The sequence below is a fragment of the Tauraco erythrolophus genome, chromosome 9, assembly GCF_009769465.1.
Source record: "Tauraco erythrolophus isolate bTauEry1 chromosome 9, bTauEry1.pri, whole genome shotgun sequence".
In the NCBI taxonomy this organism is placed as follows: Eukaryota; Metazoa; Chordata; class Aves; order Musophagiformes; family Musophagidae; genus Tauraco; species Tauraco erythrolophus.
Window position 1 is genome coordinate 21,621,228 of NC_141473.1, and position 135,199 is coordinate 21,756,426.

The 135,199-nt window shown below is 43.1% G+C and overlaps 1 protein-coding gene across 2 annotated transcripts; it reads left to right on the forward strand.

Annotated features, from left to right (window-relative positions):
- Nucleotides 1–9,759: 9,759 nt before the first annotated feature.
- On the forward strand, nt 9,760–112,161 carry MARCHF8 (membrane associated ring-CH-type finger 8). 2 transcript variants are annotated; one of them, XM_086616591.1, is made up of 9 exons: nt 29,768–29,851; nt 33,530–33,578; nt 33,670–33,848; nt 88,508–88,558; nt 100,842–100,921; nt 101,222–102,067; nt 104,010–104,190; nt 108,119–108,266; nt 110,676–112,161. In XM_086616591.1, exons 3-9 carry the CDS (start codon nt 33,753–33,755, stop codon nt 110,978–110,980), a joined length of 1,707 nt encoding a protein of 568 aa, XP_086472717.1. In that variant the 5' UTR covers nt 29,768–29,851; nt 33,530–33,578; nt 33,670–33,752; the 3' UTR covers nt 110,981–112,161. The 2 variants fall into 2 exon arrangements, with proteins under 2 accessions (XP_086472718.1, XP_086472717.1); XM_086616592.1 differs by lacking the exons at nt 29,768–29,851; nt 33,530–33,578; nt 101,222–102,067 and adding an exon at nt 9,760–9,795.
- The last annotated feature ends 23,038 nt before the right edge of the window (nt 112,162–135,199 follow it).

Genomic DNA, 135,199 nt, shown 5'->3' on the forward strand with positions numbered 1-135,199 from the left:
GGGGATGTTCCTTTTCACAATACTAGTTTTTAGCCTCCTTTTCCCTACACACACTGAGCAAATACACAAATCAAGGATTTTGCAAGCAAAACGTCTTAACTAATCAGAAATGCTGTTTTACCCCTTTTGCCAGAAGAGAGCAATTGCTTGAAGACAGGAGGATGGTTGTGTTTCAACCATGACATGTTACACAAAGGCCACGAGATGTCAGTGGAGATCTCAGTCTGAGAGCAGATTTGGGCTAAACCAGTCAAACCCACAAAATGGAGACAGAACTATGTATTTCTAACGATGCTTGGGCTATTGCTTTTATATATATATATATATGTAAATAAAATACAAAATATAACTTTTATATTCCTAGCCTGTCTTTATTTTATAATCAGTGAAACATAGATTCCTTTATTTATCAGGTAGCCTTCTTGAACGAAGTATTTCAGCAAGCTGGTCTTTGTCCTACCCCATTGCTTTGTTTACAGTAGGGTGAATGCTTGCTTTACTTTTCCTCGAGGGAAATCCACCACTCCCTTTTTCTTAGACTTTACAGCCATAGGTTAAAGGGGTCCTGTGCTTTAGCTCTTCGGACCTCCTGAGATCCTATAGGTCTTTTCCTGATGAATCCTTCCATCTGATAGTTTCACTACAACAGTTGTTGTGTAGTTAAAGAACAAGTTGTACTTCAAAGCTTTTTCCAGTCTTTCAAGAATGATATGCCAGATTTTCTGTGTATTTCTCTCTCAAAAGATGAAACCATGTTATCCAACTACATGTGGATTGGCTCCTTGAGTCAAGTTCTTTCCTGCAGCTAAGGAACTCCATGAATAAAAAACCTAATTGCAACCAGTTTCTCTTGGGACTGCTAGCTACATCTTCTTAGAAAGATTCAAAGGCAGTTGTTCTAAAGCCATCAAACGCATCAAAAGGAATGCAGTACTTAAGAAAACGTGTGTCTTGCCTTACCGATATGTGAATCTCTGTCTATAGCTTAGGTTCTGATTATTTCAGCCATTCCTCTCCCTGCCACACACACATTCAGTGGCTGGGAGACTTTGCATTTTCAGCTCTGGTGTGTGTCAGTCTTGGTCTCCTCCATCTTTTTTAACAGTAAGTTCATGAATAAGCTGGTATGTCTGGATTTCTTGTCAATGCAACCTTGTAATTTTTTGTTCTATATTTTTTTTACGGCCATTGTGTGCATGTTTCTTGGAAAGTGTTTCAGTTCAGGTCATTAACAGTTCTTTAGAAAAAAAGAAAAAAATAATTCCTTGCATAAGCAGCAATTTAATAGCATATCTACAGAGTTTGCATAAAAGAGGAAGACAGCTATTTCCCAGCTTACTGGAAGTCTTCAGTGCTGTTTATTGATACTCTGCCTAATTTGAAGCAATTTCTGCTGGCAATGTTGAGTGTAAGAGATAAGTTTTGTTTGTTCTGCAGTGTCTTACTGGAATGAGACTTGCCTAATAATTAGATCTGTTTCAGAAATTATTATAAGCATCAGTCTGCAAAAGAACTGCATCTAGAAGTGCAGTCCACTAGTTTGTGCATAACTTTTTTTCTCTTAAATAGTGACTTTGTGGCAAAGAACTTGCTGAAGTGTTAGCTTTTTTTTTTGTGAAGCTGCAGAGAAGAGACACCAGGGCACAGCAGAGACATTTAAGAATGACAAAAGTTTTGGTTTTGTACAATAATGAGATTTGCGAAGAAAACCATAGATAAAGAAAACTGTGATTATTTCTTTATGACCTTTATTCAGCCCACTCTGAACAGATCTGAGGTCAGCCGTAGGGTACTTTCCTTCTCTTTTCCTAATTCCAAAGTTTTTCAAAAAACTTTGAAAAGAATGGAAGAGTGCCTCAAAAACCTATGATTATATGTTGGGTTTTATGATGTAAACTATTAGGTAACCTTGATGTATTGCAGAATAGAGCGCCCTCCTCTATTCCTCCCCACTAACCCTGCAAGTATGAACTTCAGAGGTGTCTGCTAGCTGGATGCTGTATACACAGTAAATGTGTTAGCTGTCTTCATAATTTCATACTGTAGAATGACAAATATTGCTTTCTTACGGATACAGAATGAGGATCTGAAAGAATAAATTCAGTGGTATATGGGGAGTGTACACCAGTAACTGCTCAAACAAACCGACCACTCCTTGCTACTTGTCCTTTTTGGCCTTGCAATTCAAGAAGCTTTACAGATCTTCAGCAACAGAAATTTATTCCTAAACCACACTTTAAGACTGTTTTAAATCCTTTTAAATCCAATCTTCAGTAGGGCTGATGACTATATATCATGTGTATATATATAGTGTGTGTATATATAGCTGCATAAGGATTATGTGTTCTGATCACATCTGGATGGTGAATTATTGCTGAAATTAGATGTTTTGTCCAGCACCAGAAATTCAAAACAATACCTAATCACAAAATTAGTATGACTTACATGGTATGTGATTGAGGGTTAATGAGTTGGAAATAAAAACACTGAAGTTTTCTAAAAGGAAAAATCAGGGATTTCAAAACACCCTCTCTTCTTTCTCTGTGGTGGGTTTTTTAAAGAATATGATTTTTTTTTTTAAAGTGAACAATTATGTCTTTTCTGTCCTTTCTATCCATAAACTTAGTGTGCAGACAGTCTTTATTTTACTTGAACTGATGTTTGAACAGTAGACTTGGATTTATTTTGTATGAATCTAATTTGTATTTGATGTCAAGTGCTGGAACTGTTGCCTATAATGGGCCATATTTGGGATATGGTAGTAGTTTGCTAGAAACCTGCACTGGGCACTGGCTGGTGCAAAGTTGCAACACAGAGATACATAATGAAATATATTTTGTTTTAAACACGGTCTTGAGATTGAGAGTTGAGTGACACGATTTCTGCTTAGCATTGTCTGTCTTGCCGGTGATCATAGGTAGTTTGCTTTAGGGGAAACATAGGACTCATTAAAATAGATTGGATTAGCTTGCGATCCATCCAGTCCAGCATCTGTCTCGGTGAATAAGAGGTAACAGACACTTCAGAAGACAGTGCAAGAACTGTTCTGTAACCAAGTGTGCAGGAACCTGTTTTCAACACTGATCTTACCTCCTCTGCTAATGACTGGTCTGCATTGTGAAGAACTGGCTGTCTCAGTGTACAGTACAACATTAATTTGGAGGCCCATAAAGATCTAAAACTATTTTTTGAATCTTGATAGATTCACAGTCTCACTTATTTCCATTTATATGTAGTGTAAAAAGCGTTTTCTTTCACTGTAGTTTTGAATTTCCTACAATTTTTTAATTGAAATTCATTTGGTCTAGTGTTACGAGAAAGGGAGAACAGTGTCTCCTGAATATTCAGTATGTTCTGTGTTTGTATCACATCTCTTACTCATCTTTTTTTATGGTAGCAATTTACTGTCTTTGCTGTCCCACAGCCTTAATTATGCTTGCTGTCCTCTGAATCTCCTCTGATTTTGCAGTATTCTTTCAGAGGTCCGTCTGTCGTCTTCAGTTCCCTGGTTCCCGTTTTCCTGTCTTGTATATTTAGCTTTAAGCTTTAACTCCAGGTACTGTTAAAATGGAAGCCTCTAAAATTGTGATTAAAACAATATCTAGTAAAATATGCCCAGGGTTCTTGTGAGAGAGGTCTTGTAGAAAAGCTTAGTATTATTAATCTGTCTGTACACTGGACAGGATATAAATAGCATTAGTTAGAGTATGAGGAGAAAACGTAGGAAAGCTCTATGCGAGGAACATCTAGCTGAGTTCAGCACAATGGCTGCGCTTATGAGGAAGATGATGTCTTGAGTTTTGTTACACAGAAACAGGCTGCCTATTTTTACGCCTTCACCACATCTGCACGTTGGATGCACGCAGTCTATTTATTGCAGTGGGGAGACCGAAAGCTGAAATGTTGACTGCTGAGAGGTAGGTTCAGAAAATGTCTTTCCTCCTCTGCATATTTGGGGTTGGGGGGAGCAAGTTAATACAACTTTCTATATGCTCCTCAGTGGTCTGAGTAAAAAAGCCAGAAATGCAGCACACTGGTCAGGTCCTTTTTTTAAGTTCTGATCAGTAGAAGAGGAAACTTTTTTTAATTGATAGGGTTTTTTTTTTTCAAAGTAAAGGAAGAAAATGGTGAGCTGTAGTCCCAGCTGCAGTATCACCTGACATCTGAAGATGCATCACTTGTAACTGAGCTTCACTTTTTTCTAGGGGTGCATATCCTGCCTTGAATAAGCATTAAATTTACTGAGATACAAAGACGGGACTAAGGTAAAGACTTCTGCTTTCTTTTGTCTGGATCCTACATGACTTACAGCCTTAACTAGTGTGACACCTTAACATTGTTGATTGGATTTCCCTAGAGCCAGTTCACCCATACCTAGCCAACTAGTTTTATCTAGAGAAATTACCTCAAAAGGTCAGTTTATTGCATTTGGCAACCTTTTCCTTAGTTTTGAGGCTCAGTAGTGAGAAAATCCCTATTAACACTTCTACAGAGGATAGCATTTATGAGGCCTGGTTAGGCTGTATGATGGCAAAAGCTTATCTGCTGTGAGACAGATTCAAAGCTGTATCCAATCCTGTTGGTCTTCAAAGGCAATCTCACATGACTGTGAAGAGTTGCTGAAGTCTGCTGGGGTGTGTAGTCTTATGCCTGTTCGTCACCTGCCATGCCAGATTAAACCTGCTGCATGTAGGGCTGGCTACAGTCATCATCTGCTGAATCCGCAGTGTACAAGGGTCTCACATCACTGTACTGGGAGAAAGGTTACGATTTGGTTTGCAGGCCAGAATGCTTTTTTCTCCTTTTGGTTTCCAAGTGAGACTTTAATGGCTGATGCCACTGTGTCTCAGAGATGCCTTTTCAAATTATCTCATCCTAGTGATTTTCCAAGGCCAGGTTTTAGTAAAATGTATTTACTGCAGTGCTAACTTACATCCTGCATCTGAGACTGAAGAAAGTTCAATATGTTTCAGGGACTTTGGAAATACACTTGTTAAGATGTCTGCAAATGACCTACTGGAGCTCTGGCAGTGGTTTTATTAAAGGTGATACAAGCTTGGAAATCTGGTGCTTTTCTGGTAAAAGCTACTTCCTTAAACAGACTTTGAACAGAGCGTTCTGCTGGGTTGCTGCTTGCAAGTCACTGAAAATGGGCCTCACAAAGATAAATTACCTGAGAATGAGAAAGAAAAATGGTTTATTTTACAGTGACTGCAGCTCTTTGGATGTGTTGTATGTGATATGTGATGAGTACCCTTACTTCTGGACTTGCTCCCTTCTCGCAATTTACAAACAGAGGATAGGTGCTTTAACACTGTACAGTGCTCACTCAGTGTTGTAACATCTTTCAGGTGCCTGCCACGCAGTTCTCCTGCATCATCCAATTTCTTCTTTCATTCAGTTCTAAGCTATTGCCATTTACTGTAGCAGAATACCATTTTCAGACAGTGAGCATCTTTCAGTCATCACATGTCTGAACATTCCTGGTTATAACATTGATGTTCTGGGCTGGCAAAGAAAGCGAGTGGTAGTTGCTCCTTTCTTATTCTTGAGGGAATCAGGAAGACAGTTGCAAGAACACAAAGTTATCCGGGCAAATAATTTTCCTCCTACTTAGCAAGAAAGATGTGTCTAGTTTCCTTGATGTTCTAAGGGAGAGAATGGCAAAAAGCACTCCCACCTGTCCTGTAGAACAGACTTAAAAACAATGCTGTGTGAAGCACATCGATAAGTTTTGAGGAATTCCAGATCTTACAGAGGTAAGTTGTTTTCTTTCCTTTTCCTTTCAGAAGGTGAAATTGTGTTTGTATGAATGGAAAAGTCAGGAAGGATGTAAATTTATTTGTTTCCTTCATCTTTCTACTTGAATTCATATCAGTTCCTTTTGCCTTCCCCGAATGCTCCTCTTTTTCTTTCTTACTGGAATCTGTTTTAGTCACCTAGCACAGGCAGAAAACAGCATAGCAACAGTGCAGGAAAGGGTGAACCCTCAGTAAAACTAGGGGTCATCAGAGAACTTCTGGAGAAATTCCCCTCATCTCTGCAAGTAGTGTGCATAGAAGAGAGTGAACAGATGGAACACACAGCTCAGAATATGCAGGTGGAAGGAAGCAAAGGAACTGAGCTGACAGAGGAAAAACTAGCAAAAAAAAGCCGTAGGAGCACATGCTGTCCTGTCTGCATGTTTGTCATGTTTGCACCTGCGAGCACATACGCGTATGTCTGGATTTAGAGCTTCCTATCATCAGGCTTGCATTCTTTTCTTTTAGTAGTTATCCCGTCTAATAGTTGTGTTTCCTGTACGTTTTAAATTAATAGCCACAGATTCACATACATGCATGTGAAATGAATGAGCACGTGCATACTTGAATGCATGAAGGTGCTTATGCCTGCCTGTTCTTTGCAAAGGGTCATTTGGAGCTGTGGATTTTTGGGATTTAGTCTCCCATCAGATCCTCACATTAGTGTGATCCCCTGGAAGACTTCTGGGGATGCTTCCAGCCCTGAGTACCATAATGGCTGTTCTGATTACAGTGATGTAATATTGCATGGTTTTGTACAAAAAGCTGCAAGGAAGTGTTGCAGTTTCTTAAGATGATAACATAGGAGGCTGGTATAGCTCATTAAATATATGGTACCACTAGTTTTAATTTATATTTGGAAACAGATTTTCCCCAGAGCATCTAAATAACTTTAGAGACCCAAACCACAGTGGAATTCTAAAGTAATCCCCTTAAGTATTGTGGAGTTGCTATGGAAATATGCAGGTGCTCAGACCAATATTGTAGAATAAAAAGATCATTTATAATTATCTGGGGAAAAATGAATTATGCTTTTCCACATAACTCCTGTTTATATTGTCATAATTAAAGACCAAAAAAGAAGGCACAGTTGTACAATAGTTTTTACTATTTGGAGTTTCTGCCTCACAAAGCTTTTCAGGTCTTCCTGCTAAAAGGAGTAAAAGTATTTCTGGAAAGCATAGTCTTAATAACTGCACACTAGATCTGTGCTGCTTCTGGAGAGAATTGGAGTCTCCTGGGCACAGAGGTACTTCTCCTGTTGTGACTTTAAACAAATTTAATTTATTGGTGATGGCAAGTGTTTACAAAGGCCACGTGTATGCTCATAGTCAGGATCCCATGTGCAGGTCATGGGGTAGCTCATTCCACAGACCCATCAGTATCTTCAGCTAAGCCTGACATGCATTTCTAGGCACATATTCCCCAACTACAGTTTTCTCTTAACTTTGAGCCAGACGTATCAATTAGCAAAATGGAAATGTTTTGTTCCCATCATTTTTTTAAAACCTCCTATCTCCTACTGAGATTGTGAACAGCAACACTAGCTAGAAAAATTTAAGATTTCCATTTGACTAATGGCCTTTAGCTTAAGTTTATTCTTCCATATTTTTTAAATTAGTTGCAAATTTGAGGGGGGAACATTTGCAAAGGCTTAGGTCTGCATTTTCTACTGAGGGCTGTGAGGCATGCAGGGAGAGTGTTTGACAGTAGTGCTTCCTCTTCAGCGTTGAGGCTTCAGTCCTAGCTTTGCAGACCTGTGTTCAGGAGGTTGTTGCTGAGACATTTAACTCAAGAGCAGCAACACATGTTAAAATACTAGACAAGCTTTCTGGGAAAACAGAGACTCTGGAGTAATAATTGCAAAACACAGGAAGGGCTTAGATCTGCAAAGGAATTTAGGCATTTTTGCTTCCCTTGGGAATTAAGTGTTGTACTAGAGGCTTATTGCGGCTTCTTTCATTTCAGGCCTAATGATTAGTTATTCTCGTTTGCCTGGAAAACCTGCCCCCAGTGTGACTGTATTTCTATTTAATTTCTACTTCTATTCCAGTTGTGTCTACAGGCTCCCTTCTTAGTCTGGCACACAGTGAGCAATGGTGTTCCCACAGAGGGATACAATCCTAGCCTGAAAAATAATTTTAAAAACCCACAACAGAATGGACTGAGAGTATGAAGGAAAAAAACAGCCTCCTGTGAGATGTCCCCGTGTCCTCAAGGTAAGCCAGCTGTACATCTTAGGATGGAAACTGATTCTCTTTACAAGGCAGCATTACGATACACTGCCTATCAAGAGGACACGATTATCATCACATATGCATGTTACTATACCCTGTCTTATAAGGGGTTACAATCTAAGTATCTGGTTTTTAACTTCAGTCTACATAGGACTAAACAGGAGTTGCAGACATGCTCTCCTCTTCCAAGGAAGACACACTGTGTACTGTCTGGGTGGTGCTTCTTCCACCTTTCCTACATGGGTGTGCTGGGTCCTAAGTCTGAAATGTAATGACAGAATTTCAGCCCAGCTTCTCTGTGCTCTGAAAACCCATCCTAACATGTCATTTTTCTGTAGGGGATGGTTGTACTCTGCATCAAAAGAGGTTACCTTACTTGGTTTATGCTTTTCTCGCTGTTCTCTAAGGGTAAATGTAATCTCCCTGGAGTTCTGTAAATTATTGATGTGAAAAAGTGAGGACTCGGGAGACGAAAACCTTTGACTAGGTTTAGTGAATGAACTTGCACGTCAAGTCAGGAGCTTTCCTTGTTTTCTGTCTGGTTTCTCTTTTAAAGTATTTAACTTTCTTGTTTGTGCTGCACTGACAGAACAGTTTAGCAGGCTGCCTGCCTTCCTGTTCTTTCAGTTATTCCCAAGTGGGATAGACACCATGTCTGGACAGAGGAAATCTCTCCCTTGGCATTTTCTCATAAAACTCTCTTTGCTTTTTTCCCCTGTGTACTTCAACTCGACAGTATAGTTCACCTATTCCAGCATATCTCAGGAGATCTTTTTTACTACCAATTTTCCTCTTTGGGAAGAAGTGACTAAAGTGTGCTACTTGTCAAACGTAAGCGTAAAACAGCACACAGAATATGGCACCCAGTTATAGCTACGGGGCAAACTCCGTTAACATCCTGTCGGTACTGGAACCTTTTTGTTTACATAATCCGCTGCTGATAAATCAATATATGCAGGTGAGTAACTAATAGAAAACACCTTATGAAGGTGGCCATGAGGCACCTTCAGGCTTATAGCATACATCCATTTTTAAAAGGTTAAACGGCACCTTATGAAGCGAGTTAAGCTATTTTGTTCTAATTCTGCTAACGAGCAAGCCGTGGCATTAGCACCGCTGTTTGTGGCAGGAAGAGGTCAGGGTGAGAGCAGAGCTCGGGACAGCTGGAGCGTCCACCCGCTTCGCCGCCCACTTCCACCTTACGGTTCCCGGTAAGCCCCCGCCCCTGCCTGGCCGCCGGCCTCCCCACGCGCGCAGGTGCCAGCGGCCCTCCCGGCCTGGCGGCGGCCCCTACGGCCACGCGCGGCGTGTTCCCGGTGGGAGGTGCCCGCAGGACCGGGACCAGAGCCGGGGGTGCGGCAGCGCGGCCTCACGCGGGGGCGCGCCCGGAGCGCAGCGCCCCCGCCCGCGGGGGGACGTTTAACGGGGCGGCGATCGAGCCCGGCCCTGCCTCGCCGGGGACACCGTCCCCGCCGGGAGCAGCGCGGCCGCCGCCTCGCCTCCCCGTGCTCCTCCGGGCCATGGCGGCGGGGGCGGGCCGGGGCGGGGCAGCGCGCTGACAGGCAGGCCGACCGGCCGGGGAGCAGCGGTAAACAGGAGCCGGGCGAGAGAACCGGGAGTGCCCCGGCCCCGCAGGAGCCTCCCAGTCCCCGGCGCCACGGCCCGCCGCCTCCCGGCCCTGGGCATGGGCAGCAGCAGCAGCAGCCGCCGCAGCCGGAGGAGGAGCCGCCGGCCCGGGCCCTGTGCGGGGCACCAAGGTAGGCTCGGCCGCCGCCCCGGCCGTGAGGAGCCGCCGCTTCCTCCGTGGGGGCCGAGCCGGGGCCGCCGCCCCTCCGGCGTGGAGTGGCCAGGGCTGGCGCCGCCGCCGCGGGGAGCGAGGCCGGGCCGCGGGGGTGGCCCCGGGCGAGCTGCCCGCGGTGCCGCTCGGCCGTCGCGGGGACCGCCTGCCCCGGGGGGCGCTGCCCTTCGGCCGCCGCTAGTCCTGCCGCCCCGGGCCCGGCGGCGGGACCGCCCGCCCCCCCGCAAGTGAAGAAGCTCGTCCTGGAAGCGTGTCGGTGCCGACGGCGAGCAACGGGCGGCCGTGCGGGGGCGGCGTGGCCCGGCCCGCGGCTGCCCCCCGTGGGACCGGCCGCCGTGGCGTGGCGGCTGGAGCAGGGGGAGCGCGGCGCGGCCGCGGGGGTCGTCTCTGCCGGCCTGTGGGGCGGGGGCTGCGGCGGAGCCTCCCGTCGTTGGCCGGTGCAGGGGCTCCGCTCGGAGAGTTGAGGGCTGTTCCTCTGCTGGAGCTGAGGAAACGGCACCTAATTCCCTGGTAAGAGGCTTTCCCACCTCCGTCGTCTTTGTCTGCTCAGCCTTATCTCGTCTGGCAGCGCGCGTTGTCGCTGGGAGCATTAGTGTCGCTTCGGAGAGACAACCGGGGCCGGTCAGCTGGTGGGAAAGGCGCTGCGTGTGCGCTGGGTCTCCCGTTTGGAGGCGGACCCGAATTTGCATTGTTAGCGAAGTGGAACGAAGATACATCGGAGATAAAACCGTACGCAAGATGTGCTGGTCACACGTGTTCGTAACGAATCGTGAAGTTTCACGGCAGACTGAGAAATAGTCAGAATTCCTTCGTGGCTCCTGGAGCTAGTTGGCAGATAGAGTAACGCTCAAGTTGTTCTGAACTGTAACGCTTAAACTTTTCCTCTTTTTAGTACGCTGGAAGCACAAGCAGAGCTAGAATTGTAACTACCGTGCCAATGCAAAATCAGTTTGTTTCAAACTGCAGTGCAAGAGGGCATACAGCTCGGGCTTTGCAGTCGGCAAAGGGCACATATACTTCCGAGCATAGCAAATTTGTGAAATAACCCAACAGTGTAAACGTACAAGGGACAATTTAGGTAGAGTGGAGGTGGAAGGAGGTCTTGGAAGGAAGATGGGAGTGGAAGAGGATAGCTGATGTGACAATAACACTTCAGCTGAAGCAGCAGGGCTCTTCATGAACTTTTGCTGTTGAAATTAGTTCTGGAGTAGTGTCAGATGAGGCTGAGGTCAATCCAGTAATAGTCCTAGTCAAAAATTTTAAGAGGAAAGAAGTTTGCTTTGAAAAACACTTATTTATCAAACATAAGATGTTTTCTTTGAAATCTATCAATGCTGATGAATTTCCACTGATGCAGAGTTCTGCTAGGTCTGTTACTGGACAAGAATTGCTGGAAACATCAAGGGTCCTAGCTCAAGGCTATGCCCCGAGTGCCCAGGATGATACCTGCTGTGGGGTGTCGGAAGCTGCTCAGCTGTGGCCCAAACGTTTTGGTGCCAGACTCCCCTGAGCAGCGCTGTAGCTGCTTGGAGAAAGTGAGACATTCCTCAGAACTTAATTCTGCTACAGATGCTGAAACTGATGCGACTACTAAAGTCTGAACAACTGCCCCTTTGCTGGGGCCTTCAGGTAACTTTGGTTACAGTCTGATATGAACTTAAAAAATTCAGAATTCACTGAACGTTTGTTGTTTTGGTGGTGAGGTTTTTTCATTGTTTGTTTGGTTTGTTTTTTAACTTGGCTTTCAGCTAGCCCTAGTCAGTTTTGCTTATAGAGGTAAATTAGTTGAAAAGAAGCATTTTCTGTTTTGAGGTGTCAGATCGGAAGAAAGGCTGCAACCTTTTTTATGCTTCACTGTATGGATATGTGACCAGAATTAGTGGAGGTGTCCAAATGAGGTAGTTGTGATTCCAGTGCTAGAAAATCCATCCGTTCCCTGGCTGCTTTTGCCCAGTCTTAAGTGTCATAAGGATAGATTAATTTAGCACACTGGATGAACTTTGTATATTTTCAGGATGATTTTTTTTTAAATGTTATTTTACGTCTAACCTTTTGGACAAGCAATGCTCCCGTGTTCAAGGGTGAAAGAACTCGATCTTCCCAGCTGCTGAGGCTGTCACACGTACTTTGGGCAGTGTGCCAACGTCCCTTTTCTGCCAGCCTGATTTCCTTACTGTTCTTCCAAACACTGGTATTAGTGGGGGAGGCTGATGACTGCTGGAGCGTGGCAGCTCCCAGTAAGAACACTGCTCAAGGAAGGAGTGGTAGGTTCTTGTTACAAGTCTTGAATTGATTCTGCTATCTAAGAAAACGGAGTCTCCTGCTATGGCTATTTCCTGCCATACATCTCGGTAGCAGTCAGCCCTAATGTGACTGACAGCCAGCTGCAGAAATGGTGAATAGAGTGAGCATGGCCATTTGCCAGGAAAAATGAGAACAGGAATGAAGTGTCGTCTTTTTTATTTTATGTTTTGTTTTGTTTTGCTCTGGTCCTGTCCTTCCTCCCTCCCTAAAAAATACAAGGAGCTCTTGATCCTGCAGAAGTGTCTAACTAGTACTCTGTAAGAGGCTGTAGCTGGGCTACTTTAAAAAAATGAACAAACTTTGAAGGAAGGAGCTTGCAGGAACCCTGGACATCATTGTGCTTGGACTGTTTCTGCATGTGGCAGACAAATAGTGAACAGCAAAGCTGCAGAAGGCTGTAAAGAACGGAAAACTAAAAGTCTGGGAAAAACTTCACTTCTAGGTCATAAGGTATGAGAGGGAAAATCTTCCTGGGGAACAAACTATCCAGTTACTGCCTGCTCCAGTTCTTTCTCTGGAGCACCTTGTGCTAGCTGCTGCAGGAACTGAGTGAACCACGTAAACCACACATCAAATTCACTTTATTAATTCTCATAGTGAGACAATACTCATGCAGGGCTTACCATGACTTCTGTTTTGCTGACTTGTGCGTTGACTGCAAAGGTCTGGTGGCAGCTCACTTTGGCATAGCAGAACTGGCATTAAACTTGCTGGGTGGGCGTTGTTAGTAGGGAAGTTTCACAGCTCCACATCCTTTAAACCCCCTTCACTAATTTAGGGTCAGTTTTACTAGTTTTATTGTCTTGCTTTTCTGAAAACACCAGTCATCCAAAGAACTCATTGTTTCCAAACCAGATTATTTTTTCACTGCTTACCACAATATTTTTGTAGGTCTTCTATGAGGGAATCTAACTACATTCATGTGAAGCATTAAAAAATGAAATAACAGATGACATGATGTTTGTTGATTCTGGGGTAGGTAAACAGACAAGATGCCCTTGCAAGCATGGTCTTTTTGCAATTAAAGATACGGTTTAGGAGCTGTGTTATTGCTAAATGTAACTCATCACCAGACAGCCAGACAGTTCACAAACAGCAAGAGATATCTCAACTATCAGCAGTTTCTAGTAGTTGCAGTTTCTTTCCCCAGGGACCAGGGGGAAGGCTAGCCTCTTTTATGTGCTCAGCTGATGATCAGATTTGTGCTCAGCTGATGATCAGATTTGGACTGTTTTAGATCAAAGATATATGTAAATGACTGTTCAACTTCTCTACCTTTTAAAATAGATTCCTCTGTAGAATTCACCTTTGATACCTACGGACAAGTAGGGGAGCTTAGTAGCACATCTTGAATTTAACCAGAGACCTGGCAGAATGTCGTGGTTGATTGAACTTGATTGAAAACAGTGTTGGAAATTTTGATGCCAGGTGTATGTCTAATAGGTGTAAAATACTAAACTATTCTAGAAATTGTGGCTGAGATTTCCCACAGTTTGATGAAATCAAGACAGCTAGTAGATGAACACTTTATCCCTGGAGTCTCATTTAAGGATCTCAGTTTTAAACCTTGCAGAATGCGTGACTGGAATCAATATAGAATATAAGTATTGTATATTTCGGGACGGTATATCCTATGTATCAGTTAGGCATACCTTGATATCTGCCCCTTAAAGTTTCTGTGTGTCCTTCAAAAAGCATCAGGAGGACAGAATACATGTCACCTGTCCAATTTGCCGGTGAGCCTGTTCATGAACAAGTGCAGCAGACTTTCTCTTTGAGAGAAGAAATGTTTGATGTCATTTAACAGGTGACCGAAAAACCACTAAGGATGACTTTGTCCCCCAGTTTGGCCATGGCTTCAGTAAAATCGTGTGTTTATGCACCATCAAGGATAAGATATTCATTACAAGGAATAAAAATATTCCCAGCTGTTCTTGCCTGAGCGGGTAGCTTGACTTCTGTCATGTTCTGGACATAGGACAAGAAACATTTCTTTTTGAATCAAAGGGTTAGTTGAATAAGACAAAGGGGAAGGAAAGAAACATAGAGGGACTTAAGGTGACAAACCAAAAAAGGAGGAGGAAAAAAAAGAAAAAGAAAAGAGAAAAAAAATGGATGCAAGGTTACAGACCAAGTTGCTAATTTTTGAAAAAGCATACAAATCCTTGGTGCCACCCTTCCTCTCAAGTGTATTTTATTTTTAAAAAGCCTTTCAGTTCCTCTTTATTTTGTGTAGATGGACTGTGCCTGCAAGGAAGAGTATCTGTAGAAAAAAAACGCTTCTTAATAGATACGCTTCCCCTGGGTCTGATCTGCTGATTCTAATGACCAGAATAATTTGTCACTCAGACTTCTTACTGCTAATAACTCTGTGCCATCGGTGTAGCTTGAGGAGGGGGCATGTGCTTCTGTTCTTGTTGCCAGAGTTGGGTTTTAAGTTCCACTTGCATGTTACACAAGAATTTATGTGGGGACAGCAGTGGGGGGTCCACATGTTGCTGTGACTCCTCGCTCCGAAGGTTACTGAATTCTAGACATGACTTTGGGTGGATTTTGCCTGCATTTGAGTAGTATTAACCGAACAGGAAGCAACAGACTTGCTGTGTACAACCTGCCCTGTTGTGCCAGTTAAATATTGAGGAAGCATTCAGTCAAATCTTGCTACTGGAACTGCTTCTCTTGGCAGCAGGTCTGAACTTTGGCTTTACCTTTCTGGGAGAATGCAGGTGATGTCATGAGGATTATTAGTGGAAGCTCCTTGTCTCTCAATTACTGCAGGGCTTACAAAAGAGATGCCTTTGTTTAATTTCATTCACAATGACCTCTTCAGGCATCTCTTAGTGGAAGAGCCTGCTTTGAAACCAGAGGGGGCTGTAGCAAGACAAAGAGCCATCTCTGCCTATTTATATATGCTTTCACTGTCACTAGCTACTCATGTCATCCAAGACAGAGGATTAATCTCTCTGATCCCTCTATTTCTAGTTGTAAAAGCGCAATGTGCTGTTGAGGGTGATTGGCTACTAGGCCAATCCTTGTTACAGTCTCTTGTAACTACGAATGCAGAAGGGGAAGGCTAATGGAAAAATGTAGCATGTTTCTGTGTGCAGGTATATATTATTTTTTCTGTGTATATATATATTTACAGGAAGATCGATGTACTGAAATACAGGGAGTGATGCAATACAGGGCTCTGCCATGCTTTAGTAACACGGACAACATTATAGCAAGAAATTCTTGCAAATGCCTCCTCTTGCCCTATCCGAGTGTGGTTTTGTCTCCTTCTTGCCTGTTTCCCATGGCCTCCTTCAGCAAACTAGTCTTAAGGCACTTGCACTTAACAGCATGATGAACTCTGCTACAATAGAAAGTGAAAGTTGGCAGTGGCTTTTTTGTTCTTAGTAAGCCTGGTGAAGTCTGACATACCAGAGCAGCGTGAAGAGCACTAGGTAATAGTTTACTGTAGGTGATGGCAGAGGGGACAATACACACGGGAGCAGTCTGGCTTTTTCTGAAGTTAACAGTAGGCTTTGGTTTTTCCTTCCTTTCTGGTAAACAAAGCGAGTCGCCCTGTAGTTCTGCATCCAAAATGTTGTTCATTTAAATGTGATTGTTGTCGTCATAGCTTGCAGGGTCATTTTCATCTAGAGCTTGCCTGCCAAATCTGAACTGGAAGTGCCAGGACTAGCAACAACAGTTGTTGTCAGTGGTTTTTCTCCAGCTCAGTCTGCACGTGTGTGTGTGTACACATGCATGCATATAGTATATAAAAAACAAGTAGACTGAAGACTTGCAGAGGAGCTGCTACTCTTTGACATTGCAAATGATCTCTAGATGGAAGGGTTTTCTTATTCCAAATAGCATAAATGCATACTGAACTAAGTGCTGTCTTGTTGCAAGAGAAAACAAAAATCTGCTTAGCTCTAAAAAAGAAGAGGAAGTTCATTCGCAGCTAGAAGTTTGCTGTGAGAGACAGGAAATCTGCGTCTTATTCCTGCTTCTGGCCTCTGTTTTCTGTTTTAGCTGCTTCACCTATCCATACCTTAGTGTCTTGCAACTCAATTGTCAGCTGTATCATGTTTTTTGTAAGGTTCTTGGATTTTTTTAAAAAATATATATTTTTTTAGCCTGCTTTCCAGCGGGAAGTGAGCTTATGCAATCACACTGCAAGTAACTTCTGAACCTGTTGGCTCAATGTCAGATATTTTCTGGAACATTAGATGTCACAGGAAGAATCTAAATTGCCATGTCACAACCTAGAGCTGCAGCCTCATCCTGCGCTGCAGCCCATGGAGATAGCACTTTTTTAGACACAAGGGTGTCACATGGGTGAGTGGCCCTTATGAAGCCTGCATACAGGTTACCAAACTGTAGGATATCAGACTATGCTAATCCTTCTGCCCATGGGATGGCCGCCTTCCACTGCAAGGCGTTCTGAGAGCCTAGGGGAAAAGGTTAAGTATTGTTACTAAATTAGAGCTGGCAGGGTGCAGCAGACTTCACAAAATTAATGTGGCACGGTGCAGCAGACTCTTCACAAAATTAATGTTTGATAAAATAAGGGGGTGGAGGGAGGAGAGATTCCCTTGTAAAATTACAGGGTTCTTGTCAGGCTGGCTTGATCTTGGGAATTAACAAAAAAAAAGTAGCATGTTTGTTTAAAAATGGAAGGGGATTTTTAACTTTGCTCTTGACATAACAAAGCAGAAGCCAATAAAAATGAGATCAAATTTCAGCCCTCTAAACACATCAGTGTTCTTATGCAATGTGTCTTACTCTATAGCCTTGAAACATCTTGTTGCTTTCCGACATGAAAACTCCGTATATTGCCTTTTAGCAGTTCCTTTGCATGAGAAGTGTTATTTTGTTTCTGTGATTCTGGTGACAGTTGTGTTCAACTATTTTGAACCCTTCATCCTAGGGTCAGACCTGGCAGGGGAGGATAACTTCTGACTGAGACAGCTAGAGTTAGGTCTTTCAAATGTTGTGAAAATATTCACCAAGTTGCTTTCATCACAAGATTGGAAGGCTTGAAAGGTCTCCGTGTGGTTCTGTACGAGCTGCTACATGCTTTGGCAGGTGTGTGAGAGAGTCCTGCTCTGGTACACCTGCAGAGCTGTGCAGCTCTCAAGGCTTTTTAGAGATGATGTTCTCTTTATGTGCCTTCCTGGGAGTGTAGGAGAGCTGCGCTGTGATGTTTTCCAGACAAATTACTGAGAAGGTGGGATTCACAACTCTGTTGTATTTTCCAAATGGCAAGAGGTTCAAAATTACTTCTTTGACCTTTCCTGATCCGTCTGATTGCTTTTTTAATTGAAACGTGTGGCTGTTTCTCGCAAGGCAGTGTGTAAGTGATAGATCAGAACTGCATCTTCAAAGCTGTGTGTCCAAAGCAGCAGGAGATGGCTCTGCCAGAGCCCTGTGCCTCATACCAAGATTGCCTAAGTGCTCCTTGCATATTTTACCCCTGCTCAGTAAGGCTGCATCTGAGATGTAAGTAGTGAAGTGTGGAAGCATCTCCTCTGCATACCTACATGCCAAATGCAGCAGGGTAAGTCTGATGTATTCTTTGTAGTCTTTTGGTCCTTTTTTTTCTTCCCAGGATCAGTCTCCCATAGTCAGCATTTGTTTTTTTGGGGACCTTGAGGCACTTGCCTAGGCCTGGCGCAGATACTTTTATTCACTAGTTGATATCAGCTTCTCCATCCACAGGGCAAGGAGGATCTCAGCTCAGTTGCTGTTGAACTCGTTTGATTCAAGATAAGACTTCTCACTCGATTTCCTTTGTTAGTGATACCCTGGCAAGAAGCAAGCACAGGATTGTGTGGTCCAGCTGCCTGAGAGCAAGGAGGCGAGTCAGGATCAGTTCCTTATATAGAAAGGGGATTAGATATATCATGCATTTTATTTTTGGCTGTGATCTTCCATTGTGTCTGTTAGACATTTGTTACGGTTGTTTGCTTTCTCTGTGTACTTGAGCTCTACTTGTCAGCTGGGACACGTGTTCAGTCTGTCTTATCCATCTTTGCCTACTGGGAAGTTTTTCAGTTGGCGTGTTCTCACTGTGCAGTGCTACAGGTGCTTTGCACAGACTTGGTAGGCCCGTGATGCCCTGCAGGCATCCTGCGGGTTAGGCTGCTGGTTGGCGGCTTGTCAGCTGCCTTGTCAAGTCCTCCACAGCTGCTGTATTGAGGCTCTCCAGTTTGTAAGACCTGCATGGGTTTGGCTTAGCCTGTCTTTATTGGCCGTGCTTGCTGGAATTCTGAGATGAACCTGCAGGGATGGGTTTGCTCTGGGGTAGATGCACTGCTCAGGGAAGGTATGTTTGCCAATTGCATCTTGGTGCTTCGGTATTAACTCCCTTTCCGCATGACTCCACAAACTATATACTCATCCCTTGTCACGCAGTTTGCATTGCTGCTTCTGTGAATGAGAGAGGAGAAACTCAGAGGGCTGATGATCCGGACTCTGGCCTCATTTGAGCTGTATCCTGTGTGGCTCACAGATAGGTCTTCATGGTTCATGTAATCTGACTACGGCATATGAGAGACATCTGAGCCAGCAACAGGGAATTTAATAAGATGATGAAACTGTTGGGTTTCAAGTCTGTAAGTAGTTTTTGTCAGCAGGGGATAGGAGTGGAAAGCAGCCTGACTGTACACAGCACATCCCACTGAGGTGAGTAACGTGGACATACTACACCACAGACCTGCTTTTCTGAGATGCTGTTTATTCTCAGTTTCCAGCAACCGCTGTGAGTCAAGGAGAGTTGGCAAGTTTCTGATCCAAGCCTTTCTTCCGTGTGCCTTTTCTTCTTCCTGTGTTGGAATGTGCCAAAAAAAGAAAATTATCACTGGCAGACTAAGTCATGCTTTAACCTGGTGAGCAATAAAACAGCACAGTATGCTGTCGCTGGGCCTTCTACGACCCCTTCTGTAAAAGATGCCACTCCAACATGGCAGCTGTCAGAGGGATGGGTTACTCAAGCTTGTGTCTTCACTGCTGGTGTGTGAAGGTGGCTGTGCCTTTCCAGACCTCTTCATCTCCCCTTGCCATTCTTTCTAGACTTTGATAAAGAAACCTGAAGATCTTAAGAAGTCTCTTGGCTGAATGATAGCTGCTCCCTTTTTTCTCTCTTCCCTGCACAGATGACCGATAAATGATGGCTTTTGAAGAGATACTGGATATTACATTGAAAGTTGGTGTGTAACATGTACTCTTAGGAAAGGCAGTGACTAATTTACAACTGACTACACCTCCAGCTCAATCAGGCGATGGCTAAAAATAATCCGCCTCTAATTCCACGGTTGATCTCTAATCTCTAATTAGAGAAGTATTCTAATTCATAACCTGCAGATAGGACAAGATCAGAGACTGAAGTAATATCTCTGTTTTGCCAGTTGGGAAAGTCTGGGCAGAATCGGTGTTTGAGAAGGGAATTTTGTGGATAAACTGGGTGCTGTAATGGTGATGGAACTGACTTTGCACTGGATTCATGCTGTCTTTGCCCCAGCTAGATGCCGTAGGGTACGGTTTTGCCAGCAGTGTCTTTAGAAATTCTCTCTAGAGAATTTTTTTTTTTCTTTAAAAAAACCCTACCCCCACTCCAAAAAAAACAACACACCAAACATGTACATATGTATTATGTTTTTGTTTCCTGCTTGAAGCCATTAGGTAGTGTTGGTTGAGCATTGTCAGACAGCTGCCTGGCTTTGCTGCAGGAGCAGCACAACAGGGAAGAGGGAGCGTTTTCAGCGGAGATATTTACTCTTTTGTAAAATTGGGATCTGAATACTTTTTAGCCTCCTTTTGCTTTCATTTCTATGTTAGATGGTTACTGTCCTCTGTAGTGGTGCAGTGAGAGATCAGCTGGCCTTGCTGAGCTGTGAAACTTGTGTTTATTCTGTGGGAGGCGTAGGGGATGTGAGATTGTACCAAATTACTTCTCAGATGGAAAGTGGTGGAAGCTTTTGCCATCGCCAGGTAATACCATTCACTGAATAGCATGTGTCCCTGTAAAACAAGAAAAGTTACTTCCTCCAGAACCACAGCTTTATACCTCATTCAGAGAGAGCATGGCTAATGGAGAAGGACTGTGTCAGGCACAAGGTCACTTGTGACGCAGAGGAGACCGTGCTTGTTCCTAAGCACAGTGCTGCCTCCTCTAGCACCCAGAGACTGAAGGGAATGATTGGGCCCTCCAAGGAGAAAGCAGCAGTGTTTTGGTCACTTGTGGATTTCTGTCACTTTAAAAATAGCAGAATTCGTATCCTTCATCTTTAAATACTTTATGACTGTCTTGACGCTGCTGTACAGCCCAGGTGTGGGAGCCTGTGCCAAAGATGGGACTGTCTCTGCAGTGGAACATGCCAATGGTTTTAAGTGAGCAGAAAACTGGGGAGATTTTGTCTTGATTTTTCTAACATCTGTTGCATTTGGAATGGGGAGTAGTTTCCTTTTTTCGATTTAAAAAAAACCCTGTTGAATCTTGCACTTGCCATTTAAAAATAGTTAAAAAGAAACATGTACTTATCTCTCCATTAGCCTGATTCAACAGACACTCAAATCATTTGTCTGTAGTAATTTTTTTTATGAACTCTTTGGAAGAGCAAATGTCCCTGAATATCATTGTAATTGTAACTGCTTAGAGAAGGAAGCCACATGATCAGCTGGTATGGATCCTGGAAAATATGAAGAAAAGCAGGGTGGGGTCGGTTGGGTTTCTCTTGCTGCAGCTCTGGATGCAGTTGGTGCAAAATTCTGATGTGGCCTCAACAGGTTCAATACTCCCCTCTTTCCAACAGTATATTTTCCTCTGGGACCAATGAGATTTTAGCTAAAAAAAAAAAGTTTTTCTTCTTGCCTTCAATTTCAACAGATACCTGATAGAAACTGCTGTTCCTTCCAGGTTTTGTCTTCCTGAATGTTTCAGATTTCACAGTAGTGCTCGTGTGCACCAGAGTTGCATGGGCCTTATTTAGCACACTTTGCTTATCTCTCTGGCTCGTGTCTAAACTAATTTAAAGCAAAGAGCATCTATTAGGGGAGAAGGCAGAAAAGCCACTTCTGCATGTGATTGGGTTGAAAAATGCGACATGTCAGTTAATATCAGTGATGTGGCCATGATCCTGAATTTGATTTTAAGCCTATTTGGACAACTTTCAGTTTTCACTGATAAAGCCTCTTGTCTTACTGCCCAAGCTGTGGAAAGAACTAGCAGGGACTGTGAGGATGAACCACCGCCCACTGTACTTGAAGAGCAGGTTCGGGAACATCTGAGGAACTTGAAGGTGCACAAGTCCATGGGACCTGATGAGATCCATCCGCGGGTCCTGAAGGAACTGGCGGATGAAGTTGCCAAGCCACTGGCCATTGTATTTGAGAAGTCGTGGCGGTCTGGCGAGGTCCCCGATGACTGGAAGAGAGGGAACATAACCCCCATTTTTAAAAAGGGGGACAAGGAGGACCCGGGCAACTACAGGCCGGTCAGCCTCACCTCTGTGCCTGGCAAGGTCATGGAGCAGATTCTCCTGGGAACCATGCTAAGGCACATGGAGAGCAAGGAGGTGGTGGGTGACAGCCAACATGGCTTCACCAAAGGCAGATCGTGCCTGACCAACTTGGTGGCCTTTTATGATGGGGTGACAGCATCGGTGGACAAGGGTCGACCAATGGATATCATCTACCTGGACTTGTGCAAAGCTTTTGACACTGTCCCACATGACATTCTTCTCTCTAAACTAGAGAGGCATGAGTTTGATGGATGGACCACTCGGTGGATAAGGAATTGGCTCAATGGCCGCACTCAGAGAGTAGTGGTCAACAGCTCGATGTCCAAGTGGAGACCGGTCACGAGTGGCGTCCCTCAGGGGTCCGTGTTGGGCCCGGCCCTCTTCAAGATCTTTGTTGGTGACGTGGACAGTGGCATGGAGTGCACCCTCAGCAAGTTCGCCGATGACACCAAGCTGTGTGGTGCTGTTGACACGCTGGAAGGGAGGGATGCCATCCAGAGGGACCTCGACAGGCTGGAGAGGTGGGCCCGTACCAACCTCATGAAGTTCAACCAGGCCAAATGCAAGGTCCTGCATCTGGGTCGTGGCAATCCCAGGCACAAATACAGACTGGGCGGAGAATGGATCGAGAGCAGCCCTGAGGAGAAGGACTTGGGAGTACTGGTGGACGAGAAGCTCAATATGAGCCGGCAATGTGCTCTTGCGGCCCAGAAGGCCAACCGCGTCCTGGGCTGCATCAAGAGGAGTGTGGCCAGCAGGTCGAGAGAGGTGATTCTTCCCCTCTACTCTGCCCTCGTGAGACCTCACCTGGAGTACTGCGTCCAGTTCTGGAGCCCCCAACATAAGAAGGACATGGACCAGTTGGAGAGGGTCCAGAGGAGGGCCACGAAGATGATAAGAGGGCTGGAGCACCTTTCCTATGAGGACAGGCTGAAAGAGTTGGGGCTGTTCAGCCTGGAGAAGAGGAGGCTCCGGGGTGACCTTATAGTGGTCTTCCAGTACCTCAAGGGGGCCTACAGGAAAGATGGGGAGAGGCTATTCAGGAGGGCCAGTTGTGATAGGACAAGGGGTAATGGTTTTAAAATAGAGGGAGGTAGATTCAGATTGGATATTAGGAAAAAATTTTTTACCATAAGAGTTGTAGAACACTGGAACAGGTTGCCCAGAGAGGTGGTGGATGCTCCATCCCTGGAGACGTTCAAGGCCAGGTTGGACGAGGCCCTGAGCAACCTGATCTAGTTGGAGATATCCCTGTTCCTTGCAGGGGGGTTGGACTAGATGACCTTTGAAGGTCCCTTCCAGCCCTAACCATTCTATGATTCTATGATTCTAACTTCCCATATCAACTTCTTTTACTTGTCATGTGGATATACAATAGCATCCCAGAATCTGTTCCACCTATCACCCCAGCTATCACAAGGTTCCTTGTAAACCATCTTTTGTCTGACAGTGTGTTGCTCTCTAATGGTCTGGGTTTATGCCCACCTTTACTCAATACTAGGAGATCACTCGAAGCATCTCCTGGACAAAAAGTAGAAGTCATTTAAGCAGTAGAGAAACAGAGCACTGCAAGTTAGCCTCTTCCCCAGCAGCAAGAGACCTGTGCAATTTTCTGGGTTTCTCATAAATAGGCACAATTTCTCTGTACTTCACTCTGGGTACTTCACTCTGTCTGAGCAGCCTTCTGCAGCTGCCTCTGGTTGACTGGTGATGAGCAGCTAGTGGTTGATAGACTTCAGAAATGCTGCCTTAGTTCTAGTGACAGAAAGCTGCATTGGATTTGTTTTAATAGGGTAGTATACAGATCTTACAAGTGCATAAGAGTTGGTTGGTGGAGTTTTGTGCTGTTTCTCTAAACTTTTCTTAAACTCTCTAAACTTCTAAATATTTGTAGAAACGAACGGACTAATATTGGATGGACAGAAAGGGTCAGCATTTCATTACTGAACCGAGAACGAGGACAACGGGTGAGGAAGCAACCACTGGACACTGGTTTCTTGTCTGTGTAAGAAGGCAGTGATTTAAAGAAGTCCACAGTCATGTATTCATCTCGTGATCACATCCAGTGACTATTTTAGGTACGGTGCGGATGAATGGCCCTTTATAGACTGTGGTAAGGAACGCCTTGTCTGTGGGGTTCCGTAATGCCAGTCCCTTCTTTTTGGGTGGCACAGAGCACTGTTGTGGATGTAGGACGGGCAGAGCCAACATAGGCGTGCCAGTGTACTCGTGTGAAATAACACCCTAATGAAGGGAAACTGTTTGTGCTGATGCTTCTCCGGGGCCAGTCCATGTTGGTGTCAGCACTGGTGTGGGGAGCCGGGATGAGGGAAGCCAGGCTGTTTGTCAGCTGTCTGAAATCAGTTGCCTGGCCTTTAAACTATACCAGGGACTCTTGTGATAAGAAGGGCACATGCAGCTTTTTTAACTGCGCAACACATCCCATGATAAGATTGCAGCCGGAAGAGGCCGTCTTGTCCTGGCAGTGGAGAGGAGTTAATTCTGTTCACAGACCTGAACTCTGTCCGTAGCCTTTGTACAGGATTACTTTTTAATGATAATGCTGTGACACAGAGGTTCTTAAACTCATTGTAGCATAATTTTCATTTTGAAATTGATGAGAAATACCGTGTTTGTCTGGCTAGTGACTGTCTTGAGTCAAGATCTGACAGTTTTTCGTGAGGATACAGGTGTGAAACTGAAGGAGTGACTCAGCTGTGTACTGCTTTTATTGCTTGTCTTGCTGTAGGGCTTCAGTCTGTGCTCTTGGTTGTACCAGATGCCGTATATTGCTGTGGTGAGGAGCAAACAGGAGTTATCTGTGTGGCCGAAACGGCCTGGGAGTGGGGGAGTGGAAGTGTTATTCTTCCATTGCACAGAAATGACTAAAGTGAAGAACTTAAATGATTGGCCTTCTAAACCACAGCCAGTGAGCACGCCTCTATATTGGTGATATTTGAAATAAAGTAAACGATGGGCATTTATGACTGTGGAACCCCTCAGCTGGTTATTCTGCCCAGAGCACAAGTTCTCATGCAGTTCGCAGTACTGGTCCTTCCCATGTTGTCCTCTGGAGAGAAGGTTCTTGTTGGACATTGGCGAATGTATAGGTAAGATACCAGCATGGAAAAACATGGAAACAAGAAAATGTGAAATAGACATGCTATGCCTGAATACACTTCCCAATAAAAAGTTCTCACTGAAAGCTGTTATTGCGTCAATGACTCATAGTATTCCCCTGTATTTAAAATGTTTTTAAAATGTAAAACTTTTAACTTCAGGCTATAGCAAATGACTCCTGATAGCTAGTTTTGCTTCAGAAGTTCCGATTGCTTTAAAATGTGGGAAATTATGGTCAAAAACATAACTTACCAATGTCATGCAAGTTTGTGGAAGAATTGAGTACCGGATGCTTGATAACATGCCCTTTCACTCTATACTTGAACTTTTGAAGACACTGGGTGTGAGCTCTCCAGTTGCATCATGCAAGTCCTAAAGAATCTGATTTATAGCTGTTTCCTCAGAAAAAGTTTAAAGGCTTGTCATAATGATCCAGAAATCTAGATTTTATTAAGACTTCCAGAACAAAGATATGTTGTGACTTAAACCTATAAATAAAGAGTTACCTGGCATTTAACTCATAAATCATTCAAAAGAAATACATTCTTATGTGCACGACTTTGGAAATTTCTTATTCACCCAGAGACAAAGCACAATTTCATACTTCTTCAAAATGCAGAATCATTTAGTCAATAGTATATTCTTTTCACTCTGGCTTAAGAGGAGTGTTTTGCCTGGTAGCAGTTAAACAATAGTGAAGAGCATTGCTTAGGCACCTGTTGTTCGTAAATAGCTTTTACCACTGTTAGCTTCTGATGTAATGGAAAATAAGTGACGTAGCACAGGATTTTCCTAAAAATGCATCATTGTTATCTGTGTATAATACAGAATGTGAGCAATGTCCTCAGTGAACAACAACGAGATTGTTTTGTTTCATCACTATCTTGCGTTGTAAATGTTTACACTGTTTGAGAAACACAGGCTTTCATTGTCTTCGATGCAAATTTATGCTTTTGTTTTTAATAACCTTTATTAATCTTGAAAATAAAAATACATAGGAATTTTTCACTGGATTTCAGAACTGATTTAGACTTTCATTAACCCCAAGAGGATTATAGTAGAGAATGGGAAGTGATCGTAAATTATCCATAGGTGGTACGTTATATCATGTGGACTTGTGTACTAGACTAGGAATTTGCCTGCAAATATGTGTTGGTGCAGATTTCTCTTGCTGGTCTATACATGTATTAGTGTGTCCCTCTTTCCATTTGGTTATAACCTTCATTAACGCTTTCTTTTAAAAAACATCGATCGTCATATGGAGTGCTTTTCCAAATCATAATGATCATGTGGGCATTTTTCTCAGTAGATTTACTGTTATTCTGGAGGTCTGGGGTGTTGCCTTGTCCTTGACATCACTTGCTATCTTTCCCTGTCATATTGTGGGTTTGTGGGTTTTGGCTTTTGCCCATGAATAGTGGGTAGGGGAGTGTTTTTTGTATCTGGTGGATGTACTGTGGACCCTTCTGTGCTGATTGCAGAGTGATCTGTAATTACAGGGGACCAACTGCAGCAACATTAGTGGGCCGTTCCCAAAGCTGTGTTCACAGTAATCTGGCCTTTTTTATTTTCCTTTTAATTAAAAAATTTCAAATTGTACGAAATCTCACCACTGCTCTCTCTAACCATTCCTGTGTGTTAGTAAGGAAAAGATGCATTGACCAGTGCGTCACCAGTGTGCACACTGTGATGGAATCCATGTAGGTTACTGCTGTGCAATGCTTTTGGACACGTAATGAAGAAGGAAAAACAGCTTTTCTCGAAAACTGTAGCTATAGGCATGGTACTGTGGCATGTATGACAATGAATATTATGAAGCAGCAAATCATCATCTGTATCTTTAAGAAAAATTTCATTTGAGCCATGCGATTAAGACAGTCTAATTTTTGCTCTGCAGGGTGGCTTCAGTGCCAGATCGGAGGGAAGAATGCCTCTTCTGGAGGGGGGCATTAATCTCTCAGGAGGCTGGTCTCTACTCATTGTGGGAGTTGATGATCATGGCTAAGAGTGATAACAAGGCAAGTCCCATGCATGCTGTGATATTACATCCTGCTTGCAGCAAAGCTGTAAAGACTCACAGCTTGCAGGGTGATTCATGTACTAGACCTCAGTTTGGAAGCACCTTGGGGCAGGAAGATGTGTTTAATGTGAAGGAATGAGATGAAATGATGATTATCTAGGCAAAAGAATGAGTGGCACCCCCTTATGCAAATTGATTTGGAAATTCGGTGAAGCAGGTAGAGCAACTTGCTGGCTGAGAAAAAAGCAGCCCTGGCTGTTGACTTCTCCCAGGTCCCCGCTGTTCAGGGCTTCCCAGTGTAGAGAATGAAGCTTCGGCTTTACCTCTGTTTCTTTTTGCTTGTTATAGTTAGAGACTCTCCCAGGGATTATTGCTGAGGTTTTTGTGGACTGTTTCATCAACGAATATACAAATGGAGTACTTAAAAATGTGCATTACCTAGCAGACCGCTGGTGTAGTTGAAGTAGTTCTGCCTCTGTAGCAGGAGCTTTACTGCCTGTGTGTGTGGAGAGTGCCTGGCACTTTGTTCTTTCCACAGGACAGCAGGAATGATCACTGATGCTACTGATTAAGGTAAGATGCTGTTAGTAGCATAAGCGGACAAAAGCAATCTTTTTCTCAAGGGACCATAATGATTCTGTTATTTTGTTATTGGAACAGAGGGAAGTGACATTTGTTTTCTCCTGAATGCTACCAAGCTAGTTCATAATTGCGCTTAGCAGCTGATTTGATTTGAAGGGGACGGATTTTTAAGCAATCTGTTTTTCAGAGGTGCAGATCCTGCTCAGCTTCCATTGAAATTAAGGGAGGGGTTTGCTAAGAGCTCTGGGACCATTATTTATTGATGGTGTAGTTTAACAGCTTGCTTCTCTAGTTGTATTATGCTTGTAAAAACAATCATATTTTTATTTTCGGAGGAGTCAGCCAGAGATGACAAATACCTCTATTTCTCTCTGTGTTGTGTGTAGTTGACAGCTATATATTCCTGTACATTGAGAAGCTTTCAAAGGGACGTGCAGAGGGATCTCTTGTCCCCTAAGCCTTTATTTTGATTTCAACTACATAATAACATTATTTTTAAAAAATTATTAGAAGAAAAACATTTTCAAGTCTTCAAGCTGATTATTTTTAGGACACTAGCAGGTGGAGGAAAGGAGGAACTGAGATAATAAGGGAGAAGTTGCAGCTAAGCTAGTAAACAATGCACGATATATAGGCAGAGGCGTAGCTGGAAATAGCAATAATCCAGAATTATATCTGCCTTGTCCAAGTACAAAGGTTCTTTTCACTTCTAACGTTGTAGTAGCCCTGAAATGTGAAAGATACTGCAAGGAAAGAAGTGTTGCTTTCTCTCCCCTAAGCTCCCTTGATTAGATTTGTTTGTCAAGTTAACAAATGCATGTGAAGTGCGTGAGGCTTGATAACATCTCCTAAATAACGCTGTTAACAAAGTACTGATTAAGCTACAGTAAAACAAATGAAACGCAGATGCAGGATTCTCTTTTTCAAAATGCACATCTGTCATCTCTAGAAAAGGATTATGTAAGCTACATTAGTAGGGGAGGAGTCCAGACAAACTCAAAATAGAATAAGTAAAAGCTTCAAACTGGAGCCAACACAACCTAATAGGATTGAAAATATTTGTGAATATGGAAAATGAAGTGGACAGAAAGTAGGCTTAAGCTATATCCAGCTGAAATGTCTGAGTAGGTAAGGAAAGTTAAGATGCACACAGGAATTTAAGGTCACTGGGTGAGAGCTTCTGTTACCTTCAGGACAATAACAACAAAAGCAAAAACAAAGGAGAATTTTTTTTATGGGGCTTTGAGATTTCCCATCAAGATCTCCAGCAGAAAAGCAGATTCCAAATCTGCATCAACAGATTATTTTAATTCTCACTAGGAGAAAGTAAGCCAGCTGATGAAGACGTTACACCAGCTAGCAGCAATCAGAGGTTTCTTCAGGAGGTTTCCGTTCCTGTTTGGGTGAGTCAGGTTTTGTGCTGTGTAGAGGGGAAGTTTCAGAAGACCAGAGTTCACGGCAGCGATCCACAAAGCCTCAGGACAGCACTTTTCAGCCTGCAGATGGTAGGTCCCCTGAAGCCCACAGGCTGCATCCATTCCATGGCAGGATTGTCACGGCAATGCGCAGTGCTGCAGTGTCTGGGTTATCTGGACAGCAGGGATCTGTTGCTTTATTTTTGACCCACCCACCCTGTAACAGATGATCAGACCATTGACCTATGTGATACAGTTCACTGTCGTTAATGGGAGGTTAGGGGAGCTGAAGAAAAGTGTAAGAAGCCTTGAAGCAGACTGGAATGGCTCACAGATGAAATTCCTTCCAATTCCCTTGTTAGCTACTATCATCTTGCTTCTACCACAGGTTCCAGGGTTTATCTTTCATGCATGTAAAGGCAGATTCTTTATATAATCCAGAATACCTATTGTACTTTAAACAGGAAAAAACCTGACATATTTAACTGCTATTTATTTTCTCCTCCTATGAGTAATGCAAAGCGTGTGTACACACCTACATTTATCCTCAGGATGCTTTTCTTTTGGTAAGGGTGGTGTACATCTGCAGCCAGTGCCACTACGGCTCCATAGCTTCTTCTGAATTTCTCCAGCATATGCTGAGTGGCAAGGGAGTACGGTGGACTTTTTGAAGTGTAAATGACCTAATAGAATCTGCATTTCATACTGCATGTTTTTAGATTCCAGTAGATACCAAACCACAGACAGGAAACCATGGTTTGTGCGTGCTTGTCCTGTTCTAGCTGGGAATCTTTGGCAAAGAGCAGTTTAGCCTTTGTTTTGGAATGTGTAATGGACAGAGAAGTCGCAGTGACTGGCAGGTGAGGGACAACGGAATAGCTTCCTCTACCTGGGTTCTTCCAGTGGCACTTCTTGCTGTAATGATCCAGCAATTTACAGACTGTTAGGTTCATCTCATGGCTGATTCATGTTCTTGTTTTGTCACTTAGGAAACTGAGGTCCTGATGGGGTGGATGATGGAAGTGGAGTTTCAAGCGGTCTCCCACCTGCTTCTGCTATAGTGAGGTTACCTGTTGTCAGTTGTCCCCTCTCATGTACTTAATGCTGATAACCCAGGGGAACCTAATTTTCTACTTCTGTTGCTGTCAGGAGAATTCCCTTGTTGCTGTTGCATTCAAGGGAATGCCCCAGCCACCAGTCCTGAGTCACATGCATGCTTTTCCTTCCTTTTTTCTTCTTCTCAACTACTTTCAGACACTCTTTGTCTCATTTCCTCTGAATCTTGCTGGTTTTGCTGCAGCTTCATGGCTCTAGCAATGTGATGAGGACCCAGCTGATGTGGTTCCAGGTGTCTGCTGGCATTTTTAGTTACTGTTTTGCCTGTCCTGCAGAAAGCAAAACTGGACTACCTGGCTCAGTGAAATCTTAGCTCCATTGAGCTAAGATCTCCTGTGGGCTCTGAGGCTAGAATTTTGACCTCTTTTGTCTTTTGAAATGGTATTGGTTTTTGAAGGCTCTCTGCAATGGCAGTACAGCTGGAATCTATTGTGGCTATAGATAAGGGGAACAGTAGAGCTTCAGGCTGACCTCTGTCCTGGAATTCCCATGTGCCCCAGCCAGATTTGCAAGAAACCTCCTTGGACAAGAGCAGTAGTTTGTGGCTTAATCTGTGGCTTATTGGCTGTTGGCAACATCAGTAAAGACATCTCTAGAGAGTCCAGCTATGAAAACAGGCTTAATGTTTTTTACAGTTTGCTGAATGTCCCAGCTCCTACAAGAGGTTTTCTGTAAGTATTTTACTCTGGTGAATGATATGTGAACAGCCATGGGGGCAGAAGGAGAATTGGATCCCTCCTCCTTCACAGGCTAATGAACACCCTGCCTATGGGACCAGAGAGGTGCATGCACCCACTCTCTCCCTATCCTGTCATCCCATGGTTACTTCAGCTTTCCAGGCAAAAAGGAGCTGGAAAGTCCCTCCTCTGTGAACAGAACAGCATCTACACCCATGGTCATGGGACTTCCTTTGCCTATGTGGTTTATGAACCAAATACCACACAGGGAGGAGGAAGCTGCGCCCTTGTCTAGCACTTCTGGGCAAGAGTACTTGGCTGTTGAGTGGAGGTGCTGTATTAATGAGGAACTCCCACTTTGTGCGAGGGTTGGCCTGGACATCTAACTGGAATCCTGAAGGGAATGTTGTATCTAGGAGCAGTCCCCTTGCCTTGGCATTTCTTTCCTGGAGGCCTTTTGGCAGGCCCCCAGTTTGGTGTGCTTGAAACTTGAATGCCCCTTCGCAGGTGCCCCAACTCCTTACCCCTGGATTGGGGAGCACGTGGTGTTAATTGAGCTGTAGAAAATGTCCTATGCAGCTTGTCATAACTTGCTTTGTGTTCAGTGGCATTGCTTTCCTGGCATCCTTGTCAGTTTTTACTTTGTACTGCAGATGGTCCATTGATTCATGTAACTATATCCTTTAATTAGCGCTGTGGAGTTAATGTGCTTCAGGTTGATACAGACAGGCATTGAGTGTGTGCGTTGTTAGGGACCTTCCAGACTGAGGATGCTACAGCGTGGTATCTGGGTTAAGTTTAGAGCTTTTTCTAAGCCATCCTTGAACAAAGGCAGGCTTTATTAGAGCATCTGCCAGGCTGCTTTACCAGAGGAGGGCTGTTTCATGTCATCTTTGAATATCTAATTGGATTATATCTGCTGCTTGAGCTCTTTCAAAGAATTCTAAGACATGCTATCCTCGAAGTACCAGCAGAGAAACTGGTTTGACTTGTTTGTCATCATCAGAGGGGTTTAACTGTGTTTTCTAATAATTTTCCGTGTTCTCTTTGTGGTAAGGACATGTCCTTGCCTGCAAGACCAGAACCTTTTTAGGGGGGCGGGGGGGTGGGGGGGCACAAAAAATTGTCTGTCTCCTTGGCTCAGCTATCGCTGGCAGTAGCATGGAACATATTACCTGGCATATTTTTATTGAAGCATAGCATTCTCTGAATTTAACTTCCTTATGTTTTCTTGGGAAAATACCTTCCCTTCCTGTTTTGTTTATTGCAGTTTGATATTCCTGTCTCAGCCCACATTTATCTCTCCTCTGGCTTGGCTCCTTTAGAGGATGTAGCTAAACAGGTGTGTGGAGGACCCCGGGAGGTTCTGTGTTTTCTCTTTATGATGTGATTTGATAGTGCTGGTAAGTCCCATGTTTCCCTCTGAACTCCAATAAGGAAGTGTTTTTGTTGTTGCTTGTTTATGCATATAGGTGCATTTTATTTTTATAATCAGTGATGCCTGGAAGTTATGGAGGCATTGCGTTCAATGTTTTTATGCATGCTTTATGATGCACCATCTTGGCTTCTATGGAAGTAATATAAATCCTGACCATGTGTCAGCAAGGCTTCTGAATTTGGCTGAGCACTCTAATAGGCAGATAGCATCCTCCAGCAAATGGAGTCTGTGATAGGGAAGCAGCAGGCATTGCCTGTGTTTTTGGTTTTGCTCATGACTTGCACTATGACTTTTGATAACTCTTTCCCTCTCAGTGCGAAGAGGATACTGGACTATCCTTCATATACAAGGCCTTGGGATATGTAATTAATTATTTTTTTTTTTTCCCCCAGTTTAATCAAAAGCAATCATAAGATTTGATCCTGTTTTCATTTTACACAGCTGCAGTACTCTCATGGAGTCTAATGAAAAGAAAACCAGACTAGCATCTTTTGCAGAATCAGAAACTTAGAAAGTTTGGCCTGCCTTTAAAACTTCCAATTAATCAAATATTCAATAAAAAATGTGTGCAATATAAATCAAGGGTATGCGCTAAGTGCTAGGCTGTACTACTTCCAAATTGTTAAGCAACATAATATATAGAGCATCTATCGGTTCTCTGTTTTCTGCTTTCACAGATCCAAAAACAATCAAAAAGTTTGTATGTTATGGAAACAGCAGAACAGTGCATCATCCAGTTGCCCTATTTAGTATAGTCCCTGCTGTGTTAATTCCCCTCTAATCCTTTCTCTAAACACAGGTGATTGTCTCGTTTGTGGCAGGTTACATTCCAAATAAATGCTCCATGATCCTACATGTTTCAAAAAGCTTTTTATTTCATGTAACTTCACTACTCTAATATAAAGGTATGGTGAATTCTGCCTGCCTTTCAGATTAGTGTTGCAAATTTTGGCTAATTTATGTCTGTCACTGTCTTTCCTATGTGTAATGCTTCCCTGTTGTATTAGTAAAAGAAGGATAAAGTGCGTGTAGTTCAGTGATTCCCGATTCCTAGCAAGGAATTTCTATTATGTTATTCTCTAATAGCCTTAAGAAAGGAACAGCTCACATGATGTATCTTTCTATTGCCAGCTGGTATATGTTATGTGAGTGACAGGGGCCAGATGCAGGACACTGACTGTTTTTGACCAAAGCTACGACATTCAGCCTGATTCAGGATGATGCCTGAGGCAGTTCGATCCAGTGTGGTGGGGCTGGCAGTTTAGAAAACTACCTGCATGAGCTCTGCTCTCTGCACCTCTAGGTAGCATGCTCCTGCTGCTCAGCTTGGAGATCTGCTCTTCCTCCTCCTCCCTATCCACACAGACTCGAGTGTGATCCCTGCCCTCTGGCTCTGCTCTTGGACCACTTTCAGAACTGGTTGATAATTTATTTATTCATTCCTTTGCATAAATTGTGCTCTGACCTGTCTAGTTCTAGCTCTTTAAAACTCCTGTGTCTTTTCTCACCCAGCCAGCGCACCAAACTCTCTCCTGTTCAAAATCCGGAGAGAAAATAAGAGGTACATCTCGTCCAATTGATGGCTTAGCTTTGGTTTAGAAGTAACTGTGTTTCAAGCTACTTTAGCATCATCTAATATTTTTATTTTTCAGGTGCAAGGCCTGACAATGGCACCGAATGAGCGCTGCTTTCAAGCCTCCTTCCTGTAAATGATAGGACCAAACAAGGCGGTGTGATGAACATGCCACTGCATCAAATCTCTGTCATTCCAGCTCCAGACGTTACCTCTTCCAGAGTCTCCAGGAGCAAGACCAAAGAAAAAGAGGAACAGGTACTGTTAGATACCCTTGATTTTCACAGGAAGTTACCTAAGTATAAAGTGATAGGGGTTATCAAATCAGACTGATTTTCTTCCAGAGCCCTAACTCCTTGCGTGACTGCTGCTTTTAGTGAAGATGAATGTTACCGAATTATCTCTTTATTCTCATATTCTCTATTTTAAAGCAGCTGGCTTCAAAATTCTAGAAATTGTTGTTGAGTAACTTCTGCAAAATGCAAGCTACAAACTTCTGTTTTGCATAAGAATTTAAGGCAAACAGGGATTTTAGATGATGACTCTAGTACCATCATCACAGAAGCTGTTACAGGTGTACTTTCTGAAAGTGTGAACCCTTATATGCAGCCATGCATCATGTTTTCCTTTGCTCTTGGCAGCATCTAGTAGCCGTCTTGTGGTTCATATTGACTGGAATGTCACAAGGAAGGAAATACATACCCATATGTTTACTGACTGTGCTGTTTTCTGAAGATATGATTTGTATTCTTAACTTGGGAGCATGCGTGTGAATGGAATCATTCTGAGGTCTTGTCGTGCTAATGAGAACTGGAATGCAAAAACATCTGAAGTGTCTAATGATAAGTCTAACAGAATCTAATTAATAGGCTACTTAACAATTTTTAATAGCATACTGTGTCTAGTCTTCATGTGTCGACCTTATTTACCCCTGGACTGTGTCTCTGATCCAGCCCAAAGACCTTAGTGTGCATCGTGCTTCAGCGTACACTGTACTGCATTGAATTTTACGTTGTCAGCTCCACAGAAACCTCTTTGTGGTTTTTTAGCTCTACACTTAACATAAAATCAGGTCAAGAGAGCACTCACATTATGGTACAACTGCAGGGCTTGTTTAATGGACTGCACAGCAGTGGTTAACTCTGAGGAGATCAAGAGTGATTCTGATTACAGATAGGGCGTAGCTTAATTATAAGGGACTAGAAAGACACTGTCATGTTTTGGAAAGGGATTCACTGAGACTAACTTCAGGTAGGATAAAAGAAATTGCTTCTGCTGTGTTAGGATCATCTGCCCTGACTACCCTTCTCACTTGTCAGCTGTCCAAGTTGCACCTACCAAAGTCACGAGTGAGTCAGTAAAAATAAATTGTCCCATTGTTGTTTTCTGGAGTCTTCTTAGTAACATCTTAAAATGGATTCTAGCCCTTCAGATTTTTAAACCAGTAATTAATTAGGCTGGCACGTTGCTGCTTTTGGTTGCCAGGACTAGGCAAGAAGTTATCTTCACAGATGAGGTGCTCTAAATCCATAAAGCACCCTGTCTCTGGACTCTGCTGGAATCTCTCACTTCCCAGCTGTCACAGATAGCCATCATCTGGGATTGTGCTGGGCAGCTCTCTAGGTAAGAGGGCTCTGCTTTTCCTCCCTTCAGTCCTTTCCTGTGTAGAAACTGTAAGTGCCGAGATGTGAGTGAAACAGCCTCTCTGCCAAATGCAGGGCAGTGGTGTGAATTAACTTGCCTCCCCTGGGTGATGGCGGTTAGGAGATCGATCAGATCAGAACGACTTGTGGTAACTCTGATGTTGCAATGAGCCCAGAAGTGGGAGTCCCAAGTCTCCTTCTAACCTGTTCTTCATTTTTGACACAGCAGCTTCAGTGTTAACAAATCTCTCTGTGTTTCCTTCATGATAACTTGTTGAAATGTTGATTATTGTTTCCCTTGCCAGGCTGCTGTTGAACTTTTATGCCTTGGGACGTTTGAAATGAAACAGAATATTTACTAAAATATGTGCAATATTGCAGAGGAAATAATGGGGACTGGAACTATGTAAGCAGTAGATGAGGCTAACCTGGAAACACTTCATGTTTCCCAAGTCTTGTCCTTCCTGTCTCCATCAGCATATTGATTCATGCTCTAAGTGTCCTGTGTTCTACCAAAACCACAGCTGGAACAGCTGGAGTGCTGGGTGAACTGCCAGCATCTTTGATGCCCAGCTGTACTGACACTGCGGCTGCTCTTATGTGCGTGAGCCACAGCCTGGCCCTTGTACGCTCTTGCTCCTGCAAACTGCATCGCTTCTGGTGTTAACCTTTAATGATGGATCTAATGAATGAGCTGTAGGGCAGTCAAGCTGACTTTGACCAATCCAGTTAAATTTTCATATTGGATCGGTTAGAACATTCAAGGCTACTTGCTAGTCAGGGTCCTTGTCAGCTTTTGGGTGCAATCAGGACCTGCTGACCATGACTGAGTTCTTTATATTTAAAGTATACAATAAAGGGGAGATAGGGTACAAGAGAAAAAAAACTTGGCAAATTTTTAGTCACTTCAGAATGCTTGTTTTCTGTTTGAGATAGAAACCACTGCAAGATAAAGAGCAACATCCAGAGTGAGCATGACTTTATGTTGAGCAAGTCTGCTGACCAGTTGTAGATTATTTTTGTGCCCTAGGTAACATCTGCTGTACAGGAGAAGGATGCTAGGTAAAACTGAGAAAGGAGCATTTACACTTCTGTTTTGTAACTTCAGTAAAAAGTCAGTGTAGCTTTAGTATTTTCATACTTCAGTTGCGTAACTTTTCATTATGTAACACAGCTTGCAGTTATTTGTGTTGCGGATGGCTTAGACACAGTTCTCATGGATTTCTGCAAAAACATAATAGTTCTTCAGGAGCAAGTGCAACATTTCACAGTTCAAGTGCCATGACTTTCTTCCCTTTACTACGTAAATAAGAACACTCCTTATCTTTTCTGTGTAGGAACAACAGTAATCACCTCAAACCAATGTCACTGTGGTCTTAAAGTGTTTTGAGTGGTACAAAAGTTGGGAATCTGAGCAAAATGAAATAACCTCCAAATTACTATCAAAACCAATATTATTACTTCAAAGATAAATATGTAGGTTTGCTTTGTCATACCAGGCTATGTTCTTAGACCAAGTGCATTTCCAGGTGTGTGCTTTGTAGGTTGAGCGGACTCATGTATATATCTCCTCTGTTTATTACCAAGCTCTGGTTAAAGCCAAGGTGAGTAAAGCTAGAGTGTCAACTAGCAGATGAAATTTTGCCTTGCTTTTGTGCTTGCTGTTTCAAACTAGACCTTTGACTTGTCTGTACCTGCATCCTACATCCTAAGAAGCCTGTCAGAGGAAAGGCTCAAGAAGCACAGCAGCAGAAAATGAAGTACCAATGTGCCTAGAGAGAGAGCTTCACCACTTCGTGAAAAATCAGTGTTTGTCCTATTCCCCAGAAGGAAGATGCTTTATATCCTGTTCTGTTATCTTTCATTATTATGGCTGTGTTTAATTATTCACATTTATAGTAGAGGTGCAGAGGAAAAATTCTTAAGCTGAACAGTTCAGATCTCTTACTATTTCTTCTCTTTCTTGCTTCTGGTGAAGATGTAGCTCTTATATTTCAGATTAAGGTTTGACTGGTTTTAGTAATACTTTTCCTTTCCATGAAAGCAAGTTTTCTGGGCTAATGATTTGCAACCAACAGTGAAGAACAGCAAGAAATCCTTACCACGTTTATCATTACAATCCAGTTTCTCAAATTGGGTGATCTGTAGTCCCTAGGCATGCCTCATGGCAGATTAACATGTAGATTCAATACCTGTGGAAGTCTGGGGCAAAAATCCTACTGAATTTGAAGAGGTGGTAGAGGGCAAACCATTTATATTTTAAGACCTTGGTGATATGTATAAATAGCAGAGCCTGGTAGACTCTGATATAGGTGAGTGTAACTTTCAAGGTTTAAAATAGTTGACAACTGTGGTTAACAGCAATGTTTCATTAAACTTTGTCCATTTCCCTGGTAAAAATGGGAAAGGTCATAAAGGGATTATTACTTTTGCATTTAACTCAGATGAACTGTTAGCTTTAAGGGCTATTAATAACCATTGTTAGCTTCTTTCTTAGCCTTCACTAGGAATAGCTTCACACTTACCTGATTTAAGGGAAAGTCACTCTATTGTTTGTGAGATGCTACAACCCCTCCGCCTCTGTGTGGTGGGTAACACACTGGTAGTGATGTTATCCTAATGTATCGGAAAGCTAACAACTCTCGGGATTTGGACTGGAAATGAGGAACTGATGCTGTCATGTGGTTGAGGTGTTGCTTTGGTTTTGTTTTGTCACAGCATTGCCTATTTGACGACTTTGTGCATCACTTGCTGAAGCGAACTGATGTGTACCACACGTTCCTAGTAAAGGTTACTACAGTGAGTGAAGCTCCCTGAGCAGTAGCTTTTACACTGCTCTTCTAAAAATGTGTGAGTAACTTCCCAACCATGGCCTCCTGTGCTATGATCTCTGCAGATCTCATAAGCGGATCAGGGATGGATGAGATCAGTGTTTGAATGAGAGATCATGAGATGTTGGTGCAAGTCATTTTGAGTGCACAGTACTCTCAATGGCCTGGACCTGTGAGGGAATACTGAGTTGTTGTCAAAGATCACATAGCATTTATCACAGAAGCAGATGAATATTCTAGTCAAATTTAAACTTGCTGATTCCGCTTGATTGACCGAAACCCCCTCTGTCCTCTGCTCTAGAGGAACTCTCTTGTCTTCCAAGTGCCCTGTAGTATTGCTGGCTGCTGTGTGCTCAGCAGAGATGCTGTGATCATCTCAAACACCTCCAGGTGCTTCTCAAAGCTGTCATCTTGGAGATACTATGACTACCTAATTTGTCTGGATGAAATTACGGTGAGAGAAGTACCTTGTGCTGCATCTTACTGAATTCCTTCTGCTTTCTTAATGATCTCTTGCATCCTATAACAGGAAAGGCACTATGACCTATTGATTCAAATAAGCCATGTCTTATTGGAAAAGCAGGACCTACCTGAAGAAGAAGAAGAAATACCCAATAGGTGCATTTGCAAGGATTTCTAGTCATAGATCAGTAGCCCAATATTAAGGTGCATGCTTTACATTATTGAATCCAGCGTGACACTTGAGCTATTACATTATTTTTCAGGTACACAAGCACTCTGTGACCTTTTCCATTCACTTTTTGGACTTTGAGCTGTGAATGTGGGCTCTGACTGGCTGAGCTTGATCCAAACGCTTAGGCATTTTTAAGGCTATGTGATTGGTTTTGCTTGCCCATTGAACCAAATCATTCATTAAGCAACCAGGCTGCAAATCCTTTGAGAATTTCACCCCATATTATTTTTATACCAAGATTTGCGTGTTTCTGTGTAGCTATGTTGTATATTAACATTGGGCCTGGCATTTTTCCTTTATTAAATTTGCTTTGTATAGAAACAGGGTAACTATGGGAGAATTTTTGTCTGGGAATCCTTTAACTCTTCTGTGGGAAGCAGGAGGTGTCTCCTGCTGTACTGCTTGTAGGCTTAGCCTCAGTGTGAGAATTGCGAAGTCCTTTGCTGACAATTCAAACCTTGGCTTTTACTTCGTGTGTTTTTCTAAAACATTTCTCAGAAAAAGTTGATGTCACAATTCTCACTTTTTAAAATGTAGTAATTAGACAATTTTTTGACAGAGCAGACAACCTGTGACAGAAGCAGCCCTGAAGAGCTGCAGTGAAAATGCTTTCGTTTTTGCAGTCTGAGAGCGTGTAGTAGTATTTCCCAGACCTTGTCATTTGAGAACACGCCAGATGACTGAGACAGTTGTAACACCATTCCAAATTGTATCCCTGCAGTGATACTGTTGTGCTAAGAGCGTGGTATTTACATGCCTGATTTCTGTGCTAAACCAGCCGTTTTAGTACATGTCTGTGTATGAGCAGGTGCCTGAACATATTCCCACTCCGATTACCTTTAGCAGGTGAACAGTCTAGCGAGGAGCACTAAGTAAATAGGAAAACTGCTGGAGAAACTGCTTCCCACCAAATGCCTCTCTTTTCTCCACGAGTGCATTTGTACACGCTTGAACACCGCCCTGCTTGTGATCTCTCCTTTTGGTTATTAGGAGAGTTGTTCTTGTGCTTGTCAAGACAACTCAACTGTTATTTGCATCAAACCCTTCCTGGGCAAAGCGCTTTGCAGTTGCTGTCGGGTGCCGCTGCGAACATGCTCTCATGGGGCATTGCCTCTTTTGTTCTTCCTGTAAATGTTGTGGTGTCTGGCAGTGGTGTGAGTGCCTGAGGTGCTCCTTCTGCCCTTGCCTGCCGGCCTTCCTCCCCATGGGCAGTTGCCAATGTTCCTGCCCCTTGCTGGCTTCAGGGCTTTCTTCTCTCCCATGTGCTCCTGGAAGGAGCACCACTAACCTCCCCTTCTGCATGGTACCTGGAAAACTGTCAAGAAGCACCCAGAGTGTAGCCAGGCCTGGATGAAATGGGTGATCTGGAATTTGGAATTTGTCTCCTACTGCCCTTCTAGATGGTGTTGGGAAGGTCCCTTGGGTGCCTGCACTATCCCTCCTCCCATCTGTGAAAGAGAGCTAGCTCTGCTGACTAGCCTCGTAAAGGGCTTCAAGTGTATGGATAAAAGCTGAGCAGCAGGAAATGTTTGTCGCTAGATCCTTTGAGATGACTGCTTTGCTAGAGTCCCACTCTGCAGCTGTTTCTGCTGCGCTGAACCATGCAGCAGAACATGGTGGGCATGGGGTGCATGGAGAGCAGAGGGGTCTTCCTCCTGCAGGCAGGTGTTACTTGATCTCAGCCATGGTGAGCGTGCAAAATGCTGTGACCTTCCTGAATCTGTTCTACTCTTTTTGTGCTTGAGTGCAGGATGGGAAGCTGGTCCTCTTGAGCCCTGCTCTTGGAAGCTGGAGCATGCTGCTTCCCAGCAAACCCTGGCAAAAGGGGAAGAGAGGAGGCAGAAAGCAGAAGGGAGGAGACACGATAGGAGGGAGCTGCTCCCGCTTGAGCCGTCCTAACAAAAAAAAGTCAGATCACGCTGTTTGATTCTGCATTGTGTTTGTCTTGGAGTGTGTACAGCATGTGTGTGCGAGGAAAGGAGCAGATGGCTTCTGAGTGGAGATGAATTATGAAAGGCAAACTGCGGGAAGTGGTTTCTAAAAGGGATGTGAAGGAGAACAGGAGAAAACTTTCTTTTAAAAAGTCAGTAAACGTTATAAAAACTATCAGCAGTTGATACAGCAGCAGAGTTTTAGTTTATGTAGTGATGCTTCAGAGAAGAAACTTTGGAAGTTTCAGATTTTGCTGTTTGTAGTCTCATTTATATACAATCTCTGTTTTGATTTTGTCTGCTTATTCCGTGTGAACTTCTTGCTTTGGTGTCTCAAGACCAGAAACTTAGAGTTAATTATTATGATCTGCAGCTGTTGCATTAACCTGAATTTTTAAACCGCCTCTTTGATATTAACACAATCTCTGTCTAGCTTTCACTAGCAGTTCACTTGAACAAGCTGAGAGTCATTCTTTAAAAAGTATCATTTTCTAAAAGAAGTGCTGGTGCTGTTTAATTATGTGATAGCCAAGTATGTGTTGGTGTTTTGCAGGTCTCTTGATGTTTCTGGTGTATGTTAATGTGCAGCTCTCCATAAAAAGAGCCCTGGATTCTGAGCTCGTGATTTTAGAATTTATATTTTTTTCTTTCCTGGCAAAAGCATGCTTGTTTGTTTGCTTTCTAACAAAAAGTGTGTGTTAGCCATCATCCCACAGTGAGCTGTATGTGTGTCTAAATACCTGCGTTGGTGCAGAGTGCCACTGAAATCATCATAGCTCCACAAAGACATGAGTCGAGGCCCTGGTCATACTTTGCAGTGATTTTCATCATCCAGGGACTACACTGTTTCTTTAAAGTGGTGCTTTGCAGGTTCCTGCAAACTGATTTTTAAAGTTTTTTTGTTTATTGAAGGTAATTTCTGTAAATGAGAGACACTGGAAGTACAGGGTTTTTTCCTGCTGTACGATGTTTTCCCTCGTGCGTTGGCGCATAGTGAGTGACTTTATTGGTTTGCTCTTTCAGACAAGTGTGTTTCTTTACCTTAAAGTAGGTTGGGATTTGGGTTGTTTTTGGGTTTGTTTAGGATTTTTTTGAGAGAAGAACAAAGACTAACAATTCTGCCAGGGAAGCATGCAGTGGTGTGCTACCCTTAAAGTACTTTAATGTCAGAGTTTTTAAAACCACATCTAGCTTTCAAGTTGCTGATTTTCCTTTAAACCCTGAACCTCAGCAATTCAAAGGTTTAACTTCTGAGAAGTTATACATAGGCTTAGATTTACACCCCTGAACTTAGGTAATTCTGCTTGGCCTTTATGCCATTTATGAAGAATTCTTGATGAGGATGGAGGGAAGTTTTTCTTTAGAAATTACTCCCCCATGCTTTGCTGAAATCTAAGCTCTTAGGAGTACAGCCTTCTGAGTCAATAGTCCTCACACCTAGAAAAAAAATCCACCTTTGGGATATATTCAGCTTTTCTTGGTCCCAGAAGTGATGGTTTCTCATCTGCTGGTAAACATGTTTCTCTTTAGTAGCAGACATTGCTCCTGTTTTAGAAAGTTGCTTGTGGAGATTTTTCATGACAGCCACAAGTCAAAGCTTTTATTACTGAGCAAGCTCGAATGTGTGTTCTGTGAGGTCAGTGGCTGAAATTCAGAATTTAATTTTCTACGAGTCAAGAGCTGAATTTTGACAACTTCAAAGACAAAGGGAAGAATGAGATCACCTATTTGTGGAGGTTTAAGTTTATTTACAACCCAGTTCTCTCCTCCTGTAAACAAGCACTACTTTGATGTTGATGCAAATAAGTAAGTGGCCCATTTATAAATTTTTCATATGCTTGAATGTAGACTGTGTCTGATTCCTTGTGGACCCAACAACAGGTGGCTGCATGAGTCAGGGAGAGGATTGTCCTCACGTCTGCAGCATTTGGCTTCACCCCTGTGATAAGTGAACACTACATATTTCCACCATGTTCTTTAAGGGTGCAGCATCTATAATGTTCCTGGAAGCCAGAATCTGAGACCATGTCACCGAATGCTTTGCAAGCACATCATGCATCTGTCATTGTAACTGCAAGTGTGCACGTTTAGAACAGATATTCGTATGCTCAGATTCTGTGAGCGTGGAAACAGTTTTTGGTAAGTTCTAAGATTAGAATGTTGTCAAGTCATAAGTGTGTATCTTATGCTTAGGTTTTTCAGGAACCTTACAGTAAAGAAATGGGATGTACATCTACACTTTTTGTGTAACCTACTTGAGTTTATATCAAAGCTGGATTTGGAGACACAGATTTCCAGTGTGCCTTACTGCCTTGGAGGATAATTACATTTCTTACTCTTAAGTACTTATACCTTGGAAAATCACTGCTCTAGATCTCACAGACATAGAAGTATTTATGGCTATTTATCTCTAAAAAGTCAATCAGATTTTTTCTAATTCTCAAGTCAAATTCACTCTCTTTGTTAACTGAAACTAGTGTGTGGTTATGTTCATTTAGTTAAGTATATTGTACTTAATATCTCAATGAACCTGTGGGGGTTTTGGAGGAATTTTTGGCTCTGTTTTTAAAGTACACTCTACATTGCTTTAGGTGTGGAAAAATTACTTGCTGATTCATGTTCTTGAATTAGCTTATAAGCAGACATTTGTAGTTGTTACCTGTTCTTGACAACATGCGCTTCCAATATGAGATAAAACCTTAGAGATCTGCAATATCTTTTTATAAAATCCAAGAGACTTCTTTTGCCTTTGCTTTCCGTTTTCAAGCCCATTCCAAGGAAAAGAAAAAAGAAAAAAAAACTGTATATGTTCTGTTCCTGAATTAATGGCTGTTTAGCACACTGTTCATGCCACATGTTTTTCCTTTAGATAATACGCTGTAACATTGGACAGTATATGGTCCAATCTACAGAGCACAGGACCAAGAGTTGTCTTTTGGTTGTGATTCTGTTGTGGTTTTGTAATCCCTCTGTATTACATTCTTATTGCAGACAAGCACAGAGATCTTGCCAATGGGGAGGAAAGTATTAGAACTGTGTGTTTCTTACTAGTCTTTCAATTCATTTGTTCTTCTGATTGCAGGTTTAACTTTTACTGCAGAGGTCATGTTCTAGGTTTATACATTACTGGCGACTATCTTCATGCAGGATTGTCTGTGCAAGATAACAGCTTTAATAGACATTTTGATCTTTCCACAAAGGAAACAGATTTATGTGGCATGTCAGCTAATTTCAGTCATTGTTTATTATATTTATGCAGGATTGTTTGTAACAGTACTGTGTTTACCCTCTGTCTTAGCCTTCTTGGACAAACTTCGGTATGCAACAGTATATAACCACGTAATTAAATGCTATCACCCACACATACACACTTAATTTATCCAAGAGATTGTCTACCATTCCAAGATGTACCAAATTTCTTTCCCGATCTAGAGCTTAAGACCGTCAGTAGAAATTTGGAGTTGAGGCATGCGATGCCTTCCTGCAAGCTGGAATTATCCCGTTACTGCATAAGGCAGTACTTCCCAGCAACCTTGATGTTGACTCTGAGTGGGAACCCCTCCTGGGAGTCCCTGCCTTGCTCCGACACCAACATCCAGCTGTGTGTGTGCCACTCGACATCTTCCAGCTCTGCCTCTCCAGCTCGCGTGCTGGCAGTCAGAGCTTTGACTACTTCACGCTTCAGTTTCTTTGTCTACATGGTTTTATCAGGAGGATTGTTCATGTTAGCTAATATGTGTAACGGGCTTGAGATTCACAGATGAAGATACAAAGAGCAGTGGGTGACGTTAGTAGATAGGAAACTTGCAGAACAGATGAGGTGCAAAAAATCTTTGAGATGCTATTCTTAGTTCAAGTGCACTTTTAAATGTATAGTCTTGCAGTTAAAGCAGTGAACTAGTAGATGCTGGGGGCTGAGTTGTAAATGCTGCACAGCCATGGAGGTAGATCAAGAGAGAGCTGACTTCAACCAGCCAGGCCAGGCTAGGAGCCATTTCAGCAACAGATGAAGTAGGCTTGAACGTATAGGGAAGTGAGAACCTGGAATAGACATTAGAAATGCCTCAGCACGCCTGAGATCCTGGCTCCTGAGGTTGCTGATTAGTTGGTTGTAATTTCTATGATTGTGATAAAAGCGAACTTGGTTCATGAGGCTGGTGAAGAAATGAGTGCAGAAAACAGAGGCTGTATGGTAGAAGCATGTACACTGATAGTCAGGTGTGGACTTCTTTCCTTGTACTTATGTTAGTCATGGAGATCTTTTTGCAAGTTGATCTTTCTTCTGCTAGTGGAGTTTTGTGTTAGCCATTTAATTAATTGGTTAGTTTCTACAGTGCTGTCAAAATGGACACTAAAAACTTGCCCATGTTATACTTCAATCTGGGTGGAGGCAGGTTATTCTTTGAACAAAGATTTTTCTGATCCAGTATGCTATCCTTTCGTCTGTACTTTGTCACTAGGAAAACAATAAATGAGTTAGAAGAATGTCATCCTATGCTGTCCCTTCTTATTTTCATGCTGTTTCACGACAGCTTTTCAGCCAGTATCAGGACTCATTTCAGAGGTGACTACCAAGTTTGATCTCTTGTGATGTGTCTCCCATGCTAGATTTGTGCTTCCCTGTGTGGAGGATATTAACCTCTCTTTAAGAGAGAAAAAGATGCTTGTCAGAAACAAGAGGCAGATCTCTGCCTATCTTCTAGCAATTGAGAAGTGGTTGTATAGAACAGAAAGTCGTAGTTCCTGTAGTTCAGTCCTATCTTTCCAGGGGCAGATACAAGCAGGTGTGTCTGTAAGTCCTCTGAGGCCCTACAGAAATGGATGTCACACAAGAGGAGTTGTGTCCTGTCACCTCTGTGGTGTATATTGATGCCAGATTTTACCATACAGGCCATGGAAGTGACTAGTGTACAGTAGGGTGTTTTTTTTAAGCTTTTCTTTTCTCTTCCTATACTATATTTTAAATCCCATGATCACATATTGATGAGAATTATGGATTGGCATCAAATTCTTAAGAGAAGTATGAGATTATCCTTTTCCTAGGATTTAGAGAGAGGAGCTCCCCTCCCCCCCCAAAAAAAAAAAGATTTAAAAGCTGTAGGGACTGCTTGTGGGTGTTTTAAATACCCATTAATCAATTGATTTTTATTTTTCCTTTAAAGTGGTCATGAAACAGCCTTTTAGCACACATTGGTAGCTTTTCCTGAATGGAAAGTTTCAGAACAGGAAATGTTTTAGTCAGCTCTGACTGGATGCACAGACCCCGCATCAGTTGTAAAGTTTTATTCTGGCAATCATCTGCCTGCCTATTTCTAGTAACTATTCCCAAGCAGTGGATATCAGAGGAGGTGGTTTCTGGATTTTTCAGTTTGAAACATCACTATACGTTTCCCTCAGCAAGTGACTTACATGATATTTTTGGATTCAGTTTTTATGTATGACAACATTGAAATGTTTGGTTGATTCTAGACAATAGGAGTTTGTTGGGTTTGGGTTTTTTTCCCCACAGTCCTTTTTATTTGTGTTTACTGTAATGCAGATGGTTGAAAGCACATTATTTGGGTAAAGATTGCAAGGCAGGCTCATATGCAACCAAATGAAACATTCACTAATTTTTGCATCTTAATTTCTCTGAGCTGGTTAATGTAACAACAGTTAAACAGCTTCATTCTGCATGAAATGCTGCAGTGTGACATCCCCTTTGGCTGCCGACAAGCATTAAGTTCTCCAGAGACACTGGAGTTACTGAAACATTCACAGGCAGAAATGTGGAAGTGACCCCTAAATAGGATGTTTCTGTTTTCAGACACCAAGGTTGGGACATCTGGGAAAAGGGAAGCACAGCTACTGCATACCTGTAAACTTTAAACCATAGCTATTTTAAGTTAAGTGCTTAAAAGGGAAGCACTAGAATACTTAATAGAAATATTTGCAAATTAGGGCCACTGGGTACTGCCAGTGTTAATTTGTGCTTAAACTAATGTAAGATATCCTCTCCCCTTGCAGCTGGGAATAGAACTGAACTAGTTCTCTTCTGTGATTAATAGCAAAACCTTGTCTATCGGGTTTATATTGCTTCAAATTGCCAAGTAAAAAAACTGTATCATCACACAATGATGTTCATGCAGAAGAGGGAAAGGCATGTTGGAGTACAGATTAAATAAATTTTTTAAAAGCAGCTATTCTGTATATAGTGTTGCAAAGCAGAACACAGCTATCTAAAATAAATATATATTCATGTCTTTCTAAGCACTGGTAATAAAGGGCTGATTGTCCTGGTTCCTAACTGAAGTCAGCAGCATAAAAGCAGCATCTCCCACCCCCAAACCCTTTCCTGTCAGTCTGGTTGAGAATGGCTTGTTTTATTTTAATGACTCCTTTGAAGTTTGTGACGTTGAAGGCCAGCAGGGATGGCCACATCTGACTTGTAATGACCTGTTGCAGAGGTAACTAGGTGCAATGTACATTGAACCCATAGTTGGAAGAGGCACTTTAGCTTTCAAACTTGACTTCAAGATGAAGGGTAGATCTTCTGTCTTACTCAGTAGTTGGTTTCCATGCCAACCACCATAACAGTTTACAGAAACCATACTCAACTTTTATTTTTTAAGTTTTTCTGGCTTCAGCTGCTAGCTGTTCGTTGTTGGTGACTCTTTCTTCATTAATTGAAATGGGATCTTAGATTGTGCTTTTTAACCTATCAGTGTGTTACAAACAAGTTAGGTCATCTTCTTTTTAGATAAACTTACAGATAAAATTCTTGAATCTCTCCCAGTAGGTGTTTCCTACAGCCTGGAAAATGTTTAGGGGGAGTGTGGGATAGAAAGAGATCCTTTTTAGCCCCCTTCCCCAGTTGAAAGGAAAGATTGGGACACTTGGAGGTACAAGTGTCTTAATTAGAAGGCAAGCTGTGCTGCTCGTGCTTTTAGGGATTTGTCGCTATAAAATCATTAAATGGTTTGGGTTGGAAGGGACCTTAAAGATCATCTAGTTTCAACCCCTCTGCCATTGGCAGGGACACCTTCCACTAGATCAGGTTGCTCAAAGCCCCATCCAACCTTGAACTCTTCCAGGGATGGGGCATCCACAGCTTCTCTGGGCAATCTGTTCCAGTGTGTCACCACCCTCAGAGTGAAGAATTTTTTTCCTTATCTCTGATCTAAATCTACCCTCTTTCAGTTTAAAGCCATTGCCCCTTGTCCTATCACTACATGCTTTTGTAAAAAGTCCCTCTCCAGCTTTCCTGCAGGCCCCCTTTAGGTACTGGGAGGCTGCTAGAAAGTCTCTCTGGAGCCTTCTCTTCTCCAGACTGAATAATCCCAACTCTGCCTGTCTTCGTAGCAGAGGTGCTTCAGCCCTCGGGTCATCTTCATGGCCCTCCTCTGGACCTGCTCCAACAGGTCCATGTCCTTCTTATGTTAGGGGCCTCAGAGCTGAATGCGGTACTCCAGGGTGGTCTCATGAGAGCAGAGTAGAGGGGCAGAATCACCTCCCTCGACCTGCTGGCCACACTTCTTTTGATGCAGCCCAGGATTCAGTTGTCTTTCTGGACTGCAAGCGCTCATGTTGAGCTTCTCATCAACCACCACCCCCAAGTCCCCCTCCCCGGGGCTGCTCTCCATCCATTCTCTGCCCAGCCTTTATTTGTGCTTGGGATTGGCCTGACCCATGTGCAGGACCTTGCACTTGGCCTTGTTGAAACTCTTGAGGTTCACACAGGCCCATCTCTCCAGCCTGTCAAGGTCCCTCTGGATGGCATCCCTTCCCTTCAGCACGTCAACCACACCACACAGCTTGGTGTTGTCAGCAAAGTTACTGAGGTTGCACTCAATCCCACTGTCCATGTTGCTGGCAAAGATGTTGAACAGCGCTGGACCCAGTACTAACCCTTGAGGAACGTCCCTTGTCACTGGTCTCCACTTGGACTTCAAGCCGTTGATTACAACTCATGAGTGTGACCGTCCAGCCAGTTCCTTATCCAGCGAGTGGTCCATCCATCAAATCCATGTGTCTCCAATTTAGAGACAAGGATGTTGTGCGGGACGGTGTCAAGTGCTTTGGACAAGTCCAGGTAGATGACATCAGTTGCTCTTCCCTTATCCATCAACATTGTAATCACGACATAGAAGGCCACCAAATTTGTCAGGCACGGTTTGCCCTTAGTGAAGCTATGTTGACTGTCACCAGTCATCTCCTTTTTTTTCCCATGTGCCTTAGCATAGTTGCCAGGAGGATGTGCTCCATGATCTTGCCGGGCACAGGGTGGAGACTGCCTGGTCTGTAGTTTCCTGGGTCGTCTTTTTTACCCTTTTTAAAAATGGGGGCTATGTTTCTCCTTTTCCAGTTGGTGGGAACTTCACCAGACTGCTACAACTTCTCAAATATGATGGATAATGGCTTAGCAACTTCATCTGCCGGTTCCCTTAGGACTTGCAGATGCATCTCATCAGATCCCATGGACTTGTGCACCTTCAGGCTTGATGGTCTCAAACCTGATCGTCTCCTACCATGGGTGGTTCTTCATTCTCAGTCTCTGCCTTTGCCTTCTGTGACTTGAGCAGTGGAGCTGGAGCTCTTGCCAGTGAAGACTGAGGCAAAAAGTCATTGAGTACAGTTGTTGCAGTTGTGTTCCTTCAGTTCTGCAGCACCTACTTTGGCAGTGCTGGACTTCAAAGGGAAAACTGATCTCTACTTGCTATAATACAGGGGTGAATGGCATTGATCCTGTCCTCAAACCCCAGTCAGGGTCTCATCTCAGCTTGTCATTTCATTGCGACTTCCTAAATCCTTTGTTGTATTCCTGCTTTATAGGCTGAAGTCTGTATAACTTGCAGTTACAGCCTGTGTCACTTCGATTTGGTGAAAGTAAAATGCAGTTTGAGTACAGTTCTTCTTTCCCCAAAATCAATTTCAGATGCTCAGTGTCTGTGAAGTGGCTGAAGGGCTCATTGGTTTTACCACCCTGCTAAGTTTTGTCACCTGTAAGTGTAACTGCCAGCAACTTTCCTATGTTTTGGTTTGTTTGTGGGGTTTTTTTAATTCATTTCCAGATTATTATTGAAAGCATTGACTAATGCCTGGCTTAGCACTGATCTTGTGGAACCAGTGGGAACATCTTCATTTGATTCTCTGTTGACAAGGCTAACTTCAGATCTGTCAGGAATCAGGTCTTCACTATTTAACATGTTTTCTATCAGTATCGCTTCTCCTATTTTTAGGGGGGAAAAAAAATAAAAGGGAGTGCTCCACCATATCAGACACAGTAAGGTGGAAGTTTTGGTGAGCTAGAACAGACTACTAGGGAAATGTTAATAGGAAGACGATAGGCTGGCAAAAAAAAAACCAACATGGGGCAAGCATGTCTTCAGCAAGACAGCACTTTCTCCCAGTCGTATCCTGAGCTCAGCTGGTCCAACGGACATTTCTTCTGCAAGAGGTAGCAGGGAGAATTTTGGGAGTAACGCACCCAGGTATTAGAGCTGCCTTTTACACTGTTTGTTCTGTGTGTTTTGGAGCCTGAATAAATAATGCTATTTTGAAAAATGCTTTCTAATGGTGACTAGAATGAACTGACTGAAGTATAGGAGCTTGCAGTTTCCATGGGAAACGGGACCTTTCCTGCAAATGCAGCTAGGGAGAAAGAGAGACAACCTGCATGGCTGGGCTCCGTTGTCCCCCTCAGAGCTTCGGTTCCTGCTGTATCATGTCCATGTCATGCTGCTTTGTTCTATTTTTTTCCCCTTATCATCTATAAACCGCTGTTTCCTTTTGAATGTAGATACAACAGAGAGCACTGCTGTTGCTCGTTAGACTTATGAGCATTTTGAACTCCTCCTGGTCCACCCAGTCTCATGCCGAGTAGAACTGGTCGCAGCTGCTTATCTCCTGAAAGCGTTCCCAGTTTTAGCCTCTGCCCAGCCCTGCTGCCCTGCCTGGGAACTGCCATGAAGCCTTCCACTGCTCCCAGGAGAGATCGGAAATGTGTATTCAATGTGCTAGACATGGTCTCCAGATCCAAATATTTGCTTTCAGGAGTTCTGATACCTGGGTCTAAATGTTTTAGCAACTTGGTTGGTTTCAGTCTGACTTTTGTGACACAAGCCCACTGGCAGAGTGGCTAGCAGGTAGCTAGTCAAGCTAGTTGTTACAAGAGCCCTGCAGTTCCTTAAAGACTTCTCTTTGACCTCTCCCTACCTCTAGTGCTACAGCTACTCGTTTAAAAGAACTACTTGAAAAGCGCCAGTCTCCAATACCTCATCCAGCAAACTCCAGATGTGTTTCCTCCAGCCTCCTCTGAAATGCACTCTCACTGTTTATCCTATTCCAGCGAACACCCACCGCAGTCACTCTGCTCATGCGTCCACCACTGGCAATTCGGCCACAGACTCTGGTGCCCCTGCATCATCTGTCCCCAAGGATGATGCGGGGGTAACCAACCGGAACACAGAGAGTAGTAGATCGTTGAAGTCCTTTAAGACTGACTTCTGTCTGGCTAGCTGTAGTAACCTAGCTGAGGCACACGCAAGTCTCAGCATATTACAGGGTGAAGGAAGGCAGACGAGGTTAACCCATTTTTACAGCCCTGCCATTTTTCAGTTCAGTCATTAAGACAAATAGCTGCAGAGTCTGAGGTTCTGGTTTATAAACAGAATTTTTTGGAGTGTTTAATGCAGAGCCCTGGCCCCCATGTCTATTGCATCCTTTCTGGTGAATTCTTCTTGTGCAATATTTAGGTGGATTTTAGCTGTTGCAAGCTTTGAATTGGATCTTTTCTTTTTGGAGGAGCTTTTGAGGAAGCTCTGACAGTTCCTCTTGATAACAAAGTTCTGGTTTACACTTTTTCTCGTAGATTTCTCAAATGTTTGTGAAAGTGTCTTAACTAGTTCCTGCATGTGCAGTTCTGTTGGGAGAACTTGTGTGCAATCCACTGTTCTGAACTCGACTGTGTTTTTCTGAGGCCACAAAGCAGAACAAAACCAAAACTGTAAATATGAGGGGAATTAAAACCATTTAGGAAGCTCGATACCCTTAGTTGTTTGGCCTTTTCACTTCATGTTCAATCACCCAATTTTCTTTACTTTGAAGTGCTTTTTGTGGGTTTGGTTTGTTGTTTGGGATTTTTTCCCTTCAGTCAATCTCTTAATGCTTTTTGGAAAAATTCTTCAGGCCATATTGTTATACCCCACTCTGGATTTGTAGGTGCATTAGTGACACCCACAGTACTTGGGTAAGCACCATTATACTACTTTGCAGCATTGCGAATTTACTGCTGCAGTGGCAAGTATTTGAATTAGGCACAGGCAGCAGCCAACAGTCAGCTCCTACCTGCAGGTACTGCTCTTTCTGCCTGTTGCATGGAAGCATGGGATGTTATATGGTGTTACACTTGGTAGAGAGTTTGGATACTGGTGCTAATTTCATTAAAAATAGATAGAAAATCCTCACTTCTTTTTTCCACAGTGGAATTCGCATAGGCTCAGAGAAACATCTGCTGGATCAACGTCTGCTAGCTCCTTCAGTGTATTCCTGATAGCTGAAACTCCCTCCAGCCTTGTTTATTTGGAAAAAGTCTGGCGTAACATTGGATCTGCGCATCCTGCAGCATTTCACGAGCCAGAGAGGAGCAGTGCAGTGCTTGCACAAGCATGATTATGCAAATTCACAGACAGAAAACACTGCTTGGTATTTAACATCTCCTTATCCCATCTGTCCCCCGTTAACGGTTGTGCCATCCAAATTGATTCTTCCTTCCCTCCATCCTCCTTTGGGATTAGACCTGGAAAGTGTCCATCAGCTGTTCCCAGGCAGTACTGAGATGGTCGCAGATGAGGTGCTTGGGCACGCAGAAAATAGGAGAGACTATAATGAGGTAAAAACGTGAGATAAATTGTCCCTGGATCACGACTGTCCTTTCCTAACCTGTGGCCAAGGAGGACCATAAGTGCTCAGCCTACTGAGGGTGTATCTGCCACTTGAGATGCGCTTCAGAGAACTGACCCGCTTTGCTGTTGTTATTTTACTGGTTGGAGGATAACTAGTCTTTTTGTACTGCAGGTTGCAGTTCAGAGTAGTTGGGTGTTTTTTCTTCAACTAGACATCAGAGAAGTTCGGATTGGCATCTTAGAAATTCGCGTAAGGTCTGAAAGGAGGATTTGTAAGAAACGAGCAGATGGTGTACCAGAGAATTTCCCCAGGAGGTTGCAGTTATTTAAAATGGGAGAAACTAAACAGACTGTACAAAATTTGACTGTAAAATTAACTGGCCAGCCAGTAGCTAAATACTTAACCAAAACGATTCAGCTTGGCCCCTAGCATAAGCATGTAATGAAGTGATGTGTCTGTGAGCTGATGCTGAGCACATTATTTCAGATTTCACCTCTAAGTGTGCATGAATGAAAGATGATTTTGCTACGCACAGTTTTTGCTGTGGTGAGGCCTCTCCTGCATCTTTTGCTTTCACAGTGGCAACGTGATTGTTCAGGCATGCAGGAGAATGCTGCAAAATGCTTTTCATTTTAAATGAAATACAAAGCTGTGCACCAGAACAGCTTTAATTTTTAAACTGCTCTTTTTAGCCTCATAAACATAAGAATTAGCATATTGGTTAAATTTCAATATTTGATTAAATAATTAAATATTTAATATTTGAGGGGAAAAAAACACAAATTGCTTTATTTTGGGAGTGCAATACTCAAGAGCATGTTAACCCTAAGTAGTCAAATATCACGAAATCTGTGAACTCATGCCACTTTGGAGTTGATTGTCACATGGCTTCAGACTTTCAATATCCGTGTTTCCATTTTTTTTTTTTTCTGAAGCTGTGATACTTAGAAATTGGAGGATTTGTCTATAGGTGGGTGTTTTTAAATGGACAATGAGATTTTGAGAGCAAATCCCATCATTTCAGCTGCTAAGGTTTTAAGAAACACAAAGTTTGTGTGCTATGTTAAATGAAAGGATGGATTCAGAAACTAATTGAGTTCATTATTCTTTAAAAAAGTTAGGAAACCACTTTTTTAATTTAAATCTCTATGAAGGAACCTTTTTAGAAGGCAGATAGGCTTTAATTCTCTTACATTTTAAATTGAATACCCAATGGAGAGGACAGCCTGAAATAAAAACCAGCATTTAATTACTCGTATGCTTATCTGTTTGTGTTCTGGTTTGCTTCTCCCAGAAACTTACTCATAACGCCTGGTGTTATGGGAGTAGTCCCATGGGCCACATGCAGACATAGCTCTGCCGAGGGTCCACTGGCGTAATGTTGGTGCAGAATGTAATTGAACCAGATTTCTCTTCCAGCTTGCTGTGTTTGCATCATTCTTTGTAATGGTAGTAATACACCTACTGAATTTAGAAACCAACCTTCATAACCTTTGACCTAACCTCCTGAAGTACTAAGAGGAAGAGGGTAAATATCTAAATGGCTGTGTGAAATTATTAGCTCAGCCTAGACACGTACTTCCCTGTATGCAAAGCCTTACAAACGTGTGTTTATGGCAGATTTTCCCCTCCCCTCCAGCGATTCATTTCCTTTAGCCTCAGAGTTAGAGCCTCTGGGGAAAAAAAAAAAATAATCTCAGAATTCAACTCTAGGTTCCAGATATTAAAGAAAACATCTGGAGAGTGAATTCATGACAGTGCAGTTGCCCAGGTTAAGGTAAGGCAGAAATTTTGTTTGCACTAGTCCTGTATGAACCAAACCCAGGCACTGCTCTGAGGGCATGCAAGAGCCTGAAAGGCAAACGTGGAGAGGGAAGAGTATTCTGTTGTTAAACCAAAGCTCAGCTGGTACGGAAATACTGAGAGATGAGTTTTGAACCCTGCCATTGATAGAGCTAATTCTGCAGCTTATTATTTACTATTTGCCAGGGTTTCTGAAATTGAGTTGTATAGAAATAAACATAACATACCCAGTTTCAAAACTGTTAAGTGTGTTGCACTCTAAATAATTTCAGGTGTTTAATCTGCTACTGTTTGTTGATAGTGTAGAATCTGAGTATGCCATATGATTATGTTCCCTCTAACACGTTGTAGTCCTTTTGGCTTCTTTGCAGAAACAGAAGGTCTCTCTATAAAGCAGTCCTGCATCTGTCGTGTTCAGCCTGGTTGCTTGCCTGGAAGTTCATAGCGTACAAGGCTGGGTCTATGCCGAGCCCCTGCCTTCTCACTTTGAGCAGCCCTGCTAACTCCCTGGAAGCTTCTTGGTTCCCATTTTTAAAATCGTGATGGAGGAGCTGGAGGAAGAAATGAAGGCACTGGTTTTTAAATTGTAAGAACCTTTCCTTCCTTGAAGTTTAGCCATAGGATACTGATAAGTACTTCCATAGCCTTTGCTACAGATCTGATAACTTTTGCATGGATTTGATTTTTGTTTTGGAATCTTCCTTTTTAAAAAAAGAAATATTTGATCTGGGGGAGGGAGAAAGAGCGAGTTATGTGGAGTGCTCAGGGTATGGGACCAGCTAGAGTGGATGAGACAAAAGGTCCATCTAGTTCAGGGTGTTGTCCTTGACAATGGGTGAGAGAGAGGATATGAGAAACAATGTACAGAGTGGTCCTGGCGACAAGATTTGTACCATGTAATTTTGTGGTAAAACCAATTTTTGAATGGGGTGCAGTCATCTGAAAACCTCAGTTTAAATGTGAATGTGACAGGGAACTGATGAAGGTGAGAAGATGGAGTTGATCTGAAAAAAGTGCAAGGGAAGGGAAATCCTATTCTCTGCCATGTAGTGAGTGCATAGAGCATTCCAGGGTCAGAGAGTGTCCTAGGGAAAGCATGAAAATAACTGCAACTGTCTGGATAACGTCATCTGGAGAACCCTAAGGTTAGCTTTGATCCTTGCAGGAGGATCACCCTTAGCAGATGTGACAGAGGAGTCCTTGGAGAGTAGTAACCAGTCCGACTGAGCACTAAGTGACTCTAATGTATTGAATATTCCCTTCTCTTTGGTCCCTCTCATTGCCTTCACCTTTTATCTCTCATTTTGTGCTTGAGTCACCTGAGGGCGGGGGTAGAAAGCAGGGACTGTCTGAGTTTTGATGTGACCTGAGAAATCTGACTTCAGAGAAGCCTAGAGAGTTAAGTTATGCCCGAACTGAAGAGCCATGGTTCAGGATTTAGGAAGCTGCACATGCTCTCTCACTGTAAAGGATACATTAAAGCCACGTTTCCTTTACAAGAAACTAATGGCTTACGAGAGCCTTGTCAGTTGTGTTTGATGGCAGTGCCACTTGGATTGCAGCAGATAACTGACACGGAGATGCCAAATAATTTGTGTATCTAACAACGAAGTCAAAGCAAAACAATTCTGGGAAACAGAACAGACTCTGCAAGTGGTGTGTATTGACGTTTGCCTATTGCAATAGTTGTACTTGCAAATTAGTCCTGTGTTTTTTCACTCTTTAGAAGAATATCTGAAAGTAAGTGATTTTTGTAGTTAGCTTGCAAAGTTGTACTGATGTAGCAGAATTTATTACTCAAGCAACATGTGAATTTATCCCTCGTATTCGTCCACCCACCAAATTCTCCTAAACAATCTCTTTTCTCTGTAAACAGTCAACTGAACTTGCCAGCTACATTTTTTTTTTCCATCTTCTTTGTGCTATATTATTTTTCTGGTCTGTCACATTCTCTTTCTATCTTTGGTGTTCATCTTTATACAGCTCCTCTTGCATAACAACCCTTAAAAATAAAAAAAAAAATAAGTACTAAGCAACTAGATTTACTACTTACTGCTCTGTGTAGTCCAGAGATATGGTTCTCTGTGCTTGTCATGCTTTCTTTGACTTCTAGCTGCATGGATTTTTATCTTTAAAATAAAATAAATCACGAGATCTATTGGCTTGATTAATGAGTAGAGGAGAGAAAACGGATCTGGGAGGGGCATTCTCCTTGCTCTTTGGACATTGAGAGAATTTTTGTGCTTTATAGCACAAAAATTGCTAGGGATCGCTTTTGAGAAGAGGTGAACATCAGCTGCTGCACGAACTGGGCGTTCATAGGAGCTCTCATGCATTATTCATCACAAGCTCTTTTCACTGGGATCAGCGGGAGGAAGTAGTTAGTCTAGTTTGAGCTACACTAGTGTGGTATTTAGGGGGCTTAAACAAGCCTAGGCAAGTCCAGCACCAACTCTTTCTCTTCATCTGCAGGCAAATGTAGGGCAGTCAGCAGCTCTGCTTACACAGCTCCGTCTTTTTAGTCTGGATAACAGGAGTCATGCAACCAGGGGAAGCTACACTGAGGATACACACATGCATTCATGTTGGAAAATGAAGCTTCAGGTAGGAGAATGCCTTGTCAGCGGAGGTATCTTGGCTTACAGTTCATTGTAGAGACGCTGTTAAGCCCGGCAATGTGAATATGTACGTTAGGGCAGGATGTCAGGAGAGGCTGCTGTAGAGGCTCCTCGTTAGAGTGCTACATGAACCATCCCTTTTAGTGTGATACTTCCTTCAGTTCTAATTGTGAAGCTGCCTTTTTTCTTTTTTTTTTAAAAAAAAAAAACACCTTTCCTTCATTCCCAGTAACATCCTTCTGAAGGTGCTAGGAATTAAAAGCAGAGACAACTTGCTGGTTTTGGAAATTTTTTCTGGTTGTTTTTGTGTAAGCTGGCTTTTTAATTGTATCGGTATTAGCACTTTTATTTGGGGGGAGGTAACCAGAAGAGATCTGTTAAAACATAGCTGGGCGTGATAAGCCTTAAGCTCCAATTGTGTCCTTTCAGAGTGCATGCGTTCGAATGGCTGCAGTATTTACTACCTTTTAAAAAAAACCCAACATTTTCTGAATAAAGGTGCTTGTAAATTGGGGCTTCTGTTCTCAAAAGCTTGTCTGTATTTTCTAATGTTATCAGTTATTCTAAAAGAAATCTATATTCCTTCTCTGTACAAGCTTTGTATGTTTAGATCATCAGGGCTTGAGCAACACTATTAGTTCAGTTTTAGACAAAGAAGGGGATTTTGCAAAACCTTATGGAACAATAACAAAGGGGGTCTTTGTCCTGTTCTTCGAACATTATTTACTCTGTAACTTGTGGGTTTGTGCATATGTGAGAAAGAGAGGAATGCAAACATGTAATCTCATTTGGCGAGAATGTTCAAATGTTGTTTGTGTGTCTCAAGTATGTACGCTGCTTCTGGCTGTTAACTGCGCTGCTGCGTGTGTGCGTCCCGCCTGCCTGCCTTCCCAGCTTGGGGGGTTTGTTTCCCTTTGTGGGGATTCTATTTATTTATTTATTTATTTCTGTGGGCTGCTAAAAACCCCAAACTTGAAAGTGCAAAAATCAAAAGTCCCTGCTAAACAACTCAGACGAAATGGTGCTTTGCTGTGCAGATAAGTTATTTTGTTTTTTAAACAGTGCTTTAAGTCCAATCGAGGGTTTAGTAAATAAGCATTACTGGTGGAAGCAGAAATTGTCAGCTTTATCTGAAATCCTCCAGGAGGAGATTAATGATCACGTGCTTTTGGTGAAGCTTAAATGTATGCTGCCTGCCAGTATGTTGTCTTCCAAGACGACTTGATCACCTAAATAGCGTTTGCATGTACGCAAGAGTATGATATTTAGTGACATTTCATTTTCCTTTTTGTTAACAATTGGGAGTGATAATATGTTGTCACACGTTTCCAGCCTGTGGCTTTGAGAGTGGGGTTGCTGGGGGACACATCAGTACTTTTGAGAGTCCTAAATAACTTGAAATGTTGACTTAGAAAGCTCCTTTTGGCTTCGTATGTTGAAATTTATGTGCTGTACACACAGCGGGAATTGATCTGCTACTTGAATTTTGCAGATGCTTCAATATTTGTCGTGAGATAGAGAGGTAACAGTCTAATACTATTTTACAATAGATTGTGTGAACTTTCAATGCATAAGATGGTTGTTTCATGGAAGCTTGCTAACAGGATTCTTTCTGATTTTGTTAGACTTGTGAGGTTCCATGCATTCAGTTACTTTATTGAAGTCAGTGGAATTAAGAGATAGATTTGGGATTATGTGATTTAAATGTAAAGTGGGGTTTTTTTTTGTTTGTTTGTTTTTTTAACATTAAAGTGTATTTTACTGTTTCACTATTCAGTTACACCTGGAGTCCAAATTGTCTAGTCATCAGGGTATAGGGAAGGAAGAGTTATTTCTGCCCTTGCATGTTTACTGTACTGGGCTGATGTGTTTGATAGTTTAAAATGAAGTTTTCTAAAAGTATCTCTGTGGTGTTCTTTTTCAACTGTCCACATTCAGATTTTTGTCTGCACTCAGCTGATTTTATTTTATTTTAAATAATCAAGTAAGATTTAATACTGTCACTGTAGCACAAAACAGCAATTACAGTCTTATCGGCACAAAGAGGACTCAAGAGTTTATGTTCACCTCCAGCTTAAACCAATTTGTGCCCAAATAAGAGTGTCATCTTTGACATGCCATCTGAAAGTGCTCAGGCTTATGCCCATGCTTAAGAAATTCCTCAAAATCCTTATGCAGCTGAGACTGAGGGACCTGAATGGACTATGATGCCGTAGGTCATAAAATCTTACTCCTGGGTAAAGGAGTTGTATTCTGATGTTTACGATTTTTTTTTTTTAATTCAGACAGTAGTAGTAGTAAAAATCATAAAGAAAGGAACTTTTACAAGTCTGAGAAATGTTCTGGATCAAAATATCTACAAAAGGTCCCAAAGATTTGCTCTGTCAGCTAAGAGGGAGGGACACGTTTGGACTGAACAGAGCACTTCAGGCATTACTTACAGATGCAGGAAGGTGACAGTTTGCACTGAAAAACAACAACAAAAAGCTAATGAATGATGGGAAAAAAGGGTGCAAATCCAATTTTTGGTTATTTTTCTGTAGATGACTGAAGAGCTGGAATCAGACCAGAACATGATACTCAGCGTTCAGACTGTTGCAGGGAGCAGGACTGAGACTTGCTTGATAAAACTCGTTATCAGTGTTTTATCTCCTATCTCAGTGTCTTCTTGTAATGGAATATGAAGGTTCCTAATAGTAGAGTTAGAAATACAATTAAAATACTCAATATTTGGCAGCAGCAAGAAATGACACATACTGAAATGGAGAGGGTGCTTATGTTGGTATTAAAGAAGTGAATGGAAGAGGAGTTATTAGCTAGTTCTGTGATATAAAGGCAGCATCGTATTCTAACAACATTTAGATGACATGGTTGCAGCTGTGATGTCTTTGGGAAAAGTAGTAAAAATCAGGGAAGGCTAAGCATGGTGGCTTCTTTGTAGGACCTGTCAAGCAGTGGAGAAATTTTAGGGTTTTTTATTTCTCACTGGCAAGGAATTTTAAAGATAGGTCTGTGTGAGAACAGATGTAAGCTTGTGTTTGCAGGGTTTTTTGTTTTAAAAAATAACTGAAGAATAAATTTAGATTGAAAATCCATTTTCCAGCAGTGCAAAATGAACATTTCAGTCCATGGCCTTCTGCCACTAGGCTGTCTCCAGGAAAGCTCAATGGTGGGCAGTGTTCTGGTGCCATGGTGGGACTGCAATCAAATTGCTTGTGATGACAAATGATGTAAAATTGATTTGGAGCGTATATTACTGTGCGTTCAGGTTTGAAGCCTGCCCTACGCCATCCAGACTTCTCAGTGTCAACCAGCTTCCTTACGGTTTTGCCACTGCCCCTTCCTGGAGCAGGGTGGCCCTCCGCCTCCCTCCTTTGCCAGCAGGGGGGAGGGACAGTGTCTGGCTCCCTCCCATGGATGTGGTTTGGCGAGGGAAACAGCAGTGGGGCTGCAGGAGGGAGGCTTCTCTGCATCTCCTTGAGGCAGTGCAGCATGCCCGGCTGGAGATCTCTGCACCTCGGTCTCGTGGAGGAGGGCAAAGGAGTGCCATCATCTCCTTGTGCTTCAACCTCAGCACCAGGATGGATTTGGCTACTTCATCACGGGCACGTCTTGGCCACTGGTGACAAGCAAGGGTTAGTAAAAGGCAGGCAGAAACTGTTTCCCCACAACCACACTCCCCTAAACCTCTGTGTGTCATTGCATAAAAGGCACAGGATGCACTAATACCATGAAAACAGCAGGAAGGACCGAAACCATGTTGTCCATTCTTTCCTTCCTCCTGGGAATGACTGCAGGGTAGGCAAAAATACAAAGCTTCCAGTAGGGAAGTGCCCCCGTGTAGGATTTGGTGGAAACAGAGGGATATGAGGTAACCACGTGCATCTCCATGGATTAACTGCAAGTCAAGTAAGTCAGGACTTGACTGCTGATACAGACAAGCCCAATCCAAAAGCACTTTAGTGCGAAGATGTGCCAACCTACAGTGCCTCTCTCTGAGCACGTCTCAGGCACAGGGCTCAGTGATGCACTGTCTTGGCTATACGGCTCTGGTTTGGTATGATTTATTTGTGCGTTCGTGTTAAAGTAACAACAGATTAACAGGTTGGAGGCAGAGTTTTGATGTTTTGCTTTGTGCTTTGGAGCTCCCGAGTTGTACATTTGCCTTTCAGAGACATTTATAGAACAATCTTTAAGTGCAATGACTGTAGGCTCATACAACATCTGAGCTAAAAGCTAACAGAAAGACATTTCGACACAGTTTGTAAATGTTGGCATGTGGATGCTTATGACCTTGGGCTTAGATGCAAAATCATGAACACGGATAGGCGAGTTCGGTACTGCAGACCTCTCCAAGTCAGATCATCTATGTGTTGAACTTTGCGGAGCACTTTAGCTGTTGTGCTTTGTTGGGCTTCTGGAGGAGTCAATGTGAAGCTAGTGAAGGCTGGCAGCTTGGAAACACTGAGAAAATGGAGTCAGGAAGGAACTGACAGCAACTATTGCAGTCTAGGATTTAGGGAATTTGGTTTTGTTTTGTTTTGCAAGGGGGAGCACTGTTCTTTTCATAGGGTCGTCCTAGGATATTTTTATCTCATCTGGATCTCTACATTACAAGTATTGGAGGCGGTGGTGGCATCTTTTTTTTTTTTTTAACCCTTGCTCCATTCCTGTCATGCATTGTTTTTTTTCCCAATTTGCCTATTTTTCACTTTCTGGAGAGAGTCATCCCCTATACAGGAGTATGAAATAATGTTTTCTTGAACCGTTCAGAACTAAATGCATATCTCATGAGTGATGATTATTCCAGAGAACTGACTCAAAGACCCATGCAGTCCCTTAATGCTCACAACAGCAGGAACACTAAAGTTGTCCACAAAGTCAAGATCACAGCTAGAATTGAGAATATGGGAACTGCTGTACCAGATTGGACCAAAGCACTTAGTGGCAGCGTGCAACAGGAGGTGTTTGGGGACTAGTGTAAAAACAGGCCTGTAGTATGTCTAAAAGTAGGCATATCATCAACCATATAATGATGCCTCCCCAGAAAGCTCTCCCAGCTTTCACTGATTTGTAGCTTAAGGACTTTTTCTCTATTTGTATTTAATAATTTTCAATAGATTCCTGTTCCACTAAGCTCTCCAATAGTTCTATGAACCCAAATAAAACTTGAGCATCCACAACCACCTGGGTCAGAGGCTCACCATTAACTATGTATTGTACAAAAAAATGTCTCTTTTTTGTTCTGAACTGCTCATTTCATTGGGTGTTCCCTGTTCTTATTACTGGAGGGATGGGAGATTGTTTCCTAGTTATTTCTTCCATGACCATTGTGATTGTTACCTCTTTTCCATGTTGAAAAGCCTCAGTCATTGAGTCATTTCTCGCATGGAAACCATTCATTCAGTCACCCCATTACCCTTTTTGTACCCTTTTCAGTCTTACTAACTCCTGTTTGATTTCTGTGGGAAGAGAACTGCACACAGTATTTAAAATGGCATTTCTGGGTTTGTAGAAGATGGCAGTGGTTTCCTGATTTGTTTTCTATCCTTTCCTTAATAATTGCAAACACTTGGTGGGTTTTGGTCTGCTACCAAGCACTGAGCTGATGTTTCTGTAAAATTACTTTTAAAACCTGAAGATTGTATTCCTAAGTACCTGATCTCCAGCCTTGAATATGTAAAATTCAGATTGTCACTTAACATTTATCCAGCCTGCATGTCATCTACTATTTTACTAGCCAGTACAATTAGGTGGTTCTGCACCTTGCCTTGGCTAATGACAGGAAGCTGTACAGGAAGTAAACTTTGCCATCTTGTTGTTAACCTTGGTTTTGAGGCTGTTTTGTGTTAACTCTCTCCCTGTGACACTCCACTGGTGACTTCCTTCTACTGCGAAAACTGATTTTATTTAAAAAAACCCAACCCTCTTCTCCTAACCTTTACTCAGATATTTAGCACGTCATAGCCTTTCCTTCTGTCTATGGTAGCTTAGAAAACACAGAACTAGTCAGCCTATACTACCTGGATTGCAGAAGGAATTTGACAAAATCCCATTCCCAAATATCTTAGAGTCTATGTGATTATTGATGCTGTCAAGGGAAGAAAATCCTGAACTGTTTCATTTGTGAAATAACTTTCCTTTACAAAAGCTGCAACATGTAGGATTTATTCACCAGTGCTAGGGATTGCTTCACTAATCCTGCCCGGTGTGGAGGTTGACTTTCTTGCTCTGTAGTTTCTGGAATAGCTCCTGGGGCCTTTGCTAGAAACTAGTGTTACAGAACTTGCCTTCCAGTCTCCTGTTACTAAAGCACTTTTAAGCAAGAGGTGATGCTCCATGGTGATTAATTAAACTATTCCATTAATCCTTAACTTTGAGGGCAGGCTACTTTTATAATAGAATTTAGGATTCAAAACCAGATGTTCACAAATACTATTGATTTTAGAAATACCTTTTTGACCAATCATCCATGTGCAGAAAGATGCAGCAATCAAGTCTTTACTTAAAAACTAAAATTGTATCTGGCAATTATTTTAAACTTAGTTCACTTGTCTTCAAACAAACAGAACAGAAAATCTCCCAGCTTATTTACCAAATATGATTGTGCTAAATTTTTGATAACTTCATGTATCACAACTTCCTTTACATTTTTTTTTCCCCCTTTTATCTCAGACTACTAGCTTTTCTCAGACCTGGTTCAAAGATGAGTTTAAGTAATAAGAGTGTTGAAGTTTTCTTGTTTAGTCTCCCATGCTGAAGATAGAAGAATTCAAAGGAAAATGAACATAGCCAGAGCTATTTATTTTTTTTTAAAACTCCATTCGAAATTAATTTCCTCTTTGCAACGTCTTTAGTGAAAGTTCAGTCACAAAATGTTTGGCATCTGATTTGTAATATGAATTCAATCAAATAGTAATATTGTTTGGTTTGGTTTGGTTTTGTATGGGATTGCAAATAGAAGTACGGCTTGATTTGTCAAATAGCTGTGAAATTAATATGACCTGGGCTTTGTATGTACAGATCTCAAGAGAAAATTCAACTTCTAGTTGAAAATGAAGTAGCTTCCCTGCCCTGCTGTCCCCAAAACATTTGCTTGACAAACCATCTCAGGAGGAGAGTTACACAGTCTTTAAGTATATTGGAGAGTGAGAGGTTAATAAGAGGAGTCAAGGATGCAGGCTTGGGAGAGATTCTGACTTAGTGCAAAACTTGCCTTTTCTGTATGAGTGCATTTCCTTCCTAAAGTAAGATTGGTTTCGTTGAGGTGTCACTGTAGAGCTGTCATAGTATGCTTCTTTCTAAAAGTTAAATCTGTGGCATCAGTCATGGTGAGGTAATTGTTACTACTATTGATTAAATATGGAAGTATTTTTTTGCCTTCTGTGTTTTAACACTTCCAGACATTCCTTTAGACTTCTTGCAGTGAAGCTCAGCTCTTAATATGGTCCTTGCCTGCTCCACTTCCAGTTTTTGGTGATACTTAGAGTCTCTGTGGTGTTTATAGCAAGGCTTCCCCTAAAGTCGCTTTTGAGAACAGGTACGTTCACTCTTCAAGCAGTATTTTTTGGTGGCGTGTGATGGTGGCACTGAAGCTTCTCGTGTTATATCCTGGTTTACTAGGTATTAGGTATTGTAGATATGTAGGAAAAGACCACCTTTCATTTCTGCAAATTTTCGGTCTAGAAAAGTGAGCATGCATGGCAATAAAAAGTTTTACTCCTAAGTAACTGAAGTATAAATTGAAGTGGCTTGCCCAAGGAGCACACAAAAACAACAAAGAAACTGTGAACACATATCTCCCTGACTCAAAAATCAGTGATGTATCCTTGACCACTTCCTTCACTAGAACTGGCGTTGGGCTGTTTCCTTCTGAGGCCTGAATTCTCTTTCAGCAGAGGTATTGGGAGTACCTGGAAACGCAGGGAAGGGGCTTGTCTCCAGATTGGCCCTTGTTTAAGCTTCCTGTTAAATAACTATATGTGAATACTGTAATTCTCAAAGCTTTGATGTGTTGATTTCAGAGTGATGTCAGTGGATTTTAACTGCACTTGTTAAAGGCAGCCTGGCCTTAACTAGCATTGGTGATTCTGATTAACATAATTTGTCATCTCTTCCTGAGAATTACTCACCTATACTACTGTCTGGCCACACTTTTCTTCTTTATAGAGACAAACGTGCCCCTATGGTTTTCAGTAAGTGTCTGGTAGTAACTTTTTAGAAGATGATGCAAATTTCTAAAGCTTTTACGGTAAAAGTGGTTTGACAGAGAATTGTCTCTTCTGTCATGTGCAGCGTGGCCACAAGTGTTACAGCTACCAAGCCATACCTTCTGTATTTGTTAATAATGCTTCACATGCCACATAGACTCCTTCACTGTGAGGCATGTGAAAGCACTATAAAGGTTTTGGAAGAGCAAGAGTCCTGCCAGCTACAATAGAAATGTGTCAGCCTCAATGGGGAAACCCTACCACTGCATGACAATCTTAGAAGAGCATTTGGAGAAGGGCAAAAATAGGCAATTGTCAATAGATGATTCAGTCAGAGCTACAGAACAGAGCTAAACTTTGCTGAGTTACTATTACGTTACTGACAAAAGCAAGACAAAAAGATAAAAAAGAAAGGGAAAGGAAAGGAAAAAATAGAAATGTTTTCTGTCTGGATCTTTAACAATCATAAATCTGTAAAGAACAGAGAGAATTTCAGATTATGCTGTTCTTCCCACCTCCTCTCCTTTTTGATGTCTCTTTGTGGCTTGTTCTCCTTCCCTTTCATGTCTCTTCTTGATGTGTTTTTGATATTGGGATTTAATTTTTGTTAAACATTACTACTTCTAGGTATGTTGGTTTTGCTTATAGATTCTTTGAACTTGTTGCTAAAGCTACGCATTTGTTTCTTATGGTCGCATTTGGTCAAAATACTCTTTTGTAATGTGCCTTGAAATCCATACATTCCTTTGTTAGCAGTATTCCTTTCTCATCTGTCTGCTATACTTGGATGAATGACAGAGACCATGATTACCAACTTTTGTGGTGCTACTTTATTACCTTGATTTCAAGCTCACCAAAATAACTAGTGTTGCTAAATATATTTGCTTGGTGGTTTTTACAGGTGCATAGGAACCTTACATGGCTTAAACTGAGATGATCAAGAACAGCCAAGCAATCAATGCCTTTGCTAGCATTAGAAACTAGGATTTAACGAGTCAGACTGGCTGAAGAAAAGTAGCTCTCTGAAGACCTGTGTTGTAAAGTTCCTCTGCCTCTCCTAGGAATGAAACCTGTGAGGTTCATGTCACCTTTTGCTGCCATTGAAGTGATTTAGCTTCTCACAAGAGCAGTTTCACAATGGGTTTGAAGGGGGGTAGCCGTTGTTTCTCCCAGTCTGGCTTCACAGGGTCTGTAAAGTCTGACTGGGAGCTGCCCTTCTTGAAATGAGTTAAAATACCCTTGCCCTGAACTTTGTCTGCTGCTTGGTAGTGAATAATTTTTCATTCATTTGAATTAATTAAATTAATGTGCTTTCTTTGAGAGTCTAGCTACGAGGAAATCAGAAGGGCCTAACTCAAGCCTTTCATCATATGGCTGGACAGAGCATATCCATAGATGCTGTTTCTTCCAAGTTCTCTTATTTTTTGTTATCTGCAGACACCAGAAGGCTACTGTAAAGCTGTCCAGAAGTGCCTAAAGACATAGGATGTGCTCCAAAGAGCTTATTGTCTCAGGGAGGGTGAGGTAACGTAGAAGAGCATTGCGAGAGGGTGATTTTTCCGTTTCTTCAATTAAGCAGTTCAGGGCTGGAAGACTACATACATTATCCCACCCTTTATCTCATCTCTTGTTTTTCCATTTTGCCTTGTGGCAAAGGACAGAATGACTTCAGCGTATTGACTAGGTGATAACCTCAGACAGCCTTGCTTCTGTGAGTGGGAGCCTCATTTGGTGGAAGAAAAACCCCTGAATTTCAGTCCCAGTAAAGAAAAAAAGACAACAAAAAAACCCTCAAACCACCATCCCCACCTCCCAGCCAAAAAAACCCACATACTTTTGCTTCTTCCTGAGATGTAACACTTTCAAAAGCAAAATCTAAACAGTGGTACTGAAATAATGAGATGATTATGTTAAAAAAAATGGTAATTTTATGATCTCTGGATTGAGCGTTGAAGCACTATACCCAGGCATCTGTCTCGCATATAACTGAAAGAAAGGTTATCAAGATAAACATTCCTTTTATTTTTTATTTTTTTTTAAACTAATGCTTGAAACGTGTTTTTAAGATTTTTTTTCCTGTCTCTTGCAGTTCCTAGGCAGTGTTGCTGACTTTTATCATGTGTACTCAGCCTCTGTGATTGGGGATCTGTGCACTTGTTTTATGAATTTTAACCTGATTTTGTGTTTTGAAACTTAAGTCATGGGTTTTTGTGTATCAGAGGTTGACAAAAGTGAATTGTAGTTGTTTAAAAGGTGGGGAACAGTCTGGCTTCTGAGTACTAGAACCAGTAGTGCTTTAGTGGCAATTTGGTGACTTGAATTGGCAAATTCCTAGAGAAACCTTATACTGGGTCCTAGTGTGGACTGTGGAAACGTGTGCATCTTTCACCTTTTTTTTTTTTTTTTTTTTCAGTGAAAGTGAATGTGAAGTGATAGAAATTGGCAGTTCAAAAGAGAAGGTGGCACTGAGGTAGCAGGAGAGTGTTGGGACGAGGAAGAAATGTCTTTAAAATGTTCTTTGCAGGGCCTGGTTTCTGTACCTTCTGTTGGGCAGCTGGGCTGCTGTCAACATGGGGCTTTGTGTTTCTCGTTTGAGGATTTTTTTTTTGTTTCTTTCTAATTTAAACACCAAGTTCCCAGCTTAGCCTAGCGTAACAGAAAGCAATCTCAAAACCAGCCAGTTTAAGCTCCCTTATGTTGACCTCAGTGGTTGGTTGGTCTCCATATTGAGAAGTCTGTGGTTACTACATACTGTTATTTCTTTCTCTTGATATTAAGTTAATAGTTTCCTTTGAATAGTTTTTGCCATTCCATCTGGTTTCTGTTAATGGCTAATTTTGTCTTGTCATCAGTTTCCCTCTTGCTCTCTAATGGCAAATGTGTTTTATGAGTCATTGGGGTGCTTGTTTTATCTCTATTAACAGTCAGTGGTTAACATTAGGACTCTGAAATGTAACAATGCTCTTCCCCAAGGAAGTATTTGTCTGTCTCAAAGCGGTCAGATTAATTTGAAGAACCAGATGTAATACCTTAGGCTATTTGAGGCACCAGATCTGCTTTCAAATCCAGGCTGGCCGTCGTGGTTAGAGTAATAATCCCTGTGTTTTCTCTGTCTGCTTTATTCAGGATCTACACTTCTGCTAAAATTTCTTTTTAATACTTCCCTCTCCCATCGTGTGGCCCTGCACCCGCTCTGGTCTTCGTGAGAGCACTGACTATGCGCTGTTCTCCCTAAAAATATCCCTTTTTTCAAGTCAAATTAGTCTCCTGGCTTCTGTTGGCTTCCTATTTCCCAGGTTACAATCAAGGATCAGAGTAGGAGTTGACTTAGTGGTCGACTGTCCTGTAATCTGTTTTAGTTATTACAGTTGGATAGAAACTCTTAAATTATGAAACGATGAGCCTACCTGCAGTCAACATCCGTGAAACGGCTCTGTGTATGGGAAGGCTTGGGAGCTGCTGATTTCAAAGGGGCAATGGTTTATGACTGTCCCCATTGTTTTTCATCAGCCTTAAAGTAGTGAACTTTGGTGAGGAGTTATTGTTATTGTAGTCCATCGTTGCCACATCAGCGTTTTAGCTGAATGGCTTGCCCCCACTTGAGCAGCTGTTTCAGGCTGCCTGTGTATTTCAACTGGAGAAGCATTTTCACAATTAAAAGACATTTATCAGTTGTTTCTTATAGCTGTAAGGGTAAGAGTGCATACCTGTGACATTTAAACAAATTATAACCCTCTTAATTATGCATTGGGCGTTTTCTGTCAAAAAATGCTATGTTAAATGTAAGGGAGAGTTGAAAAGTGGTTCCAGGACCAAGCCAATTCTTAAGTTAAGGTAGCCTTAACCTACACAACATGGTTTAAAGGTAAGGGGAACATCGGTCCTTCTACTAAATCGTAAGCACTGGTGTTGCATATATTACAGATAATGAGAATTCTAGCTTATTACAAGTTGAATTGTTTTCCATAAACCATTACTTTCTTTCTCAGCTACACTGGGACAAAGCCCTTTTAGGAGTAAGATTGAGACTATCCCCAGGTTATCCATCATACAATGTCACTAGCTGTCCTGGCTGGAACAAGCATAAAGCAGTGTATGTGATAATTCGAAAAATAAAACAAAGGTAGCATTTAAAAAAACAAACAAACAAACAACAAATAGAACAAAGGCCAAATTCATATAATGCCATAGAAAAATCAAGCTAGGTAAAAGCGGTGATAATCTGACCCAAAGGAGAATTTTCGTCTCTTATTTTTTTTTAAAGACGTGTTAATGGCTTTTAATTAAGAAACTCTGTGTTCTACACACTCACTATAATATTATGACAGATGAAAACTGGAAGAGACTTAGTGGTGGGAGCTGAAGTTTTTTTGTCAAAGGATTTCTGAGATGCAACAGCCATAGAATTGGTGTTAACAGTCTTGTTTCTGCAGCCCATTATCTTGAAAGTAGGCAAGGTACAACAGGAACAAGAACGTTCCTTGGGTGGATACAGTTGGAAAAGGAATTCTTCGTTCTCTTTTGACATTAGATATTCTCTAGCCCACAAGGAAGCATGCGAAGCAGACCCTTCAGTCCACTTTTTGTTGATCCTTCAAATCATTAATGGTTTCTGCACACTGTCTCATAAGAAGTCCAATATTTCTCATCCCAAATTCGACAAAGAAATTTAAGAGTCATCTTGCCTTTAAAAAAAAAACAACCAACACTGGGGGAAGAAGAGGAGAATGGTTTCTTTTTTTTTTTTCCTCCTCCTCAGTTATATTACAGGTTAGATTGCTTATTACTTGCTTTATTCTCCTTTCCCCTTTTGCTCTTCTGCTTTTTATTTAAAAGAGTTTTCACTTATCCCATGCCATGCCATCTAGCAGCTGTTTTTGATTTGTGGAAGCACAAGTAGAAGCCTTCTCACATGTCTCACTCCAGGAAAGACGTTAACGTGCTTTTCACTGAAAGAAAGTTGAACGCAGATATATTTGAAATTAAAACAGAGTAAATGCAATATCAAGAAGTGTGAGTTTGTTTAACAAAGAGGAGACATGAGCTCCTGAACAGCAGTGGGAAGAGAATTTAAGTATGCTTAATGTAATGCAAGTATTTTTGCAAGTTGTCCTCTTCTTTACTATTTATAGATATGAACCAGGTTCATCTATCAGTGCTTTTCAGAGGTGATCTCTGAGTATTCTGCCCCATTCTTTGGCACAGCTGAGCTTTGGGAAGGTTTAGTATCCAAGGCCATAAAGGTCTGACAACAGATTGTGAACCTCCTGGTTCCCAAGCTGTGTCTCAGTGGTCATCCTAACTTTTGCTCTTTTACTTTGATGCTGTCTGGTAAAACTGAAATCAACTAGCTTGTCATTAAAATCCAGATGACGCTTGCAGGACTTCTCTTTTGAGAGGGATTCTTTGGCTTAGTTTACTGTAGCCCTTGGGATTCGCCTCTGTCTAGTGCAGATTCTTTCTAGTAAATGAAATCAAAATGTAGTTTGTAGCATTGGATTTTTTTTTTAATGTATAATGTGTGTGTATTTTAATGCATTTGACATAAATACACCTGGCAGCTTTTACTCAATACACTAGTACCCATCCCTTTTAGTGTCTCTTGTCAGGTGCTGTAGTTCTCCTTAAATTTTCTTGTATTCGTTTGAAAGCTTTCTGAAGCAATTGTAGCCTTTGCCATGTGTTATGTTTAGCACCACACAGCCCTGCTTCTGAATTCTCTTGTCTCAAAAGCATCAGTTGAATTTGGCACAGTTTTCTGATTTCTAAATTACATCTGGATAGGATGTTCTAGTCATGCTAGGCCCTCCAGCATTTGCAACTCTTGTTGGTGAGTTTAACTCCATATCTCTCAGGGAATAAAACAACTGCTTCTGTAAGTATTTGTTAGAAGGGCATATTTAACTGGAAGCCAATCTAATGCTCCACCTTTGAGAAGTGTTAGCTAGCAGAAAAATAAAATCCTCCTGGATTTAAAAATGATTGCAGTTCTTTTTTCTAAAGCTTACAGGAGTTCCCCTTTGTACCCAGGATTAGATCTTATGAAGACAGCTGTATTTCTATCCATTCTAGTTTCTTGGTATGGAAGTCACTCTCCTTTACATAGCATCTCAACATCGTTTTCTTGCATTTGAACTAAAAAGTATTTCCACATTGTTTTCCAGTGGTGACAGGGAATGATACAGGGAAAGACAATATAGACAACAGCAGAAAGACAGAAGTGGCTGGTTCATGTGGGAAGAGCAGCAGCTAAGGAGAAACAAGGGTGATAAAAGGCACAAGGAGACAGCAATTGCAGGTATGACGTGAGTTACGTTGGTGCTGGGGACAGTGAAGGTGGCTGAAGATGCAGTTGATGTGGTCACTGATTCATTTGCTGTTCTGCTCACTGTACCTCTCTGCTGCCGCAGGATACAAAGCAATGCTTACTTATAGGCAGTGTTTATGTGTGGGCTTTGCTGGTTTTCACCCTGTCACTCTGGGAAGCAGCTCCTATCTTTTAATCCCTTTAAGCTTCTAGTCTTGCACCAAAACATGTCCCTCCTGAAATGTAATCCTCTTACTTCAGTTCCACTGCTATGCTCCAGTTATAGAATCATGGAATCATAGAATGGTTAGGGTTGGAAGGGACCTCAAAGTTCCTCATCTAGTTCCAACCCCCCTGCCATGGGCAGGGACAACCTCCACTACACCAGGTTGCCCAAAGCCTCATCCAGCCTGGCCTTGAACACTTCCAGGGATGGGGCATCTACAAGTTCTCTGGGCAACCTGTTCCAGTGTCTCACCACCCTCTGAGTGAAGAATTTCTTCCTTATATCTAATCTAAATCTGCCCTCTTTCAGTTTAAATCCATTGCCCCTTGTCCTATCACTACATGCCCTTGTAAAAAGTCCCTCTCCAGCTTTCCTGTAGGCCCCCTTTAAGTACTGGAAAGCTGCTATAAGATCACCCCAGAGCCTTCTCTTCTCCAGGCTGAACAGCCCCAACTCTCTCAGCCTGTCTTCGTAGCAGAGGTGTTCCAGCTCTCGGATCATCTTCGTGGCCCTCCTCTGGACCCACTCCAGCAGCTCCATGTCCTTCTTGTGTTGGGGACTCATGAGCACAGAGTAGAGGGGCAGAATCACCTCCCTCGACCTGCTGGCCACGCTTCTTTGGATGCAGCCCAGGATACGATTGGCTTTCTGGGCTGCAAGCACACATTGCTGGCTCATGTTGAGCTTCTTATGCTCGTGTGCTTGGGAGCATGGGCACCAGGGTTTTTGCATGTGCCAAAGGTTGGAAAAATTTAAATGTCAAAGTACCTAGATGAAGAGTCCCCACACAAATATTGTCCAAAGTAGTGTTTCTTAATCTTGAATCCCAAGATCCCAAATCCTAACTTTTTTGGAAAAGCCTGCAGATTCCTAATGCTGGGGTGCCTCACCTGTAACCAACAAAAAAAAATTAGGCATCTTTGAACATTAATTTATTGTTTATATTACCCCTCAGTTTGCTTGCTTCTGTGCACGGGAATGAGGGCATTGTGGAGCACCTTCTGCATTCTCATGGACCACCATGCTTTGAGATTTAAAGGCCATTGTATAGCCAGGGAGGTGCAAGGATAATTTGAGATCATATTTACAAATGAAATAGAAAAGTTTCAAGGAGGACAGTTGATGAGGTGAATGAGACTGTTCTTCTGACTCGGAGGAAGCACTTACTAAGGTGTAGTTAATGCTTTACCAGGTGGTGGGCTCCGGGAGGCGGCTCTTTAGGCAGATCTCAAAGTCTGAGACTCCATGTGAAAATCAATGCTCTGACCAGATCCAGCTTGGAGATTGATATTCTGCTACTGAGAAGAATGGAAAGGAGAGATCTCGATCATGGTCTCCTTGCTTTGGCCCAGTTTCACTGCATGTGAAACTCATCCTGTGTGAACCACATGTGCTATCGAGCCATGTGCCTGTAATGGAACACGGCTGCTCGCTGTGACACTGAGCAGCACCGCGTGTAAGAGTAGGACAAGTAGGGGTGAATTTCACACAGGGTGGTATAATTTCTCTGTGCCTTGTGTTTCTCCTCTGCCAAGCGTCCGCCACATTTGCCTACTTTAGGATACTGACGTCAAACTCCAGGAGTGTGTTTTGCAAGAGGCTCTAAATTGCAAATTGGCCTCATCATGTCCCACTTACAGTTTATTTTATATACCATCTCGTTGAACTCTTATTTTGAGCTGCTTCCTAGTGCTGTTCAGCACTGAACAACCGTAGTATTTCCCTTTGGAGAGGGAATACTGTTTTGGAGGAAAGATGCTGTAAAAGAAGCACGTTCATGGTGTGTTAAAATTTGAGCCCTGTGATACAGCCTTATTTTCAGTGACAATTTGGGTCTTAACTAAATGCATGTTTGTATTAAGACAGGTTCTTCCAATTTTACATCCTCTTTTTGATGTCATCCATTCTGTCCTCCAGGGTACTAGCAGCAGATGTTATTAAGAAACCTTACAAGAAAATTATTTGTTTTTCTGCGTGAGTGTGTAGAAAATTGACCACTTGTCCCTTTGAACTCTTACTTCTGTAATTTACCTCTCTGCTGTGCTACTTTGTTCTTAGCTGCAGGATAAGATTGCCTATTTCACTGTTCTAAGTTTCTAGAGCTTTGAGTTTTAAGTGACTGGAAGAGTTTTGTCCAGCTGCATTTCAATAGAGAGGAAATGTTTTCTTCCCTTCCACATATTGAACAAGAGTTTGCAAGGGAAGCTTATTTAGAGCCTACAGGGAGCATGTCCAAGGAGCCACAGACTTTTTCCAGATCCAATATTTAAATGTCCCCATCTCCCTATTTTGAGGATTATTAAAAATTAACCTGTTAGATTAATAGATAGCTGTCATAGCTACAAGGTGAACTGTAACTTTGGATTAGTTTTTAAGTAGTTACCCTTTCCATTCCAAGTACCAGTCCTTCCTGCATCTTCCTCTGAGTTGGTTCCCATTGTTTGTGATGCTTGTTTTGTTCCAGGCATCCCTGCTTACCAGCCTCAGGTCTTATAATTTATGTAATCCCATCAATGAATTTTGTCCGGGATGCCTGTGAAAAACACAGTGACACATTTGTAACTTCCTCAAAGCAAAGGACTTATGTATGGAATGGTGACAGGGAAGCAAAGCGTTAAAATGCAGATGACAGGATGTAAACCATCTCTAACCCTTAGCTTGTCCTTGCAAATTTGTGTCAGTCTTGCTCACCTTTCGTAATGTCTGTGTGGAAGCCCAAAATTGGGAATCTCCAATATGGAGGAGTCTGAATGTGGACCAGGATGTTCTGGTTTGAGTCTTATGCTTTCGAGTCTGTATTTCAAAGCCAATCCAGTTGTTCTTGCAGGTGGTTCTTATCCCATGCTACTGTTTCATCAGTTCCACGGCCTGCCCTGCAAGATGCAGCTCAGCAGCATCTAATCGTTCCCCTTGCACTGCCACCTTTCCCCAGAGTGCTTATCTGGCCAAATCATCTATTTCATCTTTCAGACAATGCCAGCACATTATCTGATATTTCTTTTTATCATTAGATCCCTTCTGAAATTTCCCTTTAAAACCAAAATCTCAGGGAGAATTTTGACATTTTGTAATGTCCAGATAGGCAATATTGCTTGCCTGGGGTTTGGCTTTTAAGAAAAATGGATTTCCAAAGCAGCAGTTACTTATTCTTTTACCTCCTGGAAAATACTTCAGTAGTCATTTCAAACTGGAAGGATAGTACTTACATTTAGGGATAATTTTATCTTTTCTATTTTCAAAACTAAGAGGAATCAGAAATAGATGTTGCAGGGGGAGGTATGGACTGGGAAGTTCCAGTTCTGGATCAAAACCTTGTTGTAATGGGGTCAGCAAACATTTTGTCAATGTGATGCCCTGGGCATAGAAGCTGACAATCTGAGGATCCTACCTCTTAAGTGAATCCTCTCTGCTGGATTCTAGAGCCTGTGGGGAAGCCCCTGTTTATTGCTTCAGCTTCTCACTCAATTCCAAGCATAGAGCCCAAGAGAAAACAGCCTCCCTACAGATCTGACTGTATTTTCAGAAGGTATACAGAAATGCCTTTAATCATTTAGCAGTTCTTTGTGGGTTTTTGAAAAATACAAACTGTATTTTAATAAAATCTGTTATCTTCTATCTATCTATTATCTTCTAAAACAGCTGTATGTTTCTGTAGATAATGAATGTGTAGGGCTGTGACCATAGAAAAGATTGAAACTGAATTTTTAAAATCTAGCTTTGGTGAGGGTCAAGTTAAAGGCAGTTTGACAAAACCAAATTGGTATAAGCCAATACGCTTTTTCTGAAAACTTTCATGCAATTTCCTGTGACAAAAAACCACCCGCACTCAAAGCTCTAGGGAATGAAGGGTAGGAGGTTTGCTGTAAATATGAGACTTATTTATAACCCTTTCCCCTTGGGAAATAAACTTTAGAAAATGCTATGTCAGCGCCTGTGCAGGAATGCAGTACAGTCCCCAGTAGGTCAGCCAGCACTGAGAGCTGCAGTCCCTTCCTGTTTCATAGGAACAAATGCAAGAGGCAGAGGAACCCAGTGAAGTGAATTGTTTAATACTTCTCGTGTAATATCGGTACTTTTGAACTGATGTGTTTCCATAAAAAACTCTGAAAACAAGCAGGATTTTACTGGAACTGGAGCATGAGAGACGCGGAAAGAGAATGAGTGAATGTCTTCAGTTAAGTGGAAAAGCTTCTATTCCAGTAGACTAATGGCCCAGAGATTTTATTTTAGCAGAAAATGCAGGCGTTCCTGGGACTGTGGTGGTAAATTTAGTTCTTACACAGCTACTGGCATTCAGCTCATTTAGACATACGAAAGCCTCAACCCTCCTTATTAGACAGTCACTGCGCCAAACTTTCCCAACTGGATGAAGAGCAGTGCTTTTCCGGAAGGCTTCTCTTCAGTTGGTAGGTTTTGTTAGTCACACATCTGATTGCCTCAGACAGTCTTCTACTGTAATCTGATGATTTTAGGATTACAGTGATGAGAAATGAGACTGTTGATGCAGAATGTCCCTTTTTCAGCTACAGCTGCCCTGACCAGGAGTGGTAGTTAGAGGTATTCACTGTATTCACAGTGCTCTGTATTCACACCACCTGCTCAAAAAACAAACCTTTTTCTTTTTTTTTTTTTTTTTTTTTTTTCTTTTACTGTTTGTTGGCCTTCAGGTGTACTGTCCTACTGTACTGGATCCCTGAGCTCATCCCTGCTTTGTTTAGCCAATGCAGCTCCATTGGCTTCAGTGTTAGGGAGATTCTTTTAGAAATGCTCCTGCTTCTTCCTGCTAAATGTGAAGCAAACGTAGATTTCCATATGCAAAGGCAAACACATGCTTTTCTAGCTAGCTCTTATTGCAATTTCTTCTTCTCTGCATCTCATGCTTTAAGGCAAGCCAGTATTTTTAAAATTACTTTAGGTCCTGATCTGCTGAAGTGTGCCTACTATCAGCTGCGGTTACTGAAATACTTTTTTTCAGATCAGGATATTGATAGCGGCTCAGTCTGAGTCTTCCTGACACCACAGGCATTTCTTGTTGGTTTTGGTGGTACCACTGTGTCCACATGGAGTGCTGGCTTATTGCCTCCTCCAGGAAATAATTCATGCAGGTGTATGTGTCTTAGCCTGCAATAACTGACCTGAGTCACTAAGTCACCACTTCCTGGTGCCTTTGTGGAAGACTTTCCCCTTATTCTATATGGCCATACCATCTCTTTTTCTTCAATGACTTCTTTAAATAAAAAAGTTGAAATTACCTTCCTAAACAAACACAAATCTGTAGGATTTTGTTTTCATCCTGTTGGCCTCCTGTGTTGTGCTTATCTTCTCCGAGAGTAGGAAAAGTATCAAAAATGTAGAGAATCTAAATCTTCTGAGGACTTGTCTTCCACCAAAAAGATTTCTATAATTGATTTTCATTTGTGGGCATAAGCTATTGTGACAGACATAATGTACACATAAGCCAATGATCAATATTGGTAAACTGGATAACAACAGCTTTTAGACATGGATTTAGGTGGTGTTAACTGACTTGCAGATGCTGAATTCCTATCTTGCTCCTTTATCAGGGACTCACTTAATGAGTGATATACAGGAAAAACTAATGGAGCACATTAAAGTTCTGCTCCTGTCCTTTACTTTTCCTGCATTTTCATTTTTCTTCCCTTGAATATCTGTGATATATGGTGCTATACTTCTCCTGTTCCCGCTATATAGTGGGAAGGTAACCAGAGGAGCAGGATTTTCTCCTATGAGTAACAGGTCCTAAACACCCTCTGAGTGAGAGAGTGCCAGAGTATCTGCTTGTGACTGAAGAATGCAGTATTTCTTGGCACACCCTTGTTGCTGGTTTCTAAAACTTGTTTATCTATGACTCTTGGGAACCTGCGCCCTCAGTTCCTTTAACGTTACTGAATATGTTGATATTTCAAGTGCAGCACCCCGAATGTGGAAATGAAGTTAATGACTACAGATTTTTAGGCTAAAGAAGAAGTACGTTTATAGTTTGTTAAATTCTCTGGGTTTAAGAGAAGAGGCTTTTGCAGCTTTTAGCACTGTGTGAATCATAGAATTGCTTTGTTAGTGAGAAATGGCCATCTTGAGTTACTGTTCATCACACAGGGCTGCGAGCAAACGTAATCGTCCTGAAACAGACCTGTGAAAGGGGACGTACATTGGCTTCTTTAGGTCTGAATTTTGCACAAAGCCTTGAAATATGCACCTTCAAAAAATGTCCTGGCTGGACTGTGCTGTGCTGTGGGAGGAGGTGGTCAGGGATGGCATAGCAGGCTGGGGATGTAGCTAGATGTTTCAAAGCACTGCCTTCCCAGGTTCTTGTCATCCACTGGTACTCTAATATTATGAGGACTTTAAATGTTCACAATACCAAACTGTAGAATGCTGATAGCACTAGTAGGTGCTCAGGAATGATGGTGTCCCCAATACTGATCTTCTGTGTGGTCCCATGTAGCCTTCTCTGGACATGCACTGCTTGGCTGCATCCCGAAGCATCAGGTGAAGCCCCATGCAGGACCAACTGCACTTCCCTGACAAAACGGTATAAAATACTCTTGGGTTACTGGCTGAAGTAGCCCACTATACCTAGAGAGTTTTCTTGCCTTTGTTTCTGGTATCAGGGCTTGTGTTTCGGGGAAAGAGAGGATAGTGGGTTGTGTGCGTGTGTGCACTTTCTGTAGGTTTTTTAATTAAGTTTTAACCTGAAAAAGTTATGTAAGTGTGTGCCTTCACACATGTATTCTTAAAATGACTTGATCTAAATAGTCAGTTGACCCCTGAATTTCCTGCATAATGAGTCAGGAACTCTGATCTGTCCCTTAATATATTTTTTTTTTTTATTATTATTAGGAGATTTATGCTTTAAAAGATTCTTGTTCTGCAGTTTAAATGCTCTACGCTTTAAATGAAGAATATACGTTTTCTCTTAGTTGTGAATCATCTTTTCTCCCAGAGCAGTGTTTTCCTCAACTAGTTTTCATTTGTTTGTAAGGATGATTGAATGTGGTGTTTTTCTTACATATTATTTGTATATTCTCTGATCTTACAAACAGTTGTTGTAAGAAATGTCATATGTTTAAAGCTCTGCAGAACATCACAAGTTAGATTCTTACAAGGATCTCACTTTAACCAGTGTTTGACAAGTAACTTTAATGGGCTCTGTAGAGCCCAGTTCCTCATTTACCTAAATTTGTGAGATCATTTGACTCTGAGTTTGAAATGCTATAGGTCCGAATATTTTGCAAATCACACTGATAAAAACAGAAAGATAAAATTTCAGGCAAAACCAAGCTGGTCTGTAACAAGTGGGTATTACTAAAGAGTTCTGATATCTACAAGTGTTCCTTCAAGATCCTTTTTGTCATGTGCTTTTGGCCATATCATGTTAAATGTTACCAGAAATGTCCTGAGCGCTTCCCCAGCATGATTTGGGAAGTGGTTTCTCTAGTTGCTATAGGGAATATTGTTTGCCCATTATGGTCCATGCAGTTAGAAAAAGGTTAATAAACAATCTTAATATCTGAAGATGGAAAGGGAGGAAAAGAAGAGAAGATTCTTGAACAAAATAGAAACAACTTGAAGTACTGAGTTTGCTTTGGGAAGTATCCAGTTTTCTAGTATTGTTCTGAATCTGCTCTTAGATACAGGAGGTCTCTTTAACCTTGGCTAAGAAAGGATTCCGTGATTCCCTGTTTTAACAGTATACTTCGATGGTATCATATGAGTTGGAAATGAGAGAGGCTTTGTGGACCTTCTTAGCTGAGCAGAGGCAGTGATCCAGGCACGTGTGAATAGATCCAAGTTGCACGAAACATACAGACTGCATGGCCGCCTGCCACGCTGCCCGAGGAGTGGGTGCTGGCACACAGCCTGGTCCTGCAGCAGGCCACTGAACCTGCAAAGCCATGTAGATACCGAGAAAGGCCCGCTCTGTGGAGAGTGCTTCTAGGCTGCAGACTTCCTATGTCTGTTGGCAGCTTGAGAAATTCCAAACTACCAATTGCCTAGAGGGTTTTTTAATGTGTGAATCTTTAAAATAGTCAATTGCTTTGGCATGTTGACATCTGTAGTGCACCATGAGAATTCCAGAAATTGCATTAAATGCAATTACTTCACAAAAGATAGAATGTTATTGCTTTTAGTCTGTGTATAATTGCTGGCTTCCTCAGTGTTTGCATCCCTCTTTCTGCTGTTAAATACATGAAATTGTTTGAAACGTCATTTTCTTTGTCACACAGGTAAGCTTAATGCAGACTGCTTCCACTGTCAAGAAAGGTGTATATTTTTGGATCATGTCTTTTGTAGTTCATATAATTTGTTCCCTGAGGGAAGGATTCATTTTTACGTGTGGCATCAGAGGCATGCATCCATTTTAGGCAGGTTGTCCGTCAACAGCAAGATAGGAACATCCATAAAACATGTTGGATGCCAAACTTTACAGTATACTTTCTTTGTTAGAAGTTGGACACGTGGCAAGTGAATACAGTAAGTGTACAAATGAAAGTAATTTTAGTGAAGTGAACCAGACTGATGGTCTTGTGCAGAAATTAAAATTTGCTCTTCCGGGTGAGGCAGCCTCACCTCAGCAGGAGGAGGGCTTTTATGTCATCTTCTAACTCAAACAATTTTAAAGAGGGAAGCTGGAGATCTGATCTCCATTTTGAAGAGGCAGCTGGAGATGCGGGTTATCCATAATCAGATGCACTTTGTGTAGAGCCTTTGAAAGTAAAATAAAGCAATGCAAAAAACAGAAGAGTGGTATGTTGAAAAAAAAGTCTGGTGAACAAAGCCATGGAGAAAAGGGCCTTTTTGAAGAGAATGTCCAGTGTATGGCTGGACTCAAGAATGGATCCAAGCATTGTATCCTACATACTCCTAAGACAGAACTGGCAAGACTAAGCACACAGCAATACACAATGAGTAAGGAGTTATGCATGAGTGGACCATATCTGGAACATGTAGGGACCTGCGTGTCTGTCAGGTTTGGATAGTATTGGGCCCATCCATGCAAGCTCTAAGAGGTATTCACAAGGCAGACTGGAGATGGAGTGCATTGTCCTTCTGACCACACTGTAGTGCAGAAGTAGGCAAGAGATTCTTACTTAACTTCTACATTCTGCTGTGTTTGCCTTATTCTTTGAATTTCCTCTCATTTATATTTCTTGTTTGTGATCTCTTAGCTTCCTTGACTCCCCTCTCCAAACCCCCAAGCAACCTGTTCTTTGAATTCCTTGAACTCTGCTGTTAAAGCTGTTCAGTCTGTCTTTCCTTTCATTGGTCTTTCTTTTCTGTTAAAGCCATATAATCTTGTGATTTTATTTTTGTTGCTGATGTTCTTAGGCACAGTTGTAAGTTCAGCACCGGGAGCACCTGGAATAAAGCTTGTTATTCCCCTACATTTTACTTCCAGCCTTGTTTTTTGCCTTCAGGTTGTTTTTGTGCGTTTGTCTCCCACTATGTGAAGTGGCTTGATGTGAACATGAATGAGCAAGTTAGTGAGCTGTGAGTAATCCACAGTGAACTTGCTATAGCTTTTCCACTGTGATGGAAGATCTGAAATCTCCTATTGTGTTTCTGTATATCTGTACTCATTCATGAATTGCTGGTCCTAGAGAATCAAGTGAAATCATCCAAGAACAGAAGATACTGGACTAGATTGATGGGGCAGATTGTTTGGATTCCTTTTACAGTATTTATGCTGGGTCTCCAGAAAGGCCAAAAAGAAACTAGGTGGTGTGATTTCCATTACCCCGCTTGCTTTACAATGTCCAGGGGTAAATAACTGCACAAGAGCAGAGGTGCGAGGCATAGATGCCCTTACTGTTCTTTGATTAGATGCTATTATTCTTCCTTTCATTACTCTTCTAGCTACATACAAAAATCATTGACTAACCTTGATGATATTTTGTCGTGTTTTATGGACAAAAATTTGAAATGAGCAAGGTTTAAGAAGTTTGCCAAGCACTGGCTTTATATTTTCTCTTCTATGATGACCGGGGGACTGCCAAAGAAAGGCCATATTCAGTTGGTATGATGCAAAATACCATTTCCTGCTGAAGTAATTAAATGTTGGGTTCTGTCAGTCACGAGATCTAGTGCTGACAAAGCTTTCGTAATGTTACAATTATTGGTTTTGACATATGAAGAAAATAATTCACAAAGCCTTCTCCCAGTTCTTTCCTTTCATTCTATCCACATCAGACAATTAAGTGCACATACCAGTACTGTCAACAACCACTCCTCTCCCCAAACTAAAAGCGTATGTTCTTTTTTATTTCTACTGTTCAGGTGTAGGGTTGCAGTGCAAGATTTACATAAATTCTGTGAAGAGTTTGTTAGGAAATCTGACAGTTATGAAATCTGGAACAGTACCTGGGTGTGTATGGCTGCATGTTTGTAGAACAGCTGCGTGTTCATGCTCTGGTCATGGGACTTGATGGAAGAACTGAGTTTCACTTCTGACTTTCTGTTTTGCCCTGCAAGGGTCACTCAGCTGCTCAGCACGTTACCGTTTCAAGCAACGCCATTCTGTGTCCCATTCTGTAATTCTCGTAAGAATAAGAATAAGATCTAAGAATAAGAATTGCTGTATGAATGGGAGCAATTATTACCTATTAATTCTCTTCTGCAAAGTTTTTTATTAAGGAAAACAACCATTTCCCAAAAGACTTTGTTGAAATGGTGCCTGTGCCGCTGATTGTTGATAACTGTAAGTGATTTTGTAAGTGAACTGTCTTTGTCAGTGACATGGATGACGGCACTGAGTGTACCCTCAGTAAGTGTGCCGATGACACCAAGTTGTGTGGTGCCATGGACTCACTTGAGGAAAGAGATGTCATCCAGAGGGATCTTGATAGGCTTGAGAATTGGGCCAGTGCAAACTGCATGAGCTTCAACAAGTCAAAATGCAAGGTCCTTCACCTGGGTCGGGCCAATCCTAGGCACAAATACAAACTGGGCACAGAGTGGGTTGAGAGTAGCCCTGAAGAGAAGGATTTGGGGGTGTTTATAGATGAGAAGCTCAACATGAGCCGGCAGTGCGCTCATGCAGCCCAGAAGGCCAACTGCATCCTGGGATGTATCAAGAGAAGTGTGGTCAGCAGGTCAAGAGAGGTGATTCTCCCCCTCTACTCTGCTCTTGTGAGACCCCACCTCGAATACTGTGTCCAGTTCTGGTGTCCCCACCATAAGAGAGACGTAGATTTGTTGGAGCGTGTTCAGAGGAGGGCCACAAAGATGATCCAGGGGCTGGAGCACCTCTGCTACGAGGACAGGTTGCGGGAGCTGGGATTGTTCAGCCTTGAAAAGAGAAGAGTTTGGGGGAACCTAATAGCTGCCTTCCAATACCTGAAGGGAACCTACAGGAAGGCTGGAGAGGGACTTTTTACAAGAGTGTCCACTGATAGGACAAGGGGAAATGGGTTTAAGTTGAAGGAGAACAGATTTAGATTAGATCTTAGGAAGAAATTCTTCAGTACGAGGGTGGTAAGACTTTGGAACAAATTGCCCAGAGAAGTTGTGGATGCCCCCTCCCTGCAGATGTTCCAGGTTGGACAGAGCCTTGAGTAGCCTGATCTAGTTGAGAGGCGTCTCTGCCCATGACAGCGAGGTTGGATTAGATGATCTCTGAGGTCCCTTCCAGCCTATGCCATTCTATGATTCTATGATTTTACTAGATATTGATCTTGTGCTTAAACCGTCATTGTAAAACGCGATTGTAATGCACAAAATGAGATTAAAATGGCTTTCAGATTCCAGGTAGAATACCACAAGTAGGCAGTGCCCTAGCCAGTCTGAACTGGTTTGTTTCACTGTGTCTCTATTGGGCTTAGGCATTAGCACTTGACTTGTAGGGATCTGCAGCTGGGGCACTGCAGTAAGAACATCACCAAAATTAAGGGCTCTGCTCTTCATTACTGAGATTTTAGTTGGAGAACTGTTACCATTAGATGAGGATCTTAACCCATTTTATCATGTAAGATAATATAACATAAAAGCCGTATTGCAAGATGCGGAATATAGTGCCCCATCAGGTCACTGGGGAGTTAAAGAATTAAGATTTCAGAAAGCAGGCACGTGCTCGGTTCGCATGTAGCCGGTGGGGGCTTGAGGAGGAAGGAGGACCTTCCTCTGGTGCCTTCTGCGCTCCTTTCCCAGAGTGAAAAAGAACAAAAATCACCTTGCTCAACCATTGGGATCTGGCTTGCAGTTTCTTCTCCAGGTCTACGAGCAGAGATAAAGACAGGTTTGGTATTAGCCATACTTAGGACTGAACGTAGGTGTGTAGTCAGGGATGTAGCCAGAAGAAGGCTACACAAGCGATGAGACTGCTTCCTCTGTTGTTTTCTATTTACTTACCTTAATGACCGAAACCCAAAATGTTAGAAACACAAAATTCCAAACATTTTACTAAGATACTTTTCTCTTTCCATCCTGGCAAGGTTATCCAGGTTGTATTTCTTCAGGGTGAGGCTTGCGTTAAGTCCTCAGCTGAGTTTGGAGAAAGGTCAGCATGACACATTGTTATTCTAAGTGCACAGGAGCTGTTACGGCTGCCTGAATTGTTATCAGTGGGTGGGGACCCTCCTTCTGGCTCAGGTGATACGAACTGGTGTTTTGAGGTTCACAAGGTTTCTGGGTTTGCCTGTGTAAGTTGCACAGCCATTGGGCTTAGTGGAAAATGGATATGTTATGGTAGGGAAGCAAGGGCAAAATAACTTGAAGTGCTGAATATGGATGACTGAGGTAAATGGGAGGATGGGAGGGAGATGTTGGCTTCTAGATCTCTCAACTGAGAAGGGAGAGCTGACATGGAGGAGTAACCAAAGAATGATGGCAGAAGGGAAAATGAGCCAGCAAGGTGGAGAAGGCAAGATGAAGAGGCCTGCAGAAAAGCAGCTGTGAACCGAAGCAACTACCGAAGGAAGGAGGCAGCTCTGTCACTTACAGTAGGGAGCAAATTCAAGGGGAAGATAGAAAAAGAAAAGAAAGTTGGGAGGGAGATTCAGACAATTGCAAGCAAGTGCATCCAAAATTTAGAGAAGCATGTCACTGTAGGAACGGGTAGCAGTTGTTATGTTTTTCAGTCATTTCCCTGTTTCTGCCTTCCTCTTTGTTTCTCAAGAGCCGGGCTCCAATAGGGACCTCAGAGCAGCAGCTGGCACTGAATGGCTCAGGAGAAGTTGCAAGTTGCACTCGTAATTGTTTTTCTATCTAGTTTGTTGTTTTTTTTTTTTTTAAAGTGCCTGCCAGGTGGTTCTAGTTGAGTAGGATGATTTTGAAAACATATGAAAACATACGGCATCCTTAATGTATCGCAGCATGGGAAACACCAGCAAGCCCTGGCTCTATTTAGTGGTTTCCACAGTGCTTTTTCCTGAAGGATAGATGTTTATTATTTTATTTGCAAAAGGGAATTAAACAGCGCAGCTAGACTTCATGAACTTCATTACTTAGAGGTGTTTGTGTTGCTGTTTAATGATTTAAAAAAATAATAATAATTTTTTTTTGGTCCTTTGCAGAAACTGGAAAGAAAGCACTGTACATTCCTTCAGCAGGGGTGCTACTTGAGTGGTCATAGTGAACTCGAAATTGTTGCACAGCAAAACTTGGTTGTTTATTTAAAGTCTGCATGTATGTAAACTGTGAAACTTCAAGCAGCTGTTTCAAAAAATGTCCCTGATTAGAAGACAGGCTAAGACAGGGTCAGTTGGTGTTCAAGGGCTGAAGCAATTTCATCTAGGTGATGGGGCTGCTTGGTAGTTGACGGGACAACCAGACTGGAAAATGTGTGCATATTTGCAAGTCTGTGTTGGATCTGGTAATGGCTATTGGGTCAGTTGTCACTCCTTGAAAGTAGGACTGAGTTGGCGCTTCTCCTGCTAGTTGGTGTAAGTAGCCCATTAGAGTACAGGTTTTGGTCAAAGTGGGCTAAGGCACTAGTAAATTTCCTGTTGACTTTGTGGATAGACCAGCTTTATGTAGTAAAGCAACTGAGACATGAAAGAGCACACAGGTGTCTACGAGTCTTTTAGAAATATCACCAGTACTTAAATATATGTGTGCATGTGCTCCATAACCCTTAAGGGAGTGTTTTTCAAGACCGCTTTTTTGTTTAAAAATGATCACTCTTTCCAAAACAAAACCAACTGCTCGCAGTCATCTACTGATTGAAACCTCTGAGAGGTATGTTTCCAACAGTAGATCAATAAAGATAATATAAGCATCTGTCTTCAGAGGCTGCTGGCATCCATCACATAAAATCAGTTCTGGGAGCAGAGCAGAACAACTAGTTTCTGTGGTGCAGCTAGGAGTATGTTTGCTCTGCATCATTTACCATGCTATGCAAATATAGGTCTTGTCCTCCAGCCTGTTCGTGCTTACTGAGTTTTAGCACATCCTTTTCAACACAAGTGCCTGTGTAAGTTCAGTCATGTTCCATTGCAGGCATCTTCAGCTAGACAGCAGGATTTGGGGAGTGTTAACACGAAGAAACCTCTGCTGTTGAATTTTGTCTTTAGGAATTTCACCCAGAAGTCTTTGACACCTAGGGCTGGATTTGAGACTGTCACCTGTGTGGAGCCTTATGTGTTGCTTCAGGCAGACTTCTTGGCCATTGGTTCTGCTCTTCGCTACCGTTTTGCCTTGTCCCACACAGCCTTGCTTTGTTTACCTCCCCGGCATCCCCAGAAGGCCAAGCATAGCCTGCCTCCCTCCACCCCTCACATGTGCAAAGACAAGTCTTTGTGCTTGCCAGCTTGCGTTGGTCTCTTTTTGTCATAGCCTGAAAACATACCCTTGCCCCCTTTTTTCTTCCTCCTGTCTTCTATAGCTTCAATGAACTTTTTTTTCCTGTTGCCATAGTTACACTGCCTTTGATGAAATCAGCTTTCCTTATGGTTGGAGTCAATTCTTAGCCATACCAGTTCTGGCAGTAGTCCCGTCCAATGTTAGTCTTCACATAACCATTATGTCCATGTTTTTCGGGTTCTTCACATGTTTGTTTCTGTTCCAGGGATACTGTTATCTATGTAACAAAAGCTTGTAGTCATCTCAAAAATAAGTCAGCCTTGCAGTATGCAAATCTGGCATTCAAGTCAGTGGTAGTTTAGGCCACAACTATTCTAGACCTTAAACTGATCCTTGCTGATTTTAAAACTGAGGGGGATTCCCTGGTCGCTTCCTCTCTCTTCTTCTGAAAGACTATTTTACTGTCTTCTAGGTACTCAAACTCCTACATACAGAGGATTTCAGCACACTTGTTTTCTTCCTGGCGTTTTTAAGGGAGGAAGTGCAATTTATATCCATCAGCTGAGGCAGTGCCCAGGACCATGTTGGGAGGCAACTGGTGTTGTAAGGAAGGGACTGCTTGCTTTTGTAAGCACTTGCGGGAGTTTTTGCCTTGTCTTCTCTTTTCTCAACACAAAGCTTTGAAGTTGTTCTGGGGATGTGTTGTAGGAAGAAATATCTGGGAGAGTGGGGATCTCAAAGTGTGATTGTGGCATCTGGGTGCCCAGCCACCCCAGCTGACTTGACGTGGGCTTCAGTCGTTGAAGGTCCCTTGAACTGTAACAAACCACAGGCAGAAGGTCTGAAACCAGTGTGTTATATCCAAGCCAATCTTGGTGTTACTGCAGTTGATTGTTTTTTTTATGTCCCTGTTTGTTATCAGACAGATCTCAATCTCTGATCAGTTAGTGCTAATGAGAACTGAAAGAAGGTGCTGTTGAAGGGTCTCTATGAGGTTAAATTATCTTTAGGAATAACGTGAAAGAGTTTGGTTCCTAAAATCCCAGATGCACTTCTAGAAATTCTAATCCAGCATAGAGTCCATAGGAGAAAGTAGTAAATTTGCCCTGTTTTCAGGGAGTTTAGTGCTCAAACCAGTTTGCATCCCAGCTTCACAGACTTAGAGGAACATAGATACTGTTCTGTAACCAATCATTATGACTTGCTAGGTTTGTAATGTTTGTTTAGAACAAAGTACTTCTTGTTGGGTTTTATTCAGAAAAGCTTTCGCAGGGCAATTTGTAGGCTCTTACATCCAATTATACTTACTGTAAACTGATGTTCAGAAACCAGGAACCCTTAAAGGATGAAAAATCTTGGTGAAATCCATAGTTTATTTTGGTAGGAGATAAGATTGTCATCCTTTTCAGTCAGGGTCTGTGCACTGAAAAGTGAGTAATAGATACATTTGTCATTGATTTCAGTTTTGAGAATTGGAGCTTCTGCATTTCCATCTTGTGTGACATTTCCAGTTTAATTCTGAGTTGTGTAGTAAAGCAGTTGTTCCTCAGTACTTCTGCATCGTCTCCTGAAATGAAATGCATGTGGTTATTCACAATTCATTCTGGATATCACTGTTGATACTTTTGTTTTTCTTTAAGCAAGAGCTTTCAGTTTTAGTGGTTGGATGTTTGCTTTGGCTGTAAATGAGGCAAGGCTGAGAAATATCCTTTCCAAAATAGATGCCATCTGAGGAAAGGGCTTTGCAGTATTTATACAGAGAAGAAATCATTGTTCTAGTATTTCTCAGTTTGTGCTTGTCTTGCCTATGTGAGTTTCTGCAAGGTAATATCTTGTTAAGCAAAGAAAGCAATTTAGTGATTGTGATAAATCAGGCTGATGTCAATAGAAGCAACGTCCTTAAAAGCCACATCTGTAAGACTTTCTCTGTGGAGTCTGGTTTCTAATACTGACTTTAAAATATCCTCATAACTGTGGTTTGTCGCTACAGTCATCCTGTTTTTCCTTTCAGAATGAGAAGGCTTTGGGCCATTCCGTGAGCCGTTCTAGTAACATCTCAAAGGTATGTTCCTCTATATAACTTGGTCTTTGAGAAGCTTGGGGATACTGAGATTTCTTTCACAAACTGACAATGTGACCAGTAGAAAATGCTTGTTATGCCTGTTTGTCATTGATAGTCACTCCTGAAACATTAGAACTCTGGCGTTTTTTGGACTCTCTTTACAGGTCAAATGAAATGGAAGCTACAGTAAGTTTTCTCTTTCACACTGTCAGTCTCCGTAGCTTGGTAGGAGCAAGATAAATGACAGATGCCTGAGATTTTTATCTTGGGTGAAAATCGCTCCAAAAATACCACTCAAGTATATTCTTTTATACCGTAAGCTATCTGATGTAATGTTCTCTGTAAGATGCATAGCCCTGCATCCCGTAATACGTATTGAATATGTGGTTAAACATTATTTTATTGTCAATTCAAAACTGAATTTTTGTTAGCACCATGAAGTGCATTGTTATCAGGGCATGACTACGTAAGTATTTTAAAATGTTTGTTCTAACAGGCCCTGATCTTGTAAGAGAAGCATGATGTTCTACTCAGTGTAGTCACACTTCAGTATAGTCGATGGACACATCAAAAGCACAGTGGCTTTGTTATGCCATTAGGAAAAAAGTATCTTCTGTCCAAGATAACTTATTAAAATACATACCCTACTCCTACTTCTGCATTACAAATAAAAAGATTTTTGATTAGCTGGAAGCCTGACATGTTTTTGCTTACACAAGTACAACTGCTTAAAGCCTTCATGCAAGCGAGGCTGTGCTGGTTGACCAGTGTTTTTCATGGAGTGCAGAAGCCTCAACCCTTCCTTGCCATGTTTGATGTTGCTGGTAATAGTGACTTTTAATGAGAGACTGAGTCATTGTTGCTGTGACATGCTCAAGTCCCTTTTTTCTATTCTGGGTACTTCAGCATATAGGAAGCTTTTCATGCCTATCTCCAGCAGAGGAAAGAGTGGCTGCACTTAATTTACAGTTTATATGGGCACAGACAAGTTTCACTTTGGAGCAGAAAGACAAGGTTACTGGGTGTCTTAAATAATGAGCACAAGGTTTTGACCAAGAGCTGAAGGTGGTGTCGTCATGGAGTGATGCAGGATTGTGTTTTGCATTCAGCATCAGAAAATGTGCATTGACAGAAAGGGTTTTGAAATAAATACCATGTGAGTAGAACTTCTCATCTGTGCTTTTCTAAAATGGGACTGTGCTTTTTCCTTCTTACGCTGGCTCTTCTCTTCTTAGAGATCCTTAATTGGATTTTCAGGTGTTGTTCAGCAGAGATGGTAGTTTTATCATTAAGTGTCATTGTATTTTTCCCAAAGAGTCTGAAATTCAGCACAAAAAGCCTTTTGGCAGCAGCAGTTTGGTACCCATATGAAGCTGCACAGTTCATTCTTAATTTATGGAGAACTAGTGGCATGGCAGAGCAGTGGCAAGGACCTTGCACTCTGGCAAAGATCTCCGTGGGTGTGCTGGCGAGTGAGACATCAATATATGCATTCATCTTGAAACACTGAAACGTTCAACATGATTGCTGTGTACTGCAAAAGCTAAAGTTCTCAGGGGGAGTAAAAATCAGCTTTGTCAGTTCAACGGGTGAGGCTTTTTGGTTCCAAACATGAGCTTCCCAGCAGTACCGATGTTCTTACTGCTTCTCTGTCGCCTCTGTGTCTGATCCGTTCTGTGCACCTACTCCACTCTGGAGATAGCTTCTAACAGGGGCAGGAGGTGGAATTCCCATTAGTGAAATCATTCCCCTGATTTGTTTCATACATCTGAATGCTGCCTTGCACATCCAGGCAATTTAGTGCTAAGCTGCAACAATTTATTTTGCATTCTACAGGTTGATGGGCTGTTGCAAGCAATTCGTAGGACAAAACAAGAAAGATTATAGTAGTGGGATGCTGCATGAAAGCTTAAGTACATGGAAAATTTTCCATTAGTTCTGAGATTTAATATGAGAGTGCCTTTTATTTTTGTTCAGAATAGTGTAACAACCTGGCCAATAAGGCAAGTTGAATATATATAAAGGAGAAAGCATGGAAATACTTAGCTGCCCGTATAACCCTTTCCGAAATCCTCAGAGCTTGTTAATACAACACCAGTTTAAGAGGAGCTATTTATCCAAAGTTGAGTTTGATCAATTATATGCTGCATTTCCAGATATGTTGGGGAGGGGGTGGGGAGTGTACAGAAGTAATGATTACACTTCCTGCAGATTACTGTTTCAACTATTATTTTTCCACCCAAATCTAGCATACAGGGTAGCGATGTAGCAAATCTGCTACAAATGCTTGGCACTGATGCTTGATTCAAAGCCTTTCTGGTGCTGATACGTCATTATGAACTTGCTGCGATTATTACTGTGTACCTTTCCACTGCTCTCAGTTGCACAGTGCAACATGAGTGGAAAGGATTGAGTCAGAACTCAGCCGCTAGCCGAGAGATGATGCTGTGTTACTCGGTGTGACCAAGGAAGGCAGTCCCCTAGGACTAACAGTGATCAAGGAGGGAGGCAGACAGATGGTGCCACTGAAAATTAGATCAGCTGGTAGAGGTAGCAGGACTTCTTAGAACATAGACCCCAAGCGTTGGGGCCAGGTGGAGCCATCCCGTGGGAGGAAGAGGCAAAAAGGCAGTTCTCCAAGAAGCAGATGCTAGGAGAGGCTGAAGAGATGCTGGTACATGTGGCCAGGCCAAGAAAAAACAGTCACCTGAATACTTGGCTAGCGACAGAGGCCAGAAGCAACAGAAAAAGGAGTAGGGAATAAGATGTGGGAGGATCTTCATATGTGCCATTAGGTTTTGTGCAGTCTGTTGCACGCTGGGGGATGTGGCATTCCTCCAGGTCCTTCTTTGCTTTTTTGGTGTGTGTGTTTCAAATACTCCCTTTAAGTCCAGTCCACATGAAACATTTGAATTTCTGGAATCTTTTCTATGTTTGTTTTGAAATTTGAAGAAAAAAAATAGTGTTGAAGGCAGGTTGAATTGATTTAGTCGTGAGACTTGGACACGGCCCGATTCCCAACTTGCCCTGTTTCAGCACAGTGATACTGATTGGCACAGGCGTATTACAGCCCAGATCTACATCTCAACTGTTTACCCTAAGGGAGCATTTTCGCCAAGAAGCCACAGTTCACTGGTAAGTGCCTTCATCTTACAAGCCACATAGAGAAATAATTAAGCTTTATAGAAGCTTCGTCCTCTAAATATAAATGAAATTGATTCTAAAATGCTGCCAGTTACTGAGAGCAGCTAAAAAAGGGTTTTCCACAGTGGTGGTAGTTCATGCCCTCTGCTCTTAGATAAAGGAATCGTTCTTACAAGCAGATTAAACGAAGTCACTAACAAAGCTAGTCTGTAAACAATTATCCTCAAATTAGTGATACTGTTTAGCTTTAAAATGTCTGATATATCCTGAAACTGATGATGTGACGTACGGAAATATCTTCAGGTCATCTGTGTGCTGTTCCTGTCATCTGATTACTCTGGAGGGCTGATTTTAGCATAGTGGGGAAGCACTTTATAGTCTTATTTTCGTGGCCCTCTAAGGGATAAGCTTTGAAGATCACAGCAAAGGAATCAAAAGTGCACTCCTTAATAAATGTAAATGTTTTGTCTTTTCTGAAGGCCTGTACAGTTTTATCTTTTGAGCAGAAGCACACTGTGAAGTATTAAATTATTCTTGGGCTGAATGGCAGCCAGTGCAGACGCAAAGTGGTAGCCTAAGCTTGCTATGAAATTTAAAATCCATTTAGGCTGTTCATCAGCTTGGAACAGATTTAGAAAAGCATATGAATACACACGTCCGCTGTTGCCTGAAGCTTTGATGGATTCAGTGAGCATTTGTGCGTAAAAAGCAGTCCAGGTTTTTCAATCACAGAGCTTAGCTATCGTGTAACCTATCAGATGACCGAGGCTTGCTGAAAAGAAGTACTGCTCGGAGGTGTTCTGTTCAGGTACATGAGCTCGGGAGTAGGGAAAGAGAAGTTTCTTAAAATAATAGGAAAAAAATCCTTCTACTGAGCTATTGGAGAAAGGAAAAGACAGGAAAAATTGTATAGTGTGAAGATTAAGGTATACTCTTTTCCCCACCCACAAGAGCAAGTAATCGCATGCTGGTGCACAATGCGGTCAAGTTCGTAAGGAGCGCAATAGTCTCACTGTGCTGTGATAAATCCCCTCTCCTGGGGCTGGATTCTTACTTGATATAAGTATGAGGGCCCTCTCTGAAGGAGAAACCTGCAGGAGTTTCTTTTCCTCTTTTGTTCACTCCGTCCATTCCAGGTATTTTGAAGAAGATTTTAAAGTCAAAGAGCTGTATTTCTTCTTCTTTTTCTCCCGGCAGAACCTGTGTACTTGTTACTGGGTTTAGTCAACCTTAATCCTGTGCTATAGACAGGTTGAATTACGCTTGGGGAGATTTTGAAAGGATAGCTAGTCTCCTTTCTGTAGTGCCTTCAGCTCTGGTATCTCTAGAGGAAGTTCCTGCCAGTATCCTCCTTTAGATTTCTTTATGAAGAATGAGGGGAAACTGCCTTCAGCTTAGCACCTGGTTTCCTGAGATAATTTTAATCATACTCATATACCTTATATGAAGAATGGAACAAAGTTCTTCCAGCAACTGACTGCTGATTGTATTGAATTGTTGCCAAAATCATATGGTAGAGTTGATTATCCTGAAAATTTTGAATGCCTCTTTCCCACATCTTCTACCCCTCCCCCCAGTTTTTTTAACCACTCTACATTCTAATAATGCGTCTTATCACAGCCGAAGATGGTTGATTTTAATATGTGCTGGAAGTCAAAATAGCACAAGTCTGGTAGGGAGAATTTAATGGAAAAGACTAGAAGTTACTGATGTTTGATCCTGCCATGTTGGTGTTTAGCAAAAGCTAAAGAGGTTGAAAACAACCGGTCATCAGGGCTCTCTGCCCTTCACAACATCCAGCCTTTTCATAGGTGGCCTGTTCTGGCTATCTCAAGTGTCAGGTTAGTCCACTTGGCGGGACTGGTTGGTCTCGTTGCACTGCTGCCTGGGTGTGCTAGTTCAGCTGGAGGCCTCCTTTGGCATGTGTGCAGTGAAATGACCATGTCTGTTCCACAGATGAGCATTGGAGACTTCACAGCTGCAGTGCACTTTAGCGAGAGACTTCAGCTAACATACGTGGAATACAGTGCGTGCTGAAAGCGTAAAAACACAAATATGTTGCATCCCGGTGGATGACTGGAGCCAAACAATTATATTTGTTCTGCAGTGGCTCCAGACAAATGGTGGATGTGTCCCTTGAGTTTAATCGAGACCTCCCTGCCTGCCTTCAGCCCAGACTTAGGACGTCTCAGCAGAGCAGGCAGAACAGAATTTTGCCACTGTGGGTGAGATAGGGCTGGGGCTGTCCCTGTCAAAGCGAGGGGAGGTGAATGGGGCAGGGGTGGCACAAACAGTCAGGTTCCCTCGGTCTCTTCAATAGGTGTCCTTTCCCTATGTGAAGACTAGTCAGGCTAGCTATGGAGTGCCTTGCAGTGGCACTTGGTGCCTTTTTTCACAAGGCCTCCATCACTGTTGTTTTCTTCCTAGAGCACTGTCTGCACCTAGATCCTGCTAGAGGAACAGGTATGGAGTGGTTGGTCTTGGTTTCTGTGGTGTAAACTAAGGAGGGAGCAGAACCTGGGACTTTCACTGCCTCTGGAAATGTACTATGCAAGATAAGTGCCTGCTGTGTCCATGTCTAGCAGCAGCCTTGCCTTAATACGTGTTTAAATAGGATCTGTGTGAGAGAGAAAATAGATCTTCAGCAATGAGTTCTTCTAAAACACAGAGTGTGATAACCGTCCCACTGATTCTGTCTTTCCCATGTGCTCCTGCCACATTTGTCATTCTGATGTGTTAATACCAGGACAGATGAATCTCATTCAAACAAGGCTCCCCGTGGCCCATTGCAGGTCGCAGCACTGTGATCTCAGTGCTGAAAAAGCATCACAGTGCAGGAGGATAGCTTGAGGGTGGGATTAAAGGTAGTGGGGCCTCAATCACTGGTTTTGCTTGGGACAGGACAACTCTGGGGCAGTGGTGGGAGATGTTACCACTTAGCCAACACCTACTATGGTTAGCTGTGTCTCTTTAATCCCCATAGAGACTGGTGGTGGTTGGAGCTGGCTCAGTGGAGAAGACCACTGTGCTCCTGTTGTTCTTCTTCCGGGGAAGGGAGGCAGACAGAAACTGCCTCCTAGTGGCACTTGAGGCATCTTTTAGCATCAGTTTTTTTGACAGCAGGTGCAGCTATCTTTTAGGATGTTTATTGTTCCCTTTTTATTTTTATTTAGCCCAGGAGAAATTCATAGTTTTGAAATGGGTTCATCACAGCGTAAAATAAAGGCAAACCTGTAATTAAGATGCCAGTTTGAAATTTGGGTTGTGGAGTGTTTGGCTTGTTGCTCTTGCTGAATTTGTATTTGTCTGAAGCTCCTTGTGCTGCAGTTCCTCCAGAGTAAAAGGCTTAAAATTGTGCTGCTTTTCTCTGACTCTTTGTCTGCCCAAAGGGAAGATGTAGTCCATTATTAAACGTGTATAGGGCTTAGTATGTTAGTTCCAGGTCCTTACCTGAGACTTCTACGTGGTTTTGTAGCACAAATAGTAGGGCCACAGTATTGGTCTTATTCATGTGGCACCTAGAAATGATGTAGTTTGCAAATGTGGGGGAGAACCTTTCTTTGCTTCCTTCAGACTTCAGATCAGCAGAGGAATTCTTCTGGAGTTAAGTTGCTTCTAACTTTTTACCTTCAATGAATAATTGAATAAAGTTTTTAGAATGTGACAGACCCTGTTCTTTAAAATGAGATACAGTTGCTAGTACTGAAGTGCAGTCCAGAGTGAGACGACAGCAACTATACCCAGAAGTGCCATCTCAAATAAAACAGGTTATCTTGGAATATACTCAAGCCATTGACAAGTTCACTATGGCTCGCTTCAAAGATGACTTTATTTTCTGAGGCAGGGTGGGCTTTTTGGGTTTTGGTGTGCAGCATGTAATCACAAGTGGGTAATCAGAAAAGACTGAGTTCTTTCACCAGCAGATCACACTGTTCATGGAGTGGGAGCAGAATGAGAACAAGTTATGTACATATATATATATATGCATGCACAAACACTCGTATATAAAAATATATGTAATATATCTTCCTGATGGCAACCTTCCAGAGAGCTGTAGACTTCCAGGGATTGCTGCCTTCAGAGTCACTGTGATGATCTGAACGCCAGTGCAGAAGGCCACACCGTGACCTCTCTGAATTGCATTAGATGGGAATGTCAATATACACAATTAACTAACTATTGACCTTTAGTCTTGAGCTATTTTAAGCAACCAGTCTGGCTGTGTGGGGTAACTCTCTAGCACATAGCTCTAAGGCTTCTCGTTGGAGGTGATGTTCCTCCATGCGAAGGGTGTGAAAGCCCACAGAAATTCCGCAAGTGACTCTGGCTTTAGAAGGGTTGAATTCAGGCTGTCAAGGCTTAGGCTGCCCATCACATAATGAGCATGGCAGAAACTTCCAATGACAAGGAGTACTTTAAAACCTACTGCTGTGGTCACTATCGTAAGTAGCCAGTTCAACCAAAGGTGCTGCTATTTGGGAGGCTGCTGCTGGGGCATTAAGGATGGGGTGTGTGTCATACAGAGTGGTGGAAGCTTTGATTGCTTATTTTCCCAGCCTCTTTAGAGCTGAGCATTGCATGGGAGCAGCGTCAGAGCTCCAGGCTAGCTGGGTCTACCTCTCTGTTGCATTCACCCATCACAGTACCTCTTCTTTGCCCTGTTCTGGCCCAAGGCTGCCGACGTTTCTTCTTTTCTGTGGCACCTCTCTGGCTGATAGCTGCTGTATCCACGTTGGTGAACCCAGGCGAGCTGTGCGAACTGGTGAGCATCACCTGCGTGCACCTCTGCATCTGGGACTGCCAGAACTTACTTCTTGGGCTGTTGGCAGCAGCTTGCATTATACTGTGCTCTTCTCTTGTCGGTGAGTTGTGCCTCGCCATTAGAGGCTCATTGCTCTAAGTTCCTCCGGCAGCTGAAACTAGGGAAGTGACTAGCATTAAACAAGCTCAGTAGAAGAAGTGGTTAGTTTTGCCTCACCTCACTGTCCTAATCTGATTTGCAGTGCAGCTGCGTAAATAGTTTCATTAGCAAAAAGCACGGGAGGAAAGGAGGACAGACTGAGAGACTGGAGGCTCATTGAACCGTGGATTTTGGTGGAAGCCACAGCTTATGTTAGCTTAGATCGAGGGTGGGGCATAACTTCCTCCAGTGTTTTGTTGTTCCACTTTGTGGTGCCTTTCCAAATGTATTAACTTCTGTTCGTATTTTGGTTGTGTTTGCATTATGTATGAAGATGAAGCAAATTACCTCCTTTGATAGGAGGAAAAGGAAATGTGCTTGAGATGTGGGGTTTTTTGCAAGCTGTCCTGAACATTGCTGGCATCTAGAAACAGAACAGTGAGCTTGAAACGTGAATGAAATTCCACAATTTCTTGCTTGTCCCAGCCTTTTGATTTCCCAAGTGGCCAGACTTTGACACTTAGTACCAGCTAATTGGATCAAGAAACAAGTAACAAGGATTTGGAAGGGAAATTTTGGATCATTGAATCTAGTCATCTGCTATTAGACTGTCACATCATATATACCGCTGTCTTTTTTTTTGAAAGCTTCATTGCTAAAGTGAAGGAGTGGAGAGATTGGATTCATTCTAAGCAGGTTAACTTCTGTGATTTGCTCATAACATAAAACCTGAGACAGATATATTAATTGATTTGTGACTTCAGTTCCAACAATATGAGGCTCTGTTTCCATGGCAGAATGCAACGTACTGTTTCACTGGTTCAATATTTTGTTTTTAGAAGATTGCCAAATATGTCTTTTTAAATAATTCATTCCTTAAGTCTTATTAATTTTCATTGGCATAATTGTGGCAGCAGATTATAGTGTGTCAGGTCTTTCACTAACTTGTCAGTCTTTCTTTAAAAAAAAAAGTAATTACTGCACAAACTCTTTTTAAAGGATAGAATTTGAAATTAGAGATTTACCTGCTTTTAGGAGAGGTTAAACATCAAATAGAGAACAAATTTCCAAGTAATACCTGAATTCACCTCATCATATGATCAGCATTCTATATCACTAGCATGTGCAAGTGCTGTAAAATGTAAAGAACCATAGTTTCCAGGAGAAAGCCAATAATTGATCTTTAATTTGTTTTGCAACAGTCATAACATAGTTCAGTTTGCTTTCTGGCCCAAGGTTATTCGCTTGGTTTTTATTCTATGCGCATACCCAGCTGGCTAGGATGGGAAGTAAGAGACAGTGTTTTGCTGCGGATCAAGAGGTGTGTGTTTTGAGTCTTGTCCTCAACTCTTGCAGACCCAGCTGTAAATGGATACTTGTTTTTTCAGGCTCGATGCACCTGAGACATCCCAGGATGAGGCCAGACACATCACTCTTTTTAGTGCTATTGGCTAAAGAAACAAAACCTTAACAGATGAATCCCGTAACATGGAAGATGATGATTGTATCTATAAAGCAGCATGTGTGTCCTAGTATACCCAACTTCTCTCAGAAAGAAAGAAGAGTATATTGTGTGATAAGGATCCTTGCATTTGCTATGAGAGTGTAAAAGCCTGCAACGGCCTTGTTTAAATATACCATAGGGGTTTTTAATAAATTAAGTATAGAATCGAAGAGACCTGAGATGGATACAGTGTGTGTGTGTGTGTTGCACCATGACCAGAGACCATCGAAGCAGTGATGGCTGCACAACCTTTGGCATCTCAAGCTGAAACACAGGGGTGGACACAGCGTGCTTCCATGGGAACACGCCTTTTGTGACCTGAGGTCTCTCCTAGCCTGGCATTGTGCACTTGCCTGGCCGAAGTCTGTGCTGGCTCTGCTGGTCTTCATGCAGCCCAGCGTGGTGTTGACACTTGTGTGGTACTGCCGATTGCATTGTTCCTTCCTGGGTTTCAGGCTTTGCTTTGCAGATCAAAAGAGCTGTAAACCTTTGTTTGAATTTTGAAACTCAAGCAGCGTTTTGCAGCGGTGGGTGAGCGGCTGTCATGGTTTGATGTGGAGGGGGGGGTGGTTCTGGTGGCAGGAGAGGGATTTTGCTCCCTGCGACCTCCCCGGTTTTGGAACCGGGTTAGGCTTAGTTCTGGCCACCAGATCAGACTGCCATCCCCCTCAGGGTTGAGCCAATAGGGCACCTCTGCGAATTGCCCTATTTAAGTCAGGACAAAGGAACCGGAAAAGGTGCTTCGCCCAGGATCGAGCAGAGAAGGGAGGAGGGCACTGCCCCCGCTCCCTGGCTCCCGGCCGGGCAGCTGCCTGCATCAGGCCGGCGCCGCCCACGGAGAATGGCGGCTGCGGAGCCAGCTGGGGAACTCGGGGGCACCCCACTCCCAGGGTGCCCACTGGGCTGAGTTCACCTGGAGAGGACTGAGGTCTGAGAGAAACAGCCGCATCGACAGCAGGTCAGTGAGGATGGAGCGGGAGGAGGTGTGCCGGAGCCGAGTTTCCCCTGCGGCTGATGGTGAGATAGCAGGCGGCCCCCCTGCAACCAGGACGGCCTCGGTGGAGCAGAGACCCACTCGCAGCCCGTGGGGAGAAGATGCCTGAGCCTGAGGATGGTCGTGTTGGGGTGCACGACAAGGCAGAGGGGCATCTGGAGTCTGTGTGACGACCCACGCCGGAGCGAGTGGCTACAGCTCCCTAAGTCCCCGAGACTGTGGTAAAGCCCACACCGGAGCAATCTGTGGGGAAGGATTGTTTCCAGTGGGCTGGACTCACGCTGGAGAAGTTCGTGGATTTTTCCTCATGGGTAGGGGATCCATTGGAGCAGGGGAAAAGGGTGTAAGGACTCCTTCTCCTTTAAGAAAGAAGCAGCAGTAACAGCACGGAATGAACTGACCTGCACTCCCCCAGTCCCTGCCCCCTGTGCTGCTGGGGGGAGGAGGTAGAGCCGGGAGGAAAAGGAAAGGGGGGGGGGAAGGTGTCGGTTTTAAGATCTGGTTTTGTTTCTTTCTGTCCTCTCGAGTAATCGGTTTTTGTTTCCCTTTGTCCTTCTAAGTAATCATTAATAAGCTGTTTTGCTTTGAGAAAGCCCTGTCTGTTTTGCCCAGGACCATGGTTGGTGGGTGCTCCCTCTGTTCTTGTCTCAACCCTCAGTCCCTTTGGTTTTTTTCTCTCCTCTCTACTTTACTGGAGAAGGAGAGACTGTGTGAGTTTTAGTTGCTGAATCAGCCTAAAACCACGACAGCGGCACAGCCTATCCAGCAGCTGTGGAACATGGGAAAACCAGGTTTAAAGATTCTCTGTTACGAGGTTGTCGACACAGGTCTTCTCGCCAAAACCTCTAGGAAGGGTCAAGAAGTTTCTGTTAGTGACCCGCAGAATATAGTGGTAGAAAACGCCTGTAATAATAGCCCATTGAGCCCCAACTCTGAGACAATGATTGTTCTTACCATTTTGATTTTAGAGGCTTGTCTATTAAGTGTTAAATATGCCAAAAGCCTAGCTTTATTTTTTTGAGTTAGTTTAGCTGAATTCTGAATTCTTCAGTTACTCTATTTCTCACTGTGCTCTTGTTGGATCTTAGGAATGTGACTGCTGCCACACCTCTTCTCCAAGTAGGTGGAAGACCCTGTCAGAGCAAGAGCAAGATGAAAGGCCTCCTCGCAAAGTACAAAGAGTACTTCAGGGAGTGGTTTGGTTTGGCAGATGGTGCTCATGTGCATATGCTAGTACGGCAAATAAGTCCCCAAATAGTGTCTGAGTTACTGAATTACTGATGGCTCTGTCTTGTGAAAAAAAGCAACCCAAGCCTCTAATCTCTTGTCATCATTATAAGTGGAAGGATTAGCTCTTATGTGGTAGCTAAATTCCCACTAGTCTATACACACACCTCCATCTAATTATTCTAATTACTGTAGCATTGCTCATTTCCTGAGCTATTGTTCTGTGCAATGTTTGACAGCTGGCAGGTTCCGCTCCAGAGATGACTGCGTTTGACCTTGAGGGAAAACATTTCTGTTCTGATTACTACTTTTCCAAGGATGAGGCTGTGTGATCTTCCTTTTTAGTGTTTGACAGCAAAGCTGCTTTCTTGCAACTAGCCCTTGAATATCTGATGTAAAGTGATATCTGACTCCATATGCTGTGTTTAACCCTGAAGCCGATCGCTGTGTATACCAAACTCTTCTGACTTGTGACTTGCTTTTTGTGTGTGTGTTTGTTTTAATTTCACTGCAGGCTGGAAGTCCAACCTCTGTCTCAGCTCCTCATAGCTTCTCTCGAACTTCAGTTACGCCATCCACCCAGGACATCTGCAGGTAAAGTGTGTTGTTTGCATGGATACAGTGAGGCTTGTGCAAGGTTCAAATAAGAAAAAGCTGAAAAAGCACGTGTATGGGGAAGTAAGCAATATGGGGTTCCCCTTTGAAGCATCCCATCTGTTTGACTCAACTGCTGTCTAACACTGCTTCGTTGAATCCCACTGACTGTTTGGCCCCCGCTATGTTTGCCATTCCCACACTAGCTGTAATTCTCATTTCTTCACTTTTAATTATATGTGTTCTCTTATGTAATTGTTTTTTACTTTCTGTGCTTTTATTCCACTGTTCTGCATGCAGTTCCAGTGCAGTGTTTTCTGAGTGTTGTCATCACAGTCCAGTGCAGTCTGCTGTTGTCTTGAAAAATCCTCACTGCCAGAGCCCTCTGACACAAGGGGTCACTGTGACAGTTGTCTGTCAGGACACATTACATGCAGCAAAGAGAAATTCCCGTGGGCAGGATCGGGGACAGGCACTCAGGTCTGCTAAGAATGCAAAGCCCACCTGTGCTCTGAAATTCTCCAAGTCCCTCAATGACGTGGACCAAAAGGCGCAGAGCACCAGCGAGTGCTTTGACTATGTGGAGCGAACACGCTCAGAAGGCAAATTGACCCCAACTCAAGAGCAGTGTTTAAGGATTAACAAATTTCATCTTAAAGAGAGGAAACTGCTGAATCTCAAGCCTCTTTCTTATAGCAATTCTAAGCACTCCTACATCCCTTCCCTTTCCAACTACTCGAGCGCATCAGGAGAAGCAGAGAACAACAGTGCTGTACATATCCCCTTGCTGGAGGACAAAGTGGACCATGACACCTCAAGGAGCAAGAAACTGTTGCGTTACCTTTTTTCCTTCTCCCACACCTCCAGCACCAGCAGCCTGCATAAGTTCCACGAACTGGAGAGCTATTCCAGTCACTTCCAAGCTGAGAAATCCTCCAGCGTGCTGGTGGAAAGCACGGACTTCTGCTCTGATGATATGGGAGATGATGACGTCTTTGAGGACAGCACCTCAGTGAAATTGAAAACAAAAGAGCAGCGGGCACCGCTTTGTTCAGTTGAGAAGGACAGTGACCTTGACTGTCCTTCCCCCCTCTCAGAAAAATTCCCCCCTCTCTCCCCTGTGTCCACATCGGGGGATACCTGCAGGTTGGTTTAGCAGAGAACCGCCTACCTTCAAGCCCTCCTGTGTGCAGTGGTGACCATTCTGCTTTCCCCTGCCTTTGTGCCGTTTCTGTCTTTTGTTTCACCCTGTCACCTTGCTTTAATATGTGCGATTTGAAGCATGCGACCTTCTCTCTGCTCTCCTGTGTCCCTCTGATGCACTTAACAAGGCTACTAAGCAAAAAAAAATTCCTTTGGAGTCAAATAAATTCTCTGACAATTTGTTTCAGGTTTGAGGTTCTGAAATGGTGTTTTTCTCTTACCAATGCCCAAACTGGGAATATCATGAGAGAATCAGCTACACATAATAAAGGCCAAGCTGAACGTGTCTTAGCTTTTAATGAGCAATGTGTTGTCCTGACAGTCACTGCTGGTTTGGATTGGAGGGTGGGGAGTCAGGAGGAAAAGAGGCTGTTTGAACATTGCTTCTGAGATCAGGTCAATATAGATTAAGATTTTTTTGTTGTTGTTGTTTTTTCCTCACAGTTTATATCCCACTACACTCTTTTATTTGTAAAGGGCTTTCCAGATGCCTTAGTTGAAAGGGGGATCTGGGTGTTAGTGGTGGGCCTGTGTGAGGTCCAAAAAGGATGGGTGTCCTTGTTCCAACTACAGAGGACTAATCGTGCACAGGTGGTGGGAACAGCCAGCTCTGAACTGTCTTCATGGTGACTTGTCCGCAGGTCTGCCCCATCCCAGCTCCAAAATGTGGCTGAGGAGCAGGAGTCACCAAGTACACAAGCAAATGGCCCATCGTTCTATCTAGCATTTTACTATCCTAATCTTTCTCCTTCCTGACAGCGCTTTCTGAAGCTGGTTTTGTTACTGCTTGCCAGCATTATTTGATTTCCCTTCTTATTAGCAGCAAAATCTAGTTCCGTACTGGCTTGTCACCAACAAGACGCTCTTGTAATCCACCCACTCCTTCATTTCCACTTGCCAGCTATCAGCAAGGTCACAGGAGGCAAGATGCTACACATCAGTAAGAGATTTTTAGTAATAGACAGGGATGGCAGCCTGCCAGGGTGTACTTCACATATGCTTAGTAACTTATATTCATTCCCTGAGCTCCTTACCATCCCCCTTTCAATTCATGACCTCTTCCTCACGGTTAGAAGGACTTAGTGATGTTTGATGCAACCCAAGAGTTGTGTATAAATTGAAGCTGTAAATCAAATGCCAGCACCTGGTAGTAATGGTATATCGGGTGTCCTTGCTGTCTGCACAGTTAGGCTGTGAGGGAAACGAGTTTTGCAGAGCCGATGCTTGCTTCCTTAGCAGCTCTTGCAAAGTAAGAATTGGATAGTAAAGCCATTAGATCATATAGAGTAGCTGTATTTTGAGGAGATTCAGTGCTGTGGCTTTGCAGTGGGAATCTGTCTCTTAGCAATTGGCACTAGAAAAAATCACTTCTTTTGTGCAAAATCCAGGCTGTCTAAATTAACTCTTCATGATACTGGGGCTGGCTTTCACCATTGATTTGGGAATTTTGTGTTATCTTCAGTTTCAGATCGTAATCCATGAGTAGCTGTACCTCTTTCTGCGTATTTTGTCTTGGAAAGTGCTGTCTGATCTGTTTAAATGCTATATTCAGTTAAGTGCTGTTGTTCTAGATGAAGCGTTGTCATTTCTTACCCTGTTTTTTCTTTTGGATACTGCATTTCTGTCAGGCTCTGTGCATCCGCCTCATCTGTTAGAAAGCAGCTGTCTAGTTAGCAATGTCTGTGCTCCATTATTTTGTGCCTGTGTATGTGCTTGCGCAGCAAGGGAGTTCTTTAGCTTTAGCTCCTTTATGGAACACATTCCTTTGATATGTATGTCTCAGGATCCTGAGTGGACAACTGAATGTGATCACAGATATTACATGCCCCTTCCACATCCTTTCTGCTTCCTCTTCTCCTAATGAGCAGCTTTGCTTCTGATTCAGGATATGTCACTGTGAAGGAGATGATGAGAGCCCTTTGATTACACCCTGTCACTGCACGGGAAGTCTTCATTTTGTGCACCAAGCCTGCCTGCAGCAATGGATCAAGAGCTCAGATACACGGTGCTGTGAACTGTGCAAGTACGAGTTCATCATGGAGACAAAACTGAAGCCTTTGCGGAAGGTAGGCACAAGACCTGCTTCCCCGAGGAAATACTTTGTTAAACACAGATCCACTCTGAAAAGAGGCAGTCCTTGCCCATGAGCCTACAGCACTCCCCACGTATTTGTCATGTTTCTGTGGCTCCTTAGTAAGTCTGGTCAGTTTTGTATAGGTGCAAAAGAATTTAGATTAACACAGCCTGGCAAATTCAACATCAGTGGAATCCAGCTCTGAGAGTTAACGATTGTAGCCCAGCAGCTCTCTGTGTGTAAATGTACATACATACACACACACGTGCATATGTGCATGCAGCAACATGATGTTTTTTCTTTACAGTTACGTTTTAGAGTTGATACACAAAGGTATTTGCTCTGCAGTTACCTACGGGTTTTTTTAAATATGGAGTTTTGTTTTACTGTTACCTGCTGTAGTTTGCTGCTCCGAGATCCACATGGCTTTTAAGTTGTCTTGAAAATATGAGGATTTCAGGTTAAAATTCCTTTAAATCACACTTTCTGAGTGTTATTTGGTTTAAAATTGTACCTTTTTAAAGGAGCAAACCTATTTTAGTGAAAATATTACAGTGCGAGTAGAAGGAGGTTCACCAATAAATATGTTCTAATTTTTACCTTTTTTTAGACTGTGAATGACTAGGTTTTAGTACTTCAGGTTGCTAGAACCTATATTTTTGTTTTACAGGAAAGTACCTTTCATAAATCTGGTGACTTAAAGTATAGGTGCTTCAATGCTACTTGTATTGTAAGGCCAGTTTTGCGCTTGTGTCCTTTTTGTTCTCCCACATCCCCCAGGCTTTCCAGTTGAATTGGTCCTTACCATCAGGATTTTGAGATGGAAGTCACTGGTATTCTTAGCACAGACAAATCTTGTCATGTCTACCAAAGTGGAAGAGTTTAATAACAATAATCTCAATCTGGAACTAGAATAAATGAGAAATGTTAAATTAAATTATCATAAGCCTAAATCATGCAGGGTGGGAAGTCCCTACTGCAGCCATCTGAAAGCTGTTGCGAGAAGCTGTCCGATTCCTAAAAGTGATTCCTAGCAGAAAATAGAGCAGATTTCAAACACATCTTTGTTTTTTACAGAAATGTACAGGTTGCTTGTGTCCTGTCAGTTGGTAGGACAACCTTTGCTTATGACTGCAGCAAATCACTGCCTTCTAAGAAGTGCAGATTTTTCCTTGATAGCCCCTTGGCACAGAGCATAGTATCTCTGAGCTGCAGTGTTGGCTGTCGTAGGCTCTGTTATCTGTACAGACAACACTTTGCACAGCCCAGCTGTAGGACATTAAAGTAATGACTCTAGAGAATCCCAAGTAAGAAGAGTTGCTATAGTTGGCAATCAGCTGCTGTTTTTTCTGTGCGTGGAGTGGGTGGGAAGCATTTTCTGAATATTTGTGCCCTGTGGGAAAAAGCTGTTGGGCTCCTTCAGAAATGAGTTACTCAGCATAGAATCGTAGAATGGTTAGGGTTGGAAGGGACCTTAAAGATCATCTAGTTCCAACCCCACTGCCATGGGCAGAGAAATCCTCCACTACACCAGGTTGCCCAAAGCCTCGTCCAACCTGGCCTTGAACACTTCCAGGGATGGGGCAACCACAAGCATCGTTGCATATATCTGAAAGGTCATCCAGGGGAAAGAGACCGGGTGCCAGAAGGTAGGGACAGAGCCATGAACAGAAGGAGAAGAAGGAATTTACCTCTCAAATATATCTGGAGTCTTTTAGAGGTTCAGCTGCAGCCAGAAGATGAGCCACCTCTGTATCTTCAACTCAGCCTTTATGGTATCTTGTCAGTCAGGAGAAAACAGTCTGGAACTGGTGATTACAAACAGGATGGGATGAATAACAGGGCTTGTGCTTGTCTGTAGGGTAGAAATGGAATTAAATGTCTTCAGATGTTAAGGTTGTGTCACAGCACTGTATTGGTCTGTTCAAACACTAAGTTACTAAGGGAAGAGAATGAGAAAAAAATGTGTCATAGTTTAAGTGAAGATGAGGGGAGATGAGAGGGATACTCTGTTTTAAAATTTCAATGGGGAAAAAAAGGACATTCAATTTTCTGCTGAATTTTTTGTTTTAACAACACTTCAAAACCACAGAAATGCTGACTATTTTAATTGGGAAATGCCGCATGCTGTGTCATCGGAATAATGCAGCAAGGACCTACAGATTCTAGTTTCCTCTCTGGGCTAGTGGATAGTTTGCAGAATATCTTCTTTTGCTGTGCAGTCATATCTCTTGAAGAGATGAGGTGGTATAAGTTGGTTCGGTGGCTGTGGAGCCGTCAGTTCACGAGAGATTTGTTCAGCAGAGGAGCTCAAACTGTGGAACAGAAAAGAGAAATATAACTTAGTCAAAACATAACTCCTCATGGCTCTGTAGGACCATTCACAAATAGATTTCATTTGACAAAAGAAATGAATTTATACTTTCTGTCAAAAGTGAACTCCTTTTTTAGATGGAAAAGCAAATTCTCTGTTTAAAACACAACATTCAAAGGGAATGTTTTGTCCAATCTTTTTCTGAGAAGATTGAAAGAATGTAACTTTCTAGCATGACATGTCTAGCATGTCATTGGTGGAAGTCTTCAATTCTTGTGCCATGATGAGATTCGGATGCCCACAGACCTGGACTGACCAGATTGTTGGCAAGATGGAAAGAATCACAAAGTCTCTGTTTCAAGTTTCAACTATTCTTGTATTTGTAGTAGTGGAAATAAAATGTAACGGGTGATCTCAGTCATACCAGTCAGGTCATCTTCACTGTCTTCCACATTATTCCTCCTTTTCTAAGTCCTCTTTTTCTACAAATTTTTCTAGGAGACATCAAATGCACTTCTCTAGAAACACATAGGTATTTATGAGAAGCTTATGTGCCCCAGCATATAGTTTGTGAAAGTGTGAGAAAAGCCCATTTTAACTCTCTGTTCCAGGCAGATACGCTAAGGGATGTGTAACCCATGTGTAAAAACTTTAATTGTATACATAGGGAAATTGTAATAAATAATTTTAAAAAAAGCTTCCGGGTGTTGAGGTGAAAAAAAAAAAAAAGCAAGCTGTTTTTGAAAAGTTAGAAACATCTGTAATAATTGTCTAGTTTCTTTGTATCTTTCCTAAATGACTGCAGCCTGACTTTGTGGTTTCTATTTGAGCTGTATAAACATTGTTGATAGATGCAGGTCTGGGGATTTAATTTGCTGTGACCTCTCACTTACAAAAGCTGTCATCCCAGTTTTACTGTATATTCTTGTACATTGTATATTCTACATGTATTTAAGTGCACTCAAAACACTGAAAATAAAATATGGGTGTCGCTGCTGTAAGTAGTGTTAGATATATGTGAAGATTGAATGAAACCCTTGGAGGTAGGAGGTGAGAACTAAACAGCCTTGACTGTGCACCAAGGGACTCTAACAGAGCTCAGCTTGAGATGTCTTGCACGCACCAGTCAATTGGATCATGTACCATTTTCCTTGCAGTGTTTTATTGAACGTCTGCCTGAGCAAGGGTACCCTTTGCTACTCATGATGCTCAGCGGTGACTATGAGCATCTGCTGTCGAGTGGGGAACGCACGAAGGAGCAGCCTCGCTCACGCAGCACAAGACCTCCCATTAGGGTCCCTCTGTGCTGGAGTTGTGCCTGCGTGGGTAAGCAGGGTGTGATGACGTTGTGCCGAGGCTCCAGATCGGAGCTGAGTGCTGGAGGTCCCCTCCGGCACCAGGACCGCTCCCGTTGCAGCAGGGTGAGCTGCCTGCTGTCACACGCATGCTGTGGTTGGAGCAATATGCCATCTGACTTTTAAAATCCGTGTTAGGGGGAAACTGGTCTCCTGCCTGGTTTTTGTTCTTATCAATGTTCTCTTTGCTTATTCTCTAGTAACTACAGTAAACACCTAATCTCTTGCTCTGCTTCTGGGTTTCTTGCCAGTGGGAGAAGCTGCAGATGACGGCCAGCGAGAGGAGGAAGATCATGTGCTCTGTAACATTCCACATCATTGCCATCACCTGTGTTGTGTGGTCTCTCTATGTCCTGATAGACAGGACTGCTGAAGAGATTAAACAAGGACAGACTACTGGTATGTTACTTGCTTATCTTCCCACTTGTTCTCTTGGAATAATTATTTATCTTGAATGTAGAGAGGATGCAGAGCATGAGTGTGCAGGTCATGTTTATACTTAGACTAGTCAGCTTTAGCCTGAGGTTGGGTTGGTGTAAAAGCACTGTTCTAAAATGGTTTGTTTAAATCCGTGTAAATTCATCGGTGGGTGCTTTTTAAGTCTCTTTCAAGTCAATTTAGTTTGCACTTGTGAAATGCACAGATATGAGAGCTAATCCACTGTAGCCAGACACAAAATTGCAGTGCCTTAGCTAATTTAGTTTTGAATTGGAACACTTGCTGAGCAGATAAGGACGTGAGCATTTGTTTGCCGCTATGGCTACTGGCCAAAACCAGAACAGTTTTTAAAAAGAGAAGAAGTAAGAGGAACCTAAATCCAAATCTTTGAGGTAAATCAACAGGGTTTTATTTCTATTCGGTCATCTGTGAGGTGGGTTAGCACAAGTTTCCTCTGAGCGCCATGTTAGACTGAAGAAATTTTTATCGGTGCTTGTGCCTGAAGCAGAAGACATTCAGGTTGATTCTTAGAACTCTAGTTCGCACAGTTGAGAGGAGGTGCACTGCAATTCATGTTGTGGCTGCCACCCCACTGCAGGGATGTCTTAACTTCTTGAATAGTAGTTTTTCTTTAGTGTACCAGCTGTAAACTTACTGAACCAAAATCTATTTACCTGGGTGTGCTGAGCTGCAAATTTGCAGCTGTCACAGAACTGTTTCTCAGGCAGCTGAGCTGCCCATGAAGGCGGGTTTGGAAGGGACAGGGTATCTACCAAGGCTGGGAGCCATCAGAAGGCAAGCTGTCCTTGCTCACAGACATTGCGTGCCAACTAGACATGCAGTTGGAAAATGTTTTGCTGGTGATTGAAGAGCATCATCTGGGGAGGTAGCTGAGGTAGGTTTCATCAATAAACCTGCAAATCCACAGAGCTGTTACAGTCTCTTCAGAGCAGAATCACACTTCAAACTGAACAGTTTTGCTGTTGTTTCTCATTTGTAGTTTGATTGTTCATGACAACTGTCAGGAAGTCAGGAAGCTGCTTTAAATCAAATCTTTACATTTCTGTTCCATCCAACCCCATCTCTTCCATGTGTGCTGAAAATTGTTGGCCTTTCAGTGCAAGATTTCTGTATGATAATGAAAAACATATGCTTTCAAAGTGTCTCCAGGTTATTTTAGCCAATAAATATATTAGATGAACGCAAATAGGAGGATTAGTGTGAATATTTAGCACTTGTTACAATGCTTCCTTTGCTCCCTTCGTTTGGATTCTGTATCTAGGGAGTCCTGTCATGAGCTGGAGGGGCGTGGGGAGTGTGTGTGGGTACACATTCGTGTCTCCACAGGGGCAAGCGTATGCTGTCACTGCCTACAGATGGCATCAGATAGTTCACCTGTGAATCAGAGGTTCAGGTATTAATCATGGGTGCGATTTCATCAGTAGTCACATTGCAGTACCCTTTGTATTTTTGGACTAAAATATTTTCATTCCTCCCACGCTACCATGTATTTCCAAAAGAACATTGGCCTGTATCTTGGTAAAAGCTTCAAATACTTGGGAGGCCATGGTTTTATTTTCTGAGAACCCTGGTAGTGGGTGATTCAGCATGGTTTCATATCCATCTTGTGATGCCACTTATCATTAAAGAGGAGAGAAACCAGGTGGATACAGGACCTATGTAAGCAGAAGATGTGTGAAATGAATAGTCTCTCAAACGGCGATCATTTTTAACATGGAGGGGGAGCTTGCCAGAATGCTTCAGCATCTCCAACACTTGCAGTTTTGCATCAGAAGAGAGATTTTTAGTTCAACTACAAGTTACTGGGTCTGAGGCAGATAAAATTTTCTGGTATACATAACAAACACGTCAAGCTAGATGGTACCAGTTGTTCCCTTTTGAGTTTAAAGACTATGGCTCAATGTTGTCACAGTGATCTCAGAGTGGAACGGACTTCTTGGGTTGAGCTTCCTGCTATGAAAAGGAAACAATGCCATAGAATCCCTTTCATAATCTGATCCAATTTTACTTTAAAAACAGGTGTAAAAAGACATAAACTTATTACTGGCTGTTGCTTTCACTCTTTGTGATTGTGCTGCAGAAGGGCTCAGACACAAAGGATCAATTGTTTTATTTTTCCTATGGTGGATGAGAATAAATGTAGTATGTGAAGTAGAAGTCTGCATGTGTTTGACTTGAAGGGGGGAAAAAAAAAAGGCCAAACAAGAAAAATGGCAAAATAAGAATAGTTTGCATGGCCCAGACTCCGTGACTGTTTCCCTAAAGGATACTTTTGAGAGATCCAATGTAGTCCAGACGATACTGACCTGGTCCTTTTTCTTTCTTTTTTTCTAATTTTCTTTCTTACAGGGATTCTAGAGTGGCCATTTTGGACTAAGCTGGTGGTTGTGGCTATTGGTTTCACTGGGGGACTTCTGTTCATGTATGTACAATGCAAAGTGTACATACAGCTGTGGAAGAGACTTAAAGCTTATAACCGAGTAATATATGTACAAAACTGTCCCGAAACTAGCAAAAAGAATATTTTTGAAAAACCTGCACTAATGGAGCCAAACTTCGAAAGTAAAGAAATGCTTGGGGTTCGTCATTCAGACACAAACTCTTCACATTACACAGAGACAGAAGACCGTGCTGCAGAAATCCTTCACATCTGATGCTGGGTGGGAGAAGTGTTTCTGTATGTCCTTGAGGATTTAAAATATCATTGTTTACTGCAAACTACTCTACCTTTTTAAAATCAACTAACAGCTGAGGGCTGGTGGATGAATTTTTTTACATTTGTTTTTTGTTGGACTTTTTTTAAATCCCTTTGGCATATCTGTCAATGTCGTCATTGTTACATACCTCTCAACGTTTTGTCTCTGTATTAGCTGATCAAAGAGCCGCAGGATACTGGGTAGAGTGAGCCTTGGGTTTGGTATCAAGCAAGCCGCTAGTGAACGTCATCAACTTCATGGAGTCTGTTACTTTAGAATATGACTCTAAATTATTCTGCAACATGAGTAGAGTGCGGGTTGTTTGTTTGCCTGTTGTTTGAGTGTGATGAAGGAGATTGTCTTAGACACTGAGAGAAATGAGAGAGCTAGAGTCTAATCTACCGCTGACGCTGCCACTAACACTTTGTCTTAGGCAGCAGGTGTAAAATTTTGCTTTACGTATTGTGATGAAACTTACAAAGCATATAGCACTTTTAAAAATCTTTATTTTGTAATATGTATGTCAAATGAGAATGAAACTTGAAAGAATGTGTCATTTTCAAAACATCTCTTCATTCTTTACCCCATCTATTCTTCTGGAACGTAAACCTCTTGCCTTATAAAAAAAAAAATTAAAAAAAATTCCAACCTGTGATTTCAAACACATGCCCACATTATCTTACTAAACATAACACTAAAAAGCTCTGCCTCCGAGTTTCCTTTGAGGAGCAATTTTTTTCAAAGGATATTGCACTTGTGACTTGTTTTGGGAGAGTAGTGGATGTGTACAATGCTTGTTTTCAATGCGTAATGGTTTCAGTGCTCTGTTTTGAGGATTGGTTTTGCGTTGGTTTGTTGTTTTTTTTTTTTTTTAACAGGTCAGACCATCAACACACCTGTACATATACATCTGATGTAACTTTCATTCCAAACCATTGGCAAAGGGTTTTTTGCTCTACTGGTAAAAACGTGAGCTGTCACGGGGAAAAAAGATGCTTAGTCAATACAGCTAAAACTGGTTTTTCTTCTTTAGTGCTGTGTTACATGTGAATTACCCAAGAATTTGACGTTGTCAGAGGAGATGCCGAGATCAAAGTCTAGGAAGTAAATACTGTGTTAAGTGAATGAGTTTAAAAATACGTGCCTGGTTTTAGTCCTGATGTGATACATCGCACAGTCAGAGAATAGTTTTGTCTGTGCTTTTGAATTGGGGACTGGCTTTTTAACCAGTCAACCTCTATGAAAAGAGAGGGACAGCTTTAAAATCTGTTTGCAGGCCTTTAGATGGAGTTGCCCAAAGCCTGAGGTGTCTGCTGTTAGTTTGCTTGACCAATCTGCATCACTGAACACCTGTCCGGCTTCAAGCCCTTGTTTAACAAAAGTCTCAGTGTGACTGGAGCGCAAACGAAGCCCCACGAAAAGTCAGCACACGAGACTTCTGCATTTGAAAACTGGCTTTCTCTGCTTGAGCACTATCTAAATCTCTGTAAAGTCAATTATAATCTTCTGGTTGGTCTTAGTAGGAGTTGCCTGGACTTCTCAGTTAGGTAAAACCTTCTGTTTACATGTTGAGATACTGAACTGAATCCCCAGCTCCAGTTCAGATTTTACTTGATCTTTTTCAAGTGCAGCTTTCGTTGAGCAAGTTCTTTTGGTAATAAAAGTAGTTGTTTTAGGACTTCGGAAACAATAACAGTGAGAGATCAGTGATTTTTTTTTCTTAAAATGTAATATCAATTTGTTTCTAAATTGATCTTTTAAAAGAAGGCAGAGAAGGGACTGTGGTAAGAGAACACACACCAGTGGTTTCTAAGAGCTGTTAGAGGAAAAGTGTGTGTGTGTGCACGTGTCTCTGAGTGATCTCATGCTTGAAGCTTACTGGCTGTGATCTTCATGAACAACACAATACCTTGTTCTTGAGATGTTTTAAAATACCCAGACCTCTAGGCAGTCCTAGCAAAGCTGCACTGGCATGGGTTTGTGTACTGTGCTAGGTGTCCGGATGCCCCATGCTTACGTGATACAGGCAGATAAACCCTCTGTACCCTGCTCTATCGGGGCAGCAGTCTTCATGACCGTACACATGTAGAATTTGTTGCCGATGCCTGCCATAATTTAAAGTGCAATTACTCAGGCCCTTTCCTCAACTCTGCTGTGGATGATCCTCTTCTATTATGAGAACCCAGATAATACACTGTCTTTTTTTTTCTATTTTGTTCTGTGTAAAGATTTGTTGGGTAAACTCAGATGGATTAAGTACCAGGTCTCACACACCTTCGTCATGTTCTTCTGAAATGCCCAAGTGTACAAGGCTTACATGTCTGCGAGATGCTCACATTACAGCTGCAAGATGCACAGTATCAGCTGCCGACAGATGTTGTGCACATTCTCATCTGATCTGTGGCCAGTAGGTGAAATGAAAATGGACAAGTTCTGATATGAAACCTGCTTATTCTCCAGACCTGAGAGGTACTGGTGTCTGACCGATGTTCTGACAAATGCCCATATGGCACACTGTAATGTGCTGCTCTTGTTTCAGTCACTGTCACGCGTGATTCTTGGTGTGAAAATTGTGAAATCTTACTTGGTGTTTTGGAAGCTCCACGTGGCATGTGCCAGGTAGTGTTCACTGTGTTCAGGATACTGAACGTTTTTGCTATGCCTCTGTGTATCTTAAGTTGGGAAGAAAAATCATCTCCAGCAAAATCGTTTGCGGAAAAATATTTGTGGATGAAACTGTTTTAGCCAGTGTTGCTGCTAACTGTTCCCTCTTCCAGCAGGTCTTTTCTGAAGGAAAATTAAGGCCTAATATTTAAACTCTTTATATTGCTTAGGAATGCTCATACCAGGAAGAGCTGCAGAAGAGATCCATCTGTCAGGGGTTTTCATTTACACTGGTCACACTTCTCATGCTGATTCTTGCTTGGTGTTAACGGTGGGCTTCGGGAGCTGCAGTTTTCTGCTTCTGCATGATGCCATCAAATGGTGTGAGAAGGCTGAATGGTGTTTTTTACTTTTTCCTCCTCAAGAAGATTCTGTTAACATGTTTTCAGCGTCCAGCTGTCAGGCACTGATGCTAGCTCAGATGAGCTCTATACTTCCACATCAGTAAGGGGAACAACCACCCCCCTGTCAGGTCAGGCTTTCCAACACTTCCTTCTGGCAGCTTTTGAAATTAATGAAATAGAAGTCAGAATTTTTTTAGTCTTTATTCCTTGGCCAAAGTTAGTTTGAGTTACCTGGGACTTTTCTGAGACTAGAATTTAAGTAGGAGGGAATATAGACTTAATAACATCTACCACGATCCCTTCCCTAGATTGCCAGAGTCTTTGCTGATATGCCCTATGCTCTAGACATCTGACCAGGCTCCCATTATATTGATTGAAATCCTGTCCAAAAAAACACTGGCTATGCCAAGGAAATTTCCCTGCCATGTCGTATTTGGTATATCTGCCAGGTCATGAACATGCATTATGTTAGAAATACAGGCATGTGCTGCAGAAGGTTGATCTCCTTTAAGAGATGTTAAATTCCTGTGAATTCTCAGGACTTTCTTCAACTGTAACTGTATATTTCTGGGAGCAAGAGGTGGTGTTTAAAATGTTGCCCTGTGTTCTGAAGAGATGGCCAGACCTGAGGACAGCTTACTCTGGTCGAATGTTATTGAGATTGACTTTACTTCAGCAGGAGGGATTCAACAAAGGTTATACTGAGCCTGCAAGGGATTAGAGAAGTGCTGGGCTTCTGTGCTGGGCCTGGGATATCCTGGGAAGCAATAATAACTCCCTCTCCAAGCCCCTTTCTGCCAGTCCCCTGTACGGATCAGGGCATCAGTCCCACATGCGGTGGTGCTGTAAGAAAGGGGGGTGCCTTGCGTGCCACTTGTGGTGTAGGGATATGGCCACACATGGGAGCCAGTTGCCTCTGCCATGTGTTTGGCTGGGTAAGTGTCTATGACAAAGCAGGACCCAGGTCCAAATTTCTGCTAGAGCTGAGGTATGTTAAGATACAGATTTTTGGTGTAGTCTGCTGTGGAGATTGTGGCTAGCAATGAAAGAGAGATTGGTGATTCTGGGTTGGATTCATCTCAAATATGAGTGAAACAGGGCAAATACAAAAGCAAGGATATTGCTGGCTGCATTTTCACAGCGTTACATTAGATATGCAAAGAAAACTTCTGAGACCTTTTATTTTGTGATTATTTCTTAGTTTTGAGATATTGCAGTATCTGTATATTCCAATGAAGTACCGAAAGACTTGTCTTTGTATAGAAGATAACTAAAAAATTGCAGCTGATCTTGTATTTGGGTAAAACATTTGTAGATAGGTAATTGTATAATGTTAAACAACTTTACACTGGCATGTGTTGTATAGTTTATACAAGACACTTCACACTTCTGCAGGATTTTTTAGTTAGTAAATTTCTAGTAACTTAAATGTATAGTTTTGTATCCTTTCATGTATTTTCATTTTCTCAGTATTACCACTTGCAGAATTATTTTTAGTTTCTTAAACTGTAATTGGTTATTTGTGTGTGATACACAGGGTTATTGACTGCAGCAATAAAGTGTTTCTATTAAAAAAAAAAACAGAACAAAACAAAACCCTTATAGTATCCGTTTTGTTTGAAAAAGCATTAGAGACCCACGCAAGAGAAAAATTGAGCTCTGCAGTAGTAAGATGATCAAAGTGAGTTACTTTCATTGGAGTAAACATGGAACTTTAAGGGTCTTCAGTGTGGAAGGCCAACACAGCGTAGCATTCTGCGACGATTTGATGTTAAAATGATTCATAATGATAAAGGAATAGTTAACCATCAGAATAAGTGGGCAACTCCTTCAGTGCTGTGAGAAGATATGACTGTGCAAGTCCTTTGGGCTCAGATGCAGGAATCGTGGGGAGAATTTTCTGGCTTGTGCCATGCAGGAAGTTGAGGGAGAGAGGATTCCTGTGGGCCTTAAAATCTGGAGCTTCTGGAATCGATGCTGAGTGTTGCTACAAATGCTTCATGTCTGAAGTCAGCAGTCTCACATGCATCAGTTTCTACACAGAAGTGCAGAGCAGAAGATGCTCATTACTAAGATTCTGCTTTAAGAAGAAAAATAATTTTGCGTAAGCATGGAACAGTGGGTGGATGCGTTTATCCTTCTTTGCTGATGGCATGAGTGTGATTGCAGTGCTATGTGTGTTTTCATGCCAGGACCAAGCCTCAGAATGGGAAGTCTTCAGCAGTCCCTCTTGATTAGGTTTCTAGCACCAGTAGGTCAAGGAAAACATATCTGCGCTGCTGTGAGAAAGCTTGTAAAAAAAGCATAAATGCCAAAGGGCAAATAAGATCTGGAGAGTTGTGTCTGAAACAGACACAAGAAGTCTCAAAAAAAAAAATCTTTGAATTTCTATTTCTTTTGAAGAAGTGATTAGTTTTCCATTTTCTTTTAGGTAAGAAAGGGGAGGAAATCTTAATACTGCACCCCTAGAGAGGTGCCTCCCATGCAAAACAAAAGGCTCTGTCCTGTGTTCCCTTAGTGAAGCAAGTCTGGTTGTAGTAAATGAAGCTACTTACATAAAGCTTGCAAACCTGTCAGCAAGAGCTCTATACAAAAATACCGTGCCGGAGAGATGGTAAGGTAATTCCCAGGACCTGCTGTTTGTCTGGCAGTCTCTGAGATGAAAAGCTGATAGACGGTTTAAGGAACAGAGCCTGTAGAGCCATCTGGCTGCTGGTTAAAAAGTGCTCCTCATCTTGAGTTCAGGCACCTCGAGTTAATTATGAAATAACTTCTTCCCTCTTGTAAACCTCATTTTCATCTGAAAGAGTGTGAAGTGTGTCTATCTCCAAGGCAGAGCATAGCAGTGCCTCAGCGGCACATGGCACAGCTGTGACTCCAGGAACAGGATTTTTCAGCTGATCCCCAGGAACTGGAGCTGTCTAGTGAGTAGTTACTGGTATCTGGCTGGCAGGAGCAGCACAACCTGCTTCTCAGAGCAGGACAGAGGGAGGCTGTCGGGAGGCAGGAGGATGACAGCAGCCAAGGGTTGGCAAGATCCACCTGAGTGCCCTCCAGAGGCTATGGAGGTGTCAAATGGTGCAACTCCAGCTGACTCTGAAAACCAAGCCCCTAGAGTCTCAAGAGCCAAGCCTGTGCCTGCGCTGCTGCTCAGCGCATCCTGCATGTACTGTATGTCCTCCTCCAGTCCCTCTCTTCCCGCAGCTGCCCTGAGGACCACTCTCCTGTCACCCACCCCCTCTATTTCAGACTTCACTATCCCCAGTTTGTTCACCCAGATCATGGTGTGTTTGCCCCTTTCCATTGATTTCACTTGTGCAACTCAAATTTCCTTCCTCTTTCTCCCGCTTCCTCTTTTACCACTGTCGCTATTTCTCAGTCAGTCAGCTTGCTGCTGGGCAAGGCTGGGCAGAGAGGGCTGTGCTAGGAGGAGCCAAATTACAATTGGCATGTGATTATAGGAATGACCATGGAAGTAGCCAAAAGTGACACTGTGCAAATAAAGCTCAATGTCCACCTGCGATCCCAGTTTTTCCTATAAATCCTTCGAACTCCAATCTCTGATGTGTAGGACACTCTCTGACCTTTTGGGATCATATTGTATAACCGCAATAGACAGAAGAGGATGCTTTTTCACAATCTTGGGATGGATGGACAACATCAGAAAATCAAGAATATCTAATTAAAGAACAAGAACTGAACAGAGGAAAAAAATCATTCATCTTGGCTAGATGGAGAGAAAGGGGAATATAATTCAGAAAGGAGGCAGGAGAGTTTTTTTTAAAAAATCAAAAACCATTAGAGCCCTGGGTAAAGGAAACAGGGAAGCAAGTTGAGTGCTTTACACAGGGCAGAATAATTGGAAATGTAATATTGCTCAGACAAGGTCAAGTCATGGAAAACTTTTAGAATATTCTTTTAAAGTGTATTATAGGGAAAAGGTAAGATTGGTGGCAGAGGAACTGAAAGCTGAAAACAGAGAGGAGACCTTGAGAGTGTTAAGGAGCTGAATGAAGCTGTCTGAAAGGCTTTAACATCAGAGGAGGGTTTGAAATAACTGAATAAAACAAGCAGAAGGCTGCACAGAGCAGAGCAGGGAGATTACCATTAAGGGCGTGTTTTTTAAATCCCCAGGCTTCAAGGAATCAGGCTTGCAATTCCTAATATTTTAAGATGTCACTAAAATTAACTTCCCAGTTGTTTTTTCTGAGAGCCCCTTGTTGTGCTGGCTTGCTCTCTGTCTCAAAGGCCGTTCGCAAACAAGGCAGGCCAAGCAGGCTTAGGAGAATTCATCACTCTTAGAGCCATAGGGTCTGGTGCTGGGGACAGCAGGTTCCTTTGTCAAGGGAAACAGTTATCCTTGTGGCTGGGAGAGAATAGGAAATGTCTCGGGCTGCTGACTTGATCCCAACTGAGAAAGTGCAGCTGTCTTAGAGAGTGTATGCAGTATTTCATATGTGCTTCACCCCTGAGGATCCCAAATTAATTCACAAAGTACCATTGTTGCTTTCCTATGGATAAACTGAGGTCTCTCTGGAGCCTGGCTTGCCACTTGTCTTGCTCTCGTGCTTAACTTCTTGCTCCTGAAAGCATTGCACTAAAGGGGACTGATTCTGATCATGGGATTAGCTAAACCAGTGTTTCTCAAGCCAGTAAAATGATGGTTCATTTTATCCCAAAACTGTGCTTTCAGGACCATGCTACATTCATAGCCACACCTAAGCAGTTGATGCACTCCAGAGAGATCAGATGGAAATTAAACCAAACCATTGAGAAGCTTTCTTGCAGTCCTGGACCAAATTAAGCTGTGGTAGAAGTCAGAGGTATTATTTTGGGGGTGAATTCGGATTTGCTTGACTTCAGATTGGAGCTGATATTGCACAAGCCTCTCTCAGGACTCTACCTTTGCTGCTGGAGCTTAGAACTTTTGCACCAGTCTTCAGTTTCCCGCTGCTGTTCTAGTTTTGCAGTTCTCAAATGTGTGGTACCAAAAGAGCAGACACTAATGCAGCTGTATTCTTTGTGCTTGCCTTGTCCATGGCTTACCTGTTCCATACCTCTGCTCTCCTCTTCAGCATTGTTACCTGCGCAGCCTCCCAGGACTGATTTGGGGTGGAGAAGCCTGAAAGCAGGCTGCTTTCTCTCTGTCTCCTGCCTCTTTTCTCTCTTCTTGCGAAGTGCCAGAGTAGCACAGCTACACCCGTAGAGGCAGAGAGACACTCACAGCCCCTTGCAATCTGGATGATCCCTTGCACAAAAGATATAAAGATATTGTAATAAGTGTTGATATAGTAACTCCATTCGGGGTTTGTCAGAGATTCAACTGGTGTCAGAATTGCCACTGCCTGGAAGGCAGAGCAAACACACTGTGCTGAGCTTTGCAATCCTAGAGTCAATTTCTGGACCCTCTGATCTGGGACAGAAGCGTATCTATGAACAAGGAGCTTTTTCTTCCCATTCTGGTGGAGCTATACACAATTAGCACCCGTATGTTCTCGGCTATTAAACCCATGCCCCTTAGATCATTTATGTAGCTTGGAAATTTCTGTAGGCTCTACTGATCCCCTCTGTCATTTGTTAATTACCGTGTTGTGTCGTTCCTCTCCACTCCCGGTCCTTTATTAGCATATTTCAAGAGAGCCATCTGCCTACCCAAATTGCCTGTAGCCTCAGGAGGGCTATAAGATATGTGACATCTTCAGAGAACAACCTTGTCTTTCACTGGCGTTGGAAGGAGATAAAGAGGGACAGCGGCTGACTTCTGCTGTGAATTTCCATGTAGTAAATCTGAGTGATGCTTAGGAGAATGACAGCTGTGAATAACAAGCAGCAAAATCCATGGCAGAGTAGATGTGCCCCTTGCAGGGGGCTGTCCTAGCTCCCTACTAACACATAGTCAGCTCAGGAATAACAGCTGCTTATATTTTAAGGGCCCAGTTTTCCATCCCCCTGCTGTGAGCACATGGATCCTGTCACTGCCTTGTAAACCATCTTCAAGTGAAGAGCAAGGTGGGCAAGATGCAGAGGGGCTCAAGCGCGGATGCGATGCAGGGAGCCGTTCCTCGCTTCCCAGGAAAGCAGCTTGAGGAGAAAGAAGGCCGGTCTCGCTGCCTGCATCGGGTCAGTGACTGGACGGGGCTGCCTGGTTTTGCAAGCAGGTGCCGGGAAACAGCACGGGGCTCAGCAGCTGCGCACACAAGGACTGCCGGGGATGAAGGTGGTTATCGATAGCGATTGGAGAGCGATCACTCCGACGCGTTTTGCGTTTTTCACCCTGGCGAAGGAGGTAACGTTGCACTCCGCTTACAACCGCATCCTCGTCTGCCCCTCTGCAGCTGCGCGCTCCCCGCCGTGCCCGGCTCCGCTCCGGCTGCCCCCGCCCGGTGCCCTCCCGCCGCCGGGCGGTATCTCGCCGGGCTGCGGGCCGGGCCGGGCCCAGCAGGGGGCGCTGCTGCCCCGAGCATCTCCCGTTGCTCGGCGTTTCCCGCGAGGCGTCCAGGCGCGTGCCGCGCGCCCGGCTCCGGTGGCGCTGACAAACCCTGCTCGCTCCCGGGCTTGCTCGCTGCGAGGTTCGGAGAGAACTGGGGATGCTCAGCGCAGGCCCTTGCCGGTCCGAAGCCGTCGGGGTTAGACGCGGCAGCGGTGTACGAGCGCCTGGCCGTGTGCCGTGCCTGGAGCAGGGGCGCAGGCTCGCACCTCGGCCAGGAAGCCCCTGGTCCTGGAGTGTGTCCTACAGACTGTATCTCCCTTGATCTCCGTGCCCTTCACCGCCTCACCAAAGGGCTCGACAGTCTGCTTTGAAATGCAGCAGCTGGAAGAACAGGCAGAAGTGGCGAGGATGGCCGCGTGCCTTAAACGGGCTGGTGGTTTCAGAAAGGAAACTGGAGACTCGGGGTCAGGGTCTTCCTCAATCCAAGCGGTTCAAGCCTCCCTCTCCATCCCCAGGAGATGTGCTATGTGCAGGGTGCAGCACGACCTTCCCCTTGCAGTTTAGCTACCATGCCAAGAGGAATCCTGGGTGGTGTTGGGGGAGCAGGGGAAACACAGATGGTGTAATCTTTAGGACACTCACTGTGCATCCAGCTATGCGATCCAACTGCTGTTTTCAAGAGTGGTTTCCTTGTCTGACATCAAGTAGCCATCAGATACAACACAGAAGAGAGTCATGCTGGGGACTCATACAGTGTGGGCCTCCTCAGGGGTGAAATAATACAGTCTCTTGGTAAAATGGTTGGGTTTGGTTTTTTTTATATCCTGCCATTTTGTTTGGCAGGATTTTGATGAAGCGTTTGAAATTCTACCAACAGTAAATATTATCAATAAACCCTTGAAGGTGGAAATCATGATAAAAGTGAGAGGTGCTAAGGGAACTGACTAAAAAGAGACATAGCTGTGAAGGGGCTGGTGAGAAGTAAGGTGCATTCCTACAAATTTCATGTGCAAGACTGAGCTTATCTAGCATTTTCTTTAATGAGTTGACAAGAGGAGTTTTAACATTGTAAGGAGACTCCTCAGTCACACCTCTGTACAGAAGAGACCCAAACGATCTGAAAACAGAACCAATGACTCGGGGGAACGGGACGGGGTTCAAACACTGCTTCAGAGCTGAAACGCAAAGAAACATGGAAACCCACTGATCAAGGTTTGAACACCACTTTGCTCCATATTTGCAGCAAAAATTAAGGTGCCCAGAAGGTGGTCTTGTGTCTGACAAAAGCTGGTTCTAAAGCACTTGACATGTTAAAAGGTTTTCAGAGATATTTTTCAATGAAGGCTGTGAACCTAACTTTAGAAACTTTAGGGCTGACAGTACTTGTGCAAAAAAGAAACTGATGCATGGTTTCTTTGAAATCTTACATAAAGGAAAGATGAAACCAAGGAAGAACATACAATTTTATAGTGCGCTTTTATGGGGTAATGTTGTCCATGGAAGGGATTGCAGTGCAGCAGGCAGGATCCCTTGCTAGTTAAATATCAGGAGGAGAGATCAGATCTCTGGGCTGGGATCTGCAGCTACCTCGGGTGTGCCACGTGATGCTTGGCAATCTTGCACTTATGGGCATTATTTAAAAAGTAGCAGCAGACTAGAAATTCATGCTCAGCAATTCAGTAGAGCCAAGGTAGGCACAGTGAATTTTTTGTATGCCTATATGTAAATACATACCCTGAATGTGGGAGAGCCTTGAAATCTGAGTCACGATATAGCAAATGGTTGAGTTTCTACATGTACAGAAGAGATGGAGACCTTCCTTGATTTGTCTTGAGTGAGGGTAGCCCGGTATCATCACGCTTCTGTGAAAGAAGAGCAGGAGTCTTTCTCAGGCACCGCAGGCTGTCCCCATTGCTGTCTGGCCACCACTGGCCGCAGTGCCTAAGACAGACAGACCACAGTGCAACTTGGGTAGCTGCTATTTTAGAAGCTGAGGAGGAGACTCTGTAAGCATATGTCGCAGTGTTCTCCAGCCATCCATGATGCAGCAGCTACGTTGGAGTGAGGCATGAGGCACTTTGCCCCTGGGCTTGCCAGAACAGAAGTGGCAGACTCAGCAATAGCTTCCAACCATTGACTTTAATTGCTCTCTTCCTCTGTATTTGAAGGTTGATGGCTGATAATGCCCACCCAGCTTCACATGTGAGGAGACAGACTACATGTAGCAAGTGCCTTAGACTGAAAGTGCTACCAAAGTATGACTGAATTAGTTAGTATATGAGGTGATGTGAGCGCAGCACTTGAGATGCAAGTGCACCATAAGTAAAGCACTTCTGAGGTGGTTTTAATTTAGCTTGTGTGTAGCTGCCACTAGAAATCCATGAGAGCACAGCGATCAGCCAGGAAAACCGCCTGACAGTGAGGAAACAAGGAGCTTGGTCTGATCACACAGCAATGGTGGAAGGACACTAGGATCTGCAAAAGCTCCAACTTGGCTCATTTTAGCACAGTATCGTGCAGCTGCTGCTGGCAGCAGCATAAAGGAAGATCGTCAGTGAGGTAACAGGGCTGACAACATGTGGTATTTGGTTGCCTGATGAAAATGCAGAGAAGCATTAGTGGTCTTGGTGCCTAAGTGCCGCGTGTGCAGTGTCACTGCTATGGGGTTATTTTCTCTGAGGTTGGTTGGACTGCGGAAGAAGCACAGATAGTTCTTTTGCTGTCTTAATGATAGCAGGTATTTAGTGCTTGGTATACTCAGGGTGGGGACTGTGAAATTGTGGGATGTTTAGAGCGTTTTGTGGAAATGAGGGAGTGGTTGTGTATGTACAGCTCTGATGTGTAGATAGGCTGGCAATTAGTGTTACACATGGTTGTGCAAAGACAACAGGGTGTTTGACAAGCTTAGAGGAATACAGGGAATAAAGCGTACCAGCAATAGTGCGTGTGGGCATCTAGACCTGAGAAAAGGATGTGATTTGCAGATTTGGTGTATATAATGGAGGTGCAGTATGATGTGAGTATAGAGTGAGTAACACTGGACGATAAAAGAGAACAGGATATATGCAGTGTACATGCGGGGATAGATCGTGATAGCGCCTTGAGTTGGTGTAGTACAGGTGTAGGGTTTGTGCACAGAGAAGTGTGTGTACCTGCAAACTGGGGTGACTAGGAGGTGAGGTTACAGAGCGCAGCGCAGCTTGAGGGTGCACGGATGAAATCCTGTAAGCATAGAGATGGTGAGGCACACCGAGCTGTGCGAGGGTGAGCTGTGCAGAGCTGTGTGCAGCTGTGCCTGGCAGGATTGCTCTGCAGAGCAGCGAGCTGAGAGCTCTGAGCGCTGTGTTGAATTGTGCAACAACTGTGGAAGGACATCAAGAGGAAAGTGCTGGGCGCAGGGCTGTGTAAAGCGTGCTGGCATGGAGCTGGTGTAGAGCGGGAGGGCAGGTGCGCTGGGAGGGCTGTGTGCGGGGTGCGGGACCGGGCTGTGTGCAGGCTGCGAGGCAGCTGTGCCGGGCCGGGGGTGCAGGACGGGGTGCGGGCCGCTGTGCAGCACAGGCTGCCTGGGGGTGTCGGGAGAGCCGCCGGGAGGGCCGTGCAGGGTACCGGGGTAGGTGTGCCGGGCGCTGGGGAAGGGGCGGGCGGGGCCGAGCCGCGCCGTGCGGTGGCGGAGGAGGAGGCAGCGGCGGGCAGGGGCCGGGCTAGGGCAGGTGCGCGGCTGAGCAGCGGCCGGTCGAGTCGGGTCGGGTCGGGTCGGTGGGGCCGAGCCGAGCCGCGCCGGTGGGACCATGCCGTCCTACACGGTCACGGTGGCCACGGGCAGCCAGTGGTTCGCGGGCACCGACGACTACGTGTACCTGAGCCTGGAGGGCACGGCGGGCTGCAGCGAGAGGCACCTCCTGGACAAACCCTTCTACAACGACTTCGAGCGCGGCGCGGTGAGTCGAGCCGAGTCGAGTCGAGCCGGGCGGTGGGCGCCCGCAGCCCGGACCCGCTCCGGCGGAGTCCGAGGGGCTCCACCGCGTACGCGCCGGCGCGCATCTCCCTTCGCGGTGCCTCGGGTCGGACCCGTGAGACTGGGGACTGTGGAGCCCTCTGCGGCACCTCGCCGGCTCCCTGGCGCGGCGCCCCGAGAGACTGCGGCAGGGCTGTATTTTTTTGAACAGTCGTCCACGTGTGCCGATGCTCCGGAGCGGGACACCGAGACCGACGTGCCATCCCCGGCCGCCCATCATTCACATCCCTGTCCTGGGGGTTAGCCCCTGGCTGTGGACAGTCAGTCGTGGGGAAAGACGGGGTTCTTTGGTTCTGGTTTACAATGGTCTTTCAGATTTACTCATACTTTCCTCACAAATACTAAAAAAAAAAAAAAAAAAAAGTGTGTTTCGCGTTGATAGGTGATGTTTGGGGTCAGTATTTACTAGTAGTCAGAGCCCTGATATCTCCAAGGAATTAAACAAAGAGGTAAGAACGACGCCTGCTAAGGCAAATGTGTAGGGCAACTTCAATGGAAGTGGGTAACAACATGAACGTGCAAGTGTGAGAAGGAAGTTGAGACCAAGCTATCAGCTATGCTATTCTTTCTAACCTTGATTTCTGCTGTATGTTGTGCCCTGTTCTCTCTGTGGTCTTATCACAGTATCCAGGCTGTCCATCTGTAATCACTTGTATTCTGAGCATTGTTTTAGAATGGCATTTATTTGCTTCTTGTTAGCTGTGGAAATAATACACTCAGGGTTCGTTGTTTGTTTGTGGGTTTTTTTTTTTCTTCTCCCAAAATGTGTATTTTATTTGGAAACTTAACTCAGTTTCCAAAAGAATCCTAGAATATCAGGTTGGAAGGGACCTCAAGGATCATCTGATTCAAACTTCCTTGGCAAAAAGCACGGTCTAGACAAGATTTCATAGATTTTGTAGATTTCTAGGTTGGAAAAGACCTTAGAGATCATCCAGTCCAACTGTTCCTAATCTCCCATTAAACCATATCCTTAAGTAGTTCATCCACCCTTTTCTTAAACACATCCAGGGATGAGGACTCAACCACCTCCCTGGGCAGCCTATTCCAGTGGCTGACAACCCTTTCAGAGAAGAAATACTTCCTAACATCCAACCTGAATCTCCCCTGACTAAGCTTATATCCATTTCCTCTTGTCCTATCACCCATCACTAATGTAAAGAGCCCTTCCCCCACCTCCCCACCATCCCTTCTCAAGTATTTGTAGGCTGTAATCAGGTCTCCCCTCAGCCTCCTCTTCTCCAGGCTAAACAGCCCCAACTCCCTCAGCCGCTCCTCATAAGTTTTATTTTCCAGCCCCTTGACCAGTTTAGTTGCCCTTCTCTGGACCCGCTCCAGGAGCTCAATATCTCTCTTAAAGCGAGGGGCCCAAAACTGGACACAATATTCCAGGTGCAGCCTCACCAGTGCCGAGTACAGGGGCAGGATCACTTCCCTGCTCCTGCTGGTCACACTGTTCTTGATACACGCCAGTATCCCATTGGCCTTTTTGGCCACCTGGGCACACTGCTGGCTCATATCAAGCCGGTAGTCAACCAACACCCCCAGGTCCTTCTCTGCCAGGCAGCTCTCCAGCCACTCTTCCCTGAGCCTGTAGCAATGCTTGGTGTTTTTACACCCCAAGTGAAGGACTCTGCACTTGGCCTTATTAAAGCTCATGCCATTGGCCTCAGCCCAACGATCCAGCCTGTTCAAATCCCTCTGAAGGGCCTCCCTACCCTCAAGCAGGTCAACACAGCCTCCCAGCTTGGTATCAACCTGCTTGATGACCCAGCATCCTGTCCATCTGAATCATAAGTGTCCAATGTTGGTGAACCCATTACTTCCCTTCCTCTTCCAGCCTATCCAGGTCTTTCTGCAGTGTGACTCTCCTTTCTGAAGTATTCACTTCCCTGCTAAGTTTGGTATCAGATCCCATCATCCGGATCACTTATGAAGATATTAAATAGCCTTAGGCCAAATATTGATCCCTGGGGGATCCCACTTGTGACAGGTTGCCAGTTTGAAAAGGAGCTATTTGCCACCAGTCAGCCAGTTCCTCACCGTGATGGTTTGATGTGGGGGGTTCTGGTGGCAGGAGAGGGGATTTGCTCCCTATGAGTCCCCTGGTTTTGGAACCGGGTCAGACCCGGTTCTGGCCACCAGATCGGACTCCCATCCCCCTCGGGGTTGAACCAATCGGTGCCTCTGCAAATTGCCCTGTTTAAGCTGGGACAAAAGGAACCGGAAAGGTGCTTTGCCCAGGAGCAAAGAGAGAAGGGAGGAGGCCGCTGCCCCTGCTCTCCGGCTCCCAGCCAGGGGCTGCCCGTGCAAGGCTGGCGCCTCCCACTGAGGATGATGGCAGCGGAGCCGCTTGGGGAACTCAGGGAGCGCCTCGCTCCTGGGATGCCCGCTGGGCCAAGCTCACCCAGAGAGGACTGAGATCTAAGAGAAACAGCCACACAGACACCAGGTCAGTGAAGGTGGAACGGAATGAGGTGTGTCGGAGCTGAATTTCCTCTGCAACCGGTGGCGAGACGGCAGGCAGCCCCCTGCAGCCAGGACAGACTCGGTGGAGCACAGACCCACTCACAACCCGTGGAGAAGCCCACGTCGGAGAAGAGATACTGGAGCCTGAGGATGGTCGTGAAGCATGGGACGCACAACAAGGTAGAGAGGCATGTAGAGTCTGTGGGACGACCCACGCTGGAGCGAGTGGCAACAACTTCCTAAGCATCTGTGACTGTGGTAAAAGCCCGCACTGGAGCAATCCAATGGGGAAGGATTGCATCCTGCAGGTAGGACTCACTCTGGAGAAATCTGTGGATTTTTCCTTGTGAGTAGGGGATCTACTGGAGCAAGGGAAAAAGGGTGTAAGGACTCCTCCTCCTTTAAGAAAGGAGCAGCAGTAACAACATGGGATGAACTGACCTGAACTGACCTGCACTCCCCCATTCCCTGTCCCCCTGCGCTGCTAGGGGAGGGGGTAGAGCTGGGAAGAAAAAGGAAAGGGGGGGGAAAGGTGTTGGTTTTTTTAAGATCTGGTTTTGGTTTTTTTTGTCCTCTCAAGTAACTGGTTTTGTTTCCCTTTGTCCTTTTAAGTAACCGTTAAGAAATATCTTTGCTTTAAGAAAGCCGAGTCTGTTTTGCCTGGGACCATGGTTGGTGGGTGCTCCTTCTCTGTTCTTGTCTCGACCCTCAGTCCTTTTATTATAATTTTTCTCCTCTCCACTTCACTGGGGAAGGAGTGAGAGAGCGGCTGTGTGGAGTTTAGTTGCGGGATCAGCCTAAACCACGACACCCACCTACCACACAGACCACTTGTCTAGACTGTAATGTATCAGTTTCTCTCGGAGGAGGCTGTGGGAAACCATATCAAAAGCCTTGTAGAAATCCAAGTAGACAATGTCCATTGCTCACGCCACATCAACCGAGTAGGTTACTTTGTCATAGAAGAATATCAGGTTTGCCAAGCATGATTTACCCTTGGTGAATCCATGCTGGCTTTTCCCAACCACGTGCTTCATTTGACTTGTGATAGCCCCCAGGAGGATTTATTCCATAACTTTCCCAGGGACTGAAGTGAGACTGACGGGCCTATAATTTCCTGGATCCTCCATTAAGCCCTTCTTATCGATGGGGATGACATTAGCCTTCTACCTGTCTTCTGAGACATCACCTGATCCTCATGACTTATTATGGAGAGCGGCCTCACAACCACATCAGCCAACTCTCTTAACACCTTTGAGTGAATATTGTCAGGGTCCATTGATTTGTAGGAGTCAAGCTCCTGTAATAATTCACATACCAACTCTTCCTTCACTGATGGTGGCTCTGTGTTTGCATCAACCTGGGTTTTTGTTTCGAAGGCCTGGGGCCCAACAGTGCTGGTAAAGACAGAGATGAAGAAGGTGTTGAGAACCCTCTGCCTTTTCAGTGTTTTTTTTCGTGACTAACTCCCTCTCCTGTTTAACAGCAGGCCAATATCTTCCTTCTGTTTCTGCTTGTTGTTTACGTACCTGAAGAACCCTTTCTTGTAGTTTTTGACATCTCTGGCCAATTTAAATTCAAGCTGAGCTGCTTTTTTTCTAACTGTATCTCTGCACACCCTGGCAACGCCCTTGTAGTTCTGCTTTTCTATCTCTAGTACACTTCTCTCTTGGTTTTGAGCAAACTCATAAGCTTGAAGTTAAGCCAAGGAGGTCTCTTGCTCCCCCTATTTCCCTTACTTTTAAAGGGGATGAACTGTTTTTGTGCTTCCAGGAGAGCCTTCTTGAAAAACTCCCAGCACTTGCTAGCTTCTTTATCCTCCATGGAAGCTTCCTATGAAATCCCTCCCAACTGAGCTCTGAGCGAGCTGAAGTTTGCTCTTCTGAAATCTAAAACCTTGGTCTTAGTACTAACTTTCGTCGTGCTCAACAGGATCCCAAACTCCACAATATTGTCATCCCTGTAGCCAAGGCTATCACTAATCAAGACATTACAGACCAGGTTTTCTTGCTTTGTGAGTAGCAAGTCCAGCAGTGCCTCATTCCTGGTTGGCACATCTAACATTTGTATGAGGAAGCAGTCCTCTGTGCATTACAGGAACTTGATGGATGACATGTGAGCTGCTGTATGATCTTCCAACAAATGTCTGGGTAGGTGAAGTCACCCATAAGAACCAGGTTCCGTTGACTCAAAGCTTGCTTAAGTGACCCAAATATTGCTTCATTGGCCTTATCGTTTTCGTTTGGAGGTCGATAGCAGATGCCTACTGTAAGATCCTCCTTGGAGATGACCCCTCTCATCTCAACCCAGAGGCTTCCACAATCACTGTAGTTGACCTTCAAGGTTCTCCTTACCTTAAAATGTGACGACTCCTCCTCTTCTTTGCCTCTCTTAATGAAACGGCTTATAGCCATCCGTCACGATCCTCCAGTCATGTGAGTTGTCCCATCATGTTTCAGTTTTTCCTGTGATATCATAACTTTCTGACTGGGCATGGAGCTCCAGTTCCTCCTCTTTTTTCCCCAGGCTGTGTGCATTGGTATACATACACTGGAGGTGGTTGGTCTTCTGGTTCTTGTCTTGGGAACTAGCTAAGGAAAATTCGTTGCTGCTCTGGATGGCTTGGCTTATTGCCCAGTTGGATGCAATGACGTAAGCATTGCCATTTTGAACCCCGTCCCCTGAGTCCTTCAGTTTAAAGCCCACTTCACCAAGTTGGCCAGCCTGCTGCCAAAGATTCCCTTGTCTCTTTAGACAGGTGGATCCCATCCCTCCCTGACAGACTATAGTCATCAAAGAATGTCCCATTGTCATAAAAGCCAGAACCCTCACGACGGCACCAGCCACAAAGCCCGAAGTTGATTTGTATTATGTGTCTATTTCTGGCTGCACCCTTTCCTCCAACCACTAAAATGGAAGAAAAGGTAACTTGGACACCGATAATTTTCGCTTGTGCCCCCAGGGCTTTGTAGTCTTCCTTGATTCTGCCGAGGTTCCAGCTTGCAGTGTCATTCGTGCCCACATGAAAGAGTAGCAATGGATAGTAGTCTGTGCTCTTGGCAAGCTGTGGCACCCTTTCAGCAACATTTCGGACCTTAGCTCCTGGGAGGCAGCATACCTCTCATGACTCCCTGTCAGGCCTGCAGATAAGCACCTCAGTGCCCCTTAACACAGTCCAAGGTACCTCATTCTCTGTGGTGTCTGCCACAGGAGCATGGTTCTGAAACCACTTATACCTGTCTCTTGTCTCGGCCCCTCTAATACTGCACAGCCTTTTAACTGTATCCTGCAACTCGGCCACCTGACACAAGAGATCATCAACCTGTACACATCTTTTGCAGGTACTTACCTTTGTTCCAGGAGAAGGTTCTGGGCACTCATTGCAACCTATTGTCTATACTGAAGTCTCCTTCCTTACCAGTTCCATCTGCGTGGAAATGTCAGGTATCTCAGGGGCTTTCTCTGTAGAAACATTAGTTTTAACGCCGAGGCGAGTGCTCACCATTATGGCAGAAACCTAGAGCACTTCCCTGGGCTGTGAGCCTACAAGCAGGGTTGCACGGCCCTTCTCCGTCAACCGCCGTGCCCTCTCGATCCCTGTTTGTGTGCCCTGCTTGTGGCGCTCCTGGTCACTGACACTCCTGGGGGCCATTTAAACCTCTCACGGTTGCTCCTTTCAGACCCCAAGCCGTGTCCACCTCTCTTGCGAGAGCTGCTGGCTCCTGGCTGGGCTCTAGGCTCTTCTTCAGGTTTCCCTGGCTCCGGGAACCCTGTACCCCTCGATGTAGTGCTCAGCTACAGAATTTACCATTGCCACAGCTGCGTGCCTCACCGATGGAGTGAGATTTAAGCAACTTGAAAGTTTTAACAAGGTGTTCACAAGTCACTTTGGAAATGAGACCTAATGCTGCATATACAAGTGACGCTTCACTGTCACGGTGCTGCTTTGCCTTTAGATGTGTTTTTGTAACCATGGGTTTCACAGCCTAATTTAGGTATCCGGTCTCTTCCGCATTGGGCATTGCAGATATGGTTAATAGAAGTCAGCATTCTGAATAAGTGTTGATGCCATATGTAGATATGATCCCCACATATTTAGAACTGATGTTCTGAGGAGATGCTCCAGCAAATTCAGGTGTGGGGTCATACCAGCTGCTACTGTTGAAGTTACTTTCCTTCATGATTAAACATTCATTAGCTTAGAATCTTTTTATCTGAATCTCCCAAATGGACATCCAGTCATTCTTTCTCTCTTATCTGGTGAACAGTCACGTATTTTAAGCAAAGCTTAACAACGTTAGCAAGAGAGGTTGAAGAAGACCTCAGACTGTCCTGCAAACTTAGGGCTAGGGTGCTCTCTCAGGATGGCTGAGCCCTGCCCAGCTGAGGAGATAAGCACCATGGTCTCCAGCAACCAGGCAGTTTGCTTTTACCTCTGGGCTACAAAAGAGTGTTATGCTGTCTTTGACAGCGTTGTGATGTGATGACAGCAGTGACTGTGATGGAGAGCCTGGTAGTACATTGAACACTCGATTGGATTGGATCCTGTCACAGGCAGAAAATGTCATGATGTGAGCATTAAGTATATGCTCAGCAGCAACTCTTGAACTGCTGTGGGACCAGGTCCAGCAGGAGCAGAGGTACCTGCAGGTGTTGGACCTCGCTGGGTCAGGAAGAAATGAGCAGAGGTTTGTGGATGTTAGTAGCACTACAGCAGAGGATACGTGCAACTAAAAAGAAGTACTTGCATCTCCGCGGGAAGGTAGCTTTTAGGCACATTTGAGAGTCTTCATCTGGGTCCTAGCATTTTATATAAAATGTGTTGTTAGCCAAGTAAGCTTTCTGAGGCAGGGACTGTGCTTTTTTTTTCAAACTTGTTTCCAAGTGCAAAGGTTCTTGACTAAATCCAGATGAGGACTTTTTCTCGTATTCAAATTAATTATTTCTGTTAATTGTTATGTATTTAATACTACAAATATACAGTCAGTTCTTTCGGCATGTATTTATTGTGGAGAATGAGAGTAACTCCGTGTTCCATGAAGTGTCTGGCTCATTGGACACTTGCTGTAGAATATACTAAGTTTTGTTGTTGAGGATGTTGTCTTGAGGAGTACAGTGTGTTTCTCCAGACACCTGTTCAGGTAACGTTGTGCCCAAAACACTGTGAGTCTTACTAATACATTGTGCATAGAAAGAAGGAAAGAAAAGAAAAATACCAATGCCAAAGAACTGAAAAAAAAAAAAGCAGGCCAAAAGACTTTCAGGTTGGTTGGTTTGTAAAATTTAGCAACTGGTTTCACAGTTCTGCCTTTAATGTTTCTTTCAATAGCATCTCTTTAATTTTCTTTTTCCACAAAGCAGTTCAATTTTGAATACATTTGCAAAAAAAAAAAAAGCACTATTTCAGTGGATGACAAGAATTTTACACTATTATCTTGTAAGACTTTGTCTGCTTTTCAGTTTCTCTTCTAAATGTTGTGCCAGGCTCAGTAGTTCCATTATCTTGGTAATGTCTTCACTGGAATTAATGCAAATTATGTGTATTACTAGATATGACAAATGAGGACTTGGGCCACTTCTGAGTAGGAGATTTGCATGCCAAATGTTGATTGAGGGAAAGGGATGTGGAAAAACCTGAAGGGATATGCACAAGGGTAGCTCAGTTGTAGTTTTTGTCTGACCCACTCCAGGTACCGGACACAGATGATGTAGAAAGCCATAGCTGCTTTTCTTTACGCGGTGTCTTTTGAGTAAGTTCCTGTTGGTGCTGAGTGATTTCAAAACAAGTATTGTGGTGCCGCTCCGTTCTCTGTTTTCTTCCTGTTATATGTTCATCTGCTTTTTGCTTTTGTTGAAAGAAGTGCACTCACAAGTATTTCCAGAAGGGAAATACAGTTCTTTTCACTTAGAGCTTTGTGCTAATAGGAGGGGTTGTCTATGTCATCTTTTTTGCAATATTAGGCTAGTTGGTAGGAGTGTCTCCTCAAAAAGAAAGAGCTTAGGTTTTGCGTGAGATTAAATTGCTTGAACAGGATGCTACAGGAGTTTGGACAGTCCAATAGTCTTCATGAATTCTGTTTTCTCACTCTGAACTCAAACTGTGTAAAAACTCGTAGCATCTCTGGTTCACCATGCAGTCATCAGGGATGCCATGTGTTTACCAGGAGACCTCGTACAACCAATGCCATAGAAACCTTAAGCAACCAACTGTCAATTCTTACCTGGACCTTGTACCATCTTTGTAAACTGACACACCTTTCCTGCATTAGCAAAATTGTCATCTCAGGAGAGCCCATGGCATTGCTGGCTTGGAGGCAGTGAAAGCTGGATGAGACATGAGGAGGGAACCCTCACTTTCAGTAGTGCCATTAAAATGGGAACTGTGTTGGTCATAAATAGATTAAAAACCTTCAGGAACGTTTAGGCTAACTGAACGTCCTTTTGGCATTACATTGACAGTAATTTGTGGAACTATTTTAGGGCTCTTGTAATATTAGCAAAGAGATCGTTACCAGAGGAGTGAGTTTCTTCTAAAGATTGGCTGTCAATGTGACATTTCTCTCAACTCTTTGGATCTGGTTCACGTTGCTCTTTATTTTAAATCTTCGATGTATATCTCTGTAGATGTGACATTATAAGAACTATAGAAATATATACATGTAAATGAGAATTTTTAAAAAATGAAATTATTAGCTGTACCTTTAAAGGAGATGAATTTGAAAAAGGATAGTCAGGTATATTGGGCAACAAGGAGTTGATTAGAAAATAAGACTAATTTCAGACTTTCTGTGTCATGTGATCACTTGACAGCAATGGGTTTTCATGAGGAGCTAAAAATAATGTAGTACATTTCCTCTATCCAGACAGTGTCTTTGGTCATCTTGTTCTTTGTCTGTACATGACTAGCCCTTTAACTGGCAATGAGTGAGAAGATGGAGCATAAAAATCCCAAGTAGCTGAATACAAAGTGAATCTGATCCAGAAGCAGTTTATCATTTGCTTCTGTAGGTTATTGCTTTAGTCTTTATGTGTTTAAATTTCCTTTATAGTGATGGACACAAATGGGTAATAATTCACGTAGGTTTGTGGATTCTTTTGGACTGTGTCTCTGCAATGTGGCTGCTTCCAATTCCTGACTGCCAAATGCAACAAGATCATGGTAAAATTGAAAGAGAGAATTTGTTTTGTGTTTTAATTGCATAAAGAGGTGCACAAGCAGGAAGTGGCTGAGTTTGAGATACATGATATGACAGCCTGTGACGAGGGACTCTTCTGCAAAGTGCCATCTGGTCCTGGAAAGACATAAGAAATTGCAGAAGTACTGACTCAATGCGAAACCTCAGCCTGGTAAAGAGTTTATTGAGAAAACCAGGAGTTGCAGGGAAGTGAATATGAAATAGAAATGATTCAAGAGCTGCTTATTTCTGGATAGAAGATTTGAAGAATGGGAAACAATCTGAGCATGTTATCTACATTTTCTAACCATCATCCAGAATTCTTTGTGCCGATTGACAAGAGTGAAGCCAAGAATATCGGGTGTGGGGTGATAGGCAAATATCAGAGTGGTGTTTGAAACCAGCATTGTGAGAGAGAGGAATCTCCATTCACTTAGCCAGGAGCACAGGGGTGTGTCCTACAGTCACTGACTGTCATAGTTGTGGCTCAAGACACTATTAATGTGATTTCTGAGAAAAGCCACTCAACATTTTACAGCCTCTACAGCTGGTTCAAAATTATGAATCATCAAGGGAATGGATTTTCCTTTACGAGTTATGCTTTTAGCTGTTTCTCACACTGGATAGTGTGAGAGGGGCGGAGAGGTTGAAAAGTCAGCAATATAAACTTTTGAAAATGTTTAAAATTAGTATATTTGTTGTCTACACAGAAAGAACTATTTCTTTTCTGCTATGGGGTTGCAAGGAAAAATGACAAGCATCATTTTAATATGTTAGTTGAAACCTCAGCTCTGTGATTTTAAAAGAAACAGTTCAATGTCTTTTGCTGTAATAAGCATGGGGAGAATATAGCTCAGACTAAGGTTAGCCTGTTAAGTCTCAGCAAATCGAAATAAGCACCATCCATGCCCATTTTCAATATTTGAGCCTAAAATTAAATTAGATTGAATATTAGAAGAGATTTCACTATCCTCGTTAGTATGAAATAGCCTTATATGAGTTGCAGCATAGCAATTATGGGCTGACAGTTTCAAAGTTGATTGAAGAACATCTTTGGGGAAAGACAGGCAAGGACAGTGT

Coding starts and splice junctions, on each gene's coding strand:
- MARCHF8 (XM_086616591.1), top strand. CDS start 33,753: ATGAACATGCCACTGCATCAAATCTCTGTCATTCCAGCTCCAGACGTT. Junction 88,559..100,841: donor GTTCTAGTAACATCTCAAAG/GTATGTTCCTCT, acceptor ATTTCACTGCAG/GCTGGAAGTCCAACCTCTGT. Junction 100,922..101,221: donor TCCACCCAGGACATCTGCAG/GTAAAGTGTGTT, acceptor TTCTGCATGCAG/TTCCAGTGCAGTGTTTTCTG.